This window comes from Rattus norvegicus, chromosome 4 (genome assembly GCF_036323735.1).
Source record: "Rattus norvegicus strain BN/NHsdMcwi chromosome 4, GRCr8, whole genome shotgun sequence".
NCBI classification, from domain to species: domain Eukaryota; kingdom Metazoa; phylum Chordata; class Mammalia; order Rodentia; family Muridae; genus Rattus; species Rattus norvegicus.
Window position 1 is genome coordinate 23037783 of NC_086022.1, and position 144179 is coordinate 23181961.

The 144179-nt window shown below is 37.0% G+C and overlaps 2 long non-coding RNA genes across 2 annotated transcripts; one reads left to right on the top strand and one right to left on the bottom strand.

The window, feature by feature from the left end:
• Positions 1-4503: 4503 nt before the first annotated feature.
• LOC120102218 (uncharacterized) lies at positions 4504-36533 on the bottom strand. The gene is made up of 3 exons (XR_005503420.2): positions 36379-36533; positions 19478-19635; positions 4504-11287 (listed from the first exon to the last, which is right to left on the bottom strand). It is a non-coding gene; the product is annotated as an uncharacterized LOC120102218 (long non-coding RNA).
• Positions 36534-57148: 20615 nt separating this feature from the next.
• Positions 57149-63800, top strand: LOC134486718 (uncharacterized). Its single transcript, XR_010066074.1, has 2 exons — positions 57149-57304; positions 61280-63800. It is a non-coding gene; the product is annotated as an uncharacterized LOC134486718 (long non-coding RNA).
• The last annotated feature ends 80379 nt before the right edge of the window (positions 63801-144179 follow it).

Consider the following 144179-nt stretch of genomic DNA (forward strand, 5'->3'; position numbering starts at 1 on the left):
GAGGAAAAAGAATACACTTGGCAGGGAAGGGAGAGGCAAAGATTAAAACAGAGACTGAAGGAACACCCATTCAGAGCCTGCCCCACATGTGGCCCATACATATACAGCCACCCAATTAGACAAGATGGATGAAGCAAAGAAGTGCAGACCGACAGGAGCCGGATGTAGATCGCTCCTGAGAGACACAGCCAGAATACAACAAATACAGAGGCGAATGCCAGCAGCAAACCACTGAACTGAGAATAGGTCCCCTGTTGAAGGAATCAGAGAAAGAACTGGAAGAGCTTGAAGGGGCTCGAGACCCCAAAAGTACAACAATGCCAAGCAACCAGAGCTTTCAGGGACTAAGCCACTACCTAAAGACTATACATGGACTGACCCTGGACTCTGACCCCATAGGTAGCAATGAATATCCTAGTAAGAGCACCAGTGGAAGGGGAAGCCCTGGGTCCTGCTAAGACTGAACCCCCAGTGAACTAGTCTATGGGGGGAGGGCGGCAATGGGGGGAGGGTTGGGAGGGGAACACCCATAAGGAAGGGGAGGGGGGAGGGGATGTTTGCCCGGAAACCGGGAAAGGGAATAACACTCGAAATGTATATAAGAAATACTCAAGTTAATAAAAAAAAATAAGTCTCAAAATAGATCTGGAGTCAAGCCAGCATAATCTCTGCATACCTACAGAAATTAGATATGCTTGACTTAAAGAAAACTCAGATAATTGGTAAGGAGATTCCAGTCTAGATAAAAATCAGGTCTCAGTGAGTCAGTGACAGCTTATTTTGGGTTGAATCATGTCCTTTAACTTCATCACTCTTCATTGGACATGTTGAAGGTATACCCTTGTTACTCCAGAACATGATTAATGAAAGAGAGACTTTGAAGGCATGATTAAGCTAATATAAGGTCATTAGGGTTGACTGAAATCCAATATACTTGATATGCTTATAAGAGAAAATTTCAGCCATGTCATATGCATAAGGAAGAAACTATAAAAAAGAGAGAAGGCCAGAATTGATAAATCAAGCAGAAAGACCCGGTAGGGATCTTTCTATTCTTCTCTCCTACTGGGCCCCAACCCTGGTGACCCAGCTCTTACCTATTATCTTGCTTACTTTTAATGGAAGAAAACAGTCCACAAATCAGCATATACAGGGTTCATTTTCTTTACTTTTCATTCTCTCTTGTTATTGTAGAGACAGACATTAATGATCTGCCCTCACTGAAGTTTTTACTCAAGTGGCTTGTTCCAAGCTGTTACAGTGTGCACTTCCAGGACAAAATATCATAAACTGGGTTGTTTCAATGGGAAAGACTTATGCTTTCACATGGGATGTGTCCATGACTTCAGCTACATTTGTAGCAGAGGACTGCCTTATCTGGTATCAATGTGAGGGAGGCCCTGGGTCCTGTGGAGATTTGATGCCCCAGCATAGGGGGATGCTAGAGCAGTGAGACAGGAGTAGGTGGGAGGAGGAGTCCCCTCTTAGAAACAAAGGGGAGAGGGGACTGGATGGGGTATTTGTGGAGGACAGGCCAAGAATAGCGAACAACATTTGGAATGCAAATAAACAAAATAACCAATAGAAAGAGAGAGAGAGAGAGAGAGAGAGAGAGAGAGAGAGAGAGAGAGAGAGAGAAGACAGACAGACAGACAGACAGACGAAAGAGAAAGGAAGGAAGGAGGAAGAAAGGAAAGAAGGAAGGAAGAAAGGAAGAAAGAAAGAAAGAAGGAAAGAGAGAGAGAGAGAGAGAGAGAGAGAGAGAGAGAGAGAGAGAGAGAGAGAGAGAGAAAGAAAAGCAGGTTTTGAGGTCGGGGAGTATAATGTCCATACTTCAGTCAGTCAAATATGCTGTGCCTGAAGGTGACAAGGATGCAAGTCCATTGCTTCAAAGACAAGATGTGACTTCTCAATAGCATTAGTGACTTTGAAGTTTGCATTCCTTAACTCTTTTGTTATTTGCTCAGTTATTCCATATATTTTATAGACAAAGAAATAATATTTATTGCGAACTACTAGGGCTCCACAACAGTTACAGATTGGATTGGTAGGATAAGTACTGAGCTCTGATCTCATGGTGGAAGTTTGTGTGATGGTCATGAAATCTGTTTTGTTGAATTTTTTCAAGCTGCCAGAACCAATTTTTTTCTACCTTGCTGACTTCGCTAAGACATTGCTCATTTCCCAGAGACACTGAAGAGGTCTTGATAAACATCAGATTTTGGGATATCACCCTGATTAACTATGCCCTAAAGTTGTTTGGCTTCCAGGATTTCCCTTTGATGTCTATTATACCAGGAACAGATGAATAAACCACATTTGGAATTGTTAAACTATTCCCAAAAATATTTTTCAAATTTTTAAAAACCCAAATCCATTCTCATAAACACGTTTTCCATTAAGGCAGTATGTGTTTTAAGGGAAACTCTTCCCATATGGTTCTGATTCATTTACACTTCACTCATCAAAAAGTTGTTTAGGAAAAAAAATATTTGATTGACTAGGAAATTGGTTTGATCTCTCAAAAATAGAATTCATTAAACAAGATAAACAAAATATAAAATAGATATTCAGTGTCTAAATTCTATTGTTCTGAGTTCCAATGTTCAAGCTTCATGCATTCTAAGCCATTATTTCCATTTCTAAGCCAATTATTATGCTATTTATAAATGCCCACTGTTCTCTCCATAAATATAAAACTGCAAACTGCCACACATATTTCTAATATAATATCTCCATATTAAAAATAGACTCCAAATAACTCAAGATAAGAGACATTAGTAACACCAGATAAACACATTGGGAAAGCATGTTTGTAAGAATATTATAATGAAAATATTGACAGCAATGAGATTTATAGAGATTTGAAATGAAAGTGCTAATTTAATCCAAACTTATGTAGATTTGACACTGAGCTAAGGGTTTCTATGGGTAAAAGGATTGTGGCTTTACAGTTGGTCTTAGGCAAAAGGCCAGGAACCGATTTGAATTGTGGTTTTAAGAAATTTACTTGACTTACATAAATAGCTTTAGGATGTAAATACTGGTAAGTAAAAATTGTTTCTTGCCAATAATTTTAAAACTGTAATATTAAATTATACCCAGAAGTCATTATACTCTGTAGCCCTGGCCATCCTGGAACTCATTCTGTCGACTAGGCTGGCCTCAAACTCACACAGATATGCCTTCCTCTGCCTCTTAAGGGCTGGGATAAAGGTGTGTGCCAGACCACTGCCCAGCTAGAAGTAATTATACTTTTAACATGTTTTGGGAGTTTGTTATGTTCTGATTAAATAACACCCATTTCAATTTCACATGCTGACTCTCAGATGCACAGTGGCATCCCTGTGATAGTTCATGGAAGGCTCAGTAGCATGAACTTTTTATGTGTAGTAACATTTAATACTAATTAAATACTAATTTAATACCAATTACATTTATGGAAACAAAATTTCAGACACCTGGGGATATTTGAATCAATTAAGGTATCAATGGTTCATAAAAGTTTACACTTTAATCAGAAGCAATTTATAACATTCAGACTGCAAATATAGATTAGCCTAAATCACCACTATGTATGCCTTAAAGTATTTTATTTTGTCATTGTTTTATACATATACATATTATTATATATTACATGTAACATATATATTACATGCTGTTAAATATATAGATACAACCAAATCAGTCTCCTGGGTGCTATTGCCATGTATATCATATAATCTCTATATTCTCTCTGTCAAACATTATATATCTCTATATGATTTTTGCCAAGAGAACAAAGATATCTAAAGATGTGAGGTAGATATTAATAAATGAAAAGTGTCTCTTCCATTGAATATAGACCAATAATTTTTAGCAAAATAACTGTAAGTAAAATTTACCTTCAAACAAACTTTTACATAAAATTACAGTAAAATAATAATTACGTAACCTATAAACTATTGGGTAATTTTAATGCATTTTCAACCTTCATAATTTTCTTATACAAATATTTTCTTGTCTTTTTACATGGGAGAATGGAGAATCAGAGAGATTACATAACTTTAAAAATTAGTAAGATACTGTGTCTGCACGGGATCACCTGTTTGTACTTTTTTTTTTTATATTGTACATTTTAAGTATTGACATTTCAAATGTTATCCCCTTTTCCAGGTTTTCCCTCCTACTCACTCACCCCCTCCTTCTGTGAGGCTGCTGCCCTACCTACCCACCCACTCCTGACCCAACACCTTGGCATTCCCCTACACTAGAGAATTGAGCCTTCACAGCACCAAGTGCTTCCCCTATTGATGCCAGACAATGCCATCCTGTGCTACACACACAGCTGGAGCCATAGGTTGCTCCATCCTTACTCTTTATTTTTTTTGCTCTTTTAAAATTTTTTATTAGATATATTTCTTTACTTACATTTCAAACTTTATTCCCCTTCCCATTTTCCTGTCCATAAGCCCCCATTCCCTCCCCTCCCCCATACGGGTATTCCCTCTATACATCCCCCTTATCATCCCCCCTCTCCATATTACCCTGCACTGGGGGTCCATCCTTGGCAGGACCAAGGGCTTCCCCTTCCTCTGGTGCCCCAACAAGGTTATTCTCTGCTCCATATGCAGTTGGAGCCCTGGGTCAGTCCATGTATATATTCTTTCGCTAGTGGTTTAGTCCCTGGAAGCTCTGATTGGTTGACATTGTTGTTTTTATGGGGTTGCAAGCTCCTTCAACTCTTTCAATACTTCCTCTAATTCCTCCCAATGGGGTTCTGTTCTCAGTTCAGTGGTTTGCTGCTAGCATAGACCTCTGTATTGGACATGCTCTGGATGTGTCTCTCAGGAGAGATCTATATCCAGTCCCTTCCAGTATGCATTTTCTAGCTTCATCAATCTTATCTAGTTTTGGTGGCTGTATATATATGGGGCACATGTGGGGCAGGCTCTGAATGGCCATTCCTTGAGTCGCTGCTCTAAATTTTGCTTCCGTATCACCTCCAATGGATATTTTCCCCCTTTTAAGAAGGAGTGAGAGCATCCGCATTTTGGTCATCCTTCTTCTTGAGCTTCCTGTGGTCTGTGGATTGCATCTTGGTATTTTGAGCTTTTTGGCTAATATTCACTTATCAATGAGTGCATTCCAAGTGTGTTTTTCTGTGATTGAGTAACCTCACTCAGGATGATATTTTCTAGTTCATTCCATTTACCTGTGAATTTCATGAAGTCATTGTTTTTGATAGCTGAGCAGTACTCCATTGTGTAGATGTACCACATTTTCTGTATCCATTCCTTTGTTGAAGGACATCTGGGTTCTTTCCAGCTTCTGGCTATTATAAATAAGGCTGCTATGAACATAGTGGAGCATGTGTCTTTGTTGTATGTTGGAGCATCTTTTGGGTATATGCCCAAGAGAGGTATAGCTGGGACCTCAGGTAGTCCAATTTTCTGAGGAACATCCAGACTGATTTCTAGAACAGTTGTACCAGTCTGCAATCCCACCAACAATGGAGGAGTGTTCCTCTTTCTCCACATCCTCTTCGGCATCTGCTGTCACCTGAGGGTTTTTTTTTTTTTTTTTATCTTAGCCATTCTGACTGGTGTGAGGTGGAATCTCAGGGTTGTTTTGATTTGTGTTTCTTGCAATGGATGTTGAACATTTCTTTAGGTGCTTTTAGGCCGGTTGATAATCCTCACCTGAGAATATTTTGATTAGCTCTGTACCCCATATTTAATAGGGTTATTTGGCTCTCTAGAGTCTACCTTCTTGAGTTCTTTGTATATTTTGGATATTAGTTCTTTATCAGATATAGAATTGGTAAAGATGTTTTCCCAATCTGTTGGTTGCTGTTTTGTCCTAACCACAGTGTCTTTTGCTTTACAAAAGCTTTGTAGTTTTATGAGGTCCCATTTGTCAGTTCTTGATCTTAGAGCATGAGCCATTGGTGTTTTGTTCAGGAAATTTTCCCCAGTGTCCATATGTTTGAGACTCTTCCCCACTTTTTCTTCTACTAGTTTGAGTGTATCTGGTTTGATGTGGAGGTCCTTGATCTAATTGAACAGGGTGATAAGCATGGATCAATTTGCATTCTTCTACATGCTAACCTCCAGTTGAACCAGCACCATTTGTTGAAAATGATATCTTTCTTCCATTGGATGGTTTTAGCTCATTTTTCAAAGATCAAGGTGTGTGGGTTCATTTCTGGGTCTTCAATTCTGTTCCACTGTCTATCTGCCTGTCTCGGTACCAATACCATACAGTTTTTATGACTATTGCTCTGTAATATTGCTTGTAGTCAGGGATGGTGATTCCCTCAGAAGTTCTTTTATTGTTGAGTATAGTTTTTGCTATCCTGGATTTTCTATTATTCCAAATGAATTTGCAAATTACTCTTTCTATCTGTATAAATAATTGAGTAGGAATTTTGATGGGGATTGCATTGAATCTGTAGATTGCTTTCGGCAATCTATTTGTAATTTATGATAATAAAATTTTATGATCCATTTGACAATACATTCATAGAATGATAGTTAAAGTCCATAATTTATATTATCTGAATTGAGACTTTTATTACTTGACAAGATGGATTTTTAAGGAATAAAATAAATGGAATATGCGATAACTAAGCTACATATTTATTTTCTATTATTGATTTGTATTTCTAAAGAAATGTCATATATTTCTATTTAAGTTTGTCACTGAGGTTTCTGTATTGACCTTGAATTTATGTATCCCAGGTAGATCTTGAACTTGTAATCCTCCTGCCTCTGCTTCTAATCTTACCTATATTATCAGGTGTGAACTACTAGGAAACCAAGATTGAAGTTACACTGGGAAAACTAATGAAACATCAGAAGCTAGGAGCTCATTTCCTCATGCCCTCAAGAGAGACTATGGCCATGTGCCTCCTTAATATTATAATTCTAGAATCCAAAAGGATGAGAGCATATATTTTAATTATTTATAAATAAAGATTCTATGATAAGGAAAATGCCTTACATCCAAATACAGAAGTAAGCAATTCATAAAAATTTAAGGGCACGACATAGATAGGCGTAGAAGGAAAAGGTTTATGTGGTGAAACCACTACAAAGCAAATGCATGAAATTAATGAGACAGTAAAATAAAACTACATTAACAGATTTTTACAGTTAAAAAAATAAACACTTTGGTCTGTGCTTTTTTTTAAAAATTGTGTAATATTTGAGTTATGGCAATGGGTCATCTTGAAAAAATGAAAATAATTTATTTTAATAGAAAAGTCTGTTTTTTCTTTTGTCAAGCACACTGGTTTCCACAGCCCCTTTTGATTAGGGTGATATACTGCCGTTCAAGTAATGGATACCATATAGTAGTTAACATGAAGCTGTCAGCTTCCGTCCTCTAGCTTTTACATAGAAACCACATACATTTAGAATCAGATGTATAAGCTGATGTGAGATCTGCTGGTATAGTTTTTTCAGTTTGGAATAAGGGTAAATTACAAAGCTAATCATATTAAAATGCAGTGCGGCTATACTGGATGTTTCTTTGAGGCTCTCTATATATCTGCCCTAAGAACTGGAGAGGAAGTGTGTACATCCTATGTCTTTACCATTAGACTACTTCCAACATTCCTTGGAGGCTTCTGTTCCACAGGAGATCAATGATTGCCTATACTTTTTCTATAAATGGCTTGCCAGAATTTAGGTCAACTTGTCTCTGGCATACAGGAACGTGTTTGTATCGCATGTTTTAAAGGAGTTAATCCTGATTGTGGAAAGACTATCACATAATAAAACTGTGTATGGAGAAATCTAGGACTACAGAACACAATTACAGTACAAAGTATATGGGCTTTAGCTATTGACACCTAAAGGCAGATTATGTAAATTATCAGTCTTTTCTTTTTAAATGGGAAAAAATTTTAATTTACATTTCAAGTGTTATCCCCTTTCCTGGTTTCTCATGCATAACCCCCCACCTATCACATCCTCTTCCCCCTTCTATGAAGGTGCTCCCTCATACATCCACCCACACCTTCCCACCTCCCCACCCTGACATTCTCCTACATTGCGGGGGTGTCCAGCCTTGGCCGGACCAAGAGCTTCTCCTCTCACTGGTACCCAAAAAGGTCATCCTCTGCTACATATGCAGCTGGAGCAATGGGTCTGTCCATGTGTACTCTTTGGGTGGTGATTTAGTCCCTGGGAGCTCTGGTTGGTTGGTATTGTTGTTCTTATGAGGTTGCAAAACCAATCAGCTCCTTCAATCCTTTCTCTAACTCCTCCAATGGGAACCCCTTTCCCAGTTCAGTGGTTGGCTGCTAGCATTAGCCTCTGTATTTGTATTTGGCAGAGCCTCTCGGGAGACAACTATATCAGTCTCCTGTCAGCATGCACTTCTTGGCATCAGCAATATAGTCTAGGATATATATATATATATATATATATATATATATATATATATATATATATGAGCTGGATCACCAGGTGGAGCAGTCTCTGGATGGCCTTCCCTTCAGTCTCTGCTCCAAACTTTGTTTCTTTATTTCCTCCTGTGAATATTTTTAGAGTTCAAAGAGATACAGATTGGAAAGGAAGAGGTTAAAATATTATTTGCAGATGATATGATAGTATACTTAAGTGACCCCAAAAATTCCACCAGAGAACTCCTACATCTGATAAACAAACCCAGCAAAGTGGTTAGATATAAAATTAACTCAAACAAATCAGTAGCCTGTCTCTATTCAAAGGATAAACAGGCTGAGAAAAAAATTAGAGAAATGACACCCTTCGCAATAGTCAAAAATAATATAAAATACCTGGGTGTGCCTCTAATCAAGCAAGTGAAAGATCTCTATGACAAGAACTTAAAGTCTCTGAAGAAAAATTTGAGGAAGATCTCAAAAGATGAAAAGATTTCCCATGTTCATGGATTACCGGAATTAATATTGTAAACATGGACATCTTGCCAAAAGAAATCTAGAGATTCAATGCAATCCCCATCAAAATTCCAACTCAATTCTTCATATAGTTAGAAAGAGCAATTTGCAAATTCATTTGGAATAACAAAAAACCCAGGATAACTAAAATTATCCTCAACAATAGAAGAACTTCTGGGGAAATCACCATCCCTGATCTCAAGTAATATTACAGAGCAAGTGATAAAGACTGTATGGCATTGATATAGAGACAGGCAGGTAGATTAATGGAACAAAATTGAAGACCCAGAAATGAACCCACACACCTATGGTCACATGATCTTTGACAAGGGATCTAAAACAATCAAGTCAGGAATAAAAAGTAGCATTTTCAACAAATGGTGCTGGTTCAATTGGAGGACAGCATGTAGAAGAATGCAAATCGATCTGTACTTATCGTTCTGTAAACAGTTCAAGTGCACATGTATTAAGGACCTCCACATAAAACCAGGTACACTCAAACTAATAGAAGAAAAAGTGGGGAAGAGTCTTGAACACCTGGGCACTGGGGAAAATTTTCTGAACAAAACACCAATGGCTTATGATCAAGAATCAAAATGGGACTTCATAAAATTTCAAAGCTTCTGTAAGACAAAGGACACAGTCATTAGGACAAAACAGCAACCAACAGATTGGGAAAAGATCTTTCCCAATCCTTCATCTAATAAATTTGTCATCAGGGGAAATGCAAGTCAAAACAACCCTAAGATTCTACCTCACACCAGTCAGAATGGCTAAGATCAAAAACTCAGGTAACAACAGATGCTGACAAGAGTGTGGAAAAAGAGGAATACTCCTCCATTGTTGATGAGGTTACAAGCTGGTGCAACCACTCTGGAAATTAGTCTGGAAGTTCCTCAGAAAATTAGACCCAGCTACACTACTCTGGGTATATACCCTGAAGGTGCTCCAACATATAACAGGGACACATGCTCCACTAAGTTCATAGCAACCTTACTTATAGTAGCCAGAAGCTAGAAAGAACCCAGATGCCCTTCAACAGAGGAATGGATATAGTAAATGTGGTTCATTTATTCAGCTGTTAAAACAATGACTTCATGAAATGCATAGGCAACTGGATGAAACTAGAAAATTTCATCCTGAGTGAGGTAACCCAATCACAAAAAAAAACAACCAAACAAACAAAAAACCCCACACATGTTATGCACTCATTTTTAAGTGAATATTAGTCCAAAAGTTTGGATTACCCAAAATACAATCCACAGACCTCATGAAGCTCAAGAAGAAGGATGACCAAAGTGCAGATGGTTCAGTCCATCTTACATGGGGTAACTTATCTGTTTTACTTTTACAGAAATCATGGCACAGACTAAATGGGTCTATGTTTTATATAATTGTGAATGTAACTGAGATTATTTTATTACACTGTTACTGAAAGGAATTTTGAATATTAAATAAGTAAACATATTCAAGTGTTAGTATGATGGATACAGTCTATTATACAGAGGAAAAACTTACAAGAATTACGGAATCATTAAATAATCCTTGAAGATATAAAAATACATATAAAAAGAATTTAAATTAGTCCTTAATTATCAGGGAGTATAATAGAAACATATCTGACACAATATCTCTTCTTATCTGTGCTGCTTTCAACACATTTATTATCATTATTAATATAAAATCCCAGTAGCATAACAAAATCTACATGTAGAAGAAATAAACAAAATACCAAAACTCACAAGGGAAGAAAATAATTGGATAAGTATGTTTTTGTTTTTTATGTCTCTTCCCCTGTGATAAATACCATTGCCAAAAACAAATTAGGGAGAAAAAGGGTATATTTTAGATTATACGTTGTAGTCCATCATCAATGGAAATCAAGGCAAAAAGTCCAAATCAGGAGCTTGAAGCAGAAATTAATTAATAGATAAATGTTATAAGTTTTCCCTGTGTGGCATGCAGTGTTACCTTTCTTATACAGTGCTGATATGCCTGCCTAGGTCTGGCACTGCCCACAGTGGGCTTTGCCTTCCTACATCAATTAGCAATTAAGAAAATACCTCATAAATGTGGACAAAGATCAGAAATATCTGTATAATTTCTCAGTTGAGGTTCCCCAGTCAACTCAAGGTCAAGTTCGAAGCTCAAGCTAGTTATAAGAGTGGTCAAAAGTAACAAAGTGAATTAAATTTTAATTGTTTTACCACAAATCATGAAGAATATGAATAAACAAATACGACAGATTTTAAATAGCTAAAAACTGGATGATATAATAAGTCTGTTATATTACCCTTACCAACAGATATGCCTCTTCTGCACATAGCTGTTAACAAATGTTCTGGACACCAGTGTCATGCTTCTTGGCACATCGAGCTCCTAGAATTAAGAGACAAATAAATGTAAAGCACAAATTTCAGGTAACACAAAATCTAATAATGCAAACTTTGTAAAGATGAGACCGGATAAACAGTTCTCTGCACCCAAATCCCGTGGGAGGGAGAGCTGAACCTTCAGAGAGGCAGACAAGCCTGGGAAACCAGAAGAGACTGCTCTCTGCACACACATCTCGGACGCCAGAAGAAAAAGCCAAAGACCATCTGGAACCCTGGTGCACTGAAGCTCCCGGAAGGGGCGGCAAAGGTCTTCCTGGTTGCTGCCGCTGCAGAGAGCCCATGGGCAGCACCCCACGAGCGAACTTGAGCCCCGGGACCACAGGTAAGACCAACTTTTCTGCCGCAAGAAAGCTGCCTGGTGAGCTTGGGACACACGGAAGCAGTATTCCTCTAGGACTGGGCACGTTCTGTGTTTAACGGAAGTCCCACACCCGCGGATCCCGGCCCACAGCAGCTCTCAGCCCCCAGACCCTGTGGGAGAGAGACCCAACCGCCTGGTCGGGTGGGCACTCCTGAGGCTGCAGAGCAGAAGAGACCACCAACACTGCTCACCCCTGCCCACATCCCTGGCCCAAGAGGAAACTGTATAAGGCCTCTGGGCTCCCGTGGGGGAGGGCCCAGGAGCGGCGGGACCCCTGCCTGAGACACCGCCAGAACCTGAGGGAAACAGACCGGATAAACAGTTCTCTGCACCCAAATCCCGTGGGAGGGAGAGCTAAACCTTCAGAGAGGCAGACAGGCTTGGGAAACCAGAAGAGACTGCACTCTGCACACATCTCGGACGCCAGAGGAAAACACCAAACGCCATCTGGAACCCTGGTGCACGGAAGCTTCCGGAAACGGTGGCGCAGATCTTCCTGGTTGCTGCCGCCACAGAGAGCTCGTGGGCAGCACCCCTCGAGTGAACTTGAGCCTTGGGACCACAGGTAAGACCAACTTTTCTGCTGCAAGAGACCTGCCTGGTGAACTCGGGACACACAGAGGCAGAATGCCTCTAGGACCAGACACTTCCTGTGTGTACCAGGAGTCCCAAACCCGGGGATCCCGGCCCGCAGCAGTTCTCTGCTCCCAGACCCCATGGGAGAGAGACCTCACTGCCTGGTCAGGTGGGCACTCCTGAGGCTGCAGAGCAGAAGAGACCACCAACACTGCCCACCCCTGCCCACATCCCTGGCCCAAGAGGAAACTGTATAAGGCCTCTGGGTCCCCATGGGAAGACGATTAGTTTCTTGCTTCTTCTAGGGTATAGCTTGCCTCTTTTGTTGGGCTTTACCATTTATAATCCTTTGTAGTGCTGGATTTGTAGAAAGATATTGTGTAAATTTGGTTTTGTCATGGAATATCTTGGTTTCTCCATCAATGTTAATTGAGAGTTTTGCTGGATACAGTAACCTGGGCTGGCATTTGTGTTCTCTTAGGGTCTGTATGACATCAGTCCAGGATCTTCTGGCCTTCATAGTTTCTGGCGAGAAGTCTGGTGTGATTCTGATAGGTCTCCCTTTATATGTTACTTGACCTTTTTCCCTTACTGCTTTTAATATTCTTTCTTTATTTTGTGCGTTTGGTGTTTTGACAATTATGTGACGGGAGGTGTTTCTTTTCTGGTCCAATCTATTTGGAGTTCTGTAGGCTTCTTGTATGTCTATGGGTATCTCTTTTTTTAGGTTAGGGAAGTTTTCTTCTATGATTTTGTTGAAGATATTTACTGGTCCTTTGAGCTGGGAGTCTTCACTCTCTTCTATACCTATTATCCTTAGGTTTGATCTTCTCATTGAGTCCTGGATTTCCTGTATGTTTTGGACCAGTAGCTTTTTCCGCTTTACATTATCTTTGACAGTTGAGTCAATGATTTCTATGGAATCTTCTGCTCCTGAGATTCTCTCTTCCATCTCTTGTATTCTGTTGGTGAAGCTTGTATCTACAGCTCCTTGTCTCTTCTTTTGGTTTTCTATATCCAGGGTTGTTTCCATGTGTTCTTTCTTGATTGCTTCTATTTCCATTTTTAATTCCTTCAACTGTTTGATTGTGTTTTCCTGGAATTCTTTCAGGGATTTTTGCGATTCCTCTCTGTAGGCTTTTACTTGTTTATTAATGTTTTCCTGTGCTTCCCTAAGTGTGTTCATGTCTTTCTTGAAGTCCTCCAGCATCATGATGAAATATGATTTTGAAACTAGATCTTGCTTTTCTGGTGTGTTTGGATATTCCATGTTTGTTTTGGTGGGAGAATTGGGCTCCGATGATGGCATGTAGTCTTGGTTTCTGTTGCTTGGGTTCCTGCGCTTGCCTCTCGCCATCAGATTATCTCTAGTGTTACTTTGTTCTGCTATTTCTGACAGTGGCTAGACTGTCCTATAAGCCTGTGTGTCAGGAGTGCTGTAGACCTGTTTTCCTCTCTTTCAGTCAGTTATGGGGACAGAGTGTTCTGCTTTCGGGCGTGTAGTTTTTCCTCTCTACAGGTCTTCAGCTGTTCCTGTGGGCCTGTGTCTTGAGTTCACCAGGCAGCTTTCTTGCAGCAGAAAATTTGGTCTTACCTGTGGTCCCGAGGCTCAGGTTTGCTCGTGGGGTGCTGCCCATGGGTTCTCTGCAGCGGCAGCAACCAGGAAGACCTCTGCCGCCCCTTCCGGGAGCTTCAGTACACCAGGGTTCCAGATGGTCTTTGGCTTTTTCCTCTGGCGTCCGAGATGTGTGTGCAGGGAACAGTCTCTTCTGGTTTCCCAGGCTTGTCTGCCTCTCTGAAGGTTTAGCTCTCCCTCCCACGGGATTTGGGTGCAGAGAACTGTTTATCCGGTCTGTTTCCTTCAGGGTCCGGCGGTGTCTCTGGCAGGGGTCCTGCCGCTCCCCCACGGGAGCCCAGAGGCCTTATACCGTTTCCTCTTGGGCCAGGGATGTGGGCAGGGGTGAGCAGTGTTGGTGGTCTCTTCCGCTCTGCAGCCTCAGGAGTGCCCACCTGACCAGGCGGTTGGGTCTCTCTCTCACCGGGTCTGGGAGCAGAGCAATAATCACTATTCCTTAATATCTCTCAATATCAATGGCCTCAACTCCCCAATGAAAAGACATAGATTAACAAACTGGATACGCAACGAGGACCCTGCATTCTGCTGCCTAAAGGAAACACACCTCAGAGACAAAGACAGACACTACCTCAGAGTGAAAGGCTGGAAAACAACTTTCCAAGCAAATGGTCAGAAGAAGCAAGCTGGAGTAGCCATTCTAATATCAAATAAAATCAATTTCCAACTAAAAGTGATCAAAAAAGATAAAGAAGGACACTTCATATTCATCAAAGGAAAAATCCACCAAGATGAACTCTCAATCATAAATATCTATGCCCCAAATACAAGGGCACCTACATACGTAAAAGAAACCTTACTAAAGCTCAAAACACACATTGCACCTCACACAATAATAGTGGGAGATTTCAACACACCACTCTCATCAATGGACAGATCATGGAAACAGAAATTAAACAGTGATGTCGACAGACTAAGAGAAGTCAGAGCCAAATGGACTTAACGGATATTTATAGAACGTTCTATCCTAAAGCAAAAGGATATACCTTTTTCTCTGCTCCTCATGGTACTTTCTCCAAAATTGACCATATAATTGGTCAAAAAACGGGCCTCAACAGGTACAGAAAGATAGAAATAATCCCATGCGTGCTATCGGACCACCACGGCCTAAAACTGGTCTTCAATAACAATAAGGGAAGAATGCCCACATATACGTGGAAATTGAACAATGCTCTACTCAATGATAACCTGGTCAAGGAAGAAATAAAGAAAGAAATTAAAAACTTTTTAAAATTTAATGAAAATGAAGGTACAACATACCCAAACTTATGGGACACAATGAAAGCTGTGCTAAGAGGAAAACTCATAGCGCTGAGTGCCTGCAGAAATAAACAGGAAAGAGCATATGTCAGCAGCTTGACAGCACACCTAAAAGCTCTAGAACAAAAAGAAGCAAATACAACCAGGAGGAGTAGAAGGCAGGAAATAATCAAACTCAGAGCTGAAATCAACCAAGTAGAAACAAAAAGGACCATAGAAAGAATCAACAGAACCAAAAGTTGGTTCTTTGAGAAAATCAACAAGATAGATAAACCCTTAGCCAGACTAACGAGAGGACACAGAGAGTGTGTACAAATTAACAAAATCACAAATGAAAAGGGAGACATAATTACAGATTCAGATGAAATTAAAAAAAATATCAGATCTTACTATAAAAACCTATATTCAACAAAACTTGAAAATCTTCAGGAAATTGACCATTTCCTAGACAGATACCAGGTATCGAAGTTAAATCAGGAACAGATAAACCAGTTAAACAACCCCATAACTCCTAAGGAAATAGAAGCAGTCATTAAAGGTCTCCCAACCAAAAAGAGCCCAGGTCCAGACGGGTTTAGTGCAGAATTCTATCAAACCTTCATAGAAGACCTCATACCAATATTATCCAAACTATTCCACAAAACTGAAACAGATGGAGCACTACCGAATTCCTTCTACGAAGCCACAATTACTCTTATACCTAAACCACACAAAGACACAACAAAGAAAGAGAACTTCAGACTAATTTCCCTTATGAATATCGACGCAAAAATACTCAATAAAATTCTGGCAAACCGAATTCAAGAGTACATCAAAACAATCATCCACCATGATCAAGTAGGCTTCATCCCAGGCATGCAGGGATGGTTTAATATACGGAAAACCATCAACGTGATCCATTATATAAACAAACTGAAAGAACAGAACCACATGATTATTTCATTAGATGCTGAGAAAGCATTTGACAAAATTCAACACCCCTTCATGATAAAAGTCCTGGAAAGAATAGGAATTCAAGGCCCATACCTAAACATAGTAAAAGCCATATACAGCAACCAGTTGCTAACATTAAACTAAATGGAGAGAAACTAGAAGCAATCCCACTAAAATCAGGGACTAGACAAGGCTGCCCACTCTCTCCCTACTTATTCAATATAATTCTTGAAGTTCTAGCCAGAGCAATCAGACAACAAAAGGAGATCAAGGGGATACAGATCGGAAAAGAAGAGGTCAAAATATCACTATTTGCAGATGACATGATAGTATATTTAAGTGATCCCAAAAGTTCCACCAGTGAACTACTAAAGCTGATAAACAACTTCAGCAAAGTGGCTGGGTATAAAATTAACTCAAAGAAATCAGTTGCCTTCCTCTATACAAAAGAGAAACAAGCCGAGAGAGAAATTAGGGAAACGACACCCTTCTTAATAGACCCAAATAATATAAAGTACCTCGGTGTGACTTTAACCAAGCAAGTAAAAGATCTGTACAATAAGAACTTCAAGACACTGAAGAAAGAAATTGAAGAAGACCTCAGAAGATGGAAAGATCTCCCATACTCATGGATTGGCAGGATTAATATAGTAAAAATGGCCATTTTACCAAAAGCAATCTACAGATTCAATGCAATCCCCATCAAAATACCAATCCATTTCTTCAAAGAGTTAGACAGAACAATTTGCAAATTCATCTGGAATAACAAAAAATCCAGGATAGCTAAAGCTATCCTCAACAATAAAAGGACATCAGGGGGAATCACTATCCCTGAACTCAAGCAGTATTACAGAGCAATAGTGATAACAACTGCATGGTATTGGTACAGAGACAGACAGATAGACCAATGGAATAGAATTGAAGACCGAGAAATGAACCCACACACCTATGGTCACTTGATTTTTGACAAAGGAGCCAAAACCATCCAATGGAAAAAAGATAGCATTTTCAGCAAATGGTGCTGATTCAACTGGAGGGCAACATGTAGAAGAATGCAGATCGATCCATACTTATCACCCTCTACAAAGCTTAAGTCCAAGTGGATCAAGGACCTCCACATCAAACCAGACACACTCAAACTAATAGAAGAAAAACTAGGGAAGCATCTGGAACACATGGGCACTGGAAAAAATTTCCTGAACAAAACACCAATTGCTTATGCTCTAAGATCAAGAATCGACAAATGGGATCTCATAAAACTGCAAAGCTTCTGTAAGGCAAAGGACACTGTGGTTAGGACAAAACAGCAACCAACAGATTGGGAAAAGATCTTTACCAATCCTACAACAGATAGAGGCCCTATATCCAAAATATACAAAGAACTCAAGAAGTTAGACCGCAGGGAAACAAATAACCCTATTAAAAAATGGGGTTCAGAGCTAAACAAAGAATTCACAGCTGAGGAATGCCGAATGGCTGAGAAACACCTAAAGAAATGTTCAACATCTTTAGTCATAAGGGAAATGCAAATCATAACAACCCTGAGATTTCACCTCACACCAGTGAGAATGGCTAAGATCAAAAACTCAGGTGACAGCAGATGCTGGCGAGGATGTGGAGAAAGAGGAACACTCCTCCATTGTTGGTGGGATTGCAGACTGGTAAAACCATTCTGGAAATCAGTCTGGAGGTTCCTCAGAAAATTGGACATTGAACTGCCTGAGGATCCAGCTATACCTCTCTTGGGCATATACCCAAAAGATGCCTCAACATATAAAAGAGACACGTGCTCCACTATGTTCATCGCAGCCTTATTTATAATAGCCAGAAAATGGAAAGAACCCAGATGCCCTTCAACAGAGGAATGGATACAGAAAATGTGGTACATATACACAATGGAATATTACTCAGCTATCAAAAACAACGAGTTTATGAAATTCGTAGGCAAATGGTTGGAACTGGAAAATATCATCCTGAGTGAGTTAACCCAATCTCAGAAAGACATACATGGTATGCACTCATTGATAAGTGGCTATTAGCCCAAATGCTTGAATTACCCTAGATCCCTAGAACAAACGAAACTCAAGACGGATGATCAAAATGTGAATGCTTCACTCCTTCTTTAAATGAGGAAAAAGAATACCCTTGGCAGGGAAGGGAGAGGCAAAGATCAAAACAGAGACTGAAGGAACACCCATTCAGAGCCTGCCCCACATGTGGCCCATACATATACAGCCACCCAATTAGACAAGATGGATGAAGCAAAGAAGTGCAGACCGACAGGAGCCGGATTTAGATCGCTCCTGAGAGACACAGCCAGAATACAGCAAATACAGAGGCGAATGCCAGCAGCAAACCACTGAACTGAGAATAGGTCCCCCGTTGAAGGAATCAGAGAAAGAACTGGAAGAGCTTGAAGGGGCTCGAGACCCCATATGTACAACAATGCCAAGCAACCAGAGCTTCCAGGGACTAAGCCACTACCTAAATACTATACATGGACTGACCCTGGACTCTGACCCCATAGGTAGCAATGAATATCCTAGTAAGAGCACCAGTGGAAGGGGAAGCCCTGGGTCCTGCTAAGACTGAACCCCCAGTGAACTAGACTATGGGGGGAGGGCGGCAATGGGGGGATGGTTTGGAGGGGAACACCCATAAGGAAGGGGAGGGGGGAGGGGGAAGTTTGCCCAGAAACCGGGAAAGGGAATAACACTTGAAATGTATATAAGAAATACTCAAGTTAATAAAAAAAAAAAACTTTGTAAAGATCTTAGATTCCTTGAGAGGAGAGGCTTTGCCTTGTCCTCAACACTACTATTTGGTTTTAGTTATGAGTTGGGGAATGTGCTTGCTGCTGTATAGATTTTCAGTATTTATCTTCCCATGAATTCTTTATTCCATGATTAGTATTTAATTTACTGTATGTTTTCTTGTGACATTCTAATTATCCATACTTTTTTAATATTTTCCCTAGTTCCCTTTTGCTTTATTCTGTTTGATTGCTTTATACTTTTTTATATGCATGTTTGTTTCTTTTGACTTATACGCGGGAGGCTTATCTTTTCAGAGCATATCAAAGTCTCCACTATCCAAGGCTTTCTTCATTTCTGCTCTATTTTGATATTAGATAATCATTTTATTTCTCTGTCAGAGCTGCCACATATCAGTTTATGGAACTTGGATGTTCTCACCTCTCAGCACTTTTTCCCACTTAAAGCCCCCTTAAAATAATTACCAAACTTATTTAGAATATCCAGTCTAATATTACCAGCATCTGTGTTACATCTGAACTAGATTCTGATGTTAGATTTATTATTTCAGGCTGTTATCTCTTTTCTTCCCCATGTCTTATAACTTGTTTCTTAAAAAATCTACAGAATCATCAAACAATGGAAACTAGGTCTTACATGGTGTATGTAGATACTTTATCTTCCAAACATCTCTGGCGGTCTCTCCCTCTGTCTCCTCCTTAGCCTTTGGTCTTCACAAAGTTCTCCTGGAGAGCAGTCGTGCCTTGCATTTCATACTACCACAACTTCTTTTAAGTTGGTACTTTCCTGAAATTCTGGTAAGTTACAGGAAAAGAACATGTTTTTAATCTTCCTGATAAAAAATCTCAACTCTTTACAAGGCTTTATTTCTGTAGTATTTGGATATTCATGAGTGATTCCTACATCTCATACTGTTTCTGTGAAACAATTAGTCTAATGAGACTACGTATGGAGAATTGCCCTTTTCCTGAGAAGAAGGAAGTTCCATGAGGTTCTGAGGATCCAGTGATGTTTATAGAAAATGTTCAGAACATAGTGTACAAAGACTGTTTCCTCTTCTCTTGGCAAAGTCAAGATTTTTCAGTAAAGAAAAGAATTTCTGAGTGTATCCCCACTTTATATCATAGCACCAGGCATTATCACTATCAAACTCAATCCGTACTTGCTTCCAGAATTCATCAAAATTGTAAGTTAAATAGTCTAATACATTGATGGCAATGTCTTTGGCTGTAGCTAGACATTGTGGTGGGTTCTATCCATCCCAATCTTATACTGAAGAATATCATTTACTTTGCAGTTCGTTTTCTGATATGTTCAAGAAAAGTCATTATCTGCCAGTAACATTTTCTTCCTGAGAGGGTTGGCATGACCCCTTTCAAGTATTTTGTATTTTGGTGTTGTAACCAAAATAGGTTTATCTTCTTGAGAGTTCAATTGATCAAGTTGTTCATAAGAGACATAACACAGGGGGATGGGGATTTAGCTCAGTGGTACAGCACTTGCCTAGCAAGCGCAAGGCCCCGGGTTCGGTTCCCCCCCCCCCCCCCAAAAAAAAGAAAGAAAAAAGAGAGACATAACACAGTAAGACTACTCAAATTGATTTGAATGCTGTTCTTCAAACTGTTTTAAAATATGAGCATAAAAAAGGCAAGGATTTTTTTTCCTAACTGCTAATTCCATTTCAAGTATAGAAAAAGAGGAGAATGTCTCACATCTACGTTTAAAAATGTTGAAGATTCTTGATAAATTTTAATGTAATCTGTGAGGATTGTCTATAGCCATCCAAGTGAAAAAATATAACAAATGTTAATAGCATTATAAAACACTTCTATATGTTAAAAGCCAACATAGATCATATGAGGAGAACACATATTGTTACATAGCAAGACCATGTAACAAAATCACCATAACCACAACAGCAACACCACCATCACTATCAACACACACAAACGTACACACACACACACACACACACACACACAAAGTGTGTTTAATGAGGATTTTTTGTAATTATTTGTAATTATCTCACTTTATTAACCAACAACAATGCTCAAGTTGAAGGTGCTCTTGATTGTGTAAAAGATGTACTGAACATATACATTGAAAGCCCACTTGTTTCCTATTTTTGTTCATTTCTTCTCTTCATTATTTGTTACCTTAAAAAGTCTCTTTAGGCTGTTAAGATTGTTTATTGTTAAGATTATTTAGGAGCATAGATTAATCTTCCAGAGAATCCAAGCTTAAGACCTAATATTACGTTAGGCAGCTCACAACCATTGATAACTCAGTTTTAAGGATTAAACTCCATCTTGTAGGCTCTCTGACACTCCATGCATGTGCTACAAAGTGTACAGGCCGTTAAGACACATGTACACATAAAGTAAAACTAAATAAATCATTAAAAAAATATCCTCTCAAAATTGAAGTGAGGGGGAGTGGGGGCAGGATTGTGGCACAGAGTGACCAGGAGGGGGTCAGAGAGTGGGATGTAAAGTGAATAAGAAAAAATAAAATTAAAATTAAGAAAAAATTTCAAAATCACTTAGCATCAAGTTCATATTTTTTCTACCTTTTCCTTTCCCTTTAACATTTTATACTCTTTGCTTATGTGTATCTAATGCTTTACTGTTTTAATAAAACACCTTTATTGCTGAAATTTTTCAGTTATTGTGGTAACAAGTAATAGAGAATGAAAACTAATACAACATGTATCTTGATACCCATTTCATGATTAAAAGGCTTTTTTCCCTAAAAGTTTCAACTCACTACATGTTTTGGAAATCAATCATATTCCTTAAATAATGTAATTTTACTACTATGAGTCAGTAACTTATGTTTCAATGACTTAATTGGCAGTTACATAATGAAAATCACAAATCAACTTGGAGTTCTAACTGATGGGATTTAATAATAAATTCAGTTTCTGGTGCTCTTTCTGACATGCACTTCAGAAGAACTCCATTCAAAAGAATCTGGCATACTCAAATCATCAAAAGGACAGCAGGGACATCGTTCTCACAGTTTATTTTGAATATACTGACTAATTTTTCAGAAGACCATTTCTGTAGACTGGAGTCCTTCCCTGACACTCCACCTGTGTTTGAATCTATAGTAGCTTTCTTGACTATCGTCAGTTTTTTTTTCTGGAATAAAAAATAAATTGAAAGTAAAAGCCATCTCTACACATTTATTCATATTTATTTGACCTATCAAACAATGCAAAAGTTTCTGAGAATCAATTGTGATCTGAGTTGTGACCAAAATTTTTTTCTGGAGCTCCCTCGACTGACTCTCTGGCCATGGGTAATGTATATTATTTTTAGTTCACATCTAAACCAGAGACTTATAATCACTTTCATGATCTTCTTTTATTTCCTCATACACATTGAGATTGTATTCATTTACTTCTTTCAAGGCTTTTCAAGGTTTGCCATTGAGTAATTCCTAATATTGCATAGATAATGTTTTCATCTTCAAGTTTAACCTTCTGCAATTTACTATCAGGGTTCTTAAAATTTCAATTTCGAGAGTGACTAGGTGAGTGGATATGATCTAAGGTAGTTTGTTAATTCAACTGTCCAAGTATCATAAATTTACTTTCTCAAGCGAATTAGGTAACTAGAAAGATGTACCTGGAAGTCACTGACTCTTGTGACATAAAAGGCCTTCCAAGATATGTGTTTTATGGTAGTGTTCTTATATTTTATTAGAAGTCAAAATAGAAAGCAAACATAAGGAAAATACATTGCACATGCTTGGAAATAATTACTAAGATTTATTTCAATTATAAATTACTGTCTGCCTATCAAGAATCAGATATTGTTTAGGAAATAGTAACACAAATGAAACAAAGACAGTTGCCTACCCTTAATTCACTTGAAGTCAAAGAATTGAGATTATATACAGATAAACAAATAAATATACCATATGGTATCTCAATAAAAATCTTCCATTAAAGGAATAGTTAAACATTAAATAAATTGGGTAATTTGTAGCACAGTTCTTTTTATTAAATATTTAAATATATTATCTCAGATCAATTACAAACTTTGACTAGAAAACTAAGGCAGCCATTATGTATTAGCTGGACTTCAGCCTGTAAATCTTTCTAATAAATATATTATATAAGTTCAGTTACTCTAGAGAACACTAACTAATACAATTTTATTGATTTATGCAAAAGTGTTTTTGAAAAATAAAAATAATGACTCACCAAATCAAACCAACCAATTAACCAACCAACCAACCAACCAACCAAAACAAAACAAAACAAAACAAAAACCACTTTAATACAACTGTCTAAAATGCTGGCTTCAAATGTAAAACAGACTGAATTAAGCTCATAGAATGCTTATGCCATGGATGCAGTCCAGAAAATTCTATCACAGTTGGTTTTTCTCTATTTTCATTCCACTTTGACAGCCATTAGTTAAGGTCAGAAATAGGAGGACCCCATACACATTTCATTTTTAAGTAAGTAGTAACAACAAGGATTCCTAAAGGTTCATGCCAATTTTCAAAAAATTATTAGTTATTTTAGTTTAAATTATTTCAGTCTAAGTCCAAATATACATAATGTATTCTTTAAAACATGAGTTTATTAAGGTAAATCTATACCACTATGGTAAACAGAAAATGAAACCAGAGTAGAAAATATTGACATCATCTTAGATTTCCTGATAACCCTAGAGTTTTGTATAACTATATTCTTCACACACACACACAAACACACACACGTGAGCACACACACATTATCCATTTATGCTCAGTTGTTTGTACTGAAGCTGAATACATTAAAGTTGATTCCTTCCCCACATGAAATTATGGAATTAAGCAATGGGTTTTAATTATAGAAAAACTGTTAAATATTTTACATCACAAAATAATAGTTATTTTCTCTAAAAATATACTAATGACCTTCCAGCTTAATGAAAATTAATTTCTATTCTACTTTGACAATTATGTTGTGATCAATCAAGTTCAACGAATCTGCAAGAGTCATTTGCTGCAATTCTTTGCAATCCATTAAATCCGAAGCAGATGATAACCCTTAGCTTATTCACAAATTAGCGAATTCTAACAGCAGCGCTGAATGTCACTGTTTATAGAAAAGGTGATACATCAAGTTAGTTTTTTTCTTAGCATAGTAGAAAAGGTTAATATTCACTGATATAAGGCATTCCATGTTGCACTGCAGTGTCTTCATATTTCATACACTAAAGTTTCAAAAATGATTACTTTTTTTTTGAAGATTACACTTTTATTCACAAGGCTGGTGAGCAAAGAACAGCAAGAATATTCTAAGATTTCAGGAATATTATTGTGTAAATATGGTAAACAAGTCTCTGACACAATCTTAGGTGACATTGTGAGGAACCCCAGAAGTCTTTCTGGGTATGGACTACGTCCCTCAGAATGATTTTTTTCTGCAAATTGCATGTCATTGTTTTTATCAGCTGAGTAATATCCCATAACATACCACTGTGTAAATGTGATACATTTCTTTGTCTATTCTTCAATTGAGAGACATCTGGTTGTTTCTGATTTCTGGCTATTATGGGTAAAGTTGTTATGCACATATTTGAGCAAGTGTCTTTGTGGTCGATTGGAGTATCCTTTGGTTATATAACCAAAAGTGTCATAGCCAGATATTGAAATAAATTGATTCCCAATTTTCTGAAGAACTTCCTTATTGAATTCTATTGTGAATGTATATGTTTTCACTCCTACCAGCAACTCCATTCATCTCTCTCAGTTGCTGGGGGCCTGCCTGGCCTATAGGAAAAGGAACTGAGGTGGAACAGAGAGTTTGAGGAAGGCTAAACACCAAGTGATTCCTGGTTTTATAAACTTACTATTTGTTCTTTATTAAGCCTGGTTTCTTTTCTCTAACTATCTGTGCTTTATTAATCACTGGACACTACTTTTTCTTACTATTCTGTGCTTTAATATGTGCTGGAAACTAAATAAGCTCTGGTCTTTTACTCTGTAACTCTCTTATTATTTGTGCTTTAGTATGTGCTGTTTTCTTATTTATGCCTAAATAAGTGCTGATTCCTTTTTCTGTAACTGCCTTATTATTTGTGCATTAAGTAAGCACTAGTGTCTCTCCTCTGTGGGTCCTGGACCTTTTTCTGACCAGGCCAGAAGTTTGGAATTCATTAACTCTTTGTGATCCAGAGAGGAAAGAAAGGAAAAAAAAAAGAAGACACTCACACAGACAACACATACACCATATGAAGGAGAAATGGCTACACTACCTTTCTATATTACTTTCATCCTTTTATAGTTTTTAGACAAAAATTTCTCTATGTAAGAAAAAATTATCCCATAGATAAAATGTTACATAAACGGGGGATAACAGAAGGATATCAATAACAAGCTCAAAGTAGTTTTTCATTCTGTAAGCTCATTATAAGTTCAAAGCAACAGTTTTTACATGGCCTTATTTTATCATAGTGTACAGCTGTGACTTCATCCTTGGACTTTCTTATTTCTTTTATTAATTTTTTTATTAACTTAAGTATTTCTTATTTACATTTCGAATGTTATTCCCTTTCCCGGTTTCCGGGCAAAAATACCCCTAATCCTCCCCCTCCCCTTCTTTATGGGTGTTCCCCTCCCCATCCTCCCCCCATTTCCTCCCTCCCCCCAACAATCTAGTTCACTGGGGGTTCAGTCTTAGCAGGACCCAGGGCTTCCCCTTCCACTGGTGATCTTACTAGGATATTCATTGCTACCAATGAGGTCAGAGTCCAGAGTCAGTCCATGTATAGTCTTTAGGTAGTGGCTTAGTTCCTGGAAGTCTCATTGCTTGGCATTGTTGTTCATTTGGGGTCTCGAGCCTCTTCAAGCTCTTCCAGTTCTTTCTCTGATTCCTTCAACGGGGGTCCTATTCTCAGTTCAGTGGTTTGCTGCTGGCATTCGCCTCTGTATTTGCTGTATTCTGGCTGTGTCTCTCAGGAGAGATCTACATCCGGCTCCTGACGGCCTGCACTTCTTTGCTTCATCCATCTTGTCTAATTGGGTGGCTGTATATGTATGGGCCACATGTGGGGCAGGCTCTGAATGGGTGTTCCTTCTGTCTCAGTTTTAATCTTTGCCTCTCTATTCCCTGCCAAGGGTATTCTTGTTCCCCTTTTAAAAATGATTACTTTTAATATTTTATTTTGTATGTGCTTGCAACTGCACATCAGAGCAAATAGATTTAAGAGAAAAACTTATGAGAGTTGGGTCTCTTTTTTTACCATGTGGCTTCTGGAATATAGAAATCACATTGACAGGATTGAGAGCAAGTGCCTTTACCCACAGAACCCATTCAACAGCCAGGATGTTAACTTTGTAGAGTAGGTGATTAAAACACGATGAAATTTAGTATTTAAGATAGTATCAAATAAAATAAATTAATGTGACAAAATTTATAGGAAAATTGGTCTATGTCTCTTCTACTATGTTAGTTACATCAAACAATAAGGAAATACAATTTGTAACCATTGAGAAGTAAAAACTACAGCAAGATAATGCTGGTAAATGGTAATGGGTAAGATTCAGTGTGCATTTGGTGACCACCAGTCATACCAATAGAGATAGTCTACACAGCCCCTCATTACCTGAAGCTCTGGGTGAAATGCGGATGGGTGCATGATCTGTGGTTCTATAGTCTTAGTTTTTATTTTATGTCCCAGAAAACTGTTATAAGTTCCAGACAAACTGAGAAGTAGAAATATATATTCAATGTCACAGTTTTTGTGAACTAAAATTATGGGTGAAACTTCTATGCACCTCTAGGAGTATGGATAATAAATAAAATGAAATGAAATATAGAACTGTAGTCTGTGACTAGAAGACTATTTAGACTATTATATGAGTATTATATTTATCTTTTAATTAATTCATGACAAATAAATGTTTAGGTAGGCCTATCATTCCATTAACCACTGACCCTCGTAGATGGGTCAGTTAGTAAAGTTCTTGTTTTGCAAGAATTTTCCTCCATCTGTGAAAAAAAACAGGAATAAAATGATACAATTGCTATTTTTATGGCTGGGAGATGAAAAATGATCCCTGGACTTAGTAGCTAGTCAATACAGCTGAATCAAGGAACCCCAGTTTGAAGGAGAGAACCTGTCTCAAAATATATTGTCAAGAGTGACTGAGGAAGACACCTGACCTGCACCTCCAGCTTCCACATGTGCAAATATCTTCAGAGATAAATACAATATGAAATATGTAGACATTGGAACAAGCACACACATACCAAAAGTCTAAGATAAATGTTAATAAGATACTAAAAGGGTGAGGGAAGCTGGTAAAGTATGTATTTTCATAATGAATCATATTTTATTCTTTTTGAAACTTCATATTGTCTTACATTATGCCCATGAGTTCTTTTGATTTCTCAACTGAAAGATTATGCCATGTTTTTTCTAACTTAGTTTACACACAAACACACACACAAACACACACACACACACACACACACACACAAACACACACACACACATGCACACACACACTCCATAGACTCAGTTTTGTGTATTATAGTAAGAAAATATTTCTGTTAAATTTGAGATCAAAGCCAATATTATTTATAGTACCTTTGGTTCTAGGGCCAATATGAAAATGTTATTGTCCATGTAGTGGTTGTTTAATACAAAATGTACTCTTGATGATTTTTAATTTAATGTGTATTTAAAAATTTCAAATTAAAAATGACAAGTATTTACCATTAGCAGCATAGTTAACTACATCAAGTTTATTTTGTAGTTAAAGGCTGCCTACATGAAAGAACATTTAATAGGTAACCCCCAAAGTATACCTTAAATGAATTGCCCTTGTGCCTTAGGAAAGGGATATAGAACTTGATTATATACAACCTTGTAAATAGGTCACACTCCATAAACTTTGAAAAGATCTAAGTGGCTATAACATCTTATCACAGATTTGCTGGGGGAAAATGATCTTAATAGGGTTGAAAGTAAGACAGTCTTTGATCTTTATTTAGATTCAGAGGTCACAATATCAGATCAAATCCTATGACATTCAAGAACATTGTGTTATATTCTTCCAAAAGATAAGGGTGTTCCTTCCTCAGTAAAAGAAAAAGTTATCTCTCTGCATTTTAGTCACAAAACAATACTTTACTGTTATTGTCTTTCATCTCAGGAGCTCAAAATGGTCTACAGAAGACAGAGTAACATTATCCCTCATAAAGAAAGAGGGGTGAAGATGGGCTTGTTCCCTTTTGGGATGTCACTCAGGGTCTGAAGCAGTGGCTAGAGAATTCAGAAATCCAGACCTTAGATGTGGTGTACAGTTACAATCGTTCACACGAAATGAGGACAGTGGTCACAGTCTATGCTTCAATTGTTCTCATTTATTTTTTTTATAAAGCCAAATACAAATTAGTCTTGAACAAAGGCTCTGTGCTTTTCAGAAGTGGGTCTACAAATGGAGATAGCAGATCTCTGATAAGGACCTCGACATACAACTAAAGAGAAGAAGAATGTGGGAAAAAATACATAGCAGAAAGGAAACAATGTGCCCAGTAACCTCCAAACCAAAGTCATCCTTCAAAATAATCCTTTTTATTTCCAAGAGCTGAACAACAGAATGCTTCAAACTGAATGTGAATTGTATCATGCGGCATTTGAAACCTTCAGAATACAGCTCATCTGCCATTAAACACTGGTATGTTTCTAAATTTTACTAGGAAATCTTTTGTAAGAAATGTGGAAGGGATTTTCCCACAAAAGTCTTGTTATCCATGGCATTTAGAGAGTTAAGTTTCATTTCAAAACTACATAAACCTGTGAACTAAAAGAACCTAGTGTTTTGAACATGTAACCTCTTTCCTTTGCCACTAGAAGAAACTCAGAGAACCTTTAAGGATTCTTATACATTTATTTCAAGAAACAGTGGAAATCAATAACAGAAAAAGGAAAGGACATTCCCAAACTGGTCATCAAAATAAATATGTGATTCCCTTTTATGGGAGGGTGGTCAATGTCTTAGGTGCAGTTCACAACCATATCTGCTTGTCATGATGGTTTTCATGAAAATGTAGGAAGGTCAGAGTAAGGAGAGTCTTTTAAAAAAGCAATGGTTACAAATGATATAATTTATATCTGTGAGTCCTCCCAACTGTTCTTAACACATGCTATGGTGATATCCATACGTGGGGAAGGGGTCTGAATAGCCTACATGGTCATATGTTTGCTATTCAATTTGCATCCTAGGATATTTTACACCTCTGAAATACTGTCATCAAATACTTATTGTTTTTTTTCTAAATGTTTGAGATTCTGAGATTGTTGAGATCATCTGTAGTACTCAATCATAAATGTCTAATAATAAAGTATTAGAGACTCATTACATAGTTAATTATAGTGATCCTAAATAGTATAAGAATGCATTAATAGTAGTAGCCACTTTTTATTGGGTGCTTTACAACTCTCACCTTTTAATTTATTTTCTACATGGAGGCATGTAATGTTTAAAGAGATTCAGTATGTCCTCAGAATCACTCAGCTTTGGACCAGTAGACTCTTTTCTGATGTAGCCTATTCTTAAACTGTTACACTTGAGGTATTGACAGTTTCACTCAACAAATGTTCCTTTAGGAGATACCATGTGATAGGTAGTCTCTGAGAGAAAGACAAAGGTGCTTTATGAAACTGATCAGTCAGCAATAAAAAAATCTTAAATGACAATAAGATCTAAAAGCAGACTTGACTATAAGACTGGAGAACATGACAACACTGTTAGGTCAATTCTGTGATTTCGAGGATTCGAGGACCACACGGTCACAAGAGAGAAAATATCGGAGATATATATATATATCATATATATCATATACAGACAATTTCAACTCAGAATACTAAATCTCATCTTAGTTATTACAGATTTTTCATTTGAGTGCTATATACTTGAAGTAGCAAGTTTATCTCTAGGACAAGATATAAAAAGAGAAACAATGGCCAGAAGCACAGACACACCTGAGAGCAGAGGTAAGACCAACTCTTCTGCTCTGAGCCACCCACCTGCAGGCTTCAGGACACAAAAACCAAGGAGCAGTCTGAAACAGAACCCTTCAGGTTTCTGTCTGAGCCTGGAGCTGGCCCAGTCCCACAGCTCTTTGTTACCAAATCCCTGGGGGAGAAAGCTGGACTCTCAGAAGTGCATACATTCCTGAGAGCTCAGGGGAGACCTCGTTTTCTGCTCATATGCCTGGCCCAAGTGGAACCCACCTAGTGCCCTCTGGGCACAGGAAGCTAGGAGCAGTCAGGGTAGGACCCTTCTGGTTTCCAACTGTGAAGACTGCTGAAAGACAGTAGTCATGACAATGACACACCTTAGAGCAGAGTAAGACCAAAACTTCTGCTCCAAGCAATACACCTACAGTCTCAGGACAAAGCCAGGAGCAGTTGGGGATAGGAACTTTCCAGTTTCTGCCTGCACTTATAGCTGAACCAGGCCCACAGGTTTCTGTACTGTACTCTCGGCTGTAAGAAAAAGATATATAGGAGTGCTGACACCCAGACTTACAGGAAGAACAATCTACTGTCAGAGACAGCAAGACAAGCTAACATCAGAGACAACCTGATGGTGAGAGGCAAGCCCAGTTTTCCCACCAAAGCAAATACTGGATTTCCAAATACACCAAAAAAGGCAAAATTTGGATTTAAAATCACATCTCATGATGATGATAAAAGACTTTAAGAAACACATAAATAACTCCCTTAAATAAATACAGGACAACACAGGTAAACAAGTAGACTCCCATAAAGAGGAAACACAAAAATCACTTAAAGAATTACAAGAAAACAGAACCAAATAGGTGAAGGCATTGAACAAACCATGCAGGATTTAAAAGTGGAAATAGAAACAATAAAGAACTCACAAAGGGAGACAACCCAAAAGAAGGAAAACCTAGGGAAGAGATCAGGAGTCATAGATGCAAGCATCACCAACAGAATAAAAGAGATAGAAGAGAGAATCTCAGGGGCAGAAGATATCATAGAAAATATTGAAACAACCATCAAAGAAAATTTAAAATACAAAAAGTTCCTAACCCAAAACATCTAGAAAACTCAGGACACAATGAGAAGTTCAAACATAAGGAAAATAGATATTGAAGACAGCAAAGATTCCCAACTTCAAGGGCTAGTAAATACCTTCAACAAAATTATAGACAAAAACTTCACTGACCTAAAGAGATACCAATAATCATACAATAAACCTATGGAACTCCAAATAGACTGGACCAGAAAAGAAATTCCTCCCATCACATAATAGTCAAAACACCAAATGCACAAAACAAAGAAAAAGTATTAAAAGTAGTAAGGGACAAATGTCAAGTAACATATAAAAACAGACCTATCAGAATTATACCAGACTTCTCAGCAAAGACTATGAAAGCCAGAAGATCCTGAGCAGATGTCATAAAGACCCTAAGAGAACACAAATGCCAGCCCAGGCTACATAGATGGAGAAACCAAGATATTCCATGACAAAACCAAATTTACACAATATCTTTCCACAAATAGAGTCCTACAACAGGTAATAGATATACAACTCCAACACAATAAGAGAAACTATACCATAGAAAAAGCAAGAAAGTAATCTTGCAACAAACCCCAAAAAACAGAGGCACACAAACATAATTCCAACAATAAAAACAAACAAACAAAAACAAGAGAAACAATGTTACTGAATGTATTTCTCTATTTTATACTGCCTCATTTTGGGGATGAAATTAATGCCCTTGTTCATAGTAGACAGTAGTAGAATATGTATATATATTAGAAATAGTAAACAATACAGACATATTTATGCCATCTTCTTTTATTATTTCACTTTCTACTTTGAGGCAGCATCTCTTTAAGTTGCACAGATTTCCATTCCCTTTTATACCTATCAAGAGCTGAACTTGACATTTTTCCACCTTCCTTTCTTGAGCAACTGGCATTACAGGCCTGTATTATCCATCACTGCTTTCCATTTAAGTCGTAAAGAAATTACTCGTAATCATGAAAATGTAAAGTGCCGTTAAAATAATAAAGTGATCCGGAATGTATATCTGTAACACTAGGGAGCAAGAGGCTTGAGGTTCTTTGTGAGTTCAAGGCTGAGACCAGCCCGGTCTACATGATGAGTTCTGGACAGAAAGATTCTTTCTCAAAAACAAAACAATACAAAACAAAGCAAAACAAAACAAAACAAACTTCATTGCAAAGCAAGAAGGTGAACTTCTGAAAATAATGAGACATAAAGGAAAATTCTAGGTATGCATAGTTCATAATTCTTTTCTGCATCTACTTAGTAATGTAGTTTACCGTGGTACCTGACACAAAGTAGAAAACAATTACCTGCCATATCATGAAGATATTTCAGATGATCAGTATCTTGAAACTATAAGTTAAATTAAAGAAAAAAGTAGATGATCCATACATGTTTATAATTAAAACTGTAGTGGTGATTTTAGAATTAATTCTATGAATGTTTCTCTCTACTTGTTGGTGATTCAAAAGGATCTAGCAGATTCTCACGGAATATACAGTATACTTTGAGTCTCTTTCACAGCCTAAATACCATGTCTCCCAATCTACCAGCATCATGGTGTTCTTGCGAGGCTTACTTACCACTTTTCAAATGAAAAGTACTTGTCTGTTTATTTTCATGATTTCCCAGTTAAGCTCTACTCTTTGGTCTTCAGTTAAGGAGAGTTAATTATTTTTGTACAGCCCTCACTCTCCATACCTTTGTAGCAGTGATGTGTCCAGTATACATAATATACATATATATGTTATTGAAATTCAAGAGAACCAATGCACGATACTTCACATTTTCCCCATCTAAGATCCGAGAAAATCCAACAAACAGAAATAGAAAAAGTATGGAGAATATTGTCAGTTCTCAGTGTCCTAATCTCTGGGAGTTGATGTTCTTACCTTAACATACGAAATTGGCAAATGCATATGAGTAACTGAAGAGCCACAAAGCACAGTGTCCCTTCCCTCTCAACAAAATTGTCATCAGGGGATTTTCAAACCAAGCTTACTGAGGACTGTAGGGAGTCCTGAAAAACTGGGCACTAAATCTTTGAAGGAGGTGAGAAAGAAGATTAGTTGGGGGAGCATGCCCTAGCTATGTCTAGATTGTATTGTCAGTTAAGGTACTTCTGCTCTTGCGAGGGAACAAAGAAATAAGGATAGAGTGAGTTCTTGAGGGTGTTCTGAATGGACATTCCTCAGAAAGAAACATCAACACTGGTAATTATTCTCTCCCCACGCAAAATGAATGCATATATTGCTTTAGCGTGTATACATTGAAAGCAAAAATATACAAACTTTTACTCATTTTGAAAACATTAGCAGAGTGTCTACACAGCCTGCTTTACAGAACTGTTTGTAACCCCACTTGAAGCTCTCTTTGGTCTGAAAACTTCTCTCCAAAAAAATTTAATATACGTAATGGAATCTACCATTTATTTATAACACAGAAGAGATTGTTTTAAGTCTAATTCCTATACTCTGAAAAATAAAAAGTTTATTGCTGTATAAATAAGTATTACACATAAACATAGAAATAAAACATAAAACCTAGCTATTGTCTTGTGATGATTATGCATGAGTGTTATATATGCTAACATGTCCATAACATAGGAGGGTTCAGATACTATGTAAAATACAAAGGGTATAAAGTCTGGCATTTAAGTTATATATAGTTACTGTGTAGTTCATAACCTCTCAGTATATATTATGCAGATATTTTTAGAATGTAACCATTATGCAAGGTATTCATGAATTAAAGATGTATATGACATTGTTAGGTGGGGGTTCTGTGAAATACTGTGAAGGAATAAGGAACATTGTAAAGATATTTTATAAAATTGTTGATAAACTACAAAACAATTGGCATTAAATTTATCCAACTTTAAGTATCCAATTCTTAGCTCACGTTTTATATTCCTAAAGCTTTACATCAAAATTTCATTTTTTTCACTTCATGTCTTTTCTTTTTAACACCCAAATTTGTGATGCCTATCAGTATCTGTCCTCCATTTATTTAACAAATGTTTTAAGAGCTCTACGAATGTGAAAACAAAAGCATTTTGTTCCATTTTGCTCCAAAGATGGACTTCATTAAAACATGATTCTTTGGGGTTTTGCCAAGCAATTGAGATAAAGATAAAGTAGTATAACAAGAACCTTCTGGGTTTTTTCTTCAGTAATAAGCACCAATCAATAGGATTATGCTAAATTTCATGCTGTAGCAGGTCATATTTTATCAAAGTTCCACAGCATTTGCAGCGAACAATACCCTACTATACAGAAACCTTTGTTAACCTGTAGGCTAGCTTGTTTAGGCCTGAAAACCTTTCTCCAGAAAAATTTGAAACTGCATGAAATTATTAGTTACTTGTAAAACAAAATAGTCTGTTTTCATACCGCCTCGAAAAGCTTATATTCTTACAAAGACAAAGGTTAAAGCTGCCCATATAACTATATATAATTTTACCTAGCAAGTGCTGTCTTCTGTCCTACATGGGTGAGTGTTATGTGTATTAACTTTATTCTATGCACTGGAGCATTGCATGTTATCTCATATACAAACTTCCACACGTTGTTCTGAAAGATGCTATTGCCTGTGTTTGACACAGGATGAAATTCAATTTTAAAAGACGCACAGATACTTTCAAGAGTTCAAGAGTAAAACATTGTTCAAAAGCACAGTGAATAACTTTGAATGAATCTAGGTGTGAATAAGGTCCAAGAAACTCTACATTACAGTATTAAATATACAAAATCTTACTGTGCAACCAATGTTTAAGTACTCATTTACATAAAGTTAATAATGTACTGATAAACACTAACATATGTAATAATTAATACAAATCATAGCAATGTGCAACATAGACATATAGTGTGCACTTCACTGACTGCCATTCATACTAACAGATACACACACACACAAATGCACACACATACAGACACACAGCATGCAGACACACACAAATACACTGCCATTCACATGCACATACTCACAGATACACACACATAGAAATAAAGTAACTGAAATTGTTTATATATTGTAGACTATGTAAAATGTAGACAATGAGATGTTTACTCAGCCTTGTCAACTATGTCAATTTTCCTGTCAAAAATGTAAGTCCAAAAAATGCTTATATTAACAAAGTATAATTGAAGAACTTATATCATAAATTGTTTTGCAAACATGTTTACCACATATCACATATATGCATCATTAACATACCCTTTAAGAGCCTGACTGGGAAACTTAATAAAAGGGAAAAACCAATTCATGAAACTGAATTTGTAGAGTCTGGACTTTCACATGAAGTATAAATGCTTATGCCGTCAAATTATGGAAGACCAGCACAGTTTTGAATTAAAATTTCCAGAAGTCCAGTAGACTTGAGAGGCCTCCTTGGTTCGCTTTCAGTTTAAAATAGAGCTTGACCTATGGTAGTTCTAAGATTCAAGGGTAGAGCTTGTTAAACCTGTTGGCTGGAGTTCACCCCTGAAATATCTTATTTAATAAGCCTAATTGGGTCAGAACTTTCATGTCTCAATTGTGTCCAGGAAATGTTGTTGATGATTAGGTAGAACCCTTTTAGAAACCATCTTCAAAGTCCAATACTGGCTTCTCAGATTACCTTTTCTGTGGAAGATGAGTAGCAGCTATATGAGGGCATATGCATGTGGTTAAAAGAATAGTTTCTCCTGTCTCAAAATATGCTCAAACCGCCTGAGAGATTCAAAACTTTACTCTCAGGACCTACCCAGGACTGGTAAAATTAGAATCCCAGGCTAAATTGCTCAAGTAATACCTGGGAATACTTGGGGAATAACCCAACAAGGTTTTTCTGTTTCTTGTGTGAGCAGATGGTAGCCTGTATACAATGGATCCCAAGGTCATAGGACTAAAACTCCAGCTGTCAGTCATCCTAGCTACTTATAATTCTATAAAATGCTTATTGCATTATAATTTCTATAGTGTTTATGATTTATGAAACAATATTGGTTTCTCCATTAATAGCTTTCTCATATTCTTCAAATGTTTACAATTTTCTTAACTCTTTTAACATTGAATAAAAACTATAGGTAGCGTTTTATACATCAGGTTTGACTTGGGTAAAAGGAGACTTGTATATGACCACCAAACAGACATATTCTATTGCCCAAAATTAGAAGTTAAATTGGATCATACCCATTACATAAATGGCATATATGACAGTTAATGTATAACACAGAATCAATTATAAAACTGTTTCAGATTAGTTTATCTACTCTTGTTGGTATGTTAGGCAACTTAACTAATATATAATACAGAGCAACATACATTAAGTTTTAATAGTTCTTTGACAATTTCTTACAATTTGTTCTGATTATATTCCCTCTAAATTCTTACGGCTTGTTTTGTTTATAATGACCCTATCTCTCAGCTCTTCCCAGATTCACTGCTCTTCGCTAATCACATGTCTTTATGTCCAAAAAAAAAAAAAAACTTACCAAAATATACCCTCCAAAATCATTTTGTGCCACAGAAAGACTCTCGATTGGGTGAAGTTCTGCTTGAGCATGTTTGAGTTACCGAGGACTACATTCTTAGAGAAATCTGTCCTTCACTCTCCTGGCAACTAACAATTGCCTCAAGGCCTTCTGTTCAGAATGAAACTTAGTATCTAACTCCTCTCTTGCTGAGTCTTGTACACAGTTTGGAAATTTTGTCACAACTGCTGTGAATTCATATGTCCAGCTATGCGTCAATGCCCGGAAGAGAGTATCTCCTTATCATTATCTATTGTCTTGGCTTTTACAGTCTTCTCATACCGATTTAGTAATGGTCCCTGAGACTTTGCTGGGGATGTGTGCAGTCCATACACTTTTTAGGACTGAGAATTCTGTAGCTGCTTATTCTCTACACCTTAGGAGACATAGACAAATGCCACAATTCTGCTTGTTAAGTTATTAAACATATAAATGGAAAAGAAGATGAGGAACATGATGGCTAAGAAATGTTGGAGTCAGCTTGCCCAGCTTACAGCACAGGATAAAATATTTTCTGAAGAGTGTTTAAGAAACCTCATAAAATAAAACAGACCGGATAAACAGTTCTCTGCACCCAAATCCCGTGGGAGGGAGAGCTAAACCTTCAGAGAGGCAGACAAGCCTGGGAAACCAGAAGAGACTGCTCTCTACACACACATCTCAGACAACAGAAGAAAAAGCCAAAGACCATCTGGAACCCTGGTGCACTGAAGCTCCCGGAAACGGCGGCACAGGTCTTCCTGGTTGCTGCCGCTGCAGACAGCCCGTGGGCAGCACCCCACTAGCGAACTTGAGCCTCGGGACCACAGGTAAGACCAAATTTTCTGCTGCAAGAAAGCTGCCTGGTGAACTCAAGACACAGGCCCACAGGAACAGCTGAAGACCTGTAGAGAGGAAAAACTACACGCCCGAAAGCAGAACACTCTGTCCCCATAACTGACTGAAAGAGAGGAAAACAGGTCTACAGCACTCCTGACACACAGGCTTATAGGACAGTATAGCCACTGTGAGAAATAGCAGAACAAAGTAACACTAGAGATAAATTGATGGCAAGAGGCAAGCGCAGGAACCCAAGCAACAGAAACCAAGACTACATGGCACCATCGGAGCCCAATTCTCCCATCAAAACAAACATGGAATATCCAAACACACCAGAAAAGCAAGATATAGTTTCAAAATCCTTTTTGATCATGATGCTGGAGGACTTCAAGAAAGACGTGAAGAACTCCCTTAGAGAACAAGGAGAAGCCTACAGAGAGGAATCGCAAAAATGCCTGAAAGAATTCCAGGAAAACATAAATAAACAAGTAGAAGCCCATAGAGAGGAGACACAAAAATCCCTGAAAGAATTCCAGGAAAACATAAATAAACAAGTAGAAGCCCATAGAGAGGAGACACAAAAATCCCTGAAAGAATTCCAGGAAAACATAAATAAACAAGTAGAAGCCCATAGAGAGGAGACGCAAAAATCCCTGAAAGAATTCCAGGAAAACACAATCAAACAGTTGAAGGAATTAAAAATGGAAATAGAAGCAATCAAGAAAGAACACATGGAAACAACCCTGGATATAGAAAACCAAAAGAAGAGACAAGGAGCTGTAGATACAAGCTTCACCAACAGAATACAAGAGATGGAAGAGAGAATCTCAGGAGCAGAAGATTCCATAGAAATCATTGACTCAACTGTCAAAGATAATGTAAAGCGGAAAAAGCTACTGGTCCAAAACATACAGGAAATCCAGGACTCAATGAGAAGATCAAACCTAAGGATAATAGGTATAGAAGAGAGTGAAGACTCCCAGCTCAAAGGACCAGTAAATATCTTCAACAAAATCATAGAAGAAAACTTCCCTAACCTAAAAAAAGAGATACCCATAGGCATACAAGAAGCCTACAGAACTCCAAATAGATTGGACCAGAAAAGAAACACCTCCCTTCACATAATTGTCAAAACACCAAACGCACAAAATAAAGAAAGAATATTAAAAGCAGTAAGGGAAAAAGGTCAAGTAACATATAAAGGCAGACCTATCAGAATCACACCAGACTTCTCGCCAGAAACTATGAAGGCCAGAAGATCCTGGACTGATGTCATACAGACCCTAAGAGAACACAAGTGCCAGCCCAGGTTACTGTATCCAGCAAAACTCTCAATTAACATTGATGGAGAAACCGAGATATTCCATGACAAAACCAAATTTACACAATATCTTTCTACAAGTCCAGCACTAAAAAGGATAATAAATGGTAAAGCCCAACATAAGGAGGCAAGCTATACCTAGAAGAAGCAAGAAACTAATCGTCTTGGCAACAAAACAAAGAGAATGAAAGCACACAAACATAACCTCACATCCAAATATGAATATAAAGGGAAACAATAATCACTATTCCTTAATATCTCTCAATATCAATGGCCTCAACTCCCCAATAAAAAGACATAGATTAACAAACTGGATACGCAACGAGGACCCTGCATTCTGCTGCCTACAGGAAACACACCTCAGAGACAAAGACAGACACTACCTCAGAGTGAAAGGCTGGAAAACAACTTTCCAAGCAAATGGTCAGAAGAAGCAAGCTGGAGCAGCCATTCTAATATCAAATAAAATCAATTTCCAACTAAAAGTCATCAAAAAAGATAAGGAAGGACATTTCATATTCATCAAAGGAAAAATCCACCAAGATGAACTCTCAATCCTAAATATCTATGCCCCAAATACAAGGGCACCTACATACGTAAAAGAAACCTTACTAAAGCTCAAAACACACATTGCACCTCACACAATAATAGTGGGAGATTTCAACACCCCAGTCTCATCAATGGACAGATCATGGAAACAGAAATTAAACAGTGATGTCGACAGACTAAGAGAAGTCATGAGCCAAATGGACTTAACGGATATTTATAGAACATTCTATCCTAAAGCAAAAGGATATACCTTTTTCTCTGCTCCTCATGGTACTTTCTCCAAAATTGACCATATAATTGGTCAAAAAACGGGCCTCAACAGGTACAGAAAGATAGAAATAATCCCATGCGTGCTATCGGACCACCACGGCCTAAAACTGGTCTTCAATAAAAATAAGGGAAGAATGCCCACATATACGTGGAAATTGAACAATGCTCTACTCAATGATAACCTGGTCAAGGAAGAAATAAAGAAAGAAATTAAAAACTTTTTAGAATTTAATGAAAATGAAGGTAACATACCCAAACTTATGGGACACAATGAAAGCTGTGCTAAGAGGAAAACTCATAGCGCTGAGTGCCTGCAGAAAGAAACAGGAAAGAGCATATGTCAGCAGCTTGACAGCACACCTAAAAGCTCTAGAACAAAAAGAAGCAAATACACCCAGGAGGAGTAGAAGGCAGGAAATAATCAAACTCAGAGCTGAAATCAACCAAGTAGAAACAAAAAGGACCATAGAAAGAATCAACAGAACCAAAAGTTGGTTCTTTGAGAAAATCAACAAGATAGATAAACCCTTAGCCAGACTAACGAGAGGACACAGAGAGTGCGTCCAAATTAACAAAATCACAAATGAAAAGGGAGACATAACTACAGATTCAGAGGAAATTCAAAAAATCATCAGATCTTACTATAAAAACCTATATTCAACAAAACTTGAAAATCTTCAGGAAATGGACAATTTCCTAGACAGATACCAGGTATCGAAGTTAAATCAGGAACAGATAAATCAGTTAAACAACCCCATAACTCCTAAGGAAATAGAAGCAGTCATTAAAGGTCTCCCAACCAAAAAGAGCCCAGGTCCAGACAGGTTTAGTGCAGAATTCTATCAAACCTTCATAGAAGACCTCATACCAATATTATCCAAATTATTCCACAAAATTGAAACAGATGGAGCACTACCGAATTCCTTCTACGAAGCCACAATTACTCTTATACCTAAACCACACAAAGACATAACAAAGAAAGAGAACTTCAGACTAATTTCCCTTATGAATATCGACGCAAAAATACTCAATAAAATTCTGGCAAACCGAATTCAAGAGCACATCAAAACAATCATCTTCCATGATCAAGTAGGCTTCATCCCAGGCATGCAGGGATGGATTAATATGGAAAACCATCAACGTGATCCACTATATAAACAAACTGAAAGAACAGAACCACATGATCATTTCATTAGATGCTGAGAAAGCATTTGACAAAATTCAACACCCCTTCATGATAAAAGTCCTGGAAAGAATAGGAATTCAAGGCCCATACCTGAACATAGTAAAAGCCATATACAGCAAACCAGTTGCTAACATTAAACTAAATGGAGAGAAACTTGAAGCAATCCCACTAAAATCAGGGACTAGACAAGGCTGCCCACTCTCTCCCTACTTATTCAATATAGTTCTTGAAGTTCTAGCCAGAGCAATCAGACAACAAATGGAGATCAAGTGGATACAGATTGGAAAAGAAGAGCTCAAAATATCACTATTTGCAGATGACATGATAGTATATTTAAGTGATCCCAAAAGTTCCACCAGAGAACTACTAAAGCTGATAAACAACTTCAGCAAAGTGGCTGGGTATAAAATTAACTCAAATAAATCAGTTGCCTTCCTCTATACAAAAGAGAAACAAGCCGAGAAAGAAATTTGGGAAAAGACACCCTTCATAATAGACCCAAATAATATAAAGTACCTCGGTGTGACTTTAACCAAGCAAGTAAAAGATCTGTACAATTAGAACTTCAAGACACTGAAGAAAGAAATTGAAGAAGACCTCAGAAGATGGAAAGATCTCCCATACTCATGGATTGGCAGGATTAATATAGTAAAAATGGCCATTTTACCAAAAGCAATCTACAGATTCAATGCAATCCCCATCAAAATACCAATCCAATTCTTCAAAGAGTTAGACAGAACAATTTGCAAATTCATCTGGAATAACAAAAAACCCAGGATAGCTAAAGCTATCCTCAACAATAAAAGGACTTCAGGGGGAATCACTATCCCTGAACTCAAGCAGTATTACAGAGCAATAGTGATAAAAACTGCATGGTATTGGTACAGAGACAGACAGATAGACCAATGGAATAGAATTGAAGACCGAGAAATGAACCCACACACCTATGGTCACTTGATTTTTGACAAAGGAGCCAAAACCATCCAATGGAAAAAAGATAGCATTTTCAGCAAATGGTGCTGGTTCAACTGGAGGGCAACATGTAGAAGAATGCAGATCGATCCATACTTATCACCCTCTACAAAGCTTAAGTCCAAGTGGATCAAGGACCTCCACATCAAACCAGACACACTCAAACTAATAGAAGAAAAACTAGGGAAGCATCTGGAACACATGGGCACTGTAAAAAATTTCCTGAACAAAACACCTATGACTTATGCTCTAAGATCAAGAATCGACAAATGGGATCTCATAAAACTGCAAAGCTTCTGTAAGGCAAAGGACACTGTGGTTAGGACAAAACGGCAACCAACAGATTGGGAAAAGATCTTTACCAATCCTACAACAGATAGAGGCCTTATATCCAAAATATACAAAGAACTCAAGAAGTTAGACCGCAGGGAAACAAATAACCCTATTAAAAAATGGGGTTCAGAGCTAAACAAAGAATTCATAGCTGAGGAATGCCGAATGGCTGAGAAACACCTAAAGAAATGTTCAACATCTTTAGTCATAAGGGAAATGCAAATCAAAACAACCCTGAGATTTTACCTCACACCAGTGAGAATGGCTAAGATCAAAAACTCAGGTGACAGCAGATGCTGGCGAGGATGTGGAGAAAGAGGAACACTCCTCCATTGTTGGTGGGATTGCAGACTGGTAAAACCATTCTGGAAATCAGTCTGGAGGGTCCTCAGAAAATTGGACATTGAACTGCCTGAGGATCCAGCTATACCTCTCTTGGGCATATACCCAAAAGATGCCTCAACATATAAAAGAGACACGTGCTCCACTATGTTCATCGCAGCCTTATTTATAATAGCCAGAAAATGGAAAGAACCCAGATGCCCTTCAACAGAGGAATGGATACAGAAAATGTGGTACATCTACACAATGGAATATTACTCAGCTATCAAAAACAACGAGTTTATGAAAATCGTAGGCAAATGGTTGGAACTGGAAAATATCATCCTGAGTGAGCTAACCCAATCACAGAAAGACATACATGGTATGCACTCCTTGATAAGTGGCTATTAGCCCAAATGCTTGAATTACCCTAGATCCCTAGAACAAACGAAACTCAAGACGGATGATCAAAATGTGAATGCTTTACTCCTTCTTTAAATGAGGAAAAAGAATACCCTTGGCAGGGAAGGGAGAGGCAAAGATTAAAACAGAGACTGAAGGAACACCCATTCAGAGCCTGCCCCACATGTGGCCCATACATATAGAGCCACCCAATTAGACAAGATGGATAAAGCAAAGAAGTGCTGACCGACAGGAGCCGGATGTAGATTGCTCCTGAGAGACACAGCCAGAATACAGCAAATACAGAGGCGAATGCCAGCAGCAAACCACTGAACTGAGAATAGGACCCCCGTTGAAGGTATCAGAGAAAGAACTGGAAGAGCTTGAAGGGGCTCGAGACCCCATATGTACAACAATGCCAAGCAACCAGAGCTTCTAGGGACTAAGCCACTACCTAAAGACTATACATGGACTGACCCTGGCTCTGACCCCATAGGTAGCAATGAATATCCTAGTAAGAGCACCAGTGGAAGGGGAAGCCCTGGGTCCTGCTAAGACTGAACCCCCAGTGAACTAGACTATGGGGGGAGGGCGGCAATGGGGGGAGGGTTGGGAGGGAAACACCCATAAGGTAGGGGAGGGGGGAGGGGTATGTTTGCCCGGAAACCGGGAAAGGGAATAACACTTGAAATGTATATAAGAAATACTCAAGTTAATAAAAAAAAAAAAAAGAAAGAGGTTAAAACTAAAAGAAAAAAAAAAAGAAACCTCATAAAAGGTGTTTGGGATTTAGCTCAGTGGTAGAGCGCTTGCCTAGCAAGCGCAAGGCCCTGGGTTTGGTCCTCAGCTCCAAAAAGAAGAAACCTCATAAAATGAAATTCTCAAATTAGGGCTGATGCTTTTCATTAAAATTTTCATAAATTAATTGAGTCACCCAATTAATTTTAGTAAATCCAAACATACAACCCTTGATATATTTCATGATCTAATATTTTAAAAATGTTTATCAGTTATTTTGAATACAAAGTGAATGCATCTTACATACCAGAAATATTAATAGTTTCATGATAATATAACTTTACATTGCTGTACTCATTTTCAGTAGCCAATATCATCAAATAATACACACGGAATTTTTATAACCTGCATAATTATACATTGATATTGAAGATACACATTAGTTTAAAAAATTTGTCTTAATAATGATTTTTCTACTTCTTATAATATGAATGAGAGTTTGTACCACTTTCATCAGGTAAATTGCTTAAATATTAAAGATTTCAACAGTGCTTGTTTTATAGTTCTATCAAACTCTTTATTGAAACCATAAACAACATTAATTGAAGCGCTAGAATGAATAATAAGAGCCTACAATATATTTGATTTATAATTGTGAATGTAAGTATGACAAAATAATGAATAATTTTCATGAAAGAATATATATATGTATATATATATATATATATATATATATATATATATATATATATGGAGGAAGAAAACCTTATCTCATAAAGGAAGGCATGGTGATTCAGTCTGTTCATTCTCCATCATAAAGTATGTATTGAAACCATTTCAGATCCACAATGTTTTCTTAACATTGGGTTACAGAATAGTAACAGTACCAGAGAAGTAGACAGAAAGCCTAAAATAGGGACAGCTGTACATGCTTTAGGTCTAGTCATAAAATTCCAAGCATATGCCAAGAATCTGAATTATGAACCAAGCAGTAAAAGGCATAGTCTTTTATTAATGAAGTATCACGCACAGAATGGGGTTCAAACATGAATACCACATTCATGAGTAGTATAAAAATAACATAGATACAAATGTATTTCTTAAATCCATTTCCAAAACATATGCATAGTTTTACCTTTAAAACTTGCATAATTATTATGATTATTGTTATGGAGTGGCACTTAAACATATATAAATGTAAATATATATATATATATATATATATATATATATATATATATATCATGCTGACATTGTTGGAAATAAACATTACATTGACTTAATAGAAAATGTATGTAATAATACTTCCTTAATACTGTTCTGGATGAATCACTTAAATATTGCTTAGCTACTTTTGTAAGGGCTAATTTTTGTTCGAGCTGTTCTATGAAAGAATTTAGATGAAACAATTATGTGACATATATATATATATATATATATATATATATATATATATATATATTTCCATTCATTCATGCATTTTAAGGATCAAGGGGCTTGGAATGAGTTTTTCTTCCTGGAAGACTTATCTTCACTGTTGCCTGGAAGCTTTAGGAGCTATTAGCAATCTTCACAGAGAAGGAAAAAGCCAGCTAGAAGAACTATTTCAAGACCAATTGATTTTATTGCCTACATACAGAGTTTATAGGCTTGTTTGGGAAATGAAGCAAAAAGGGAGTTGCTGAGATATCACAGTGGTACCCACAAAGAAAATATTAATAAGAATTAAATATACCACCTTGGAATTTTGTACAATGTTATGAAAAAAAAATATATATATACTCTGACTGTTGACTAACTAGTGATAGTTACATTTTTGTTTATGCTATGAAAAAATAAAGAGTATATATAAGATGGTATATATATTATTAACTATTCTGGTTCATTTACATATATCAATTACACACATACATACATACACACACACATAAAAATTTTATTTATTGTCTTGAAAACATTTTCTAAGCTTTGTAGAGCTGTTGGGTAGTTTGTCTCATTAATTTATAACCTATTAGTAAAATTTGATCAGTTAACCACAGTTCAGTGCTTAGCTAATTAATTACCCACTGAATTAATTGCCTCCCAAGACCAGGAGGCAGCCGTTGTGGATTCTAATGGAAAGGATTTTGTGCCTGCTATATACTCTGCAATTAAGAGAATTATTACTTCACAGAATTAGACTTGGAAGCAGTAAGGCATGCAAGCATGAGGAGCATGAACTGGTTACATTACAGGTATGGAAGTGAGCAGAAAATATCTATTTATGCTCTTAATGTGGTTACTCATGCAAACATCTGCCATATGGTGAAATTAAGCATATTTTAAATTTCAAAATGAGCCATTTTCTTACCTTGTTATTTTCTTACTTTGTTACCTTGTCTGAAGAGACAGTCAACTTTCAGTCATTAATTGTCTTATTCAGTGAATGGGTACTTAAATATTTTTCATTTACTTGTGTCATAATCTATTAGCTATTTGAATAAAGGCCTGCAATTTTGAGACTATTGCTAATTGATAGCAACCTGGGAGAAGGAGAGTTAGTTTTCTTTGAGGGTGCGGCCTTTGGTATGTGGACTACAATCCAAATGATGACCACATATCCAAGGGTATGTAGTCAACACTAATTCAACTTGGTAGGTTTACAAGAAAAGTTAGGACAAAAGGCTGGGTGGGTGGGTGGTATGGGGTGGATATGGAAGGAGCTGAAAGATAGGGCAAATATAAAGGAAATAAAAATTATGAAATTCTCAAAGAATTAGCCAAAATAGGTACTAGTCCTATCCATACATTGATCCTGCTGGACACATACATGTCTATTGTCAAATTCTTGGTTTCTCTTCTGGACTCTTTACTCAATACTGCAACCTAACTACAATGAAAGTATCTTAAGTTTCTTTGGCAGCAAACATTGAGGCATACTATTCATTTTGCAGTATTTTTATTTTCAAGTAACATGTTAAGGTCTACTTTTCACATCCTTAAGGCTTCATTAAATTTATTTTAACATGTTCTATTAGGAATGCAAGCTGTCTTGCAAAGCCAACTATTTAATCTTCAAACTTCCCTTCAGTCTTAATAAAATTGGTATAAAATTAGCAACAAACTCCTTTCCTGAAAACTCTATGACTTTATTTCTGAGTGAACTATTACCATCCATTTTGCTTTCCAGATTTAATAACTCTCCTTTGAAAATGACATGACAACATGTTTGGAATGCCATAATCTCAGGGTAAAAAGATGGTTCTGTGGTTAATAGCACATTTTGCTCTTACAGAGGATTTGAGTTCAATTCCCAGCTCCCATGTCAGTAGTATCACAACCATGTAATGGTGAGAAATATACAAGAGAAAGCTTGACCCAGTGAACTAGGGTTTTAAAGATCCTATTAGAATATATTTCTATTATGTTGTCTAAAACAGACTTCTGGTTGACCTCTGTAGTCAAGGATAAGGTATTTGTAGTTGTACACTCAATGTCATAATACAGACTGAGGGATTTGGTCAATGACAAAAATGAAGAAGAATATTAATAGAAAAAACGTCATCAGCCTTTATTTAAATTGCACTATAACACCAAAAAGTCCATTCATAATTTTGACCATAAAGATATGATATATATATGAAAATATGGTTTCCATATATTATAGACACTTTAAAATTTGAAAGTTAAGGCCACTATAAAAGATGATATATTTTGTACTTAATTGGTTTGGATTGGATTCAGTGAACTGTGAGCATCATTGCTTTATGAAAAAAATCTCCTAGGTGATTTCAATGGATTTTCAGGATTGACAACCAGTTACTGCAGTTTGTTGTTCCCCCTCTGCATGTTGTTAATAAATAATACTCCCCAACACGAACAACGAAATTGGCCAAATCTAAAATGCAAGATTGGATAGTAGGAGTTGGTAAGTCTGAGTTCAAATGGAACTAAGGTCAAACTTTGTGTGCAAGCCTTCCCTCATTGGTTTCATCCTTTGATGATTGTATAAGTCTTCTCCAATTCAGTCCTCAAGAAAACAAAACAACTGTGAACAGTCATGTGAATGCAGACAAATCTCTCTTCATCCATATTAAATTCAAAGGGACTGGGAAAAGATCTTTACCAATCCTACAACTGATAGAGGGCTTATATCCAAAATATACAAAGAACTCATGAAGTTAGACTGCAGGGAGATAAATAACACTTTAAAAATGGGGTTCAGAGCTAAACAAAGAATTCACAGCTGAGGAATGCTGAATGGCTGAGAAACACCTAAAGAAATGTTCAACATCTTTAGTCATAAGGGAAATGCAAATCAAAACAATGCTGAGATTTCACATCATACCAGTGAGAATGACTAAGATCAAAAACTCAGGAAACAGCAAATGCTGGTGAGGATGTGGAGAAAGAGGAACACTCCTCCATTGTTGGTGGGATTGCAGACTAGGACAACCATTCTGGAAATCAGTCTGAGGTTCCTCAGAAAACTGGACATTGAACTGAGGACCCAGCTATACCTCTCTTGGGCATATACCCAAAAGATGCCCCAACATATAACAAAGACACATGCTCCACTATGTTCATAGCAGCCTTATTTATAATAGCCAGAAGCTGGAAAGAACCCAGATGCCTTTCAACAGAGGAATGCATACAGAAAATGTGGTACATCTATACAATGGAATACTACTCAGCTATCAAAAACAATGACTTTATGAAATTCATAGACAAATGGATGGAACTGGAATATATCATCCTGTGTGAGGTAACCCAATCACAGAAAAGCACACATTGATAAGTGGCTATTAGCCCAAATGCTTGAATTACCCTAGATGCACAGAACACATGAAACTCAAGAAGGATGACCAAAATGCAAATGCTTCATTCCTTCTTTAAAAGGGAAACAAGAATACCCTTGGGAGGGAATAGGGAGGCAATGTTTAGAACAGAGGCAGAAGGAACACCCATTCAGAGCCTGCCCCACATGTGGCCCATACATATACAGCCACCAAACTAGATAAGCTGCGTGAAGCAAGGAAGTGCAGGCTGACAGGAACTGGATACAGATCTCTCCTGAGAGACACAGCCAGAATACTGCAAATACATAGGCGAATGCCATCATTAAACCACTCAACTAAGAACGGGACCCCCGTTGAAGGAATTTTAGAAAGGACTAAAATAGTTTGAAGGGGTTTGTGACCCCATATGAACAACAATGCCAACCAACCAGAACTTCCAGGGACTAGGTCACTACCCAAAGACTATACATGAACTGACCCTGGACTCCAACTGCATATGTAGCAATGAATTGCCTAGTAAGAGCACCAGTGGAAGGGGAAGCCTTTGGTCCTGGCAAGACTGAACGCCAAGAGAACGTGATTGTTGGGGGGAGGGTGGTAATGGGGGAAGGATGGGAGGGGAACACCCATAAAGAAGGGGAGGGGAAGGGTCAGGGGGATGTTGGCCTGGAAACTGGGAAAGGGAATAACAATCGAAATGTAAATAAGAAATACTCAAGTTAATAAAGATGAAAAAAAGAAAAAGAAATACTTCTAAAAAAATTCAAAGGGAATATTCAATTCTTCTACACATATCAGAGAAAATGGTTTTGCATTTCAGAAACTGTGGTAAACAGATATTCTATCTCCAGATTATTGAACAAATCAAATTTTATTAAACACCTAGGAGAGAAAAATAATCTTTGCTCTTCCACGATACTGGAAAAAAGGGATTTCTGGCTTCATTAACATTCATGAAGCCTTAGAGAGCTTACAGTTGTTGTTAAAACATACATTTAGTGGTATGTTCAAGGCAGGTTCAGCTAAATACTGAAGTCATGGCCAGCCTGAGTTTTATTAGACACCAACTTAGAGAGAGAGAGAGAAAGAGAGAGAGAGAGAGAGAGAGAGAGAGAGAGAGAGAGAGAGAGAGGAAGAGGAAGGAAAAAAGGAATAGAAGAGGAAGGAGACAAAAATTTAAGTAAAACATATACATTCTATAATTCTAATGATTTTAAATAGAAATAAATCACATAAGTCAATGGATATATATTTTATAAATTATATTACTGATTAGCTAATTAAAAACAATGACTTCAAGAAATTCACAGGCAAATGGATGAAACTATAAAATATCATCCTGAGTGAGGTAACCCAGACACAATAGAACACATATGGTAAGTACTCTCTGATAAGTGGATATTAGCCCCAAAGTTCAGAATACTCACTATACAACCACATACCATATGGAGCTTAAGAAGGAAGACTTAAGTGTGAATGCTTCAATTATATATAGAAGGGGTAACAAAATAAGCAAAGGAGGTAAAGGGAAGGAGGGACCTAAGGTGGAGAGAGCAAGGGGAGGGGGAAAAGGACAGGATCAGGTATTGGAAGGGACAGGAGAGAAGTAGAGAGGGTCCAGAAATCAAATAAAAGTATAGAACAGTGAGATGCCGAACTTTGGGTAGCCAGTAGAAAGTCCCAGACACCATTGAAGTAAGAAGCTTCCAGGACCCAGTGGGACTTTAGCTGAAATACCCCAAAAAGGGTGAGATAGAATGTATAGAGACCACCTCCAGTAGATAGGCATAGCCCCCAGTAGAAGAATGGGACATCCACTCATTTCAAAATTGTTAACCCAGAAATGCTCCTGTCCAAAATAAATAAATAAATAAATAAATAAATAAATAAATAAATAAATAAAGGCAGAGATAAAAAACGGAATAAGGACTGAAGGAAAGGTCATCCAGGGACCACCCTACCTAGGGATTCATCCCATCTGCAGATACCAAACCTAGACAATATTGCTGATGCCAAGATGTGCTTGCTGACTGGTAGCTGGTATGGCTGTTCTCTCAACCAGCACCTGATCAATGCAAATGCAGATACTTACATCCAATCATTGGATTGAACGCAAGGACCCCAATGGAAGAACTAGGGGAAGAACTGAAAGAGCCGAAGGGGATGGCAACCCCACAGGAAGAACAATATCAACAAACTGGACTACTCAGTGGTCCCAGAGATTAAACCACCAAACAAAGAGTATACATAGCGGGCTCCAGGGCTCCAGATACATATGTAGCAGAGCATGGCCTTATAAGATATCAATGAGAGGGGAGGGCCTTGGTCCTGTTAAGACTTTACGCCCCAATGTATGAGGATGCTAGAGCAGTGAGGAATGAGTACAGGAGTAGGTGGAGCAGCACCCTCATAGAGGCAAAGGGAAAGGGGAATGGGGGATGGGATGGGGGCTTGTGGGGGAGGTAATCAGAAAGGGAGATATCATTTGAAATGTAAACAAAGAAAATGATAAAAAAATTAATTTCAAGTTTGAACCAACAAGTTTGTAGGAAATGTTGAATTGGAGTAGAAATATGCTATATAAGTAAAAGAAAAGCCAAATGTACTGTAAGTATAAGAATAAACTCAAAATACCGTAGATATAAACAATATTAAAGGATCAGCATGCACACCACTTTAAGGCTGCAGAGTGAATGCAGAAATTCAGAGTCTTCCACCAATACCTCACCAAGATATGCATCAGGATATGATCCAATTGCGTAAAACTTCTCAAGTCTTCATTGTGTAACTTTCAGACTCATAATATTCTCTGAAAATTTGATAACTAGAACCATTAAACCCCAATATATTTTAATAAGTCATGATCATAAAGATGGTGCCTATGGCATGACCTAGGAAGTTGTTGTCAAGAAAAAGATTCTTCCATTCACAGCCCTCATGAAGTAATGGTATAAGTCACATAATAGGATGAATAATTTGCTATGGTCTGAACATTTGCTTACAGTCAAATTCATATGTTTGGGATGCACCTTCTAACATGATAGTATTTGAAGAGATTTGGGATGTCTAGGTGAGGTCAGATTATACCCAAACTCATGGGATTTATTATTTTTTATTGAGTTAAAGAGTTTTATTTGTTCTCATTCTACCAGATGAGATGACAGTAAGAAAATGGGAATTTTACAATCAAGCGTGAGACCCCTCACCAGGATACAAACATACCTGTATCCTAGCTTTAGACGTCCAACCTCAGTAATGAGACTGATGACTGTTGAGGCCTGAAGTCAGTGTTAATATGAATAAACTACATAAGGGGTCAAAAGGAATTCCCAGCACGGCACAGCATCCATGGTGGGGGTAAGTATGAGGCGCTTATGTTTGCGCAGAAAGAAAAAGAGATCTGGAGATGAAATTTCAAAATATAGCAAATGAAGAGTAGTTACACACACACACACACACACACACACACACACACACAGAGAGAGAGAGAGAGAGAGAGAGAATGAGTCTTATTTAGCTTACAGAAAACTTTAGTTTTCTACGTGCAAAATGAACACCTACAGAACATTTCACGCTTTGTAATACATCCATTATATGTATAGTAGAACTCTTTAATAAAGTGACATTTTCCCAAAGATTTATTTTTGTAGATCAGTTTTGATTATGTTCCATTTTCTTACGTTTCGCAGCTATTCAGATTACTCATTTTATATTTAAGTGAGTTATGGTAATTTATACCTTTTGAGAAATTGGTTCATTTACCTATGTTTTCAAATTCATGTACTATACTTGTTCAAAATTTCCCTTGGCAATTTTATGTATATTGAGTCTTTCATATATTCCATTTCTCTCCTGAAATTACTAGTTTTGTTTAGTTATTGTATTGTATTAGTGGGTATTTAACCTTGAGTCATCCTCACCCGTGTTCTAAGCCATATCCCATAAGTGTGAGTTTAGTAACTAAAGCATTTTCCTCTTTTTTCTTTTAGTTTTGTCAATTGTATTAAATTATTTGAAGAACTAAAGCTTAGATTCGGGGAGACAGTTCAGTCAGGAAAGTACTTACCTTGCAAACACGAGTTTCATCTCCAGAACACATGTTTTAAGAGACAGGAATGGTTGCTTATAATTGAGCAATGAGGAGGTAGAAATGAATGGCGACTTATTGGCGAGCCACCTAGACTCCTTGGTGTATCCCAGGCCAATTGGGTGGGAACAGAGAGACGGGAGGGGAGGGAAGTGAGGGAAGGAGGGAAAAGAGATACTTTTCATCAAACAATGACTTAACTAGCTTCTGAGAAACACACCAAAGATTCTCTTTTGCCTTCCACACGCATCTGTGAACACATATCTGGGCCGGCATGAACACATGTGCCACTCCCCCCCGCACCTGCACATGCAAACACACATAAGCACACGCACACGCACACGCACACGTACACACACACACACACACACACACACACACACACACATGCACATGCAGAGAGAGAAAAAGACAGAGAGAGAGAGAGAGAGAGAGAGAGAGAGAGAGAGAGAGAGAGTTGGCTTTCTCCAGAAGGGTTTCTTCAACTTCTTTTTTTCTTTCTAAATTTTATTGATTTCTACGCCTCTCTTCGATGTCCTCCATTCTGTTTGCTTTGGTTTTAATGTACTGTTTTGAATTACTCTCTTCAGTAAGATGATAAAATTATTATTTGGAGATTTTCCCCTTTTATGCTATAATTACTTAATGCTCTATAAAATTTTAGAATTAGATACATCATGTAAACTTTACCATATTGTATTTTTCATATTTTATGTTCAATAAACACACACATACAGACATACATATAAATGATACACACACACACACACACACACACACACACAGAGTCCAAATTCCACTATGTAGTCCAGGTTATGTACAAATGAGTAAACTTCCTGCCTTGGTTGTCCACTGTCACAAACATGTGTGACATATGGCCTGTTCAACATATATTTTTTATACTTCCATTTATCAAGATAAATTTGTTTGGAAATGTACTTTGTAGTTTCTTAGTGATTAGAAAAAATATTGATTTATGATTTTTAGATTAATTATGCTGTGGTGTGAGAATGTCTTGCATACTTTCACAAACATTAAAAGTTTATTTTATTACCAATAATATGTTTTTTCTTGATATATTCCATGGACATTTGATAAAATTTGTTTGGGCTGTTTTCTTCGGACGGTGTTATTTATGTACATGCCAACTGGATGCTTTTGGGTGATGACAAAGTCCTGTTCTCTTCCCAGTCCCTAAACATACTTATGGATTCATATTTCTATCAGTTGATGTTGCACATATGTTTCAGCTATATTTTTGGTACATATTCAGGACTGCTCTGTCATTTTGATGGAATGGTCTTTGGACCATTCCCTAATGTTCCTTTCTCTCTCTCTCTCTCTCTCTCTCTCTCTCTCTCTCTCTCTCTCTGTCTCTCTCTCTCTCTCTCTCTGATAATTTTCACTTCTTTAGCACCTATATTTTTACATTTACATAATAAATCATGCTCATTTTGATTGATGTTTGTGTGATATACCATTTTAAACCTTTGGCTTTAGATTATACATGTAACACATATTTACATGTGTGCTATTTTTGGCCATGAAACTGTAAGAAGGATGATGAGAGCACAGATAATATCCTAGGGAAAATGAGGATGGACTCATGTAGTCCACGTAATATGTAGACACAGATAGTACTAATGGTGGAGAGTTGTCAGGAAGCAGTTGGAGGACTGTAGACAGGGAATTCTGGAGTCAATAGGGAGAAGGAAATGCATGAGAGTAAGGTATATCGATGCACATGCACGAAGATACCATGACAAAAAACTATTTAATAATTGTATATATTGGGGTTGGGGATTTAGCTCAGTGGTAGAGCGCTTGCCAAGCAAGCACAAGGCCCTGCGTTTGGTCCCCAGCTCCGAAGTAAAGAAAAAAAATGAAATCACTTTTTATGGACAGGACACAGTTGGGTAACGGTCTTCTATTTAACAATATTTACACAAATATGTATTACAAAAAAGGATATCCTCATGTACAAAGCAATGCTCTGAGAGGTGGTTTATATTCCAAACTACATAGCACTTCAACAAAGATTGTCAAAGAAACAGCAGAACAGTAGAAATGGACTTTGAAAGGCTGAGTTTCATAAATTGTGGGTCAGTAAGTCTGTGAGAAATGATGATATATAAAGAGAGAATTTTCCATCTATAAAGCCTCCTATGCCAGCTGCTGGCTAATAAAGATCTATAGCCTTTGATGCACACACACACACACACACACACACACACACACACACACACACACACACCCATCTTAATATGTAATTAAATACAAATACATTTGTATTGATTGTAGTTATTATTACAGTCATATGTTGTGTAATGATTGAATCAGGGCATAAGTGTTTGGATGTCCTTAATGAATCAATTGTGTGTCTTGTTACTCTTCAGACTCCTCCTGCCATAATTTCTAAATGTATAATTAATCATTCTAGATGCTTTATCATATTCTACTCTGAAAAACTGAAATCATCTTCCACCTCATCTTTTTCTTTCCTGTCAACTTTGCAACCTTCATTAAGCACTATTATATTTTCTACTTTTACATAACATGTGAGAGGAAACACAAAGATTGCCTTCTTTATGAACAGCTTATTTAGTATTGCACAATAGCTTCTAGTTCCATTTTTGTTGCCACAAATTCAAGGGGGAAAAATTCAGCAATATCAAAATACTTGGGATAGGCCAAGGGAGATGGGGACAGAGAGTTACAGTTGGTTTTCTGTCATCTGCTCGGGCTGTCACAACAAATGTCCCTATATTTAGAGACTTATATGGAGCAGACAATTATTTCTCACACTTGTGAGCCTGGGAAATTCAAGTATAACTTGCTGGCAGATTTGGAGTCTGGTGAGCATCCATTCTACAGAGGATTCATTTCCTTTTACATTTACATGCAACAGAAGTGCCTGGAGACAAACTTCTTATAGAGAAATCAAGTTTCTATTCCCTAGTCATCTCTAGAAGATCACACTTCTCAGTGTCACATTGGGTATTAGGTTTCAACCTTTAAACTTCAGGCTGATTCCAGTGCTCTTACTATAGGTATTGGCTACATTGATTTTTTATATGACTTCCCTAAAAATTATCATAATGTACATGACATAAAAAATTTCATCATTTTCTTCCGCCAAAAAGGCAGTCTAAAAGCCAAGTCAGCCAGGCCTGGAGTTAATCCTTAGGCTCTTAGAGACAAACTGTTCCTTGTCTCTTCCTGTGAGTATCTGGGAATGGTGATAGCAATCTTTGGCTTGTAGCCTCAAACACCAATACCTCCCACATCTTAGTAGTCTTTTCTCAACCCATGGCCTAACTTCCTTCCACTCTCTCAGATACCTGTGCTGGAACTTCTCAACCATCTAATCCACATTAATCTACTCATGCTAATATTAATTTTCTGCAGAATCAGAGAAAGGACTGGAAGAGCTTGAAGGGGCTCGAGACCCCATATGAACAACAATGGCAACCAACCAGAGCTTCCAGGGACTAAGCCATTACCCAAAGACTATACATGGACTGACCCTGGGCTCCAACCTCATAGGTAGCAATGAATATCCTAGTAAGATCACCAATGGAAGGGGAAGCCCTTGGTCCTGCCAAGACTGAACGCCCCAGTGAACGTGATTGTTGGGGGGAGGGTGGTAGTGGGGGGAGGATGGGGAGGGGAAGACCACATAGAAGGGGAGAGGAAGGGCTTAGGGGGATGTTGGCCGGGAAACTGGGAAAGGGAATAATAATTGAAATGTAAATAAGAAATACTAAAGTTAATAAAGATAAAAAAATATTAATTTTCTGCATAGCAATGTTACATATAAAGCAGTAGTCACAGGTAACATGGTTTGGACCTTTAAAAATGTACCTCTTCACTAAGTAAATCCATCTTTTATATGACATAATACAAAAAGATAACATATAGTGGGGTTGTTTCTTTTTTTTTTTAATTTAAAGAGCCAGAATGGCAAATAAAGCCATTCCTGATTTCTCACAATTCTAATAGATAATGCTCATGTCCATTGTGATAATAGCCTTATTTAGTTAAAATAAGATCTTTGTTATGTTGCTTGCATCATCACCTGCCATGCTGCTAACATGTTTGTGACATCGCAGAGATGCTTTAGAAATAACTTGGAGGAAAATATCTGTGGTGGTTTGAATATCTTGGCCCAGAGGAAGTGGCATTATTAAGAAATGTAGCCTTGTTGGAGTAAGTGTGGATTTGTTGGAGAAGGTGTGTCACCTACAAATAAATTTGTATCGATTGTACTTAGTAATATATTCATATGTTCTGTAATGTTTGAATCAGGGCATAAGTGTTTGGATCTGCTTTTGTGTCAATTGTGTGTCATAACCCTTCAGACTCCTCCTGCAGTTATTTCTAATTTGGAGGTGGACTTAGAGATCCTCTGCTCAAGCTGCACCCATTTCAGAAGAGAGACTCCTGGCTGCCGGTGGGAAGATTTGTCTCCTCTTGGATGTCTTCGAATAAAGATGGAGAGCTCTCTGCCCCTTCTCCAGTACCATGTCTGCCTGAACACTGTTATGCTTCCTGCCATGATGATAACGGCTAAAAGCATAAGCCAGCCCCAATTAAACTGTTTTCTCTATAAGAATTTCCTTGGTTATGGTGTGTCTCTTGGCAATAAAACCATAACTAACACATTATCCCCACGAAATTTCCCTGACCAAGGCCAATAAAGAAATTAGAAAGGAAAGACCCAAAATGTTGAAAAGCCAAGTTGCCAGAATAAAACCGTAGCCACAGAATTTCAAACAGCAGCTTGTGAAATTGTGTTTGTTTGTTTGGTTTGGTTTTCTTTTCTTCTTTGATGGTAACCCAGCTCTCCACCCTTTCCTCCTCTTTCTGACCATACATTTCACAGAATGTCTACAGAGAACATGTCCTCCTATGACAAAACAATGAGTATTCTTTCTTAGAGCTGACTCTCCTACGCATGACAAGATTGGGAAAGAAAGGTCCAACACAACCACACAGAATGTCCCATGGTCGGATCCATTTGACAGACTGTATTATAGTGAAATCATGCTGAAAGGACACAACTAGAGTATGACAGATAGCCCATGTGTTGTGTGGACACCAGAAGCATGGTAAGTAGGAAAGGAGTTAACTGCACAGGATCAGAGAAGGAGTACAACACCAGGAATAGGGACCTATCAACTAAAATCCAAAACTTCTCAAAGCTGCAATTGCCCTCACACTTAACCATCTGCTCCTGACTGTCTCAGCATCCCTGGGAAAGCAGATGTAGCAGAATGGCTTGTGACTAGGAAGAAGCAAAAGAGGGCAAATAACACTCAGTACATGTGTATGCTCTCCATATCCTTAATAATTCCAACCAAGACTGAGTGCTCCTAGACATCACATGTGAGTTTCTGTAGATTGACTCTTAACATATCAAAATAAGGTCTCTAATACTAGAAGTTCTTGGAAACCTCTAAGAACTACTGAATAAGAGCAGGGGACATTTAATGCATCTAAAGAGAGTTTTAAAGTAAACAATTAACCTTCTTGCATTTAGACATCATATACAAAGATTTAACATACAGATAATATCTTCTGTGAATAAACATCCTTTCTTTGCTGTAGGGAGCTCACCAGAGGTGACTACTCAGACACACAGACTATAGATAACTGAAAATCTATTCCACCCAGATGAGACTACACTCAGCTATTTGGAGACTTATTTGGGGACTCAAGTACAGTACCTAATGTCCAGGACGTGGGATTTTGAAAGCAAAACACCTCACATCCTTTATCTTCCTCAGCAGCAGCAATGAAAGTGGGGGTGTGGCTTCACTCTAACAGTTTAACAAGAGCTAAGATAAGCAGTAAGCTGGAGGCTGTTCCATACAAGCAGGCAATTTTAAAAGCTAAGAAAATCTTGCGGGGACATCTTGACCTCAAGTTTCTAGAATTGAGTAGACATGAGTAATTTTCCATGGGGCTTCCCATCAAGGAGATAAAATTCAGATCAACTTAAAAATGTACTAAGCAAGAATAGAAAAATAAGGAACTTCTGTACTGTCTTGTTCTTCTACATTTTCCCCCATTCTGACAATCAGAGCATTGACGTAGGATATGATTCTGTGCTTTAGCATTTGAGGTCACTGTTTTTCTATGACACTGCTCACTACCCTTTCCTCCTCATAGTCACCATAAACTTCACAGTACTTTTACAGAGAGCATGTCCTTCTATGACAACAGAAATGCACAGAGAGCATCACTTCATAACCCAAAGCTACTCACACTTGACTGTACTTGCCATTTAGGATGAAGTAGCTACTGAAATGGTAAAGAACATCAGAGGTAACTGTATGCTGAGAAGGAGAAAAAATACAGGATTACATCCATTTAGATCTGTACTAACAAACAATGTACTTTCATCCTGGAGTCAGGAGAGGCTGCAAACTTTACAGCAGAATTAGCAGACCTACACCCCACACATCTTGCTGGGTGAAACAAGGCACAGAACAAAATCCATAGCAACTCATATACAAGCATTGTAAGAGTCTCTGGATATAGTGAAATTAGAAATCAAAAGGAGCTTCACTGGTGGTTTGGGGGATTCAGTAAGTACAGCTGCCTATCCTGCTGACTAAGCCCGGAAAGATGGGGCAGCTGCGTCCCCTGAAGAAGGCAAAACCAGCCATACTGTTCTAGGGGAGACAGGAGGATTAACTGGTGATGATCTCAGTTGTGTTCAGGACCACCCACTACTCAACTCAAACAAAAACTTGAAGTGCAGCATTTGTGGGCCCTGCTATTTATAAAACAAGGAGTAATCCCCTAGTCTAATACACCATTCATGGAGCAATTATAAATAGAGCAGCACTACCCACATTATTTTTAGAAAGATGAGTTTAAAAACCTTCAGTGGGCTTTAAATTGCTTAGACGGCAGTTCATTTTATTACATTAATGACTCATAAACCATCTAGACTGTTTTCGGTAGAGATATACTTAGAAATGAACATGTGTATAGAAACAATGAATTCTTCGGTTAATTCATGTCAGGTACTATGATGTTAACTATATATGTAAGTTATATATATGTGTGTGTGCATGTGTGAATGTGTGTGTGTATGTGTGTGTGTGTATGGTTAAATATATCTACATACAAAAATTATATACAATACTAAATATATTTAATATTTATACTTTATACCATTTTTCAGCTAACAATTTGCTTTTTTTAAAGATTTATTTATTTATTATATGTGAGTACACTGTACCTGTCTTCAGACACCCCCGAAGAGGGCATCGGATCCCATTACAGATAGTTGTGAGCCACCATATGGTTGCTAGGATTTGAACTCAGGACCTTTGGAATAGCAGTCAGTGCTCTTAACCACTGAGCCATCTCTCCAGCCCCAACAATTTGCTTTTTAAAGGAAGAAAATTACTATTTTTTCAATGAGTCAGGCTGACTTCTGGCTTTTGTGTCCTTACTTAAGTTGTCTCCTTGGTTCTTCATTGTTCATGAGACAGTGTTAAATTCCTCCAAGCAGTGAAAGCCTGCATTTCCACAGCTCCTCTTCAGCCGCATCTTCACTGGTTTAGATAGCTAATGTTTCCGTGACAATGTTGTCACTTTTTACAATACCTCTGTGGCATTTCGACACAGTGCTTTCTGCCAGTAAAAAGTTATTCAGCCAACTGTGATCTGCATTCTAAACGTCTGTTCATTTTAAAAGATCCAGCACATACTGCATAGTATTTGACCAACTACCCTTTAATACTTTAATTCTAGTCTCATGGACTCACATCTTCCTATGAAAGTTCAATCCGAGTTACGGCAGTGTAAATTATGGATATGGCTCCTACCTATTAATTTCAAGATTTTTGTAGACAATATTACATTACTTATATTAATACCTTTATTTTCCTGTCTTAATATGTTTATTACTTAGTGATTCATATTATCTGTTTCTTGTATTCATGAAAACTTGACCAGTAAATAAGCCACTATTTTATGTTATTTTTTAAAGTATGAGTTTCTGTTCCTCCACCTACCACAGCCCTTGTGATCTGGGTTTTTTTTTTTTTTTTAGTTAAAAAAAAATATGTGATATATTCAGATTGTGGTTTCCCTTTCCCCAACTTTTTCCAGATGCTTCTAACCTCTCAACCCACCCAACTCCACACCCTTTCTTTATTTTTCTTTTTGGCAAACAAACAGCAAAACATACTAAAAAGAATAAAAAACATAGAGAATAAATATAAGAATATATGTGTGTGTGCATATGTGTGCGCACGTGTGCTCACGTGCACACACACACACACACACACACACGCAAAGTTGGAAAAGTAGGTTAATACACACTAGTTCCAAGCGTGTTTTGTTCACCACTGCCACATTTCAAAGTAGAAATGAAAGGTCATTATACACAAACGCCAGGAGAGAGTGGGGAGCAGATTGTAGAGGCTTACTGTCTTGTCATTTCCGCTTTGCTGTAAAGACTATTGCACATTGTGGCATGTACACTGCTAATGAAAATGATTAATTTAACTTTTTTTCCTGGAAATTTAACAGGAATGAATTTATAAATATGTGTGATATAAGATTGAAAATAGATGAGAGAGACACAGCTAGTGCAACTTGTAGTTCGTAGTGGTGGTTGTTACAGTCAGATAATGGAACTTCTACACGTAGATTGAAACATGAATCTGTTCGATCTTTTTAAAAGATTTATTTAAATAAATATAAGTGTGTGTGTATAAGTGTGTATGTGTTTGTCCATATGCGTGCCCATATGTGTACACTGTAACTGTCTTCAGACACACCAGAAGAGGGCATCAGATCCCATTATAGATGGTTGTGAGCTACCATGTGGTTGCTAGGAATTAAACTCAGGACCTCTGGAAGACCAATCAGTGCTCTTAACCAGTGAGCCATCTCCTAAACCCCTAGGTTTGATGTTTCAGTTCAGCTCTATAACATTGTTCTCTTGCAAACTCACTGTGTTCTTCCTTTGTTTCTTATTTGTACCTTTATCATTTATATTTTATATAAATGATAAATTCTATATATTTCTATAAATTTCAAATATGTTTCACCCTGAGATTCGACCTCACACCAGTCAGAATGGCTAAGATCAAAAACTCCAGCAACAGCAGATGCTGGCGAGGATGTGGAGAAAGAGGAACACTCCTCCATTGTTGGTGGGATTGCGGACCGGTACTACCATTCTGGAAATCAGTCTGGAGGTTCCTCAGAAAATTGGACATTGCACTACCTGAAGACCCAGCTATACCTCTCTTGGGCATATACCCAAAAGATGCTCCAACATATAACAAAGATTAATGCTCCACTGTGTTCATAGCAGCCTTATTTATAATAGCCAGAAGCTGGAAAGAACCCAGATGTCCTTCAATAGAGGAATGGATACAGAAAATGTGGTACATCTACACAATGAAATACTATTCAGCTATCAAAAACAATGACTTCGTGAAATTCATAGGCAAATGGATGGAACTGGAAAATATCATCCTGAATTAGGTAATCCAATCACAGAAAAATACACATGGCATGCACTCACTGATAAGTGAATATTAGCCCAAATGTTCAAGTTACCCTAGATGCACAGAACACATGAAACTCAAGAAGGATGACCAAAATGTGGATGCTTCACTCCTTCTTTGAAAGGGGAACAAGAATACCCTTGGGAGGGGATAGGGAGGCAAAGATTAAAACAGAGACAGAAGGAACACCCATTCAGAGCCTGCCCCACATGTGGCCCATACATATACAGCCACCAAACTAGATAAGATGGATGAAACAAAGAAGTGCAGGCTGGCAGGAACTGGATGTAGATCTCTCCTGAGAGACACAGCCAGAATACAGAAAATACATAGGCGAATGCCAGCAGCAAACCACTGAACTGAGAACAGGACCCCCATTGAAGGAATCAGAGAAAGAACTAGAAGAGGTTGAAGGGGCTCGAGACCCCATATGAACAACAATGCCAAGCAACCAGAGCTTCCAGGGACTAAGCCACTACCTAAAGACTATACATTGACTGACCCATAGGTAACAATGAATAGCCTAGTAAGAGCACCAGTGGAAGGGGAAGCCCTTGGTCCTGCAAAGGCTGGACCCCCAGTGAACGGGATTCTTGTGGGGTAATGGAGGGAGGATTGGGAGGGGAACACCCATAGAGAATGGGAGGGGGACTGGTTAGGGTGATGTTGGTATGGAAACCGGGAAAGGGAATAACATTTTAAATATAAATAAGAAATGCCCAATTTAATGAAGATGGAAAAAAATAAATAAAAAATTCAAACATGTTTCAATCAATGTTTAATAAAACTATTATAAACTTATTTCACCAAAACTATATGATTTCGGTATATGTATATTCTGCAATGTACATTCACACCCCAGTAAGCTAATTAAGTAACAATAAAAATAAAGAACATCATCTTATTTAAAAATTATTTTATAGCTGAGGAAACTAAGACCAATTAGCTGTGTACAGTAAAATTAGTTCAAGGAAATTGCAAACTAAATAATTCCAACTGCTACTCAGTCTGGGTTTCTTCCTTTACACTTCAACATCTTTCAAATAAATCTTGAATTCTTGAGGGCTGCTTAATGTATCTTTTAGCTAGCTTTATATTAATTTAACATTAAATGCTAATTAGAAAGAAATAATGAAAGGCTATATTATCAAGAATAGGACATAAATGTGATTGAACTGGTCCATTTGTTAGAAATGAAAATATGATTCATGATGTGGAAAGCTTCATATTTTATTTAAAACTAGTTTTTTAATAACTTCAATTAATAGTTTGACTGCTAGACTGGCACTATCATATTTATAATCAAATTTCTAAGTAATGCCCAGAAAATCTTATTTGTTCTTATTAGACTATAGGAAAAAAAAACATATATTAACACTTTCTTATTAAGTACAACAAAATGAGCCCTACACATATGTTAATAGCTTGAAACTTACTCTCAGAGATATGCTAAAATAATTTTGCACAAATCTGCAAACTACCACCAGAAATAAGTATAAGAAAAGAAAATATTAATTTTGGGGAAATTTTGATGTCATCTAAATATTCTATATTAACTCAAAAGTGATTACTGTTTATGAACTGAAAGTTCAGTTCTGAGTTTCCAGTGTTGTTTATTAATCAAATCCCTGTATCAAAGTTATGTTTTTCCATCAGTTCTTCCCTAAAACTACATGCCTTTTTTCAAAGTGTCTAATTGGGTTGCTTACTTCATAGGAGAAGTAACTGTGCAGAAAGGTTTAGATGTTTAAAATTAATAAAATAGAGAACGTTTTTAAAAAATGATTCCAATACTTAATTTAAAAAATTTCGAGATTTTAGATTTTAAAGATGTGTATATGACATTGATAATGGTAGTCCTAGAGAATAACCCTATAGCTGTCAGTTATTCCCTGGTGACCTGTGAACTTTGATATGGCCAAAAGATTTCACCAAATATTTCAGCAGGCTCAAGGATAATATAATTCATGTTCAAGAGCAAATGCTGATTTTCAACGGTGTTTTTGAGTTCTTTTCTTTTCTTTTCTTTTATTTAGATTTTATTCCCCTCCCAGTCCACCCCCGGCAGTTTCATATCCCATACCTCCTTCCTGCCACCCCCCCACCCCTGTGTCTCCACGAGGACATCCCCACCCTACCCACCCCACCAGACCTCTAAACTTCCTGGAGCCTCCAGTCTCTTGAGGGTTAGGTGCATCTTTTCTGACTGAACCCAGACCCGGGGTCCTCTGCTGTATAAGTTGTTGGAGGCCTCATCTCAGCTGGTGTGTGCTGCGTGGATGGTGATCCAGAAACACTGATGCTTTAAGAGTCATCCTCATTCACTGAAGAAGAGAGAGTCACTGTTGGAAACATTCAAATAGTGTGTATGACCAGGAGGTTGTATCCAACCTCTTAAGAAAATGACCAGGGTTGAGGGAAAGTGTACATTCTAAAATTGTTACTTAAATAATAAGCAGCATAAAGCATTGTTTTATAGTGTATTTTCCTATGGGATGTATGATATCTATTTTCCAATGCACTGTAAATAATGATGGATTAGAGATTTTTAAGACCTCAGTATATGATCAGGTCTGCTCATGGATGCTAATTCCACCTCCTCCTTACTTCAGTACCAAATATGAATCACATATTTATTGTATAGACTTAGCTTAATTCTCATAATATTATCTGTATTTTTATAGTAGATATAACAAAACTAAGAATACTATCTTATAACTACTAATATTGAGAAATAATCATTGCTGTGAAGAAATTATTTTCAGTGATGTGTTTTGTTAATTACTATGAAATTATAAAACAAGTAACCATTTTAGTATTTATAGAGCGATATATATATAGATCGATATATAGATAGATCGAAAGAGCAGGCATTCAGAAGGAAGGCTAGCCCAAAGTCATTCAACCATTCTTACAGGCTAACTACAATTTTTTTGTCTGTCAAACTATTTCTATAATATTCAAAATATTTGATTATGTGCCCTTCTGTCCTGAAAGAAACAGAAAATTTTGAAGCAGGAGGTTTGCTTCAGATAAATTATGTAGCAAACACTTCCTGAGACAACTCACTTTACAGATGGCATGTTAAAGTCTGGATATTTAAACATATTTATTAAATTTCTTACCAGGCAATAAAGATTAATTTTAAACTGATAAATATAACATGTCCATGCTATGTGCCATGTTATTAGACAGACGGCTAAAAGTAAAGTCTGATGTTTTATACATTTTACATCAGTCAGTAGCACATACGTGTAGATGGGGTGCATATACATTTGATTTAAATGAATTCACAGGAAGCCATGCCAAAAATATTTGCCAGAAAAAGGATATTTGAAAGGGGATGAAATATAATGCATAACAGTATAATTCATGTTACAATAATGTATGTTTAACCTCACGCAGACATTTATGTGTCTTTTTCTGATTTAGAAGTAATAAAACCTTGCCTTGACCCCATAAAATATTTTGATAGAGATTTCTTGCAATTTTTTGAATTTTGTAGTTTTGTAGTAGATCCAAAAAGTCTCATGGTCTTTACTTGAACATTTTATTGTGTGGAGTACAGGATTTTTAGGACAAATACCCTAAAATTTTTTAAATTTATTGAAATAAAAGTTTTATATGTTGGTTTATGTAAATAATTAAATACACAAAAATATTTTATAAGTTTATCTTTTTAAAAAGACAGCTCTAAGCAAATTCAGCTTTTCAGTAAGTTATTCAACAGAATCCTGAATCATTAAATTCAGAGCTTATCCAACTGATATATGTACCAATTCATGATAGGACATGGCACTTTGTTCTCAGAAATCTGATCAATTTGGAGTTAAAGGAAAAATGGAATTTTAGTTGCATATATTCTGCAAACTGGCTACATATATTACAGACCACCTATGGTTCATAAACCTGTTCCACCAAGTACTTTAATTTTTCCACCTTTCTATCCTCCCATTCCTTCCTACTCAACTCTGAGTGTTCCTTTTTATTTCTTTCCTGTCTCAAGTCCAATTAATAACAACACGCTAGTCTTGGAAGAGTACATAAGTTTTATGAGAAATCAATCATTCTCTTTAGAAGGTAACATTTTTGTACAAACAAGATTCTTATTTTGTCACCAAATCACATTGTCAGTGATTACTAAACCATTATGTAGGGTATACTGGAAATGGTAGATACACACATCTGCTTACACAAACCTTTACCTGAGACCTATTACTTTATGAGTCACATTCAGACCAGCACATACATTCTGCGTTTACCTAACTTTACAGTGGTTTGCAACAGTAGCTGTAAAGGTGCAGTGTATTTCTCTCAACACTGTCTTCCATTGCTCGTCTTTATGCTATAGCTAGTGAACTTTACTTATTGACATATAGAATTTACAGTTACACTGCCACAAAAAAATTCTTTCAGTGAATGTTAATGAACCCCAAGAAGTAAAACTACGTCAGGCTCAATTTTTATCTTTAGAAAACTATCAAAGTACTAGCATTTATTTATATCATATGCATTCTCCGAAATTGACATCAATGCCCAGACAATAACAACTTCCCAACCCAAGCATTCAAGTTGAGGAAATGCCTCACACTTACAGCCAGTGCTTTTCATGCTGGTTGGTAATTCAGTTAAATACCTTCTGCCTTGCTTTGAGATGGGGATCTGTACTCTGTTTTTGACTTTAGTAATGATGTAGCCCCTTTTATTTGCCAAATACCCAGCATAGAAAAGACTTCAGAAAAAATATTTTTTATCATCCAACTGAATACAGTTGAGGTAGAGTTTACATATTATATATGGAACAAACTTACCCTCACATATAATGGAAGGCTGTTTTACTATGAAAGAGAGCATACAACCATACTTATAACAACATCAGTTTTGAAAAAATTGCAAAAATGCATGTTAGAAGAGAATGCAACCTCAGTATCTTATATTTCTCTCTCTCTCTCTCTCCTTCTCCCCCCACCTCCCTCTCCATCTGAATTGAAAAAATATGTGCAGGAAGAAAACAATTAATTTTTCATATATTCGATCTACAGATGGAAATGAACCACACAATAATAGGAGAAAATGTTTGTAGATTGTGAATTTATAAGCCTGTAATCCTAGCACTCGGGAGGCTGGGACAGATGCAGCAATATCAATCTGGGCATTATAGGTAGACAATGCACTAAAAATATTTGTTTATATATTACATAATATTAATATAATTATGTTAATATAACATGTATGGTAATATAATAATTATTGCACTGTTATAATAGTGTATATAATATGCATGTATGCTATATGTGTGTATATAAAATATGAAAATATTATTCAGCAAAACAAGCCATAAGGCAAGTGTTCTATTGCAATGAAGAGATTCTATGGCCACAAAAACTCCTATAAAAGAAAGCATTTATTTGGAGCTTCCTTAGATTCTCAGCAGCTTAATTCATTAATGAATTAATGCCATAAGGCATGAAGCATGGTGATCTACAGGCAGATATATTGCTTGAGAAGTTTCTGAGATTTCTATATCTCTATAGATATCCAGATCTATAGAGAGCAGGAAATGATTGACACTGAACCTGATTTAGGCTTTTGAAACTTCAAAGTCCTCCTTTAGTGACACACTTCCTCTAACAAGACCACCTATTTTAAAAAAGCCATGCCTCCTAAGCCTTCTCAAATAGGGCTACTCTCTGATGGCTAAACATTCAAACATATGAGCCTGTGTGGGCCATTATTTTCAAACCACCACAGCATATAGTTTTATCTGGTATATTTTACTATGATCCTGGGTCAGAAAAAATAGGTAGAAAATGAGGAAATATTCATAAATAAGTGGTTAGATCTGGTAAAACTACACTATTACAACGTCAGAAATGTGCTATGCTGTTACTGTAAAATGACAGTAAATTAGGAAATTTTTCTGAAGATCAAAAACTTTGCATTTCCTTGACAACTTTTCCAAAAATTTCATAAAGTTATTTTGAAAACAGCAACACTGAACAAAGTCCTAATAGTGTACAGAAAGCTACTCATGCCTGCATTTGGAGGGAAGTATTTCCAGAAGCAGCTAAAATGTGTTCATAAGGAATATATACACTTTCAAGAGACAGAAAGAAATTGATGCTGAGAGAGAGAGAGAGAGAGAGAGAGAGAGAGAGAGAGAGAGGCACACACTTATATGCTATGAAGTATGGGGAAGGGTAATAAGAAATGCTGCCAGTAAGCACACCATCAGCAAGGTCCTCTTGTATCCTGATCACATTTCAAGAGCTTATCTGGATAAGACTGAAGCAATTCAAAGGTTTTGACAGCATAAATTATGTCTGTGGCTTAGGTAGGCTTACTGTTACTGAGATGATACATCAGAACCAAAGCAACTTGGGAGGAAAAGACTTAGTTGGCTTGTGCTTCTATATCACTGTTGGTCTTTGAAGGAAGTAAGGAAAGGAAGTCAAATAGGGCAGGAACCTAGAGGCAGGAGCTGATGCAAAAACCATAGAAAGAATGTTACTTGCAGGTTTGCCTGTCATGCCTTGCTTGGTCTTCTCTTTTATAAAAGCCAGAACCACCAGCCCATCAGTGACCTTCCTCACAGTGGTCTGGGCCCTTCCATATCAATGACTAATCAAAAAAAAAAAAAAACCAAAAAAACAAAAAATAAACGGGCAACAATCTTGCCTTTAGCTGATTTTCTCAACTGTGGTTCCATACTCTGATGACTTGGGGGAAGCTGACATAAAGTTAGTTAGGAAACTTGTGACTTTATTTTTAACAAGACATCATCTCACATAAACATTTGTACAGACCAGACTTTGAGAGTCAAATTCTGAGTGATAGTGTGAGCTCCTAGAAGTATGACACTCATCTAACTAGCAAATCTACATTTGATACAAATAATGCAAAAGAAACACAAAACTCTGCATATTTGAGAACGTGAAAAACAGAGCAAGGATCCAAAAAAGTACAAACATTAGGCAAATGATAGTGGGTGAGTTATCTTTTGTCAATTAGGCTACCAGTGACAAGAAAAGAATTCATGAATATTCTAATAAGAGGAACTTACCACAAAAACAAACAGTGAAAATAAGGAGTCTTATCCAAAGGAAGACCTAGAAAACTTTAAGTTCTATGAATAAAGCCATGCTGTGTCCAAATATATTTTGGCCTCAGAGCCACAGTCATGAATACAGACAAGACCTTATTTAAATATACAAGTTATTTTAGTTTGAATCTGTTCAAATTAAGTTGTTGCAAAAGACAAAATATGATCTATTCCAACTGGCAAAATAAAATCAGTGGTCTCTACAACAGATTATTCACAATGTCCTAGCTATCCAAAAGTATTCAATTCTTGACCCTATGAAGATTCAGGAAAAAAAAATCTCAGTATTAAAAACAAACAAAAAACAAAACAAAACCATACATGCTATATTTAGCAAAAAAGACATTAACATAGAAATTTTACTCATGATTTTAAAAAAATGAGAATTACACTGCTACAAGTAAGATATAAAATCTCAGAACTAAAATAATTAAAAGGAATTGTGCAGACAGTAAAACTAAAAGTTAAAGTGTAGTAAATCAATGAATACAAGAGATACCTGAACAATTGTATCAATTACTTTTGCAGTAAAATATTCATAACAGCTATAACATAAATTTTTTTCTCAAGTCAACATGCATATTTACCAAGACAGTATCATGGATCATAAAACAAATCTTAATAAAGTTAATTGATTTATGATAAAGATATACCATACAATCTGGCTAAAATGGAGAAAATTATACACTACTCATGGAAAAATATCTAGAAAACATAAAATAAAGAAATATAATGGGGGTTGGGGATTTAGCTCAGTGGTAGAGCACTTGCCTAGCAAGCTCAAGGCCCTGGGTTCGGTCCCCAGCTCCGGAAAAAAAAAAGGAAAAAAAAAGGAAAAGAAATATAATAAAGAGCATTCTATTTCTAATTAATTTATGCTGAAATCATAAAGGAAAACTAGAAAACACTTTGACCCAACTGCTAATAAATATTAAACATAGTAAATTCTTTAAAAATTATTTGAAGAATGTTTAAAGGAATAGTTTTATAATTTGAAATACTCTATATTTAAAAAAATAGTCTGAAGAGTATTAATTGATATAAGAAAATACAATAATTTGAATCATTTGCAGTGACCTAGGATGTAGGTGGTTTGGGGAAAGGAATATAATTCTGGGAGTAATATTCAATGGTTTAGTGGAGATAGATTTTTTCATTTCTTTTTTTTTCTTTTTCTCTTTTTCTTTTTCTTTTTTTTCTTTTTTCTTTTTTTTGGAGCTGGGGACCGAACCCAGGGCCTTGCGCTTGCTAGGCAAGCGCTCTACCACTGAGCTAAATCCCCAACCCCTTCATTTCTTATTTATTTCTTCTTCTTTATTAAATCTTGTATTTCTTATTTACATTTCAATTGTTACTACCTTTCCTGATTTCCAGGCCAACATCCCCCTAGCCCCTCCACGTCCCCTTCTATATGTGTGTTCCCCTCTCCATCCTCCCCCCCATTAGCGCCCTCCCCCCAACAATCACGTTCACTGGGGGTTCAGCCTTGACAGGACCAAGGGCTTCCTCTTCCAGTGGTGCTCCTACTAGGCTATTCATTGCTACTTATACAGTTGGAGCCTAGGGTCAGTCCATGTATAGTCTTTGGATAGTGGCTTAGTCCCTGGAAGCTTTGGTTGGTTGGTATTGTTGTTCGTATGGGGTCTAAGCACCTTCAGGCTCTTTCAGGCCTTTCTCTGATTCCTTCAATGGGGGTCCCATTCCCAGTTCAGGGGTTTGCTGGTGGCATTAGCCTCCGTATTTGCTGTATTCTGGCTGTGTCTCTCAGGAGAGATCTACATCCGGCTCCTGTCTGCCTGCACTTCTTTGCTTCATCCATCTTATCTAGTTTGGTGAGTGTATATTTATGGGCCACATGTGGAGCAGGCTCTGAATGGGCATTCCTTCAGTCTTCCTTCTAAACTTTGCCTCCCTATTCCCTCCCAAGGGTATTCTTGTTCCCCTTTTAAAGGAGTGAAGCATTCGCGTTTTGGTCATCCTTGAGTTTCATGTGTTCTGTGTATCTAGGGTACTTCGAGCATATGAGCTAATATCCACTTATCAATGAGTGCTTACCATGTGTGTTTTTCTGTGATTGGGTTACCTCACTCAGGATGATATTTTCCAGTTCCATCCATTCGCCTATGAATTTCATAAAGTCATTGTTTTTGATAGCTGAGTAGTATTCCATTGTGTAGATGTAGCACATTTTCTGTATCCATTCCTCTTTTGAAGAGCATCTGGGTTCTTTCCAGCTTCTGGCTATTATAAATAAGGCTGCTATGAACATAGTGGATCACGTCCCTTTGTTATTTGTTCGAGCATCTTTTGGGTATATGCCCAAGAGAGGTATAGCTGGGTCCTCAGGTAGCACAATGTCCAATTTTCTGAGGAACCTCCAGATTGACTTCAAGAATGGTTGTACCAGTCTGCAATCCCAACCAACAATGGAGGAGTATTCCTATTTCTTCACATCCTTGCCAGCATCTGCTGTCGCTGGAGTTTTTGATCTTAGCCATTCTGACTAGTAGGAGGTGGAATCTCAGAGTTGTTTTGATTTGCATTTCCCTTATGACTAAAAATGTTGAACATTTCTTTAGTTGTTTCTCCACCATTCGGCATTCCTCAGCTGTAAATTCTTTGTTTATCTCTGAACCCCATTTTTAATAGGATTATTCGTCTCCCTGCAGTCTAACTTCATGAGTTCTTTGTATATTTTGGATATAAGCCCTCTATCAGTTGTAGGATTGGTAAAGATCTTTTCCCAATCTGTTGATTGCCGTTTTGTTCTAACAGCAGTGTCCTTTGCCTTACAGAAGCTTCGTGGTTTTATGAGATCCCATTTGTCGATTCTTCATCTTAGAGCATAAGCCATTGGTGTTTTTTTCAGGAAATTTTCTCCAGTGCCCATGTGTTGGAGATTCTTCCCCATTTTTTCTTCTATTAGTTTGAGTGTATCTGGTTTGATGTGCAGGTTCTTGATCCACTTTGTACAGGGTGATAAGAATGGATCGATCAGCATTCTTCTACATGGAGATGAATGTTTTAAATGGACATGATAAGATTGTTTGAGACATTCAGTGCTTATTGTGAAAGAATCTGTAAAGAATGAGTTCAAATGTTTTGTGTGCTCTGCATAAATATGATCCTTTCAAGCAGCCATCACATACTGAGATACATGTCTTTTATGTAGTTTTTGGTTATATTTTTAGTCCCTTTTAGTTGTACAAAATAATGGATTTTATTTGATATTTTCATGTATGCTGTGGTACTTTGAGCAAGAATGACCTACATAGGCTCATAGATTTAAATGTTTAGTTATAGGGAGTATATTGATTGGATTATAAGTATTAAGAGGTGTGGACTTGTTGGAGAAAATGTTTCACTGGAGGATGGTCTTTGAGATTTCAAAAATTTCATGCCAGGCTTATTATTTATGCGCTCGCTCTCTCTCTCTCTCTCTCTCTCTCTCTCTCTCTCTCTCTCTCTTTCTCTCTCTCCAGATCAGGATGTAAAGCCCTCACCTGCTTCCATAGTATGTTGTTGGCTGACATTCTCCTTGCCATGATATTGATTAAACCTTTAAGCCTGTGGGTAAGACCCTAATTCATACTTTATTTTATAGTTATTGCCTTGTCATTGTGCTCCTTCTCAGCAATACAATAGTGACTAAAAGGGAAGTTGGTACCAGGAATGATATAGTGCTATCACAGGCCTGGCCATGCATGTGGACTTTGGGGACTTTGGACTGTACACTTTAAGCAGACCTTAACAGACCATTGTAGCAGAACTACAGAAGACAGTGGTGCTCCGGGTGGTATGAACTACAGGATGCATCTGAAGAGGTTTTAGAGGGAAGAACATTAGAAAGTGACCTAGATAATGTTCTAGTAATATTTTAAAAAATGATATGGCTGCTTTTTGCCATTTGCCCTAAAAATATAGCTTGAGGTTAAATCAAAGTGTTATGGATTAATGAACTTGGCAGAGGAGATTTCAAGACTGCCTAGTATTTATTGTGTCATGTGATTTTTAGTAATCATTCTCCTGCAGATCTGTAATGAAATGGAGCCAGTTAGTATGCAGCTTTTTTTCCTTGGCCTCTGCATCAGTTCTTGTCTCTAGATTTTTTTCACTGATTTAGTGCCTGTCCTTTTTCTCTTTGATCATAATCTGTGATGCAGAAGTGTAAGCCAAATAAACCCTTTCCTCCCCAGGTGGTTTTGTCATAAAGTTTCTTCATCCCAAATAGTTACCTCAACTATGACTCATGCATACAGCACATTTTGATCTTGTCCATTTCCTCCTTCCCTTCCTTACACATTTTTCATGCTTCTTGACCCTTTCCCTCTTTTGTCCTCTTCTACATTCATAGGCTGTTGTGTTCATTAATAATTGAACATGTACCTACTTACACACTGATCTATCTAAATATCTAATGTATCAAATGGTTAGAATTTCCATTATCTAATGCAGAACTGTAGCAGGAATAGATTTTAGTACAGTAGCATAATTTGCTATAGAACTCAAGTGGGCAAGATGATAACTATGAGGAAGTACAAAACTGTGAGTTTGGTATGTGAGTCTGCTAATAGATGTAATAGTTTCAGGACATTAAATTTAATATTGCAAATATATATTATGCAATTGAAGCAATGGAACTGGAATACAGTGCCAATAAACAGCGTAGATATACATTGATTGGTTTAGTTTGTTGTTGTTGTTGTTGTTGTTGTTGTTATTGTTGTTGTTGTTTTCTATTTTTGATTTCCTTAAACTCAATATTGAGTTTACCGGTAGTTAGAGAACTAAAGAAGGAAGAATGTGTACTGAATGTTAAACCAAACAGCCAAGGTCATGGAAGAAACCAAGAGAAGAGCCCATCTCTAAAATTAACAACACAAGCACTTCAATTAAGAGAAAATGCTTAACAGATTTTACTTTGTTATTGGAAGCTATAGGTATTGATGTAATGGAATAGTACAGAAACAGATGCACAGTTATGGGCATTGATCTCAACTCATGTCATTAAATGTATCAAAGTTAAAGAATACTTTTGATTAAAATATTAAGTAAGTTAGCAAACTAAAGGATTCAACATTTGAATAATTTCTCTTTTAGCTTATTTGAAGAAATTTGTTTAACCTTATAAAAGCATGTCAAAATAACTGTAAACAAAACAGATATATTTGATTTGTTTATTATTTCTCTTAAAATTGCTGGGGGAAGACAAGTGAACTGATATCCATTTGCTGGATCAGTCTACTTATACAGACAAAATTTATTACTACAATTTATATTTTAATAATATTTTATAATTTAAATTGTTACCTCTTTTGCTTCTTTGTAGAGGTATCCCAAGGTTTTATATAAGTATATTAAATACTACATTGTTCTGTATATTTTTAAACTTAAAATACCAAAAAACTCAATAACATTTTACATTAAGAGCAGAAATATAAATTTTTGCTAACTTGATTTAGCTAAGATCACACAAACAGAATTACAGAGCACTCATTTTTTATTAGTACTGTTTAATTAATATTTGTATGGGGGAAGGGATGGTAAGTCATGTTTTAAGGAAATGTTAGAAGTGTTTCTGTAGGTTCACAAGTCAGTTATATAAATACAAATTTAGAATTCTTGTAAGATTTAAAGTATAATACTAGTTAATTGAAAAATGTATGCTTTTTAAATTATACTTCTATACAAAACGAAATAATAGACATTTAAATACTATTAATTTACATTTAAATGAAATTATAGGAAATAGTCATGTTCTATAGTTAAAAATGCTTAACTAGATTTGAGAAATAATATAGTCACACATTTTACTAATAGAATTATGATAAGATCAGTAAATAATTATTTGATTCTTTCAGATAAGTGTCCCAAAGTAGTCATGATAGAGGATTAACTGCAGGACTAAAAATTAACAAATGATGTTTTCATTTTCATAAATACTTACATTTTATTTTATTTATTAGCACTTTTGTGTGTATGTGTATGCATTTGTGATGCATATGTAGGGTGGTGCTTGTGTGCCCTTCCACATGCTTAGAGGTCAGAGGACCACTTTGAAGAGTTAATTATTTTCTTCCCACCTTAACATGGATCCTAAAAATCTTTAGGTTTGCATGGAAAATTACTTTCTTTACCCACTGAGCAATCTTACTGCTAAACTTCAATTTCTACAAAATAGTTTCAATTCTGTATTTCTTTGAATATTCTACTAGTCTCAATAATTTTACCAAGAAAAAATGTTCCATATCAAATTGCACAAAATAAAAATTTACAAGTCCCATAAATAAAACCAAGTTTTAGTTAACTTTTATCATCTGTCGTCTCCAATCCCATCTGGAATTTATAGAATTATTTAAAACAAATTCCAAAAAAATGGAAATATTACTGAAAAGAAGAAATTCTGAGCATTTGTTTCAGAAATTTTTTGTATTGAAGTTAGGTGGATAAATCATATACCTATATTTAACCTGGATTAAATGGTAAACATTTCTTTCTAAAAGCATCCACTTCAGTGTTTATATGAAAAGTGAGGCTGTGGATCTCACATGCACAGGTATTTATGCAATATCTGTCTCTGAACTATCCTTGAGAGTCCTGTGTAGCGTTTAAATCAAGTGAGATTTATTGCCAATGATCAAACCCTGGTTCTTAGAACAAACCCCCTCCAGCCAGCTCTGAGTCTCTGGGCAGCTTCAGTTTGCATTTGACAAATTTGCTATCTAGAAATAGAAGTGTGAGAGCTATTGCGTTTTTCACTGTGCAATAACGAATTATGTCATTACATTGATTTTGCAGACAAAAAAACCCCATAAAGCCACAAATATAAAAACGTGTCCTTTTAGAACTTCCTCTCGAATTGCATATGTCTGGTGTATTTATAAAATGTTCCTTTCAGAAATACAATAGCATAAGTCTGGATGCTTCTAGATTTTATTGCCATCTCTAAGGGAAAATGGTGACGTGCAAATCAGATCACATTTCATTGTAATACATAATTCTACCAAATACCCATCTGGAAGAATATGCTTTATTCTCTGCTTCATAAATTACATCACGTTTCTGAGAGGGCAAAGAGAAAAAAAATCATTGATATAAGTTTACAAACTCTTGAATCATTGAAACATGGTAAAAGGCTGTTGAAGGGCAAGAAAGTATTCTAGCCCCGTGACATAAATGGAGTGGAGTGGGGAAGAGCTGCTTTTCCAATCAGACTAAACGGCTCATTGGGGCTCATATTTCAGGCAAGAGAGTTATCTGAAAGAACATCTCCCTGATTAGAGCAGCAGTGATAAATCAGCTTGCATTGCTCTCAGAGGCAACGTCAGCCTTAGCCACTCAGACAAAGGGAAACTCTCTGCAGGCTTAAAGTAGGAGTGAGAAGACCAGAAAATGGGAATCTGGTAATCCACAGAGGTTAAGGTGTATGTGAAGATTTCATTTTTTTTCCTACCTATGTTAATTTTCCCCCAGAAGTTTTCAACAAAGGACTTAAACTTTACTGAAACACGTTGTGTTATTTGATTTTAAATATTTATAAATTATTGTTTTTAATATAAGTAATTGGCAGCACTGAGCCTCGCCCTTTGAACAGGGTTTCCAACAAATCACATGATCTTCTGGTGTGAAATATAAAGTTTATGATAGAAAATTGGTGCTATCCTTGGGAATGGAGAAAGGAAAGAAAATAGCCCATCTCTGTGCAAATAAATGGACATAGCATTCAGAGTTTGCTATTGAAACCTGTATCATTTTCTCGGGATATTACTTTTTTAAACATCAAAACAATTATATATATATATATTATATATATACACACACACACACACACACACACATATATATATATATATATACATATATATATATATATATATATATAAAACCAAGGAAGAAAAACATAAGCATCATAAAACATAAAAGATCAGAGATCATTTTATAATTTATAATTTTATAATTTTATAATTTAACTAAATCTAGACATGTATCTTATTATAAAATATGCAAATGAAAAGATAACATTGATCCATTTAATTGATTTTGGTATTATATTCAATTTTCAATATTATAAATTAAGTTAGTATTTTTCTGCAAGTGATCTGTAACTACCCATTAACAAGACTTTGTGTTCTCCAATAATTTATTTTTATTAACTCTGTATCCAGATCCTGTCCCATCCCATTCTCACCCTTATAAATCTTGGCCTTCATTGCCCCTTTCTTGTCCTCAGAGAAAAGGGAACCCCCTTGGTACCACTCCAAACTAGGACATCTAGTCTTTCCATTCTTTTCAATCTTCAAAGAAAAGAATAACTCTCCAATGTTGTATCAAGACAAAGGTTCCTCTGCCATAAAGGATAAACACTCTACCAGCTACTAACCTACCCTATGTAGAATCACAATGCATCCTTTCAACCTCATATCTGATTTGTGGTCTTAATGAGACACATACAGTTTACTTGTTACATTTTGGGATGTAATAAAATTTGATTACTTTTTCTAGATATCAGAAAATACATCTTTAAAAACTCTCACTACTTATCACTTGTTTGTAGTTCTTTCTGAAGGGTTAAATCCTCCTAGGATTCTCATCTCCTCTTTTGCCCAACTCCCATCTGCATTAGCATGTGTATTGGCATTATCTTTGTTCAAGTACTGTTGGGTGGCCATATTAGTGACACTTTATAGGTGCAGCTTCTGAAACTTCTAGGAGACAGTCTCATAGCAAATGTTCAATTCTGACTCGTAAGATGTTTCTGTCCCTCTTTCACAATAATCCTTGAGTCTTAACTTCAGGAGTCGAGCTTTAGATGTATCCACTGGGACTACATTCCTCAACTCTACATTACAATTGGTTGTGTTATCTCTAGCAGTCTCTGTTGATAAGAGAAATTTTCTTAATGGATAGGGGGATTGAAGACTACCCTTATCTGTGGATATAAGGACAAATATTTAGAATTTGTCAGTCCTGAAAATGTGTGTGTGTGTGTGTGTGTGTGTGTGTGTGTGTGTGTGTGTAACAATGTACAGACAAATCAGGTTGTCTTTATATATTTAGGAATACGCATGAGCACAAATGTGCATGCATGTGCGCGCGCGCACACACACACACACACAAACACACACACACATATGAAACAATGATTAAAAGAAGAAAGAGAAGAACGTAGCATATTTGAAAGTGGTGAGTGTGTGTACATGGAAGGTCTTAGAGGAAGGCAATGAAAGGGTAAAGACATAATGATATTTTAATCTCAAAAGCTAATTTAACCAGAAAAACAAAGTTAATAACAACTGTAGGGAGAAGATGATGGGGGAGAGAGGGAGATACAAGAAGGCTGTACATCAGGGACTTGCTGGCCCATCAGTAAGAGAATGGAAAACCTGGACAATGGGTGAAGTAGTTTAGTAAAGTAGAAAATCCACAGAGGAGATAAACTTCTCATTCACCATAATTGCTTCACATCATGGTTACTGAATGAAGTAACTGAGCTCAGGATAACACTGGATGAAGGAATGATTAGTCACTCTGAGAGACTCAGTAGTTACACAGTGGGTCATACTCCTCATGTAGAGAGACTTGCATGAGCCTTTGAAAATTCCCCAACCTCTTACCATAACCTGGGCAGTTTGAATGAATAATGTTCCCCCTACTCTCATGTTTTCTCAGCAACTGGCTATAATCAGGAAGGCAATGATACCTTTAAGAGGCACAGAGTGACCTGCTAGTTTCACTAGCCTGTCCTCAATGCAGAACTATTTCTAAAAAAAGAATCCCAGAGCTCATGTCTTTCCTTCTGTTTATCAGGGACTGTAATTTCAAAATTATGAGCCAAAATAAATCCTTTCCCATATAATTTGTTTCTGTACATTTTTAGCAAAATATATGGTAATTAATTTTGTTATTATATAGGTTGGTATCTGGGAATACCATAGTTTAACCTTTTTTCTTTAGTGAAAATGGATGTAGATCTTCTCATCATAAACTTTTAATTATAATATGAAGACAGGTGGGACTGCTATGAGCAACCCTGCATCTTTCTTCCCTGAATTAACTCTATCATTTAATTAATAATAACCTTTATTTTCTAATGGAGCATCCTCCTTGTGCATGAAACTTTGCATGCCACTTTAAAGACACATAGATTTCCTGTGGAAAAAGAAGGAACAAGACATGAGATATGAAACATTACCGGACAACAGTGGATTTCTATAGAAATGGTCATCTTAGCATGGTAAAATTCTGAAGACACCGCCCCTTAGATTTGGCTTGTTTTCCCCTTGCTCTCCAAAGCTTGGTTACACAGAAGAGTTTGTTTTTCATTCTGTAGGTACATTTGTTTTCTTCTACTAAAGTAAGTTTTCACATGACTATGGTCAATGGTAGCTCATGTGCTGATGACTGCAAAAGCCTCTGGAATATGTGTAGGGTTAGAGAGGTAGTCACAACTGTACTCTTTTACTTCAGCAGTGCTTGTATTGGGAAGTAAATTGGTAATTGTAAAATCAACTCTAGACAGAGATCACAGAAAAGCTGGTTGTCAACTGTCTACCAGCAGGACTCAGAAGGCCATGCAGTCTCAACCGTGCTTGGCACGCAAGTCTCTCAGGCCATTCAAACTCATTCATGGCTGTCATGTGAGTCCCAGATATTTTGTTTAGTTTCCTCATATGTTAGGGAAGTCAATGGGTCTCTTTATTTCACAAATAGGTCAGATATTTCGACCTGGAATTAATGCGCAGTTAATAAAATAAATCTTCCAAGTTTAAGGACGAAAATAGAGATTACAAAACAGAACTGAAAATCAGGGTTTAAACTGATTATAAGATGGGAAATGCATTGCATGATGTTTTCTTATGACATAGCATGTATGTAAAACAGAGTCTCTGGTCAAAAAAGGAAAACATATTGTATCTGAGCTATTGTTTGCACTCACTTCTGCTGCAAGATATTACCCATTTCCACCTGTTAGTCCATACACTAGGAATGCCATCAGCACCCATTGACAGGCCCTGGAAGCAACCTAGGCTTTGTCAATAAATATGAAGATCACTGGCTCATGCTTGGTAAAATTAAATAATTTAAATGTCATTTGTGCTAGATTTACTTTTTCTGTTCTCTCTCTCTTCTCTCTCTCTTTCTCTTTCTGTCTCTTTTGCACACACACAGACACACACACACACACACACACACACACACACACACACACACACACCCTTTGTTACTATCATTCCTTGGCCTATTGAAGCTCATTACCTGGTTTGAATTCTGAAGTCCGCCATGTGAAACAAAGCTTCACACAGTACATAGTACAGTGGCCAAGATAATTGAATGCTGTTGCGGGCCTATCACATTGATACTTATTACAGTGTATAAGCTAACAACAGCTTTCATTATACAAGAATTTATTGGTTGGGGATCACATTTTGGCAGAATGACCTTTGTAATTTCACTTATACAAAATATGTTTAATGTTTATATATAGGGATAGCCAATGAAGAAAAAGTTACACAAAATAGGTTATGATTTCTAGAATAAAAAAATGAAAATCACCAGTAGAAATTTAAATTCCTTAAATGGTAGAGTAAAACCAACAACTCTTCTGAGCTCATTTTTTAACATTGATAAGTACATAAACCAGTAGATAGAAAGGAAGCACGAATATAGTATTGAGACTTCAGTTATTTTACAGGGTGTCAGAATCTTGTGAAAGCTTGAAAAAGTTATTATAACCTATTTTTTCTGTTTTTTCACAAGTGAGCTTTTTATTTATATATTTTGATGAGTATATTTCTGGAAATTTGGAAGGCTAGAATGCATAAGAATGACATTAATAGTGTTTGTGCTTATTACTTTGTAATATATAACATGATATTACCAATAAAGAAAATCATGGAATTAGACTTATTTGCATAAACTCTGGATTAATTTTGAAAACAATTTTTAATTTTTTCCTAAGTTTCCTGAAGATTCATTTTTCTTTATTACTTGCAAGTTTTCTAAATTAAATGAACTTCTCATATGAGATGCTTAGTGGGAAGAAAACTATAGCAGGCTATAAAAGGCACATAAATGCAGGTTAGGCTCAATGTCAACCAGAAAAAACTAGCGTTTAGTTTTCATTGGCTATATGAGTTAAGCAAGCATATAATACTAAGCAAATAATATGGGAAACAAGCAAGAAATGCACTTCTTCATTAAAAGAAATCAAACAAATTGCCAGGTGAGATAGTAAAAATATTAATATAGACAAACGAGAGGTATTAAATTACCTGACAGTTATGTTAATATAAAGTTGTTATGTAGTGGTTGAAAAGAAATTTCATTTACAAAGAGTCCAGTTTAGTAGATATGCTCTCCCCTTTAACCCTCCCACATTGTCCTCATCACTTTTCTGCTTTACTGAGCTCGCATGGCTCCCTCCTCCCTTACTAGGTATTACTCCTCCCCCTTTGATGAATATTTGCATTTTCTCATCAGGATTCAAACAAAGTACCTTATTATCCAATCCTACTCTCTGTATAACTAATTTCATTAATAGTTATATCCTGTCCTTTATTTTCAAAAAACAGTGTATGTCAATGACACCCTACATTTTCACTAGTTTACAAATTTTGTTTTAGCCATGTATTAAGCAATTTTCCCACACTTCCTGAAAAATGTTTCAAACACAATCAAGACTTAATGCTTCTTCCCACATTCTATTGTATCTAGTGACATTTCCCTATTAAAAACAATGCTTTGATTTAAGACTTTGAAGGAAACCTTGATTCCCATCTTCTCTGAATCTAGAACAACCCTAAATGTCATTAGCTCCTCATTTTAACATTGGTCTAAATATTTACGTCTCATTATCTTCACTGTAAACATCCTACCTTTGGTGACTAAATAAGTTCTTATTTCTGCTTTTCTTTTTATAATGTATTTGAAAAACATTTAAAATTTTCCTTTCAAAGAGCAAGGGAGATTATAGAACTCCTACGTGCATGGGTTCTGAAGTCTATTCCAAAGATAAATTCTTATATTTTTCCAGTCTGATCAACTCACATGATTTCCGATTCTACTTATCAACTCTCCTGGCAATAATGTCTTCTATGCTGCTGCTTTTGCACAAGCCAGGTTTATTTCTTCTGGTTCTTCTTTCCTCTCCTACATCCCTGTTTACATGTCTTCTTCACCATAGTTGCGTGAAGCATCATTTTAAAAGATTATGATGGACTTCCCAGTAGCCCAGGTGCTGTACAGACTTCTCTTTACCTATTTTGTTTGCTATCTTATGCTACTTATAGCCTGACATGTACACATATTTATCATGCTTAAATATTACTTGTCTTCTCTTTAAAAAGCAGAGTTCTGTTAGGTATGCACATGTGTCACATTTTGAACACATTTTATTCTCTACTATATTTCTAGCTGAAACTGAGGACTTAATAGAATTTGTAAAATCAGTTTTAGTTTAATGAATTTTTATGATCGGTTTGGCTTCATCAGAGAAGACAATTCATTCTAACATACAAAACATACAGAGATGAGAATGGTAAATTTTAAAATAATTACTTGCTTTGTGCTAGGAGGAGAAATGAAATAGTTACCCAAAGAATTCTAAAAAGTTTAACTGTATTCAGAACGAGAATAAAAACAAGAAGTGTACAATCGTATGCTGTCCGATGTAGCAGTTTGAGTTGAACTTGTCTTAACCCACATTCTCATAAATCCATTGATTCTGTCACTAAAGGACTTGAGAAAGTAGTTATTTGTTCTAAACCCTATGAAGAATTGCCACTAAGTTCAGGTTAGTTTATCCCCCTAGTTGTATGGACTTGTTCATTCCTTTGTATAGTTTGGAATATTGGGCAAGGATAGGTTTTAAGACTTTTAACACATGTAAAAATATGATAAAGAAACATATCCAGTTATGTTGAATAAGTCATTTAAAGGGGTTTCATATATGTATGTATGTATATATATGTGTGTGTATGCATATGCATATATATGTATATGTATATATATATATAATAACATCAAGTAGCTGAATTCAGGAAATAATAGAAAGACCAAACAAGAATGATCCTCATTAAATAAATGAGTTCAGAGTATAAATGATGATACCATGAAGACTTTATTATTCTTGCCATATAGAATACAGACTTATGTGACAATGTATCTACAATGAGTGTGTCATTCAAAAGTGCCACAGGCAACATCCTCAGAAAAGAGAAGTCAAATCATTTTTTTCTCTTTAATTTATTTTTTTATTCACTTTACACCCTGACTATAGCCCCCTCCCTCCTCTCTTGCCACTCCCACCCTTAAAGTATCCTTCCTCCATTACCCTCTCTCCTTCTTTGAGGAGAAAGGGAGGACCATTTGGGTACCACACCACCAAAATCAAATCTGTAAGAAACTATTTCCAAGTAGATGGCCATGAGCAGGGGTGGGGTTAGGGAAGGACTCACTTTTCTTTAAGGACCTGACCATCAGGAGTTTGACCATGTTTTGGTAACTATATGGAAAACAAATTGGATTTGGTTGGGTTTTGCTAGTTTCTTCATTTTTTTATTATAATTTTGGGAGTGGAGGCACAAGGGTGGGGGCAGACTAAGGAGGACTAGGAGGACTGAGATGTAAGAGTTACTGGTGTGCATTATATGAAATTCCCAAATAACCAGTAAATTATGTTCAATTAAACCTGTTGTGGTAAAGGTATCAAAACTGACACTGGAGAATGTGACTATAAAAATAAGTCAGTTGATGTTTGGAGGAATAATGGACATTAAGTGGTATTTTCTTGCTGCAAACTTTGAAGAAAGGATGCTCTGTCCTATAATAGATCATTTAGCCGTAAAGCATAGAACATAGAACAAGGGAAAGGGCCTTGAGTTCAAAAGTTCTGTACCTTCCTTTCTGTGGCCAGTTCCTATGAATTAAGAGGGATATACTAGACAAACATCTGCTCTTGAAACTCTAGAAAGCTGAGTACCTCACCAGAGAAGACTAGATCCAAATGCCCACTAGAACATGACTGTATTGCAAAGATTTTGCAAATTTGGTACACATTAATCACTTCAGGATTTGTTAAAATAAAGATTACTAATCGGAATAAATTCAATAAGATCTACAGCAGGTGTAACTTTAATTTTTTCAAGCCTTATGTTCAATGATGGGTCTTAAAAGTTCAAACCCCCTGTAGTCCACCAGTCCCCATAAGTAGTGTAAAAGAAAGGATACCAGGAAAGTGAACCTAAACAAGAAAGGTTCTTTGGAGCAACTCACATTTTTTTTTGTCGGGAAATCAATAGTTCAGTTCACAGTTCACAGGATAGCAGGCAGCAGCTCGATCCACTTGCAAACACTTCGACCAGTGGTCCAGTTTGGTAGAGGTAGGTTAGCAACAGAGGTGACACTACCTAGCAGAGCCAATCAAGTTTCAGCCTCAGCTCCAGTCAGTAGGAGAGATCAGCAGGAACATCAGGAGACATTCTGAGCTTTGACTCTCTCAGGGAAGCAAAGATCAGCAAAGACTTGAGACCCCAAGTATTGCACAGCTAGCTGTACCAGCAAGCCAAGCTCTGTCTCTGTCACTCTGTTGATTTCTATTTATATATTCCTAACATCACATGTCCTCCACATAGATTGCCTCAGCATAGGTCTTGCTTTAGCATGAGTCTTGCCTCAGCACATGTCTTGCCTCCTCATGTGCATCCGATCAGCCTGAGTCCAAGGAGTCCCAACAAATAGAGCTTAACTATGCAATCTGAGGCGAACCAATACGTGTGTTTTTTTATCAAAGAATTCTTCATCACGTATCCTTTCACTTGTTTGCTTTAGCAGAATGGCCTTTCTCTTGTGTCTTCTTCAGTGAGTGAAACATTCCTTCTTGAGTCTGCCTTAGTTTTTTTATTTGTGTCTACTTCAGGAAAACACTGTGTTTGCCCCAGCAAAAGACTGTCCAACACAACTGACTTTCCAAAGAATCCTTAAGTTTCCACTTTAGGTAGGGCTTGGGAATTTTAGTTTTTACAGTCTTCAATGATACTGATACTGCTACATCAATTAATAGCAAATTGTGTGCAGCAATTATTACAGTACTGTTTGTGAAATGGTGGAGTCGTATACCACAGAGTGAAAGGGAAGGAGAATTAAGAGCAGGGAGAGAAGAAGATGGGTAGGAAGAGGAGGGAAAAGAAATGAACCACAAGACTAAAATAGCTGTTTATATTCTGTTTTGTTTTAATACTGAAAAAGATTAAACATTTAAAATTATCAAGATATGGTAAATATTTTGAAAGGAATTTCTTAGTTTTCATGCCAAACATAGACTAGATTTACCTTCCCCCTCATTGGTAAATAGTACCACTCAGCTGTTTCATTCAAAAGCAGTCATTATCTCCATCTGGCTTCTTTGTGTACTAATCATTAATTATCCTATTAAACTTTCTAAGATACATTTCAAAACTATATTTCACATCAGTTGACTTTATCGGAGACTAGTACCACCATGATCAGGCCACTGCTTACTTACATGAGTTCTTATTGCCTCCTTCATGTTCTTCAGGTTGTTTATTTTTATTATGTGTTATGTGTGTGCAGGAAATAGGAGTTGAATTTTGGGTACCCTTACACTGAATGATATCCATAGCCCCTGTTGTATTTTTTTTTTGGACAGGATTCTGTTTGCCCACGGTGCACTTGCATATAAAATTCCCATGGGTTGAATGATCTTATTAAAATGGGATGAAGACAAGGCCATCCTCTGACATCAATGGGAGGAGAAGCTCTTTGTCCTGTGGAGGTTTGATACCCCAGAGTAGGGGCATGCTAGAGCAGTGAGGTGGGAGAGGATGAGTTGGTCAGGGAGAACCATCAGAGAGGCAAAGGGGAGGGAGGAGAAGGAAGATAGGGGATGGTGGGTTGTGGAGGGATAACCAGGAGGTGGGATATCTTTTGATATGTAAACAAATTGGGCTGAAGAGATGGCTCAATTCAGTAGTTAAAAGCACTTACTGATTTTTCAAAAGACCAGTGTCAGTTTCTATCATGCGTCTCAGAAGACTCAGAGATAACTGCAATTCTAGTTCCCTGGGTTCTTATACTCTTTTTCTCTCATGGGGAAGGAATCACTTGTGCATGTGTAGTATAGATAAACTCAGGCAAGTACACAGATGTACACTTAAAATTAATGATGATTGTGAGGAAGAAGAAGAGGAGGAGAAGGAGGAGGAGGAGGAAGAAAAAGAAGAAGAAGAAAAGAAGAAGAAGAAGAAGAAGAAGAAGAAGAAGAAGAAGAAGAAGAAGAAGAAGAAGAAGAAGAAGAAGAAGGAGAAGGAGAAGAAGAAATGACTTTTGAAAATTCTTCAATATCTTAATTATTTATTACACCAAATGTTAAACTACTTATTCCATGGCTAGATCATCTAATGATATTTTCCCCCATCTTTAGCTATTTACTTCCATTCTCATGACATCATGGCACTGATAACATTTATTTATTATTTAAATTTGGTTCATGATTGAAGCTCAATCTCTGGGTTTAAAAAGATTTCACAGTTTTCATTTCCTCAAATCTCCAGCAAAATACTGCCCACCAGAGTGTTGTCCAAAAAGGAATATTCTTTTCCAAGGCATCAGTGAATAAGAAAGTAAGAATGGGGAAAGTTATGGGTATTATATTGGTGACAAAAACAGAAAAGACTATGTTCTTCCCACTGTATTGTCTCTGTGACACTAAAAAAATAAATTTAAGAAATATCACTAAAGATGGTTGAAAGCTCAAGAATCTATAACTACAAATGGAGGAAACTGTTGGTAGGTAAAAGAAGGCTCCTAGAGGAGCATTGACAGGAAAACTACACGATATAAAACTTTAAGAGAACCACTTGTAAGTTGTTATAAATTCACAATAAACATATCAGATTGCATACATTTTCTCTCTTCTACAGGTCCTCCATATTAACTTTATGCATGTTTGTAAATATGTATACAGTGGAAGTAGATATGCTTGAAAAACTGGGAAGGACCATGAGAGGGGGAAAGAAGTCTTAAGAGACAAGGGAGAAGAACACAAATGTGTATCATGTAAAAGCAGAACCACTGGAGGTAGGAAAATGAATAAGGGAGGCAAGTGATGAAGGAGAATGGGGAGAAAATTTAACAAAAATATGGTATTCTGGACCATTGGTAACACTGTTACTTCATTCTATTAAAGAAACAAAAAAAAATAGCCTCCACCCTAAAATAAGTAAGAATGTTGACACTTAATTTGAATGAACTTTGATTAGAATTTTTAAGAAATTTGAGAAACAAAAGTAAAACAAACAGATAATACCACCACCAACAACAGCAAATCCCCACGCAACATAAGATCAGAAACCAAAGGAAAGAAGGTTCTCAGTCTATGCATGGTAAGATGGGTTTAGGGATCCAACAGAAGAGACAAGGATGATAAGTGACAATATTATTGTATAAGGAGGGACAAAAGCACTGTCTGAAAAGAAAAAGGATGGGACAACATATAAAAATGTATAAGGTCTCACAGAGAACAAGGAGGAACATCCCTTAGACATGAGAAGAAATGCAGAAAAGAAGAAAGAGAGGAAAGGAAGAGCTACTCAGGGCTGAAGAAAGCCCACAGAGACCAGGGTCTAGAATATGAGTGCCATGGTGGTCAAGGTATAGAAGATACGGTGCTAGGAAGGCAATGCTCTAGAATATGGAGGACCAAAAAAAAAAAGAATGTCCCAAAGATGAAGCACCAAGGAGGCCAGGATCTAAATTCAGGGTCATGGAGGGTAGGGTTTGTAAGAACCAGTGCCATGGGAGGCCAGGGTCTAGAAGATTCGGGACTGGGGAGAACAAGGTCTCTAAGATGGCATATCAAGGAAGTCGGGTCTCAAAGATAAAGTGTGAAGAAGGCTAGAGTCTAGAAGATGCAGCTACAAGAAGGCCACGATCCAGAACACACACAGGCACAGACACAGAATCCAAAGGGATCTAAATTGAGAAAAGTGATAGACAATAGGGAATTTCTACATTAACATCATTTTAAATCCACAAGACTTATTCACAACTGTAGGGGCTAATGTTCTGTTTTAATAAATATACAGGATATAAAGTGTTTAAATCAAGCTAATTAATAAGCTTCCCACCTATAGTTTTCCTTTTCTGTACATGGTAAGGAGTACCTCTCAGCTATCAAAAACAATGACTTCATGAAATTCATAGGCAAATGGAATGAACTAGAAAATATCATCCTGAGTGAGGTAATTCAATCACAGAAAAACACACTTGGCATGCACTCATTGATAAGTGGATATTAGCCAAAAAGCTCAAATTATGCAATCTATAGACCACAGGAAGCTCAAGAAGAAGGATGACCAAAATGCAGATGCTCCCACTCCTCCTTAAAAGGAGGAAAATATTCATAGGAGGGGATATGGAAGCAAAGTTTAGAGCAGTGACTTAAGGAATGGCCATCAGAGCCTGGCACACATGTGCTCCATATATATATACAGCCACCAAAACTAGATAAGATTGATGAAGCTAAAAAAATGCATGTGGAAAGGGACTGGATATAGATCTCTCCTGAGAGACACATCCAGAGCATCTCCAATACAGAGGTCAATGCTAGCAGCAAATCACTGAACTGAGAACAGGACCCACTTGACAGGAATTAGAAGAAGGATTGAAAGAGCTTGCAGCCCCATAAGAACAACAATGCCAACAAACCAGAGCTTCCAGGGACTAAATCACTACCTATACATGGACTATACATGGACTGACCCAGGACTCCAACTGCATATGTAGCAGAGAATAGCCTTGATGTGGCAAGAGTGGAAGGGAAAGCCCCTGGTTTTGCCAAGGTTGGACCCCCAGTGCAGGGGAATATGAGGGATGGCAATAAGGGAGATGTATAGGGGGAATAGTTGTATGGAGGAGGGGGAGCAGATGGAATGGGGACTTATGGACAGAAAACCGGGAAGGGGAATAACCTTTGAAATGTAAGTAAAGAAATATATAATAAAATATTTTAAAAAAAGAAAAATTTAAATTTACTTAAAACAATTTTGAAGTACGCTATACACTATCATCAACTAGGTTCCTATACAATGCAATAAAGCTCAAAAACTTATCAACTAAATGCAGCTTGGTATCCTTTCTCCAACTTTCCTCCCCTAAAAATAGATTTTTTTTCAAATATACATGTTAGAGTCGAGGGTAATATAATTTAATTGCAAGAGTTGTCTTGAGGGCATACACTTGTTTTCTGAAAGCTGAAAATTTGCTTTACCCTACTTCATTATCAAGTGGAATATTTCTCCAGGACCCGGCCACCAGCACATCTGTCCTCTCTCTGGCTTTTAGATCAGTAGACCAGAAGGCAATAAATCCTTCAAGACTAAAGTAGGGTAGGTTAACCTGTGGCAAGGCAGTGTGTCACTGTAGAATATAAGTTTACTAACATATTGTAGGTTCCTTTTGAGGTTAAGAAAACCCGGATTCCTTCACGTCATCATCCAGAAGAAGATTTATTCTGGCTGTAGTAGAACGTATGTGCCCTTACTTTTCTTATCCATAATCATGAACACTCCAATTTGGCTTTGCCCTCCTTTCATGCTTCCCAAATTTGAAAGCCTTACATGAGGATGGGTAAGTTAATTTAATGTTTTATCTTTTATTACATGATTGAAACAAAATAACTCTCAGGGTAACTTCTTCAAAAGCAGAGCATTTTATTTCAAAGACTAAAAATAAATAGCCAAAGCTGGTGACCCTTGTTTTTAAACTATGTGGTAATGATAAATTTTCATATTGTTAATGAGTCCCATGTTAGGGTCTAATAGTTTTAGACAGAAATTTATTTTCCTTCCAGCATTGGATTAGATACAGTCTATATATGTTAGACATTTTGATGATGTTCATTATTAAAAACATAAATTTGGCAATAAATTTGCCATGTAGTAATGGGACTATTTTATTTTGGTAGCTCCATGGAGTAAGTAAGGAGTTGTTGAGGTTTTTTTTTCTTGTATCACTCTAAGCAATGTAATACTCATTAAATACAAGTTAAAGGTTGAATTTATGTTTAGGATTTTCATGATAGTCTTCAAAATGGCCCAATGAGAGCACAAAAGGGAAAATGCTCAGAATCGTCCTAAAAGCACGTACCTACCTGTCCCTTATTTTCTATGAATCTGAAATTACAGGATGAAGGAATTCATTAACCTTTTAGAATCTTATTACTCATTGAGTATGATCAGCGTGCTTGAAACTAGGAAAACTCAAAAGATCATTAGAGTTCTGGTCATTATTCACAATTCTCTTAGCAAATTTTAATGTGAGGTATATCATAGAGAGTAAACCTTATCTGTTGCTTATTACTAGATTTAACTACAAGCTATACATTAAGAAACATATACAGAACATTCTGATGATATACACACTGAAATTATCAATAAGGGAGGCCTTTAAAAGATAAAGTTACCTACTCTGATTTTTGTAATATAAAATAACTTGAAGTAGCAGCTCTAACCTTAAATATAAGAATCCTAATGCTTGAGATTATCTCATTTAAATCATACACTTCATGGACTGGTTAGCCATTCCTTCTTAGGTTATTGACAAACAACTACAACAACAGCAGCAGCAGTACAAAGAAGTGGTATCAATTCTAATACCAAAATATGCACGATAAGAGTAGAATGAAACGATGGAAATACAGATATTTATATAATAACAAATAATCATTTTGAAAATATATATTTTATACTGTAGATAGATACTTATTTCTTTTATTTTTCACATTATCATTGAATTACATCATTTTCTTCATTTCTTCCTTCTAAACCATTCCGTGTACTCCTCCATTTTTTTCAAACTCATGATCTCTATTCACTTATTAATTTTCTTACATACATATATGTACATGTATTTATATATATGTTATTAAAATATAAATACATCTTGCCTGACATACATAAGTTTTAAAAGGTGATTTGATGTCTTGTTTTTATTTTCTTTGGCAATATTTCATGTATTTTTATTCATATTTTCAGCAAGATCACATAAGTCCTTACACAGAGGAAGTCAAATAACCAAATTTCTACATTCTGTCTGGAGTACTACAAGCATAAGTCACATAAAGCTCACATTGACAGTATTCCCTGAGACCATCAGTTGTATTTGTAATGTAGCTCTGATATTCAAATTTCTTATGAGGGCGAGTTTAACCTACATGTGCTTCCATGAGTCTAGATTTTGAAAAATTATAATCACTAAGTAGATCTGGGTAGATCTATAAGGGCTCCCAGCCTATAGATCGATTGAAAGATCTCATTTAAGAAATTTGTACAATGACAAAAGTATATTATTTTAATCTCTTAGGTACTATTTTTGATTCCTATCAAGGATGAACCATATTCAATAAATGATCAATGATCATTACTCTGATAAAATTTAGGAATACTGGTTTTTCCAGCAACAGGTGCTGTATAGATACACTCAATATCATAACAAGAACAAAACTGAGAAGAATCACTCTAAAAAGACACCACCAGGTTTTCTTCCACTTCTTTTTTTCAAAAGTTGAATTTTGTTACATCTGAAAAGCCAACAAAAACAAACAAATATACTTTTAAAATGTTAAGATGGAAATTAAACTCATTGACAAGATAAAAGTTCTGATATGTTTCAGCATATATGGTATGATATTTTGAAACCAAAGTAACGTTAAAGGACATTTGTCATGGTTTGTGGCATTAAGACATTGACGTTCATATATATATTTGGTGGTTTATGAGTGACCAAATGTTTGCTCAGTGTCAGAAAAATTCTTCAAGTGATGTATAAATGCTGGCTTAGTCTGTTGTTCGGTGAAAATTATAACTCTCCCAGATGGAAAAAGTGCTAAAGTATATATTTCCATATCTTGGATTTTTTTCTTAAATAACCAAATATTTTAAGAATGTTTATAAATCACAAAGACAGAGGGTGATTTAAGAGTGCTAAAGATAAAGCTAATTTATTCCACATAGCCTGAATCTTCTAACAGATGGAATATTTTCAGTAAATAACACCTAAATTATGTCTCAGATGATCAACACTTAGAGAAGGTGGCTAGACACATATGTAGTTCAAATGTAGCCTGTATGGGTAGAGAAAAAATATTTTAAAACTTTCATACATTTTATTTTGTAACTTATTCTTATAATGAATTCATATAAATATACAGGATTTTCCCAGTATAATGTACACTTTTGCATCCTTATGTATTATGTAACAAATCAATTGAAGCATAAAAATTATATGATTAAGTTTTTAATATATATACAATCTTCAATAGGTGATTTCATAGAATTTTAGGTTAAATATCTGTTTGCCAAAGTCTGGAGTGAGCAAGATGGCCATTGAGTAATAAGCTATATTTAGCAGCAAGAAGTCCAAGTGTATTGTTTCATACAAGGCTGACTATAGATAATGATGTTGCTATAAGCCTGGAACTAAAACGTTGAAATAAGATATTTTAAAACCTAGAAGAATGGGTTTGGTGTGTTTTACACAGATACACACACAGAGATACACACACACACACACACACACACACACACACACACACACGAGAGAGAGAGAGAGGAGAAGAGAGACTTGAAGAAATAGCCATGTTTGTCCCGATTCCCTAATTTAAGCATGCAGAGACCTTACACACAGAATATTCCAAAATATTCTGCGTGCATCAAAATATTCCATGGTCATCACAACTTCAACGCTAATGCTAAAAATTAAAATAAAACAAATCCAAGATCAGTGAATAACTAAATGGAAGTTATAGGCGGTCTCTGCTCTTCTGCCTTAAACTATTTACTTCAATTTATTTTAAGTTGCTGTAATAAAACATTGAGAAAAAAAACAACTTGAGCAGGAAAAGGATTCATTTTATTTTTACATCACAGTTCCTTCTCCAGGAATCCAGGGAAAGGAGTCAAAACAAAACCTCGGAGGCAAAAACTGAAGAGAGATTGTGACAGGATGCTGCTTAGCACCTTCTCAGTCAAGGTCTACCTCAGAGCAGGCTCCCGTGCTCAGGAATTTCCTATGTCAATCAGTAAACAAGAAAACGATGTCAGAAGTTCCTCAGTTGAGATTCTGTCTTTTCAGGCATGCCTGAGTTTCTGTCAAGTAGGGGAAATGTTAACACTGATCACACAGACATAAATACGGTGTACCATGAGGACAGTATATATTTGTATCTGTATTAACTGCACAGATGGTATTGGGCAGATGACCAGGTTTCTGGGTTTTTTGATTTTGGTTTTTTTTCTCTGCATTTCTGATATAAACGTGCATGAAACTGTGAATGGGAAATAGCATGTAACACCATAAAATAGCAAAACAAATCTTAGTTTTTCTAACTCTCTCTCTCTCTCTCTCTCTCTCTCTCTCTCTCTCTCTCTCTCTCTCTCTCTCGTTAAAATAGAAGAGACCAAGTTGGGTTTTCCTTTTGCATTATTCCAAAGTGATTTATGCTAGGCTCAATTAATGACAAGCCCACTGTGCTCTGACACATAGCACATAGTTCTCCCTTAGTTATTACATAATTGACATTTTACATTCAAAACCAAGCAATTTGTATACCTTGTTCGTACTTCTTGTTCCCTCTCCCCACTGTTGGGCATTTCATCTTTGAGTCCTGGGTGTTTCTCACCTGCCAGGTCTCTGGTACATTCTAGAGGATCCTCCCACCCTCTACCTCTGGAGGTTGCCTTTTTCCAGTCTTTCTGCTGGTCCTCAAGGTTTCAGTCCTATCCCTCTCTGCACTCCCGCATACCCCTGTCCCAATACCTGATCATGTTTCCCCTTTACCCTCCTCCTCCCCTCTTCTACCACAGTCCCTCCCTCTCTCTGTCCCCCCCATTGTGCTTGCTTCTTCTCCCTTCCAAATGATACTTTTTGGCCAATATTCAAGTGAGTACAAGTGAGTACAAGTGAGTACAAGTGAGTACAAGTGAAAGGATGGGGTTGCTATGCCACAGTCAAAAACTTTGACCCAGACTATCTCCTGTGTTGCAGTGACAAAAATGGAGAAGAGACTGAGGGAAAGGAGGTCCAGTGCCAGGGCCAAATTGGGATCTAGCTCTAAGGAAGGCTTCACAGCCTGTCACTGTTACTGAGGCTATGGCATGCTTGCAGACATGGCTGCCCTCCAACAGTCCCAAGGAGCAGATGAGTTAGATGCAGATACTTACACTCAACAAATGAACAGAAGTCAGGGACCCCTATGTTTGATTTAGGGAAAGGTTGGAAGAAGATGAGGAGGAGGGCAGCCCCATGAGAAAACCAACAGTCTCAACCAACCTGGACCTCTGAGATCTCTCAGACACTGAGACACCAATCAGGCAGAATACACTATCTGATATGAGGTTCCCACACATATATATCAGAGGACTGCCTGGTCTGGCCTCAGTGACAGAAGATGCACCAAACCCTAGAGAGACTTGAGGCCCGAAGGAGTTGGGAGTGTGGGTGTTGGGTGGAGGGTAGTGGGGACATTCTATCAGAGATGAAGGAGGAGGAATAGGATGAGGAACTTTGGAAGGGTGGACCAGAAGGGGGATAATGTTTAGAATGTAAAAAAAGATTAAAGCCCACATGTGGCCCTTATATATACAGCCACCAAAACAAGATAAGATTGATGAAGCTAAGAAGTGAATGCTGACAGGAACCAGATATAGATCTCTCTGGAAAGACACAACCAGAGCATGTCAAATACAGAGGCGAATGGCAGCAGCAAACCACTGAACTGAGGACGGGACTCTCGTTGGAGGAATTAGAGAAAAGATTGAATGAGCTTGAAGGGGCTTGCAACCCCATAAAAACAGCAATGCCAACCAACCACAGTTTCCAGGGACTCAGTCACTAACCAAAGACTATACATGGACTGACCCATGGCTCCAACTGCATATGTAGCAGAGGATGACCTTGTTGTGTACCAAAGGAAGGAGAAACCCTTTGGTCCTGCCATGGTTGGAAAACCAGTGTAAGGAAATGTCAGGAGTAGAAGAGAAGGGGGGTAGATGGGGAGAGGAACACCTTTATAGTAGATGGGGAGGGGGAGGAGATAGGGGACTTATGGACAGGAAACCAGGAAAGGGAATAACGTTTGAAATGTAAAGAAAGAAATATATTCAATAAAAAAATAAGGAAAAAGAATAATAATTTTAAAAAGTTTTTGTACTCTTGTTTGATTCATTTGAAGTCTCAGTTTTACTTTGTTTCCCAAGTTGCTTGTTTTTGGAAAACTAAGAATCATCTCTCCCAAATGAAGAGTTGAAAGACTGAGACATTTGGCCATTTGCTGATAACCACAAAGTGCCTTGTTCTTTCCAAATGGTTTGTGGAGATGAATTCTTACAACACAATTTGAAAACCACTCGTCTTACCATCTGCCCATCTGCAATGTATAGAGTGAAAGGAATCTAGTATATATTCCTCAAGCTTTTATAGCTATTTAATATCAAGGAGTCCACAAGCTGAAAAACAAACAAACATGCTTTTTGATTATATTTCTCCTGTCCTTAACTAAATACATGTTGTATTTTAGTTCTTATGTTCCAACTCAATGCTTATTTATATTGTATTTTACAGATAAATTGTTTCAGTATATTAGAATATAAATGTAGAGTAATGATAAAAAGAACGGAAGTTGTAAACACAGGAAACTTCCAAAATATTATGTTTTTTCATATGCAAAAAATCATATTTTCTTCATATAGATATTTTAGGAAAATGAACTATTTGAAGTTTATATAAGTGCAGTAAATAGAATTTTGAATTGAAAACTAAAGTCACTCTATGGTTTTCATCCACTTACTCTAGACTTATTGAAATGTCATTGGTCCTAGAAAATATAAAAGCTACCTCCTTGAAATGAGAAATACTGTTTCGAAAATTGTAAAATGAATACAAGTTTTAAATTCTAAGTTAACTACGATAAAGAAAACCAGACACCACTATTTCTTTATCTTAGGCAAATTTATTTCTAAATTGAACAGTGATAAATAGGATTAGATAGATTTTCCAATAACATTCTCATATATATATGTATATATATATGTGTGTGTGTGTATGTGTATTATCTACATATTATTCAAGTGACTTTTACACAGTAATCAAATATTAGTATGCTGTGTAACACAGATAGGCAAAGTAAATAAAACAAAATATTCCTTAATATGAAAAACAATTTAAGTAAACTGGAACAGCTTATGGATTAACTATGATGACCTAGTATTTAAAATTTACCTGACCCACACATAGTGATAACTGATGAAGTATGAATAACATATGTGAGGAAAAGTATAATTGAACAGTGAGCATTAGTTCATTCAAATATTAATTATTCTCATTCTTCCCCATATAGTAACTCTTCTTGACCTGTGTGACAATCTGACTGTTCTGATTTCACAATCAGTGCAGAGTTTCTAGTAGTTCTTTCTCAATCCAATCCAGCCCATTTCATTGAGTGTGATTTGGTTTGTGTCTTTCACTAAAATTTGAATGCATTAGGAGGTAACCCCCATTTCTAAAGCAAATATAACCTAACTTTGGAAAATGATTTCCATGGAAACTCACTGCGGTAGGTATTATTATGTTAAAATTGTGCAGCTAAAGATGGTAGTCTTTTCCTTGAAGAATTAGTGATAGAAATATCAGTGACGGCCATTCAGTGAGACAATTTTCTCTTATATAAGTAAATGATTCACAGAAGATGAGCTCAGTGAGATGTGTACTTTCTGTTGACTTAGTGGGCATGGTTTGTGTCTTGCCCGTGTTAACCCAGTGAAGAGTGGATGCACACTGGGCAAATATTTGTGAAAATGAGAAGTCTCACACTATAACACTCAAAGCTCTACCTACATTGCCTTCATCTCCATTTATTTACTTTTTTTTTTTTTACTTTTCCTCATTGTGTCTTTTGACAAAATCTGCTGGATATTTGCTCTGTTGATTATACTAAATTCCCAAGTGAAAATTAGATGCTGTTGAAAAATTATTCCAAAGTCTAGGAATACCCTACTAAAAGTCATTGAAGGTAAAACTTAACCAGAAAAGGAGAAAATCGCAGAATTTCCTTTGAAAACACCAAGGATTTTTTATAGAGAAGACTTTAGAATACTTACAAAAATGATTAAAATATTTACTTTATCACAGGTTTCACCTCCTTTTTCCATTTTTAAAGTTACGGATAAGGGGCATTATCCTAGAAAAAAAAATCACAAAATGAAAACAATAATATGAGATAGAATTCAAATGAGAATAGACTATGCAGGAAGGATTCACACCATATTAATGCACTTTAAAAGGTGGTTTCATAAATTATTTGTGCATTTAGGAAATCTAGTATACCAAGTCAACCAGTTATAGCCATTTAGACATTTACACTGTGGAGACAGGTATACGTAGAATTTCAAAGATTGGCAATTTAACACGTCACTCATCCTTCCAATGGTAACTGGTTTTCATTGTTACTGTTATTTGCTTTTATGTTTATGTAAGAGGCATTCCCATTCAACACAAAAAGGAACATGTGAAGACATAAAATAAAATTCATATGGAGGCAGAAGACTATCTTAAAAGCCTACATTGTACTTCTATAAATTTAGAAAAGTTTAAAAATTATAAATTTTTATATTCATTTAAACCATCAAAGTTAATCTAACTTAACATGAGTTAATCCAATTAAACATGAGTGCATAACAAATAATAATGAGGGCAAAACACTAATAAAGAACTTCTCAACTAAAAAGTGCCCAGGTCCCGATGGATTTATAGAAGAATTCTAGAGACGTAAATAACATCTACAATCATAATTCTTAAACTATTCTGAAAAATAGAAATAGAGCACTTCTAAACACCTTCTGTGAAGCTAGTATTATTCTAATATCAACGTTAATTAAAAGCATAAGAAATTTATAAAGCTACAGGTCAATACCCCTGATGAAACATCGATATGGATATTCCCATTAAATTACTTGTGTTGTGCTGAGACCCTGTGTGCTGTCTTCTGCCTATTTTAGCATATCTACCGTTGTCATTGTTCAGTCCGCCATACGGGAGGATTTGAAGAGAGGATATGGAAATAGGGAATTATGTAATTATATTATAATTTCAAAAACTAAAACAGCAACAACAACAAAAGACTTGGAAACTGAACCCAGGATTATCTCAAAAATATCATCCATCATGATCAAGTTGTTATTCCTCAGATGTAGAAAAACTTCAACAGGCATAAGCGAATAAATGTAATAAACTATAAAAATATGCTTAAAGGAAATAATCATTATTTGAAAAGATGCAAAAACGTGTCAATGATGTTTATCACTTGAAACACTCCTCAACTTTGGAATATATTTTTGAATTTCTTTCTCATACCAACAAGGTTGGTTCTTTTTCTACATGGCTTATGTGATTAGATTAGAGCTGTGCAGAACTGATTAGATTAGAACTACACAAATAATCTAGGAATTTTAAGATCAATTGCCTTATATAATAAGAACTCTTGATAGTCTAGTTTATTTGGGGTTCACCCAGTAAGAAACTTGGGTACAAAATCTTGGGACATTACTACTTTCACTAATGTGTAAGAAACTACTAAAAAAAATTCTGCTTTTCAAGTTTGTGGATGCAAATATATGAATCTCTAATGTCTTCCCACAGTGAGATAAAATGGCTACTTAACCATGTTTATCCTTACAACTCAAATATCAATTTTAAATGCTTTTATGAGTCAAAGATGAGTTAAATATTTGCACATGCTTGACTAGGTTTAAATAATTTAGTAGGACTTAATTCCATGAGACTAAGAGTAAGGCTTGAGCAACCAGGACATTTGAGTTAATGTGTTCACTATCCAGTTCCACTGCAACACTGGTATGCTTTAAGGACCCCATCATCAATCATATTAACCACACTGTTAGACCACTTGGAGGCTAAAGGATTCTGCAAACAAACACTCTTTTAAGGCAAGACATTCAGGCCCTTGGAGATCAACCCACAGTAGCCAAGGGCAAAGGCCAGACCTCTCTTTTGGTAAACTAAACTTTCCTCCACACAGATTGGAAATTCATTAATTCAGAGTAATTCTTAAAAATAATGACATATGGCTAAAGTAAAGCACTATGGAGACAATTTATTATTTTTTTAAGATAGTAAATAATGGAAAAAATTTGCTATTTTATAATTTGTAATTTTCAGTTTCAACCTGGTATGTTGCATATTGGTAATAGTAATTGCATAATAATATATTTTGAATGAATAAATGAATGAATGGTTATATTAAGGCCATGAGTATCACTTACTATTCAAAAGAAAAACAATGTGACATTGTATGTCATTGACAAAAACACTCAAAAATTTTTACAAAAGTACAATTTTCTATAAATCCAAGCACTCATTTAAGGGGAACAGAAGTAACATATAAAAATCAATACATCAAATTATGAAATTCATTTAAAAATTCAAGACATATAAACTGCAAAAATACAGTTCAATAAAATTAAGGAAAAAACATAGGAAGAATAAACATCCAATAGCTGTCCAAGAAAACACAAGTATTTTGTTAACAGCTTGAAATACCAGTGGTCTCAACTCTCCAACTGAAAGATGGAGACTCACTGAATGGACCAAGCAACAAAGTCCATCTGTTTGTTGTCTACATCGTAGCTTTAAGGATACTAGCCTTAGAGGAAAATAATGAATGAAAGTGTTCCAATCAAATGAGATCATGAAACAAACTGGACTTGCTATCCAAATATCTGACAAAACAGGTGTCAAACTAAAACAAATCAGAAGAAATAAAAAGAAATACTTTTAGCCATGAGAATGGTTAAAAAAAGATGACAATACTACCCCAAAAAAAAATCATGTGCCAAAATCTGCACACCTAATTTTATGTGTAAAATACTTTACTTCTGAATTTAAAGAGATTAATTTCAGTCCATTAACAGTAGGTAATCTAAATATCCATATCCTTCAATAAATAGGTCATCTAATAAAAATTAAACAGACACATCAGAATTAATTATATCTATATTGAATGGATTTAACATATAGATTCAAAATGTCCCACCCAAACACCAAAAAGGAGCTTTTCTAAAATATACCACATTCTACAAAAAAAAACAAAAAACAAAAAACAAAAAACAAAAAACAAAAAACAAAAACAAAAACAAAAAAAAACAACAAAACTTTACGAACGCAAAATGTTTTAAATCATTCTTTGTATGTTTCTTGTCGCAATACAATAACACTTAAAATTGATATAACAAATGAACAGAAACAAGAAGGAAAGAAAATAATAAAAAAAACATTAGAAAATATGCGAACTCATGGAGATTAAACAACTTACTCCTGAATAATGAATGGGTCAATGAAGAAATCATGAAAGAAATACAAAAGTAAATGAAAGTTACAGCACAACAATATGTCTTGGGCAGGTTAAAAGCTATTCAGCGAAGAGAAAATTTTAGCTCTATGTTTTTCCAGTTTAAAAAAGTCATAACGACCATAATTAACATTTGGAGGCGTGATCTCAAGCTAGTGATAAAAACTGCATGCTATTGGTACAGAAACAGAGGTTGATCAATGGAATACAGTTGAAGACCTAGAAATAAAACCACACAGCTATGGACACTTGATCTTTGACAAAGAAGCTAAAAATATACAATGGAAAAAAGAAAGCATCCTCAATAAATGGTGTTGGTGTAACTGCCTATCTCTATGTAGAAAAATTAAAATAGATTCATATTTGTCACTTTGCCCAAGGCTCAAGTTCAAGTGGATCAAGAACCTCAATATAAAGCCAGTTACATTCAATCTAATAGAAGAGAAAGTGGGAAAGCCTTGAACTCATTGGCACAGGGGGAAATTTCCTAAACAAAAATCCAATGGCTCATGCTCTAAGATCAAGAAATTGATAAGTGAAACCTGATGAAGCTGGAAAGCTTCTGTCAGGCAAAGGACATAATCAATAGGGCAAATCTGTAACCTACCCATTGGAGAAAAAAAATCTTCATTCACTCCACATCTGATAGAGGGCTAATATTCAAAATATATAAAGAACTCAAGAAGCTAACCATTAAAAAAATTCAAAACAACCCAATCAAAAAATGGAGTACAGACCTAAACATAATTCACAGCAGAGGAATATCAAATGGCTGAGAAACACCTAAAAAATGTTCAAAGTACTTAGAGATCAGAGAAATGTCGATCAAAATGACCCCAAGATTCAATCTGACACCAATCAGAATGGCTAAGCTCAAAATCTTAGGTGACAGCACATGTTGACAACGATATTGAGAAAGAGGAAAACTCCTCCACTGCTAGTGGGATTGCAAACTGAAAAAACCACTCTGGAAATCAATCAGGAGGTTTCTCAGAAGATTGGAAATAGATCTACCTGAAGACACACGATACCACTCTTGGGAATATACCTAAAATGTGCCACTATGCTCCACTATGTTCAGAGAAACTTTATTTGTGATAGCCAAAAGCTGGAAGCAACCAGATATCCAAGATAGAACAATGAATATAGAAAATATGGTCCATTTACACAATGGAATACCATTCAGCTATTAAGAATGAGGACATCCTGAGTTTTGCAGGCAAATGGATGGAAGTAGAAAATATCCATCCTGAGTGAGGTCACTCAGACCCAAAAGAACATGCATGTTATGTACTCACTAATAAGTGGATATAAGTACCCTCCCCACAGACTACCCAAGATAAAGTTCACAGAACTTAAAAAGGTCAAAAAGTCAAAGGGTCCAAGTGAGGATGCCTCAATCCCACTTGGGAGGGAAAAGAAAGCAATCACAAGGGGTATAGGGAGGTAGAGACCTGGGTGGGAAAGGGGACAGAAAGGGGAAGAGGAAAACATGATCTGGTATTGGTAGGGGAACAGGATTGAAGCCCTGAGAGCCAGCAGAAAAAATGGAAACAGGCAGCCTCCAGAGGTAGGAGGTAGGGGGACCCTCCAGAATGTATTAGAGACTTGAGAGGTGAGAAACTCTCAGGACTCAAGGGGAGGGAGGGACCTTAGATGAACCGCCCTACAGTGGGGAGAGCGAACTTATTGGACCCACCTCCAGCAGAAAGACAGGGCATCAAGGAAGGAATGGTGTTGCCATTACACAGTCAAAACTCTGACCCACATTTGTTCCTTTCTGAAAGAACTGCAGGGACAAAGATGGACAAGAGCCTGAGCAAAAGGAGGTCCAGTGTCAGAACCAAATTGAGATCTAGCTCAAGGGGAGGACCCACGGCCTGACACTATCACTGAAGCTATGCAGTGCTCACAAAAAGGAACCTATCATGACTGCTCTCAGAAAGACCCAACAAGCAGCTGAAAGAGTCCGGTGCAGATATTTGCACCCAACCAATGGACAGAAGCCTTATGGTTGAATTAGGGAAAAGGTGGAAGAATCTGAGGAGGGAGACCCTGCAGGAGGGCCAGCAGTCTCAAATAACCTGGACTCCTGAGATCTCTCGGGCACAAGACCACCAACCAGGCAACAGTTACCATCTGATATGAGACCTCCACATATACAGCAGAGGACTGCCAGGTCTGGGTTCATTCTGAAAAGATGCCTCAAGAGATGGGTGGCCCCAGGGAGCTTAGAATCTCATGGTGTAGGGAATGGGGAGGATGGAGTTGAGGTGGGGGTGAGGTGGAAGTGTATGGGGGAGGGTTGGGTGGGAATATCCTCGTGGAGACAGGGGTGTGGGGAGGAGGTATGGGATGGGGACCTTTCAGAGAGAGTACGGGGAAGGGGATAAAATCTGGAGTATTAAAAATTAGGTTAAATACATTTTTTTAAAAAAATGATAAAACTCAAAAATTTGGAAAAACAAAAGTCTGTGTGGTGACATATATTTTTACTCTGTGCTCCAGAGGCAGAGGCAGGCAGATCTCAGTTTAAGGCCAGCCTGTTCTATATAATGAGTTCTGAGACAACCAGGATTATATCGAGAAAAACCATCTTAAAACAAACAAGTAAAATACAATAACCAAAACCAAAACACAAAACAAGACTTGAATAAATAAGGACAAATCAAATCCCAACCCAGTTGATGGCAAGAAATAATAAAGATCAATGCAGACACTAATGAAATAAAAAAACCAATAAAGCAATACAAAATTTCAACTAATCTACAAGCTGACTCTTGAGAGAATAGAAAAGGTAGACAGGCTAATAACCCAATTAACAAAAATAAAAAGAAATAGAATCCAAATGAACAGTATCATACATGAACAGGGAACTGTTGCAACCAACTATGAACATTTAGAGTCTTAAATGGGAATATTTCAAAAATCTGTACTCCATTAAAATGGAAAACAAAAAAGGATTAGGGTCATCACATACCATCAAAATTAAACTGAGAAAAACAACAATGTAAACAGACCAATAATTGGAAAATTCATATAGTAGTAAAAGACCTCCAGCTAAAAGGTTTAGAGCCATATGGGTTCACAGCAGAATTCTTTCAGAGATTAAAAGAACCTCTGAAGTCAATCCTTAAATCATTATAAAAAGTAAATAAATTGAAGGAACCTTCCCAAATTTCTGTACAAAGCCAGTTTTACTCTAATATTGAAATCAGGTGAAGATATATTAAAAAGAAGGGGGGAGGGGAAGGAAGATTGGGAGGAGAAGGAGAGAAATAGGAAGAAATAGGAAAATACGAGGCAATATCCCCAGTGAAGAATGGCTCAATGTACACAGGGCCTTAAAATCAGCTGTGCTAATATCTGCGGGCCTACTAAGGTCTGGGGTCTTGTCAAAATCTGGACAGAAGGGACGGGGCTGGTATATAAGATGTTCCTCCTAGCCTGAGCCTGGATTGTGGAAATAGATATGGACTGGTAGAAAGATTCATGTGGCATGTGAGAGGGCTTCTTTTTCGAAGGGTTGGCAAGCTGGGTCCTGGTAGAAGTCCAATGTTTTGTCTTGGCCCAAGCAACAGTGGTAAGAGTACGAAGGCAGATGTGGGTACAAGGCCAGATCCTGAGGGTCAAAAAGAGTGTATGGATGAGAAGGTTAAGCAAACTCATCTAGCTAGACTAAGGTTAACGAAAACAGGGTCCCTATTTGAGGAGTTAGAGAAAGGATTGAAGGAGCTGAAGGGGTTTGCAACCCCATAAGAACAAGAATACCAACCAACCAGAGCTCCCAGGGACTAAACTACCCCCTGAAGAGTACACACGGACAGACTCATGGCTCCCAATGTATATGTAGCAGAGGATGACCTTGTTGGGAACCAATGGGAGGAGAAGCCCTTGGTCCTGTCAAGGCTGGACCCCTTAATGTAGGGGAACATCAGGGCAGGGAGGTAGGAAGGGGTGAGTGGGTAGGGGAACACTCTCATAGAAGGGGGAGGGGGAGGGGGATAGGGGGCTTATGGACAGGAAACCAGGAAAGAGGAAAACATTTGAAATGTAAATAAAAAATATCCAATAAAAATGGTTTAAAAAAAAACAATGTAGATTATCTGGCTGGCTGGAGAGTTTCAATTTGGCAATGGGAAAAAACTGTGGGCAGTGTCAAATAGGGTAGATCCTAAAAGAATCCTAAAGTTAGGTTGCCTGAGGCAAGGTTGACAAGACTATACTCGGGCAGTGGAGGCAAAACCTGAACTAGATATGGGGGGTTGCGAAGGGTGAATGATTTGGGATTAGGAGTCAGAATGACATAGCAGGGTAGATTCTAGAGAAGGGAGTAAATTTTCATAAGTTTAATTGGGAGTGCATTACCCTGTTTTCTATATTTTGTTTTATTTTTGAAAATTTCCATGCAAATAGTTTAAGTTTTAGAATTAAACCATATCTGCTAATGGAATGGAACTTTCACTAATTACAGTAGATCAGTACATAATAAATTCTGAAGAAATAGATTAATAAAGCAATCAACTTAGAGAAAATTAACAGACATATTTCTTTTTCTACTTAGTTGTAAACTAATGTATTTCTGAATTTTCTTTGTTCTCAAATTCCATTCAATTAATTTAAAAAGTTATTAATTGAATTTTTCTAAATTTTAAATTAAAAAAACAAATCCCATGTACCCATTCAATTAATTTTAATAAAAAACTTTGATTTTTACAACAGAGTATAATCTACATTCTTCTTTGAATAGACCAAAATCTGTTATAATGTTCATTGTAAAATGATTAATTTCACTATTAGTTTAGAATACATATGAATATAAATTAGAGAAGTGATGATATTAATTAAAGTGATAGATTTTTGTCTGTTCCAGGTTGATGTTAGTTTTTTAATCTATTTTGTCATTTTGAATTTTCTAACAGTTATAAATGATATGTATATTTTGGATACTCAGTACCAGTTTCCAGAATGGTAGAAAACAAGTCACTCTTTGCCAAAAATAATAGCAGTAATTAAAAACTTATTCAGATGCTCTATCAAGTGAGTTTTCAAGATGATTTTTATATAAGACAGATGTTCTTTCAGGCTAACATGAAAGGATAATGTTCTCGTGATTGTAAACAGTGTTTTTTCTACATTTCTGTCCTCAGCTAAACATAAGTTTTTGTTTAATTATTTTTGTTATTGTTTTTCTTTTTTTGCTTTTAAAGTTAAAAAAAAGATCTGTACACTGTTTTCAATTAGTATCTAAAAAGCCTTCTAGAATGTATACAAATGATATTTTTAGGTCTGCAAAATGAATCTATTGAAAATTCTTGAACTGAATTTAAGCTAAAAACATGTTATGGAAATCAATAGTTGATGTCTTTGAAAGATAATCGTTGTATCCAGACAGCACGTATCATTCAAATTCTCTAATTTCAGAAAAGGAGATTTGTGGGATGATGTCACAGGTGAGGCAGGCACAAGATAGAATGAGGCCTGCTATTGGACGAGAAGGAAGGATGGGCGGGAGAAAAGTTTGAAGGAAGAGGAGGAGACAGGAACAGAAGAGAGGAGGAGGGACTTCAGAGTAGCGGCGGGACAACATGGAGGCTGACGTTAAGATTCCACGCTGTACCTTTGCATGTTGTTATGAATGTTCTTAAGGGGTGGGTGTGTACAGGGCTTTGTATGTTTAGGTGGGCAATTGGATCTTATCAATTGGATCAATATTATTGTGTTGTGTGTTGTTTCATTTAGCAATTTAAGTGTAAGAAAGTGTGTGGGGGCTAGAGACACTGGGCCTCTGTGGAATTGGTAAGTGTGCTTCTGGCAAGATATCTACTAGACACACACACACACACACACACACACACACACACACACACACACACACCTATTGCTGAAGATATAAAAGTATTTGCTGCTCGTGCAGGGGACCTTGTTTCACAGTACCCACACAGCAGCTCAGAACTCTCTCTAACTACAGTTCTAGAAGACCCAATATCTCTATTAAGACACAGATCTCCATATAGAGAAAATACACATGTGTTTAAAATTATAGTTAACATCTTAATAAAAAAAACTGTAGTAAATATTTCTGTACTCTGGAAATCAATTTGGAGGTTCTTCAGAAAATTAGAAATAAATTCTACCAGAATATGTAGCTATTATATGACTCGGGCATATACCCAGAAGATGCCACAGGGGCACATCCTTCATTGTGTTAATAGTGGCTTTATTTATGATAGCCAGAAACTAGAAATAACCTAAATGTCCCCCCAATGGAGGAATAGATACAGAAAATGTGGTTCATTTACACAATAAAATACTGTTATGTAGCAAAAAAATATTTCTGTACAAAAAGAAGCATTAAGTAAGCATTATTTAATAATGATTTGAATAAATATGTTCTTGCAAAAATCTATGTTGTGGAAATGGTTCAATATATGTTTATGTCTTCCTCCTACTGTGAGCAGATATTCTAATCACTTTGTATGATTTTATTTTAAAATAGCCATTTGATATTTCTAGGTTGCTGGCCTCAAACTGGTCTCGCCATGCAATTCATAATTGTTTTTTCATCAGCTTTACTCTACATGAATTACAGGCATGTTCACTGTGTCTCGGTACTTTGTCTTAATTAGGAAACAATTAGGCAAGCCCTGCATTACTAACATACATCCACCAAGGCCAGACATCTGAAATAAACAATTATTCATTAAAAACAAATTTCGCCAAGACGTTAATATTTTTAGTACTTATACATTATGATTAAATTCACACCTCACATAAGAATAATAGTTCTAAGATAGAATAGAACAGAACAGAGTCAAATCATGGAATCCCATGTACACTTGCTACAAACACAGATGCCTCACAACACTGTCATCCTTAAAGGACAGACTCAGACCTCAAAATTTACAAGCTGAAAAACAAAGTGATTTCTTCAGAGAAATACATTTGTTCAACCTGAGAATAGCAAACAGAAAAGACAAAATCCACGATTTCCAATTAAAGCATGCCATATTATGGGGTGCTCCGGGGACTGGCCAGGTGGTTGTCTCACCTTAAATCAGGATTTGAGAGAGCAGTCACTGCTGCCTCTTGAGTTCCTTTTTATGAAAGAGATAAGGTGTTCGTAGCAGGAAGAGAGTTGGTTGTAGTACATTGTTAGACAAACTCAATGGAAGGGAAGGGACACGGGTAAGAATACAAGCCAGGGGAATGGGGTCACAAGTTTACCATGGGTCTAGAAACATGTTTTGCAATTTACTTTAATGTAAGAAGCAGGAACTTGTTCTTAATTACAAATGGACACCTTAACCTGCAGAGATTTCAGCCAGGACAAACAGGAACTTATTACATACAAACAGGAAACCTGCACAGGACAAACAGGAACTTATTAAATACAAACAGGAAACCTGCACAGGACAAACAGGAACTTATTACATACAAACAGGAAACCTGCACAGGACAAACAGGAACTTATTACATACAAACAGGAAACCTGCACAGGACAAACAGGAACTTATTAAATACAAACAGGAAACCTGCACAGGACAAACAGGAACTTATTACATACAAACAGGAAACCTGCACAGGACAAACAGGAACTCATTTTTAACCATCTTGACTGCAAACAGAACTCTAACCTGCCCAGTATATATTTTCCTGTCTTGGGCTCCCATTAACTTTCAAGGTTCCTTTACTATTCTCACAATATTCCTCCTTTGTAGGAGTGATTTACTGTCTACTGAGCCTGAAGCTTATACATATCTTATTTTCAGAAAATAGGAATTCAAATTTAGTGACAAAAAGACAAATCAAATTATAAATAGGAAATTAGGTTTCAGGATTATGGAAGGGTCCTTTTCAAAGGACAGGCCCTAAAGCTTCAATTAATATGGCTTCGGATTCTGAATAACTGGAACCCATTCACACCTTAAATCACAGTACAGCAAAACCATAAATAGCTTCAGTGCTATGTAAGAGACTAAGAAAAATATTTGAGTTTCATTTGCTGATGTCAGAAGATTACATTTGTGCTTACCATTTATTACTGAAATTACTATCGTAATTTGTTTGCATTGGGAAGGCTATTAAATATTTCCCTAAGTGTAACACCCATCACTTATTTGCATTTAACCATCTGTATATAAACTATTAAAAGTGACAGCTATGTCTTTTTCCCTTTGGGCTCTCCTTTCAAAATTAAAAGCATTAGAGTGCCATATAAGGGAAAGTATTCAATTAGCAAGCCTTTATTGGCCACCTGTTATTTTCCAGGCATTTGTGGTCTTGTTATAAAAAAAGCAAAAATGGAAAGTCTGTCAAAGAGAATATTCCCTGGTTAGCAAGTAGAAGCCTATTAAGTGTATCATTACAATAGACTAAAGTCAATGTTGTAAATTAAGAGTCAAAGAATGCGAAAGGAATAGAAATAGGGTAGGACAAAACACTCTAAGGACTGTCTGTGACTGGAACCACAAGTGATAATTACCCTGTTTAATTTGTGCATGTTGGTTGAAATCTTGGGAAATATGTGGTTTAATAAGATTCAGAGAAAGAGACAGAAGTGAAATAAAATATGACAGGATAAGAATGTATGTAAAAGGGATTCTGGATTAAGGAAAACAAAAGTTATACCTGAGGTTGACTTTCTGGAGAGAAACCACAGTTCACTTCTGGTGGATTCAGGAAGGCTGACTTTCTATTCAAATCCGACAATATATTACTCACTAAGATTGAAGGAATCATTGAGTCAGAATGCTTGCTCATCCTGAACGCGGCCTTGGAGTCCAACCCTAGTGCTTATAAAAATGCTAATATAACTTATGATAAGTAAATCAGAGTGGTTTTAAGAAATGATATGATTATTTCTTAAGAACATGCCTATTTCTTCTATATTTTGTGTTGTTTGTAAGAACACGTTATGAACTTTGGAGTTCCTATACTCTGCCTGGCCTTTAATCTTTGCCCAAACTCTCATAAGAGTCCCTGACCTCCATCCAATATTTGGCTGTGGGTTTCTGCATCTATTTCAGTCAGCTGCTGGGTGGAGTGTCTCAGAGGACAGTTATACTAGGCTCCTCTCTGCAAGCGTAACATAATTAATAGTGTCAGGGATTGGAGCTTGCCCATAGGATGAGCCATAAGGTAGGCAGATTACTGGTCAGCCATTTCCTCAAATTTTGCTCCATTTCCCCATGCATTTCCTTTAAACAGGAAAAAACTGGGGTCAAAAGTATTGTGGGTAGGTTGTTGTTATCCCTGGGAGTCCGACCTGACTATAAGGTGTGGTTTCTTCAGCTTCTGTACCCCCAATGTTACACTTCTAGGTTGAGGTCACCAGCACAGACTGTTGGAAGGCTCCTCATCCCAGGTCCCTGGCACTGCCTAAAGATTCACCCCCCTCCAGCAGCTGCAGATTCTCATTCATTTTCCAGCCCTTTCGTCCTTTCTCCTGGTATGGAGGAGAGCCCCACACCTGATCCAAAACTCTAATTCCCCACAGGAAGACTAACAAGGTCAATTCTCCTTTGGGAGCTCTTACAGAGACTGAGGCACCAACCAAAGAGCATACAAGGGCTGCAGGGAGACTCCCAGCATGTATATGTCAGATATGCAGCTCAATCTCTATGTGAGTTCCCCAACTTCTGGAGCAGGGGCTGTTCCTAAAGTTGTTGCTTGTCTGTGGAATCCATTCCCCAACAGAGAGGTCTTGTCTGGCCTTAGTGGGAGAGGAGTCAACTAACCCTACAGAGACTTGAACCAGCAGAGTGGGGAAATACCGGGGATGCATCCTCTCAGAGGAGGAGGGGGCAGGGCTGGGGAGGACTCTGTGAGGGAGGACAGTGATTGGGATAAAATAGGTAATTGATTAATTAAAAACAAGAAAAAGAATAGATGATTACAAGTGATTATTTGCAAGTTGCAGACAAGACTCTGGGTATGTGTGTAAGAGATTATCTACATTAGGTAAATTAGGATGAGAATGCCCATCTTAGCAATTGATGCTGCCATCCTGGGACTGAATGCCAGAGACAACAACAGGAGTGCTGATCATTCTGTCATCCTGTGATTGCAATGTGACCAATAACTTCAAATGTTTTTCGCCACACATTCTCCACTCTTTGGATTAACTTTGGACTCTTAAGACAGCATAAGCTTCCCTTCCTTAGGCTCACTTTGTCAGAGATTGCATCACGGTAACGAAGAAGGTAACTAATACCATAGGCTGCATACAGTACTACAGAGCACCTGGTGTATCCAGTCCTGCATGCATTTGCTTTCAAATCATTGGAGATTTTTATCACTTAGCTCCTCCCCATAACACATGAGCAGCTAAAAAATCTCAGGAAACAAACATGTCCACATGCATGGTATTAAGTAAACATAATAACTAGGAAGATAGTACATTTTAAAAATATTTAACTGGCTGTTAAAAATGGGGGTTTTAAGTTATGATTTTCTCTTATATTTGAAGAGTAGGAAAATTACAGTTTCTTTTATTCTTTCCTATATCCACAGTCACTCTATCTAGGTTAATAACTTCTCAATATCAATACTACCTCTCGAGTAAACCCTTTTTCTCTTGTGCCATTTCATTGATAAATATCCCCTTTGTGTCATGAATAACAAAATTCACGTGTGGACATAAGCGCATAGGCACATACACATACAGAGAAATATAAATAAATTAAATCCTACTAGCTACGTGCCTTAAACTCTTAAATCTTTCACTCGCATTATTCATTCATTATAAGACAATATGACAAAAGACCGTCTTCTAGGAATAACCATATGTCCTTTCTTTATATTCCTGTCACATATGCTGTTAATATTTAGACACTAGACAATACTTCTGTTTTTCATCTGAGTCCTCCTAATACATTACACATGGATCCTCTCCCAGAACTAGTCTGTGATAAAACCTGACCACTGTTGTACGTGACTATTCCAGATTACTTCTGCAACTTGCTAGGATGCTATACATGAATCCTCATAAAAGTTGCCTGTTCCAGAAGAAATGCTTTTTTTCTAAATAATTATTATATGAAGATGTTAGCAAGAAAATCTTCCCTTGGGCTGTGTGGCTAAAGAATTTTTATTGGAAAAAATTTGAGAATAAGAATACTTAAAGGACAGATGCTCAAGAAAATTATTTTGTTGAGAAATAATTGGATGTGGGTATATGGCAAATCTTTCAGGAATATAAAATGTGTGTGTACTTTCATATTTTTGCTTGGGTTAAAAACCATATGCTCAGTGTGGTGTCTTTTTTGTTTTGTTTTGTTTTGCTCTCAGTTACTTTAAATTTTGGTTTGTGAAATCCTTAGAGACTTTGTGATGCATTCATTTCTTCTTTCTACTAATGATTTCTTACTGGAAAATAAGAATTTTTTAATCATTAAGGGCAAGATTTTTCAGCATTGGAATAATTTTATATGGCTTCTTCAACTATCTGAATTTTTCCCTGTAAAGTCTTCTGAATTCTCCAGAGAAATTAAAGTTAGAAATTCTGGGACTATTTGGTGTCAAAGTACATACAAACTGAGACCAGAGGCAGACCAATAATCTTCAATATAATACTTCTGGCAACACACAGATTCCTGAAGCATTTGTTTTGGTTTAAGGCTGAAATGATTTCTGCACTCTGCTCCACGCCTCCTACATTTAAGCATCTTCAGCCCAAATGCCCTATCAAGAGAATAAATATGATTAAATTGAATCCTCCAAACCTCGAGGTGTCCTTCTTTACAAAATGTGGATTTAAATCATCCCAAGACTTTACATAGTCAAAGAAAATTCATGTCAACTTTCATATAACTTTCTCCTTATGTTTTGAGTCTGTGTTTTTAATATTTTTTTTATTTCGCTGAGGCTTGATTAACCATACTGTGGTTGTTTTGCCAGGAATCAAAAACCAAGAAAATACACTCAGTGTGAATTATGGCATTTTCCTTTTAGGACAATTTTGTACTCGTGTATTTTGGGGACCATCATGACAGATCTGGAAGTTACATTTCTAGGGGACTTGACCTGACAGCTTAGTAAGTCAATTGTAAGTAGTAGTAATATATATATATATATATATATATATATATATATATATATATATATATTCTGTATCCAAAGCAGAGGGTGTTTCTCAGGATCATGGTCAGAGACTTAAGGATGGGAAGTCATCACTGAACCTGAGAGCAATGGCTTTTGCTCTTTTTAGAATAGCGATGTTATAATTTTGAACATTAGTACATCTAGATGATGAGTTAGACAAACAGCAAGCTCAGTCAAGGTAGGGGAATAAGAGAGATCCGTGGTCACTTGCATTGAGCACGATGATTTAGGATCTTCTTATCTGCATTACTAGAGTGGTGGTCTCAGTGTCTCTGTTAAAGTTACTGCCAGCACACAGTGAAGTCCAAGGTCTTTGAGCATGGCAATGTCATGTCTGCTAAGGCAATGTGAGCTTCTGCACTGTGAGAGCACCATCTCAGATGATTCTGGGGATATCTCTTTCAAGCAGATGCCACTCAGCTTACTACAGGTGCAATGTGCAGCCAGGAAGCTAGACCTCCAACTGAAAAGCCATAGTGATGCAAGGGAGTACAGCATCAAAGCCTACTGGCACAAAGGAAGCCAAGTAAAGGTAACCAAATTTTAGACATACCAAAAGCTTAAGATTTTTCCTGTGGATTGCGATGCCAGTGTTAATTGATGAGCCTGATTTGGTTGGTTCTATAATGCGGTGTAAACTTAAAAGAAAAAAATCTCCATCTGGGAATGAAGTTACAGAATCGAAGTGCAGTTCAGTCTTTGTGCTTTGAGTTACGGTGAGGATTTCCTCAGTTGTCACTGGGGTTGATCAGTGCCAAGTTTCCAAGTTATTTTTGCTGTATGCTTTTCTAAGCTACTACTGATGTCATGGTCCCTCTACCCTTTGTCTTGTCTTGGTCAAACTTGTAAAGTTTGGATTCTAGATTCCAAATCAATGATAGTGTTAAATGAGTAATAGACAAGTCAGTAGTTAACAGCTTGGTATATAGCTGCACATGGCAAGCTAATGATAGCTAAAAATGTGGTTGCTCAGGATAGATAAAACTATCCTCAACAATTAAAGGACTTCTGGGGGAATCACTATCCCTGAACTCAAGCAGTATTACAGAGCAATAGTGATAGAAACTGCATGGTATTAGTACATAGACAGACAGACAGACCAATGGAATAAAATTGAAGACCCAGAAATGAACCCACACACCTATGGGCACTTGATTTTTGACAAAGGAGCCAAAACCATGAAATGGAAAAAAGATAGCATTTTCAGCAAATGGTGCTGGTTCAACTGGAGGTCAACATGTAGAAGAATGCAGATCGATCCATGCTTATCACCCTGTACAAAGCTTAAGTCCAAGTGGATCAAGGACCTCCACATCAAACCAGATACACTCAAACTAATAGAAGAAAAACTAGGGAAGCATCTGGAACACATGGGCACTGGAAAAATTTTCCTGAACAAAACACCAATGGCTTATGCTCTTATATCAAGAATCAACAAATGGGATTTCATAAAACTTCAAAGCTTCTGTAAGGCAAAGGACACTGTGGTTAGGACAAAACGGCAACCAACAGATTGGGAAAAGATCTTTACCAATCCTACAACAGATAGAGGCCTTATATCCAAAATATACAAAGAACTCAAGAAGTTAGACCGCAGGGAGACAACCCTATTAAAAATGGGGTTCAGAGCTAAACAAAGAATTCACAGCTGAGGAATGCCGAATGGCTGAGAAAAACCTAAAGAAATGTTCAACGTCTTTAGTCATAAGGGAATTGCAAATCAAAACAACCCTGAGATTTCACCTCTCGCCAGTGAGAATGCCTAATATCAAAAACTCAGATGACAGCAAATGCTGGCGAGGATGTGGAGAAAGAGGAACACTCCTCCATTGTTAGTGGGATTGCAGACTGCTACAACCATTCTGGAAATCAGTCTGGAGGTTTCTCAGAAAATTGGACATTGAACTGCCTGCAGACCCAGCTATACCTCTCTTGGGCTTATGCCCAAAAGATGCCCCAACATATAAAAAAGACACGTGCTCCACTATGTTCATAGCAGCCTTATTTATAATAGCCAGAAGCTGGAAAGAACCCAGATGCCCTTCAACAGAGGAATGGATACAGTAACTGTGGAACATCTACACAACGGAATATTACTCAGCTATCAAAAACAATGACTTTATGAAATCCATAGGCAAATGTAGGGAACTGGAAAATATCCTGAGTGAGGTAACCCAATCACAGAAAAACACACATGGTATGCACTCATTGATAAGTAGCTATTAGCCCAAATGCTTGAATTGCCCTAGATGCACAGAACACATGAAACTCAAGACTGATGATCAAAATGCGAATTCTTCACTCCTTCTTTAAAAGGGGAACAAGAATACCCTTGGCAGGGAATAAGGAGGCAAAGATTAAAACAGAGGCAGAAGGAACACCCATTCAGAGCCTGCCCCACATGTGGCCCATACATATACAGCCACCAAACTAGGTAAGATGGATGAAGCAAAGAAGTGCAGGCCGATAGGAACCGGATGTAGATCTCTCCTGAGAGACACAGCCAGAATACAGCAAATACATAGGCGAATGCCAGCAGCAAACCACTGAACTGAGAACTGTACCCCTGTTGATGGAATCAGAGAAAGGACTGAAAGAGCTTGAAGGGTCTCGAGACCCCATATGAACAACAATGCCAACCAACCAGAGCTTCCAGGAATTAAGCCAGTACCCAAAGACTACACATGGACTGATCCTGGGCTCCAACCTCATAGGTAGCAATGAATAGCCTAGTAAGAGCACCAGTGGAAGGGGAAGCACTTGGTCCTGCTAAGACTGAACCCCCAGTGAACGTGTTTTTGGGGGGAGGGCGGCAATGGGATGATGGGTAGGGGAACATCCATAAAAAGGGGAGGGGGAGGGGTTAGGGGGATGTTGGCTCAGAAACCGGGAAAGGGAATAACAATCGAAATGTAAATAAGAAATAATCAAGTTAAAAAAGAAAAAAAAAAGAATGTGGTTGCTATTCCATAGTCGAAACTCTGATCCATAATTGTTCCTGTCTGAAAGAACTGCAGGGATGGAAATGGAGAAGAACCTGAGGAAAAGAAGGTCCAGCAATAAGCCCAAAGTGGGATCCAGCTCTAGGGGATGCCCCAAGGCCTGACACTATTACTGAGCCTATGTAGCACATACAAAAAGGGTCCTGTCATGACAGCCCTCTGAAAGACCCAACAAGCAGTTGAAAGATTCAGATACAGATATTTACACCCAACCAATGGTCAGAAGCTGCTGACCCCTGTGATTGAATTATGGGAAAGCTGGAAGAAACTGAGGAGGAGGGTGACCCTGTAGGAGAACCAGCAATCTCAGTTTAATCTAGACTCCTGAGATCTCGCAGACACTGATCACCAACCAGACAGCATACGTCATCTGATATGAGGCCCCCAACACATATACAGCAGAGGACTGCTGTGTCTGGGTTCAATCAGAGACGTGCACCTAACTTTCAAGAGACTGGTGGCCCCAGGGAGTTTAGAGGTCTGGTGGTGGGGAGGTGAGGTGGTGACATCCTCATGGAGATGGGGTGGGAGGGGGGAAGGAGGTATGGGATGTGGAACAATAGGAGGCTGGACTTGGAGGGGAATAAAATCTTGAGTGTTAAAAAAATAGAACGATAGGGGTTGGGGATTTAGCTCAGTGGTAGAGCTCTTGCCTAGCAACCACAAGGCCCTGGGTTCGGTCCCCAGCTCTGAAAAAAAGAAAAAAAATAGAACAATAAAAAAAGAATGATTTTTTTCTCTAGTAATTATTACTTTCAAAAAAAAATCTCTGGTATATAGTACATATGACTACAGAATAGAATGCTGAATCTACTTTTGGGGGTTTCTATTTTTGTTTTCAAAGCAATTTTTAAGATTTACTACTTTATTTATGTGAATTTTTTGCCTTCAACATATGCAACATATGCATGCCTGCTGCCTTCAGAAGAAAGCACTGTATCCTCCGTAACTAAAGTTATAAATGGCTGTGAGCCACCATGCAGGTGATGGCATCAGAACTCAGGCCCTCTTCAAGAGCAACAAGTGCCCCTGACTGCTGACCCAATTTTCCAGGACCTATTCTTTTCTAATATGATTTTGTTTGCTAAATGACAGTATTTGTTTGGGAATTTTTTTGTTTTAATGTTTATCTCAGTTTTTAGCATTCCACATTGTTTCTGGGAAGAGCTTGGAAGGACTAAGTTTTACTTTTCTGCAGATCTCAGGGGAACCAAGATTAATTATTCTCTCATGAGTCTTTATATTGAGAAATGTTTGGGGTAGTAAAAGTTCAACTCAAATGCTTTCCCTATTGAATAGGCAGGTGCCTAGTACATGAAATAACCTAATTAGTGGCTATCAGAAAATATGTTCTCGTTGCCTGGCCTCTGGCACTTATGTGATAGGGGTAGGATTAAAAATCCTTAAGGAAATGCAGAGTCATTACTAAAAAGCCTCGTAGGCTAAATCATGTTTGTACAGAAATAGAGCATATATCCCATTTGTATTCAATAAGGACTGTTGAAGGGCTTTGGGTTTTTCTTTTGTTTTCCTCTGAATTTTTATTTGCATTTTTATAAGTTAAGTTGGTTAGCAATTTGGGTGTTTTCTTATTTGATTTTAAAAGAATTCTTAATTAGGGGAGGCCCGAGGTAACTACAGGGACTTGAATTAAGAGTGATTCAGACCTGAGGCCAGGCAGAGCTCCACTTAGGTCCCTATTTTCATTTTATAGCTTTAGTCAGAATCTCCAAGAAGCTTATTACATCTGTCAATTAAGCCAGCTGTGTGACCCAAGGGTAAATGAATGTTTGTAAAAAGGCTTTCAAATGCCTGGAATGCATATTTCCAGAAAGGAACTCTGTGTCTTGGTAATGTCTCAACTTCAAAAGAAAGAGAGCGGTTTTCCCCAATGAAGCTTTGTGCTGTACTACTCTACTATGTGTAGCAATCTGGGTGATTTTGATTATATGTTTTAGGTTTCTAAGAGCAAACAAACTTCATCCTTAATTTACTCATTAGGATCATTCATAGACAGTGGCCCATGTTCTAGTGAAAATTCTCAGATTACACAATTTGATAACAAGGACAGTTAGTGCTAAGCTGATTGAAATTTTCCCAGTCAATTCTGGTCCCTTATCATGGTCAGGCCAGTTAAGGGTTGGGAAAGAACAATATTTGACTTATTTCTTTCATCAGTAATGGTGAAAGATCATTTATACAGTCTTAGAGACATGTAAAGCTTTTCACACAATTAAACCAAAGGAACTTGCGGGTAGTCAAAGGGTCATGAGGAGAGGTACCTATTCCAGCTTGAGGATACTTGGAGTTGAAAAGGCCAGGCACCATAGGTTTTACTCGTCCATATTTCAGAGTCCCCAATATCTATGCTAAGCTTTCATGACTCAAGGCACAATAGCCAGAGAGAGTCATGGGAATTGGAATCAATAACAGGCTCCATTTTCATCAAGAATTACTTAGAGCATTTTAAACGTTGAGATTGTTTGGATTTAATACTACTAGAGTAGTTAGATGTTAATTATTTATAACTTTGGTCAAAAATAATCAGTCCTTTGGGATGGCCCAAGAAAAAAGACTCAAGTGCCCACCCCAGCACTGTTGGCCTAGGAGGGCAGAAGAAAGAAACCATGGTCTAGATTGCCACCAGAGACCGTGTGGATATCTGAGGGCAGTGCTGCAACTTGAGGGACATGCTGATCTGAGTGGCCTATGCAGCCACCTCAGGCCATACTGACCTTTAGTCCCATGCTTCTGCCAGTGGCTATGTCTGAGTCTGTGGTCCTATCAAAGCCAGGCATCTGAATTGATGTTCCTGGATGTCTCTGCCTTGTCCCTTGCCTGAGCAGCACAACTAAGTTGGCCTGGTTGTGTTAGGAGCCAGGTGATCTGGCTTATGCCAGAGGGCATAAGCACGGGAGAGCTGATGACACCCGTTGTCTACCATGGAGTGTGTGGGTGATGGAGAGATGGATGTCTCCCTCACCACCTGCAGCAGGGGAGAGCTGACCCTATCTCTTGCTAGCTTCAGCACTGCAAAGAGCAGGCCCCACACCTCACCTAGGCAGCACAGTTGAACTGGCCCAGGTGGTGTGTTGCTAGATGGTATGTGCATGTGCGTGTGTGTGTGTGTGTGTGTGTGTGTGTGTGTGTGTGTGTGTGTGAGAGAGAGAGAGAGAGAGAGAGAGAGAGAGAGAGAGAGAGAGAGGCACGCGCACCTTGATTAGCTTCAAGTATAGGATCCTCCTTTAGATTATGAGTGAAGAGTGTTACCTACTAATATTACAAAGATAATATGCCAAAGACTAAACTCCTTCTTTGGCTCTAAATTCATGCTCAGTACATTCAGTAGTAAAAATATATTATATTAAATTACTTATTTAAATTATTTGTTACATTTTAATCATCCAATTTTTTTCCCACAGGATTTTCCTAACCTTTGAAAAATTAACTTTGTGTGTTACAAGTACTAATCCTACATAAAACAAAATATTAGCTTTAAAGGAAGACCGCCAATGTAAGTCAAAAAAAAAAGATCACAATCACTTGGCATTCAATGTCATGTACACAGTCTGCCAGATAGGCGTTTATATTGTCAAAGGACTCTCTAGCATGACTATATTTCTTTAGCATTACTGTTTAGAGTTATCTAGAGTGAAATCATTAATAATTACTGAGACGAGTTTCAAAAATGTCAAAGCAATCATAAACCTATTTAAATATAAACTAGTACTGATACATTTTGAGATTGCTATAAAAGTTGCTTGATTCCAAATAACTTGTTTAATCTCTGGTTAAACCTAAGAGTTGTTTTCAAGCCTCCTCTTACATGCCTGCCTCATGCCAACTCACCTTATAACTGTCAAATGGTATTCCTGCTGTGCAAGCAAATAACAGTTCAAAATTAACCAGCACCTCAAGTAATATAAAGATTGCCTACGTATCCAAGTAAGTGTCATAATGTGAAATGGATACTGCAGACATTTTAAGTATTACCTCATTAATCACCTTTGTCATATAAAATTATGGCAGTCAATAAAATAACAAGAGGAAAGGAATCGTATCCTTTGAGGTACATCTACATTTAAGATATATGTTATTGGCTCTATTAGGGCATGTAGAGAACAAGAACACCCCAAATACAAAATCAGTAGGTAAGAAAAAGGTAGAGGCTAAGGTGGAGACAGAGACCGAACTGCAGATAGAGGGAGAAATGGGGAAAATAGAAAAATGGTACTTCACCTCATCAATTTAAACTCTAAGTTCAACACAATATAGGTATGGTCAGAGTTGTAAGAAAATTATTTGCACAAAAAGTGATGTGACAGTATATAGTTAAAATACTAACTTTCAGAGAAAATTGTGTCATCTGGGAGAATTTTTTTTTAATGAACGTATAGAGGAAACAGAAAAAGTGTTGACAGTAACCATCTATCATCACCAGGAAAGAGGTTGATCTGAACTGATAACCCACATTTAATGGTGCAAAAAATAAATCATTTGAGAAAATAGATGCACTTGGCCATTTTAAGCTAAGGATGTTAAAAATTCAAGAAACATAATCATTCTATGTCTCTATCCTACCTGTCATGAACTATGTTGATTTTGGTATTTACCCAGCAAACTTTTGATAACCATCTCCTCACATAGCTGGCTTAAAGGAAATGTGCTACAGGGCATTAAAAAGTTGGCATTTACTGCTTACATATGACAATTTTGATTTTAATCAATGAGAGTAAGCTTTTAAAGTCTAATCAATTCTACACTACTTAACTGTACCAAACATTTGTCTTTATAAACCCGAAATATGGGTCATGATAGTTCGGGTCACTATTAAATAAACAGGACAAATGTTTTAGTAGTATCTCTTTAAAGAATTTGTGATTCCTAAGCTGTCATAAGCCATATCTTCAAAAATCTATAAAATTTAGTGTATTATAAATAATTGTAACCTGCCAAGAAATGTATCTTTATCATTTTTTCAAAATTATGTGAAAGTGCCCATCTCATTGCATATATATATATGAAATATTCTCAAAGATATTCATCACCCTCTACTTACAAAAAGTAATTATTTTCTTTATTTCATTTTGACATTAAATATTATTGATGAAAATGTAAAACAAATTATGTATAAAGAGTAGTGCACATTTTCTACTGTCTTTGAAAACTTCTATTTATCATAATTTTAAGGTATCATTGGGAATTCTATCATTATTTCTCTCAAAATTTTGCTTCAAGCACCTACACCCCAAGAGGACATACACATGAGAATCTCACATAATTGTCTCAAAATAACCATTGGCTTAGCTCTTAATCAAAAGCAGGAACCTTTCCACATAAAGGGTCAACCATGTTAAAGACTGGATTAATATTATCTTGACACTAGCCCTTACTGCACATGGCAATGGCTATATATGATACGTTCTAGAAATTCATGATCCTAAAATAAAGTGAGTGTTTCAAAAGGTTCTAATGCACTTTATTTGTACTTCTTGATGCATGCTCCCTATTCTGTCTAAAAGCAAATATTTATAAAGAAGAATGAGTAATAAAACCAATACCTTGTATTTTAAAATGTTGATCAATAGTTTATTCATTTGTCATTATTGAAACAATTCAGCAACACTAGAGTAGAAAGAGTAGATTTTAAACTGGTAACAGGAGTGGATCACACGCAAAACAACACCAAGCATCCAAGAAATTGGTATTTGCATTTGGAGTAGCATCCTTTGATTTTAGTTTAGTTTAGTTCCATAAACATTAAATTTAATGTTTACTGAAGTATTACTTTAACATGAAAAAGCCAAGAGATAAAAGCTAAAGAATATTGGGATAAAGGTTGAGAAAAAGAATTTGGTATAGAGTCTATACTGTACTATAGGTGGTATTATTACTTATATCAGGGGATTTTGATAGTACAGATTGGGAGGAATGTCTGTCTCCATAGCAAGGGTATAAAGTGTAGCAAAATGTAAAACAAATGAAAATATCCAGGAAACAATTTGGATCTTAAGTAAAGTATAGTTAATAACCAGGGGCACGGCAAATAATGACATATCACGTGCTGAGGCGTAGAGGGTTCAGATGGACGTATAAGCTATAGGAAGAACGTCCTACTTAAGGTCTTCGTGCTGAAGTATAAATGGAGAGTGCTCTCTGAGAACATGGCTGCAATGATAGTGAGTGTTGATTTGGTGCCAGAGTCAACGCTCAGTACTTCATAAAACACTCACTCTGGCCTTGGAAATGCCGCAATGATGAAATGTACAGATACATCGCCATCTGACCTAGACAAGACTTAATGAATGTGCAAGCAAAAAAAGGTAACCAAATCCAACCCCCAGCCCTGCTGGCCACGATGGGAAAGGAAAATAGGAAAGAATCACAAAAACGAAAAGCTTACATAAAAGAGAAATAAATACCAAGTAGATGAGAAAATCAGAAATGGCTTGTACATTTGTTAATATTAGATTTCTGTTTTATCACATCCAGGAATTCTAAAAGGATCTCAAATCTGAATGTTAGCATTATTTCACTCATATTTTAAAAAGAAAATTTTTGTGGAGAGAGGTTTTTATGTATGGTAACAAGCAACTGAAGTCAGAGAACATAGTCGAATGGCCTTGTTGATACTCCCCAACTTTGTTGCTAAGGCTTGACCTCACTATGTGCCTGTTAAGATGAATATAAAGATGCATGTGGGGGAGTCTCGGCAGCATGGGTTATAGTAGTGCCTGGTTGAATGCAAAGTAAGGGCTACATCTCCTAGATTGCTTGGATGGTGCTTGTAAAGACTGTCATCATCATCATGCTTGTTCTACGTCATGAAGCGTTAATAAGAATTTGGCCACCACACACTCCTTAGATTTGTCATATGTGAAATGGAGTAATAATCTTACCTGCCCAAAGTGATTCCATGGAACTTGCTTATCAAATAGATTTAGAGATCTAGCTAAGTGTTTCATTCTCAGTGGGAGGAAGCAATGTAAAGCTGTTATTGTGGGAATCGGAAGTAAAGTGGGACGGGGGATGTGAAACACAGATCTTCAGTCATTTGGATATAAATAATGATGTAAAGCGTCATAAAAGGGAAAACTTAAGGTGAATGACATGGAGCTTATGCTACTTCGAGTCAAACAAAATGGTATGGAAAGCTGGGTTTTACTGTGTAGGTAAATGTGTTTATAGGCAGAGATACAAGTTATGTTTATCATGGAAGGAAAGACAGAAGTGTAAAAAATAGTGGTTGGCCACCTATATCCAATTCTTACTCAGGGGGGAGAAGGGGCTCAGTAAAATGTTTTAGTTTCCAGTAAAGCAATCTGTTTTTAATGGTCTGCCTAATACCTAAATGCCTGTGTGGAATAAAATCACTGACAATTGTTTTCAAGAACTTGATGATAAAGTATGAAAGATTAATTGCATCAATGATTTTAAGTGTTGGCTCTTCACTTAATTTACAGAAATGTAAAATACTAAAATATAAAATACATCAATGCATGTGGAGTTTTAATACAGGGAAGATTAATCATTCATTCAGAGAAAACGTAAGGTGAAGTGAATTTAAAAATGCTACAGATTCTGATACTGATACTCCTACTATTATTGAAGGAAAAGTGAATGAATGAAGCTCCCATCTGAGATGACACATGGACCCCAAGGTTCTGGTGTCAGAATATAAGTAGAGAGAGAACACATCTCCTTTTGAACCTTTCCCTTTGAGGAATAAAAGGTCTTGATATTCTACATGGCCTGGTGGTGGTTAAACTAGCTTATGAACCGCAGCATATTCAATACACTACATGAGATCAGACACGGATAAGTAGATAAACAAGATCTCTCATGCATAGAGAAGTCAAAGACTTTTAAGCAGAGGAAATAGTGAAACTTTGAGTTAATCATTTCTGCTTGAATTGGTTTTCCTTTGTCAATAAGAATAAGTCAGGCAATGGTAGATGTAAGGATGGAAATCTAAAACAAGTGCTACCGGATACAGATTCTACCTATTACTATGTTGATAAACGCATGCTATTCAGTCCCATGGGAAACAAACTCCAAGACGGAAGCTTATCACCATGCAGCTCTCAGAAGTTTTCTCAAAATATCAGCAAGAAGAGAAGAAAAGAGGGCCGAGACCAGTAAGAATTAGCAGTAATGTGACGATGTGATTGCAATGGAGTAGTGGGGCACGTTTCAGACTGCCATGCAGAAAAGTGGGGTTGAGTAAAATATTTAGCAAAGTCCTTTAAACTCACTTCAATATCCAAAAAGCCCTATATATCCCAGGCATATGTTGCTGTCATATTTAGTCATGAACTGAAAGTATCCTAAAGACCACACCCAGACACAAGAACCAGTGGGTATTTCAAATAGCCCCAATGGAAGTTATTGACATAATTAAGCTTTTTGTAGCTGGTGATCTGTGACTATGGTGTACAAGCCCAGGGTCTCATGGTTTTATAAATATGATTGTGATCTGAAGCCAGTAGGATCAAACCATATCCCACATACCTAACTCTGTTCCTCGTGGGCACATATATGAAATGACAATTGACCACAAGTCTTTCAGCACATGTCTCCTGACATTACAAAAGAAACTTTGATTTATCTTAGTCTGAGCATAAACTAAAATATTATATTTTAAGTTTTACATACATAACCTTTCTGGAGGTCTTGCATAATTCTCACAAAGTGAGAATTTGTCAAATAATACTATACTAAGAATAGGTAATTTCATATCTATTATAAGATAATAAGAATAGACATACAGACAGTTATGTATTTCAGGGAATTTCTAGAGTAATAGGTGAATTTGTCATTGTAGCTAATTATGAATTGTCTGTCATGAAACACTATAGTAGGCATAGAAAAGCTTAAGTGAAGACAAAGTGACCTAACAATTTTGAAGTCACATGTGACTGACAAACACAAAACAAATACAGAAGAAAACACAAGCACTAGAATTCTTCCACAGACAACACCTTCAAATTTAATGGTTGGAGGGTCATTTTTTTCTGCTAGTAATTACTTTCCTTTGTAAGATTTTTACATTTAGAAAGTCATTTCAACATCACTAAAAACCCTGCAATCTCCTGACATTTCAGTCGTTATCGATACTCCAGTGATGTGCCGATCCCCCCCATGCAAAAATCAGCAATATCCTCAAGTTTTATGAAATATTAACAATAATGTATTGGAGAAGAAAATCAATAATTGAGTAGTGCCTTACATTTTGGTTTAAGCTAATACAATAAGAAGTGCCAGTTACCTATTGACAAAGACACCAGTCTTTTAATATCATGACCGAATTCTAAGACAAACAAAATTTTCTGATTCCCTGCTTTCAGGAATGGGGATGTTCTACAGTGGAGACTTCTAAACAACCACATGTCACAAACAATACCTCACAAAATGGCTAACTTGGAAAATGCACTCTTCAGTAGCAAATCATACAATGTAATTTATTTGTAAGTTAATATGCAAAAAACTTTTGGTTTGTCATCATCCAAGTAGCATTGACAATCTAATCAGTCACACACACACACACACACACACACACACACACACACACACACACACAAACACACTCTGGTACTGCCAGTTTCACTCACAGCTCGACAATTTACCTAGAAATATACATGATAAAATCAAGAGAAAAAAAGAGATAACTTCAATATTTTCAAATAAAGTCATTTCTCTCAGTGAGAAATTATTGTCTTATTACATCACATAGTACAAAGGAAATACAGTGCTCACACAGTAATTTGGTTACCAGAATAATTTACAAGACAGCACATTGTTTTATGTCATAGAATAAAATTTAATAGTAAAATTAATGAAAATGCTACAACGTTGGGAAAATGTAAATAGAATTTAAACCTGATTTTCTTTACTTCAAAGGCAACTATTATTAATAACTTTAAGAAAAAAATATATGACTTGGAAAATAAAGTCATAAGTTATACTTCAGAGCTTTCACAGTTTAAATAAATGTGACCACTCATTGACAATGTAAGTCCAGAAATTGACCGTAGCATAATGTAGCTAGCCATTCAGAAGATTGTTAGGAACTAGAAATGCTTCCACAATTCAAGGGAAAAAATCAACATGAAATAGAAAGTGATATTTTAGAAAATAGCTTATGAATATTAAAATAAGTGTGCCCAGCAGCTTTCTTTGTCATGCATTAAAGGCAATCTTATCTCGATAGTCAACTTTATTGCTACCATCTAAACCCTGAGCAATTTTTAGAGGAAAACACTTAATGGATTCTTCATGGTTGAAAATTCTATGACAGAGGAAGCAGAATTTTAAATCTGACTCTTTTTAGATGAGTGGAATATAGGAAATTATCTTTGATCTTTGGAATTAAATGCATTACGTTGAAGGCCTCTGAGACAAGGGCCAATTTGAACTTTTAAAAAGGTATGGGAAGTTCCTAACACGGAAGCAGGCAAGGAAGTCGCCACTTCCACCTTGCTTTAGAGAAATGTAAAACAGGTTTGTAGATGATAGAGCAGACCGCTCTCTCGCAGCAAGTTTTTGTTCCAGTTTTACATACATCCTAGCTGCAATCTGCAAAATTCACATGTGATGTTTTATGCTAAGCACATCTGTTGTGGGTATCTGGGAGGTGAGTATGTTCGTTTTTTACAAGTCCATACGAATGGAAAAGACATATTATGCAAAGGCTTCTACAAATATCTCACGCTGTAAAATCAGTGTTATGTCGTCACAGAAGCATATTCAAAAGGACTTTTTCCCTCTAGTCCTCACAACAGTTTACTGTAAATGATTTAGGAAATGCAAATCACACTTGTACATGAAGAACAGAACATTTCCTAGGACGTCAGACTCTAATAATGAGGCATGCACACAATATAACAAGTTACAGAAATATTTAGAGTGACAACAATAACTAAGAAACAAATGCCTAGTCTTTGGCTGCACTGTGACTACAATCAACAATTTGGGGGCAAAATGATATAGAATGTACATAAAAGCTGTTCTTACTCATTCTAAATAGTATGCAAACCAACTTATACACTTATCAAGTTTTCTTTGATAAACCAGTTTTAGAGATATCAGAAAGGTTGATGCATGTATATGACTGTGGCATTATGTAATATATTATCTGGCACAATGTAATATACTATCTAATGTACACCATTGGAAAGTCAATGTTGCCTCTCCATATGCAGTGTCTGTCATTGTTTGAATCCTTTTAAGAGACATCTTTTAGTTTGGAAACCAAGAATTACAAGGAAAAATGAAGGAACTGTAGAGTGGCAAAGCATTGTAGATGGAGGAAAGAGAACTTAGAGAGTTTTGGGAAAGGGAGTGATTCATATTTAATGGTTAAAAAATGAACAACTGGGAATGTGTATAGGCTCCTGCTTTCAAAGTACATAATCATAACCTGTGGACAAAAATTAGGTTTACATTGTCATTAACACTGTAAACTCTGGAACAATGCACAGTTAAAGTAACCGACCTTAATTCGAGTTTTTAAAAATAAAGAAAAAGAAAAAGAAAACACTCTCATTTAACCACAATTAATCTGCTTACTGATAAGTGAATTTGTTCATGTTTCATTTTTTATATGCATTATATATGATGAAAATTGTGTGAGACCCAGGAGAAGGTACTTTTTACTCTTTTCCAATCTTGTTAAATAGTAAAAATGGCATCTACTTGACTTTGCAGTAGATATTCGAAACCCTTAAGCTCACTACAATAGCCACAGGAGTTGTCCCCATTAAATCCCTCCCCTCAGAGCTCAAGGAACCCCAACAAAAGAGAATGCAGGAGTTGGGAAGACAGAAGGAGGAAGAAGTCCAAGGGAACAAGATCCTGTAAAACAACTGGAAAAGCTCATGTAAACACACAAAAACTCTAGCAGCAAGTACTGGGCGGGTCCTCTACATATGTGTTGTACCTTTCAGTTTAGTACTTTTATGGGATTCCTGAATGTATAAACAACTGGGTCTCCGATTCTTAAGCCTTCTCTTTTAGTTCCTTTATCTTCCTGTTGGCTTATCTCCTCCAACTTTGATAGGATGGTGCTTGTTTTATTTTATTATACGCTATTTTATTGTCATCTTTTAGAAGTCTGGTCTTTTCTAGTAAAAGACATAAATGGAGAGGATCCTGAAGGAAAAGGAGGTGGGAAGGAACTGAGGAAAACAAAGAGAGGCAAGACTGAATTCTTTTTAAAAAAAATGAAGAAAAAAATTGAATTATTATGATAATTCTTCTGAAGTTTTTTGTTGTATTACTTTAAGTATATAAATATCTTACCACTGTAATACATAAAATATTTAAGATACCTAACTAAAAACAAAATAAACTTTTATATTCCCTTTTAATTTTCTCATAACTCTAGAGAAAATAATTTATCAAAATTATATTTCTGGAGCAGGTATTATAACACATATTAAAAACTTTATTTTACTTTCATAATCAATTCTTGTTTTATAATATCTTCAACTAGATATTCAACTCTTAAGTCTGATTTAGAAAGATTATTTTTATTGAACAGTGAAGGGTCCATGAAATCAGTCAGACTCTTCAGCCTATTTTAAAGGCTGTTGGATAAATACTTAATCCCTATGAATTAAATAAAATAAAATTCCATCTTCTAAATGCTAAGTTGCTTTGGCCAGAATCACAAGGGACAATAGCTCAGACTGGAGAAACATGTGCATGAGGAAGAAAACTTATTTAAACTTTAATGTTAATTAGAGAACGGCCACTAAGATTTGATGCGAACCCAGGTGTCTGCATGTTTTTAACACAATGAATGAACTCTGCACAACATGGCAATGATGAAATTCTCTCCTTCTCCAACTGTAACAACCAGTGAACGCTTCCATACCAATGCTGCTTTTGATCTAAACAGTCCCAAGAATACAGTAAGTACACTGTATGTGTACGTTCACTTGAGGCAAGGTCTATTTCCACATGTCTATTTTGTGAACTAGACATATGTTTAAAAGGTTTTTTCTACATTAAATTGTAGCTGTCTTTCATTTCTTTAAACATTAGGTAGAATGTAGACTTGGTTGTACTTTAATAATTTTAACCTAGATACATCTCCTGTCTAGCACGTAAAAAAGTGAATCAAGTGTAAAATCCCCCTCTATTGTTAGTAAAGCTTTATGTTTATCAATAAAAACCATGTTATCATTATTCTCATCTGTAGAAAATTGCCATAAAATTGTGAACAGGATAGCATTTCTGACCAATTACGTTTTTAAAATCAATCCAGAGATTTCTAAAATCACATAAAATTACATAACATAAAGTCATAGATGTTTCATTTCTCAAAGACCATGTGCCATTTATGACACGAGACACAATGCAGATTGTGCTGTTCCAGTGACCTTCCTTCCACAATCTCAAGACAGCATCATTATTTCTTCTCTGAAACTTGTATTTAGAGCACACTCTTTTTGAGCCTGTTCATAGTAATTGATTCCAGATTTTCATTTCTGAAATTGATAAGAAAAATTACGAAGGAGAGAGAAATATTTTTACGGGCTCATGATGTTCCTCCACCCACCCTCCATCCAGCCTCAGCATCCTAGCATTCCTCTAGGCCATCAAGCCTTCACAGTACAAAGGGCCTCCCCTTCCACTGATGCCAGATAAGGCCCCTTCAATTCCTTCAGTCCTTTCCCTAAGGCATCCACTGGGATCTCTGTGATCAATCCCATGGTTGGCTTCGAGCATTCGCATCTATATTGGGCAGGATCTGGCAGAGCCTCTCAGTAGATAGCTATATCAGGCTCCTGTCAACAAGCACTTTTTGGCTTCAGCAATACTATGTGGGTTTGGTGTCTGCATGCGGGAAGTGGATCCCCAAGTGGGGCAATCTCTAGATGGCCTTTCCTTCAGTCTCTGTTCTACTCTTTGCCCCTGTATTTCCTTTAGACAGGAGCAATTCTGGGTTAAAATTTTGGAGATGGGTGGGTAGCTCCATCCCTAAACCGGGGGTGGGGGATGCCTAACCTCTGGATATGGTCTCTACAGGTTCTCCCTCCTCTTTGTGGGGTATTTCAGCTGATGTCATCACCACAGGATCCTGGGATATTCTTGCTTTTCTAGCACCTGGGACTTTCTGGTTGCTATCCCCAGTTCCTCATCCCCATTGCTACACAACTTTGTTCAATTTCCTGACCCTCTGTCCACCTCCTCCATCTCCTCCCACACCTGATTCTGCTCCTCTTTTCCCCCTTCCCCTCTTCTCTTCCTCCTAAGTCCCTTCCACTCTCTACTTCCCTCGATTATTTTGTTCCGCCTTCTAAGTAGGACTGAAGCGTGATTTTGTTAAAAAAATAAATCATTTCGTTTGTGAACTCTGGACTAACTGCGACTGACTACTCAACAGCACATCACTTTTTTTCTTTTCAAGTGATGTGGGAAGCCTGATTGCTACTAACCTAGCCTAATACACAAGTATCCATATATATATAGTGTGGATAAATGACATACTGTCCATTGTATTTGTTTTATCTGTAGCCTAAGAACACATTTTGAAATCAGTCTATACTTCCTCAGTTCTTTCCAGAGACAACTGTATATGAAAAATATAGAAAGCCATTTCAGGTTTGTGACAGAAAGGATAATGTACAACCATCAGAAAAATTTAAACAAACCAATATTGGGAGGGAGGATTCAGACTGAGATGGGAGTTGCATGCCTGACATTAACACAACAAATGTATTTAATGAGGGAATAAATGATAGAATATTTATTTAGAAAGGTTTAAAGTAGATTTCTGTGGGAATAAAATAGATTTGTCCTATAAAATGAAAGAAGATAAAACAAAGACAGAAATGTTACCGCATGTATTTGTAAACTTAATATGTTTAAAAAATACCTCTTCTACTTTGCAACCAAAACAAGATGCTATATAAATGATACTGACTCAAATATTCATAATTTCTGAAATAAATAGAGTGTGGCCTATATTAAAAAACATAAATATGAAACACAAAAGGAATTAAAAAGAAAAATGTAAAGAATAGAAAGTTATTATTTGTGAACTTCTGAAAAAGATAAAGCTTTTGTAATAAAAGCCTAGATGCCCTGAAGAGGTAGATGAACTTGACAGCTTTAAAATCAAAATTATCCATGAAAAATCATGTCTCCAGGGTTACAATGCAAATAGCAATGTTCAAGCCATTATCTAGAGAGTAGGTAGGTACCTGGACATTCATGTAGCATCTAAACATAATTGCACACATTACTGTCAAGTTATAGAGAGTAACACTGCTCATCGCAGTGCAGAATTGTCTAGTCATCACTTTAATGTGGTGGATAAACTTATTATCAGCAAAGCAGGTTCAGACACACATAATGAGCTTTCTACAATACGAATATGAAGAATACCAAGTCCCCAAAATCAGAATGTAGAAAAAAATCAATCCCTCTCGATTGCAGGTCTATGTTTATAGTTGAACAAAATGAAATACATAAAGAAATATATAACGCCATATTTGAATGAATCAGCAGATCAAAGCAAGTGAACATTCTCCAGGAAAAGCAGCCTCTTTTTTTTTTTTATTAACTTGAGTATTTCTTATATACATTTCGAGTGTTATTCCCTTTCCCGGTTTCCGGGCAAACTTCTCCCTCCCCCCTCCCCTTCCTTATGGGTGTTCCCCTCCCAACCCTCCCCCCATTGCCGCCCTCCCCCCATAGACTAGTTCACTGAGGGTTCAGTCTTTGCAGGACCCAGGGCTTCCCCTTCCACTGGTGCTCTTACTAGGATATTCATTGCTACCTATGGGGTCAGAGTCCAGGGTCAGTCCATGTATAGTCTTTAGGTAGTGGCTTAGTCCCTGGAAGCTCTGGTTGCTTGGCATTGTTGTACTTTTGGGGTCTCGAGCCCCTTCAAGCTCTTCCAGTTCTTTCTCTGATTCCTTCAACAGGGGACCTATTCTCAGTTCAGTGGTTTGCTGCTGGCATTCGCCTCTGTATTTGCTGTATTCTGGCTGTGTCTCTCAGGAGCGATCTACATCCGGCTCCTGTCGGTCTGCACTTCTTTGCTTCATCCATCTTGTCTAATTGGGTGGCTGTATATGTATGGGCCACATGTGGGGCAGGCTCTGAATGGGTGTTCCTTCAGTCTCTGTTTTAATCTTTGCCTCTCCCTTCCCTGCCAAGGGTATTCTTTTTCCTCATTTAAAGAAGGAGTGAAGCATTCACATTTTGATCATCCGTCTTGAGTTTCGTTTGTTCTAGGGAATCTAGGGTAATTCAAGCATTTGGGCTAATAGCCACTTCAGCACTATCAATGAGTGCATACCATGTATGTCTTTCTGTGATTGGGTTAGGTCACTCAGGATGATATTTTCCAGTTCCAACCATTTGCCTACGAATTTCATAAACTCGTTGTTTTTGATAGCTGAGTAATATTCCATTGTGTAGATGTACCACATTTTCTGTATCCATTCCTCTGTTGAAGGGCATCTGGGTTCTTTCCAGCTTCTGGCTATTATAAATAAGGCTGCGATGAACATAGTGGAGCACGTGTCTCTTTTATATGTTGAGGCATCTTTTGGGTATATGCCCAAGAGAGGTATAGCTGGATCCTCAGGCAGTTCAATGTCCAATTTTCTGAGGAACCTCCAGACTGATTTCCAGAATGGTTTTACCAGTCTGCAATCCCACCAACAATGGAGGAGTGTTCCTCTTTCTCCACATCCTCGCCAGCATCTACTGTCACCTGAGTTTTTGATCTTAGCCATTCTCACTGGTGTGAGGTGAAATCTCAGGGTTGTTTTGATTTGCATTTCCCTTATGACTAAAGATGTTGAACATTTCTTTAGGTGTTTCTCAGCCATTCGGCATTCCTCAGCTGTGAATTCTTAGTTTAGCTCTGAACCCCATTTTTTAATAGGGTTATTTGTTTCCCTGCGGTCTAACTTCTTGAGTTCTTTGTATATTTTGGATATAAGGCCTCTATCTGTTGTAGGATTGGTAAAGATCGAAAAGCAGCCTCTTAAATGAAAGCCAACAGGTGGAGAGATGGCTCTGAGGCTAAAAGTAATTACTTTTCTGCAGTGGACAAAAGTTTGGTTTCCAGCACCTATTCTTGATGACTCAGGACCTTTTGAAGTTCAAATTCTATGGCATCAAATGTCTCAGGCCACTAGGAGGGATATAGGCACATACTCCTACAGGGACACACACACACACACACACACACACACACACACACACACACGCACATTAACAAACACTCCAAGGCATGAGAAACCTTGTTTATGAGTTGTTCATCAGAGTAATTCATGTGACCCACCCCTCAAAACAATATAGATTATTTTCATGGCTTTCTCTGGGTGTTTGATGTTGAATTCCTATTACTGAAAAAAATTCACACACATTTGGACACATTTGTCTCCAAGAAATAAAAAGGAAGCTACACTCATGATGGCTCAATAAGTTGATTGTCTAAATAAGACCTGAATGATAACTACAGTAGATATGCAGATACAGAAGCACAGAATTTCTTTCTTTCATTTAATTTAATTTTTAACTTATTCACTTTACAACCTGTTCACTGTCCCCTCGCACCAACTCCTCCCATAATCCTTCCTCGTCTCCCTCCCTTTCTCCTCTGAGCAGGTAGGTACTCCCTCTCTTAGTATCCCTCAACTCTGGCACTTCAAGTCTCTGCTAAACAGAATAAGAGCATCCTCTCTTATTGAGGCCAGACAAGATAGCCCAGCTAGGAAAACTAATCCCTTACACAGTAAACTGCTTTTGGTATAGTACTGGTCCAATTGTTAGGGACCCACATGAAGACCATGCTGCAAATCTACTACATATGTGCAGGAGGCCTAGGTCCAGCCTAGCTGGTTCAGTCTCTGAGAGCTTGAAGGGTGAAGATTAGGTGACTCTGTTTGTCCTCCTGTGGAGTTCCTACCCTCTTTGGGATTCACAATTCCTCCTCTTCTGTAAGTGCCCAAGTTCTGTCCACTGTTTGTCTGTGGGTGTTTGTATCTGAGTCAGCTGCTGGGTGCAGCCTCTCAGAGGACAACTTGCTCCTGTCTGCAAGCATAACAGAGTATCATTAATAATGTTAGGGATTGATGCTTCCCCATGGGATGGGTCTCAAATTGGGCCAGTTATTGGTTGGCCATTCCCTCAGTCTCTGCTCCATCTCTGTGCCTGCATTTCTTGTAGTCAGGATCAATTTTGGATTGAATGTTTTGTGGTTGGGTTGGTGTCTCTATCACTCCACTGGAGTTTCTGCTTGGCTACGCGAGGTGGCCTCTTCAGGGTCAATATCTCCAATGTAGAGAGTCACAGGTATGGTCACCCCCATTGATTTTCTGGAAGGGTCTTATTCCAGGTCTCTGTCTTGTCTTACAGAAAACCCCCAACTCCTCATCCAGTCAGTTGCACATTTCCATTCATTTTCATGGCCATTTATCTGTCACCCCTGTCCTTCCCCACACCTGATCCCGAATCCCCCCTCCCTCTCATTTCCCGCCTTCCATCTGCCTCTTATGACTCTTTCACTTCCTGTTCTAAGTGAAATTTAAACTTTTTGAATTGGGCCTTCCTTCTTATTTAGCTTCTTTGGGTCTGTAGAATGTAAGATGGTACCTATATTTTATGGCTAATATCCACTTAAAAGTGAATACATAGCATGCATGTCCTTTGGGACAGGTTTACCTCAGTCAGGACAATATTCTCAAGTTCCATCCATCTGCCCGCAAAAGTAATGATGTCTTTGTTTTTAACAGCTGACTAGTATGTAGATGTACCACATTCCCTATATCCATTCTTCAGCTGAAGGACAACTCGGTTGTTTCCAGTTTCTGGCTACTACTACTAAAGCTACTATGAACATAGTTGAGCAAGTGTCTTTGTGGGATGTTGGAAGGATTTCAAGAGTCTCTATCCCTAACCACTGGCAACTAGACATTGTTCAAAGATGGACAAATTGTCCTTCTCAGAGATTAGCATCTAATTAGTTATTCAATAACAAGCTCTGAAGCCAAATTCACACAAGCAACACTAGGAGGACTCAACAGGTTGTATTTACATATTTATGCATGTTTCCATATATGTAACAATGATAATTAAAAACTACCATGACTTTAAGAGGAAGCCCTGGGAAGAACTTGGGAAATTGGATCTTGGAGAAGAGTTGAAGGTAAATGACACAGGAAGAGTTAAAAAGTACATACCCGTACATACTTTTATATAAAAGGAGCAACTGTAAAAATGTTATCAAAATGCTACATCAGACAGATGTGTAATTCCAGTGTTTGGAAACAGGAAGCAGAAGAATTGCCTTGAGGGGCAGCCTAGGCTAAATGCCTAGTGCCAGAGTGGCCAGAGCCACAGTCCAAAACCTATGTCAAACAAATAAACAGAAGGTCTATGCATATTTTATAGGAGACTTCATTTTCAACCTGCTTGAGTATAATAATTGCAGTAGGCTCTGGCTTTTTTTCCTCTCTCATTCTTGTTTCTTCTCCATCCTGGGCTGAGTGTAACAGTACATTCTGGAGACACACACACACACACACACACACACACACACACACACAATTAACAACTATCTGACTTCTCTGAACTTGTGATCATTTATGCAAGTTTATCTTCTTGTTGGACACAGTGAGTTTGTCCTAATGGATACTTAAATCCTCATTATTAATATCCCACACATATTTAACAACAACCATTCATAAAAATTGAGCTCCTGCCACCAATAAAATCCAATTGACGCCTTTTGATGGAGACTGTTTTGAGAGGAGCTATAAAGAACACAGTGGTGCCTCACAGCTGTGGTCAGGCATGTGTGTCCAAATACATGCCTGCTATTGCCACTAAAGCAATTTTCTCCAGCTGTTTTCATTTATCCTTCTGATACCTTTCAAATACCTTGCTCACAAAATATCCTAAGCAAAACACTGAGATTTCCATTTTGGTTTTATTAGGACACTGTAAAAGTGTGTAATATTTTGCTAGGACATGGTTCTTAAAAGATCATATTTGTAGAAAAATTACTTAATCATTTCCCATCTAAAAGTTTATTTCCGACAATTTTAATCTTGTGTGGTCACAACCATTCACTATGTGCCAGAAATTTAGATCAAAGAGAAATCCTCCTTATCCATGCCTCTGCTCACAAGTAAAAATGTAAGAGTATACAGGAGCTACTTTGAGCTTTTCATCCTAACCAAAGTGAAACGTGATAGAACTATTTTAACTATTTTTATTTGTTAAGTAAAATCTCTCCTCAAATTAATTTCCTCCCAGAAATATTTATGAGTTATGTGGGTGTTTCTAATGTTCCTCAATACGATGTTTCAATGGCTGTCGAGAATTAAAAATCAGCTCACTCATATACCTGTGAGTGTACACACATACATACTCATGGATCCACATTTGCATGTGCACACATGACCATGCACACACACAAACATGCACATAGGCAAATCTGCATGCACACTGGAATAGCAATTTGACTACTAGATTCTGTTCCACAGGTACTTCAAAAAACAAAACCACAGATACCTAAGATGTACAGTTGGACTGCTGAATGAACACTCCTCTGTCTTTATTCTCATTTTCCCTACGGATGTGTTTTGCAGCTGTATCTGCTCTAATGCAGTTGAATCTGGAGAAAATTATTAAAGAACCCCAAGAAGAGGAGAAGGTGAATGGAGACAGATTGTTTCTGTTTTGAATTAATAGGAAAACTACCAGAGGACGATTTCTTCCACCTGTATCTATAGCCAAGTCATTCATTCCAATATGGAAATCATTTGAACTGATGTACATGCATAGAACAAGGAAAACGAAAATATACTCTGACCATGTAACTTAAACAAACCTTCCTACTTTACTCACTGAAAATATCTAAGCAGCAATGCATGGGTGAGCGTCACAGTTGCCCTCTTCTCCAATTTCTGCCTTTGTTTACCAGCTGTGCCAGGGTCTGTTTTCTTTTCTCTCTTAATTCCTTATCATGTTGTTTTGTGATTTTGATTTGTTCACTGTGTGGAAGAGTTAACGTCTGTTTCATGTTTCTAGATAGGATATTCCTCCTAAGATCTGGTAAGTAAAGTAAGGTTCCTGTTGTTCAGATACCATTGCTGCACTAGTTCTGATTTCTCCTCATCTACTCACCTCATGCTTCCTACATGTGTCCAAAATGCCCCACTGTTAATGACATCATAAGGAGAATTTCACTAAAAAGTATCAATATCCCATGCTCCATGTTCCCTGGGTGTCTATTCATTCAAAAGAGCAGTCTTAATGTAAAGGCAAGTGTGTATTTAGAATTCTCAAGAAGTGCATTGTAAGCTTAAATTGTTTATTTTCTAATATAAGAAATAAAAACTTTTTCAAGCTTGATTTTAGCACTGAAAATAAATTAACTACGTTAGAATTTCAAAATGTATCATGTCTGTTCTAAACATGTATGCCCTACACAGACCTAACAGTAAAAATAATGAGACAGGAGGAAATCATTTTAATTAAGCCTAATAACTTGAACTTAAATTGCTTTATTACCAGAAATCATTTATTTTAGTTGAGATAATCAGAATGTAGCATCCTTCAAGAGAAGAAAAGTCAAACATCTCAGTTTGACATTTAAAATATGTATATAAGATTTCCCTAGGTCTTTATGAAATTGCCACACAAAAAAGCACACTGGGATGAAACTTGTTTAATCAAAACATTAGGGGGGAAATAAGAAAGTCATACAATTGGTGCAAAACAAGATCGTAAGTTCTATCCAAGTTCTAAATTCCAATTTCCCAGCAACATTCTAACAATATCTGAAAGTTTGTGGCCTCTGGACATCTCCTTTGTGTAACAAGCTTTGTGGTACCTAGTCTCCAATGATTCCCCCTGTGCCCTGGGACCAGGAAATCAGTTGCATATAGGGCCCTTCAGCACTGAACCATTCCCAATACTATGGAACAGAAAGGTTGGCATACATCGTGTTTAATGCATTTAAGGTTACCTGTTTAGACCTAAAATTCTTATTCTCACAATAGAATAGAAATAGTAAAAGTCTAACAAATTAAGATTATTATGCTGTAAGAACATTCAAAAGAGGCAAGTGCAGTGGCCACATCCTTAGTCATGTCATATAAAGAATCATGGTATATACAACAGATTCAACAGCTCACTAAGGAAAGAAGCAAATGGAAGTCCATGGCCCTGTTCAAACCATCTTTGTCCTCTTCAGCCTCATCATCTACTGGCAATAAAATACCTACTATAAATTGGCTTGCCCCTATGCGACCTATAGAAGTTAGCTCATAGGATTTGACCAAAAGTAAGTGGCTGCTATTTTCTGCCTCTAAATGGTGGGGCATTTTATTATGTCAAACACAATGTGTTTTCCAGATATGGATTCTTTTCATGCAAAAAGATATAAACTTTATGATGGGGTATTAAGCAGAAACTGGAGAATATAGTAATGTGGGAAGCATCTGATGTTTTTGGTTGAAATGTGTAGAAAAGATACTCAAAGGTGAAGAGAATATACTAATTACATTGGTTTGCATGTACTTTGACTCCAAGTGAAGCCCTTCTACTTTCCTCTGTTAGCTGGTTATTAGTTCTAGTGACAAGACTTCATATGAGAATCACTAAATTGTTACAAGTCTATGAATTGGAAGAGGCTTTGAAGATGCTTACATCCAAGCTTCTACTGAGAAAATCCTTGTTAATAAGTTTTACAACTTTTTTACCATTCATGTGTACCCATCAAACATGGTCTACCTCATCTTCATCTCCTTGCTGTGTTATTTATGGATCAAACTATTTTTTGATCCATGGTGATTTCTAAATGACTAAACTCTGGAAAGACTTGCTCTCTAAGATTGTTAGTTTTTTTCCTCCATTTGTGTTTTCCAGGCAGGATTTCTTTGTGTATCCCTGGATGTCATAGAACTCACTCTCTAGACCAGACTAGCCTTGAACTCACAGAGATTCCACCTGTCTCTGCCTCCTGAGGGCTGGAGTTAAAGGCATATGCCACCACCGCCTGGTTAAGATTATTTGTCTTAAAATTTTAAGAAAAAGGAAATGTAAAGACTCGATAAAATTCACACTGTATTTTCTATCGCCCCCAAATTAAAAATATGAATTAAAAATCCTTTATAGGCATGAAAGTTACATAGCAAAGTTTACAATCCAAAGCACAAGCTACAGCATGTATGAGAAAAATAACAACTCACCTATCATATTTCTTTTGTCCTCTTTTATTTACTCTGGTTTGTACATTGTTGTCTTTATTCATTCAATCTTTACAATTCCTAGTTCATCCTTACCCTCCTACACAATCCAATCTAACTGTTGAAAATGATAATGAGCAATATTAGATTATGAAAACAGAGAGAGAAAGACAGAGAGAGAGAGAGAGAGAGAGAGAGAGAGAGAGAGAGAGAGAGAGAGAGAGGCTAACTATCTATTCTGAAAGAAAGCAATTTGGTCCAGCTGATGGCACATGAGCTCTCTGATTCTGTATTTTCTATACTTACTCAAACACTACACATAACTCTTCATTCCATGTATTATGAAATCCACCACTTCTCTGAGCCACAGGAGAATTTCCTTAGAAATAAAGGATGAGACAAGACATAGACAGTTATCACATTTCCTAAACTCCTTTTATTTCATTACAGAATTTAAACTGAGAAATGAAAAATGTCTAAGATTCACTCTTTACTCTCAAAGAACCATCTTCTCTGGCAGTGTTATCATATTGCTTTTGGGATAATTACATCTGAGCATTTTATGGTACCTATATTATCTAAGGAAAAAAGTCTAAATGGAATATGCATTATTTCACAAAATCAGGTCACATTATCACAAAGTGATAGTAATTCTGAAATTTATTAGGTTTCCACATTAGCTCCCACTTGGAGTGAAAATTAATCATAGGAAATTAAATGATATTAATTAGGGTTATCATACTAATATGGTTATACCCAAAAGAAAAGATACACTTCAGAGAAAAACACTTAAGTGTCTGAGGGACCAACATAAAAATATTCTCACATGCACATATATTAAAATGTAAACAACTCATATAGACTCTAATTTACTGCAAATTTTTAAAGCTCCAGAAACACTGGTGTCCAGAACTATTGTGAAATTATGAAAACACTCATAAAATGTCCAAAGTCATGCAGTGACCATATGTTTATGCCACATGGAACTTTGTGTCAGGAAAACAGAGAGCTCATATAAAATGTCTATTTCAACCTAGTAAGATTTTGTACAAACTAAAATAAAACTTCTTTTAATCACATTTAAATTATTATTTCTCCTAAACTAGATCACAGGATAGCCTAATGGTTTTCCTTCTTCTCCAGGATTCTGTTCTTTACATTTTGCTGGGCAGTCTGTTTTATTCCCTTAGTTCTTTATGATATTTAATAATGAATTAAATTATCAGACATCCACCAATGGGAGTCTTGCACACACTCTTTCCAAATGATCAACAGCAAGAAGATCAGGTTGCATTTGTGCGTGGAAAATATAGCTCAGATCATAGTCTGCCATCCACTTCCCATAAGTCAAAAAAGTAGAGTTAATGCACCGTTATAGAGATTGAAATACTTTCTCTCCTTATTGATTACCTACCTGCTACTGTAGGTCTTACAAAATCACACTCTGAATATCATCATTGTTCCAAAGTATAGATTTAAAAACATTCACTTTATAAATTAACAACACTGCCAAATTTCTTTTCTTTACATTTTGAAGACACAAATGTCACTTTTTCGTAGTTCATTTGAAGTGGCATAACCAAGGATTACATATTGGAAGATTTATACCCAATAAGCCTTTTATCTATCAAAAGCTTTGCTATCTCTTAAGGTACAATTTACTGCCTTTTGCACAGTTCCTTCTCAAGATATCCCCACATTGGGAAGGGCACACTCAAAACTTCTACAGCACTCACCCCAAGGGTGAAAACTTTGTCTTTACCATAATGATCTCCTAGAGACCCTATATCACGTTACCACCACTCACATAGTTGAACTTCATTTTTTTTCAAATGTGGGAAGGTTTAATGAGAGAAGAAGAGTAGAAGAGGAGAGAAGTAAAGGAGGCCTCCCATGGGCACATGGAGGGAAAAGGGTAGGGGAATGAGGAGAGAAGGGACAAAGGGGAAGAGGGCATGAGAGCAGAGAAGAGAAGAGCAAAGAGCAAGAACAAGAGCATAGTTGAACTTCTTATGAGTGGATTTTGGCATGAAATAATGTCAGATGAGTTCTCTTCATTTCTGTCTAACATTTATCTTTCTAGCTGCCTATCTGTCTATCTATCTATTATCTATCTATTATCTATCTATCTATCTATCATCATCCATCTATCAGTTATGAAACATCATCTATCATCTATCTATCTCTTTCATTTATCATCCATCTTTGTGTGTCTGTCTATCACCTATTGATGGTTGAAAAATCAGTGGACTCTACTTCCTCTGATGTTTGACTTAGTAGTTCTTGGTGGAGCAAGTCTGCTTTCTCTATACCAACATAGGCTTCTTGCTTGGAAAGAATTGTATTGGCTCTGGGAATGGCTCCCAAGGGCAGAACAGGGCAGTATTTGTTTTTGCAGACCATGTGCATGGAGCTGCATTCTCATCAATGGTGCTTATCACCTAGGAAGCAGATGACTTTCACTGCCCAGATCTGTCTTTCATGGCTACTATGACCCCTTTGCTGTATGTAGGCTGTGTGGGCTACAGCACTCCTACAATCTGATGAATCAACCTGTTATAGTGGAATGGATGGCTGACCTTCAGATTTGTGGGCTTAGTGCTGTCCATGGGCTTATTAAAATTGATCAGGAAATTGGATCAATTCTGCACAACCACCTATTGCAGATGCTGAGAGTGGAGATTCTTCTCCTTATGGTGGTTGTAGATAAAAGAAGCCAGATGAGTTCTTAATTCTCAATTGGCTTGATTATACTGTCTTCTTGCTACATGATTATTAAAGTGTTTTGGATTAGTTTGCATTATCGTTGGGAGTACAGCAAATAAATAAACCTATGTGTTTTCATTTGCATTTCTCTGATCAGCAAGCACTTTTCAACATTTCTTTAGTTACTTCTCAGCCATTTGAGATTCTTCTGTTATGAATTCTTGATGTAGTTCTATATCCCATTATTTGATTGTGTTGTTTGGTTTTATTTGGTGGTTAGCTTCTTGAGTTCTTTATATATTTTGAATATTAGCTCTCTATTGGATGTGGAGTTGGTGAAGATTTTTTTTTCCAATCTGTAGGATGCTGATTTGTCTTATTGACTGTGCCCTTTGCCTTACAGAAGCTTTCCAGTTTCATGAGGTGCAAGAAATGCAAATCAAAACAACCCTGGGATTCCACCTTACAGCAATCAGAATGGCTAAGATCAAAACCTCAGGTGACTACATATGTTGTCGTTGGGGATGTGGTAAAAAAAAAGACTCCTCCATTGCTGGTGGGATTGCAAACTGGTACAACCACTCTGGAAATCAATTTTAAAATTCCTCAGAAAATTGGAAATAGACCTACCTAAAGACCCAGCAATACCACTCTTGGGAATAGACCCAAAAGATGTCCACCATGCCCTGGTGGCACATGTTTCACTCTGTTCATAGTGGCTTCATTTGTGATAGTCAGAAGCTGAAAACAACCCAGAGGTCCCATGACAGAAGAATGGCTACAGAAAGTGTGGTTCATTTACACTATGGAATACTACTCAGCTACTAAGAATGAGGAAATCCTGAATTTTACAGGGAAATGGATGGAACTAGAAAATATCCATCCTGAGTGAGGTAACTCAAACCCAAAAGAACATGCATGATATGTTCTCACTAAAAAGTACAGAATACCCAAGATACCATCCACAGAATTCAAAAATGTCAACAAGCTGAAGGGCCCAAGTGAGGATGCCTCCGTCCCACTTGAGAGGGAGAAGAAAGCAACCACAAGAGGAGAGGGGGGGAGGGAAAGGGGACCAGAGTCAGGGGATAGGGGAACTTGATCTGGTAATGGTTGTGGGAAAAGGACTGAAGCCCTGAGGGCCAGCAGAAAGAATGGAAACAGGTGACCCCGGGAGGAAGGAGGTGAGAGGACTCTCAAGAATGTGACCGAAACCTCTGAAGTGAAAGATCCTTAGGAATCAAATTGGCTGGGGACCCTAGATAAAATGCCTTACAGTGTGGAGAGGGAACTTTTAGAGCCCACCTCCAGCATAAAGACAGGGCATCAAGGGAGGAATGGGGTTGCTATCCCACAGCCAAAGCTCTGACCTATAATTCTTCCTGTCTGAAAGAAATGCAGGAATGGAAATGGAGAAGGGCCTGAGGAAAACAAAGTCCAGTGTCAGGTCCAAAGTGGGATCCAGTTCAAGGGAAAGCCCCAAGACTTGACACCATTACTGAAGCTACGGGGCGTTCACAAAAAAGGGCCTATCATGAATACCCTCTAAAAGACCCACAAAGCACCTGAGTCAAATGCAGATATGTACACTCAACCAAGTTAATGACACCTCTAGTTGAATTAGGGAAAACCTGGCTGAAGCTGGGGCGGAAGGGCAACCCTGTAGGACCACCAGCAGTCTCATTTAACCTGGACCTCCGAGATCTCTCAGACACTGGATCACCAACCAGGCAGCATACACCAGCTGGTATGAGGCCCCCAACACAAGTACAACAGATGACTCCCTGGTTTAGGTTTAGTCAGAGAAGATGCACCCAACCCTAAAGATACTGGAAGCCTCAGAAGTTTAGAGGTCTGGTGGTGTGGGTGGGGTGGGGACATCCTTGTAAAGTCAGGGGGAAGGGGCGGGGAGGAGTTATGGGATCTGGAACAGTAGGGGGGTGGACCAGGAAGGGAATAAAATCTGGAGTATAAAAATAAATGAATAAATAAATAAATAAGTAAATAATAAGTTAAAAATATATACTTATGTTTTCTTACTTGTCCCTGTAGAATATTTGGAACAAAGAGATTTATTCTAATGCTTTAACAGTATGTATGTTTATTTTTATAACTTTCTAGCAGTAAGATGATGTATTAGTCACGAGCTACATAGCAATATTTCAGTTAACAATGACCTCATATAGGATGATGGTTGTGAAATAACCCTAGATGTGTGGCAGCTTTGTTTATCCTTCCTTTCAGATGACCATGCTGTGGGGCCATGTCCTGTGATGTATTTCTTAGAGTATATATCACCCTAAGTAACTCAGAACTGCAAAATCAGGGACTGGGGGACAGAATGGATAAACCTGCTTTTGACCTAAGATATCTGTTTCCTTGTAAATAAAGTATTTTTATGTCAGGTAAACACAGAGTCACCTGATTTTTTAAGGCTTATCTCTGAATAAATATGAGGTCCAAACAATTTCTGAATATATACTATTATTTTCGGGTTTCAAACTTCCCATAAAATTTCACAGTTAGTTCCGTAAAAGAAGTAATGGACTGAGTGTGACTATTATTATTTCCATTCATGAAAAATAACTCTAATATCAAAGGCTTTTTCCATCTTATATTTCTTTTCATCTTTTCTTCTAAATATCAACAATATGGACCTATTGGTTCCAAGGAATGCTGGCCTTCTATTTTCAAGATGCATACAAATGATACATGGAGAATGATAATTGTGTTTAGAAATATTTGGAAAAGGCAGACAGTGACTGGCTGGTAGTGATTTAATGATTTATAAGATGAAAGTAAACTAAGGAGCTGAATAATATGAATTACCGAGCGGAATTCAATAATAGTTCGCCTGATCTTG